This window comes from Populus trichocarpa, chromosome 19 (assembly GCF_000002775.5).
Source record: "Populus trichocarpa isolate Nisqually-1 chromosome 19, P.trichocarpa_v4.1, whole genome shotgun sequence".
NCBI lineage: Eukaryota > Viridiplantae > Streptophyta > Magnoliopsida > Malpighiales > Salicaceae > Populus > Populus trichocarpa.
In genome coordinates this window covers 5,973,167-6,099,250 of record NC_037303.2, presented here as the reverse complement: position 1 = coordinate 6,099,250, position 126,084 = coordinate 5,973,167, and the positions used below count along the sequence as shown (strand labels likewise).

General features: G+C 33.4%; 7 protein-coding genes across 18 annotated transcripts; 5 read left to right on the top strand and 2 right to left on the bottom strand.

The window, feature by feature from the left end:
• Window positions 1-14,227: 14,227 nt before the first annotated feature.
• LOC7491088 (putative acyl-activating enzyme 19) lies at window positions 14,228-30,610 on the top strand. Of its 8 annotated transcripts, XM_002325851.4 has the most exons (17): window positions 14,234-14,659; window positions 14,768-15,217; window positions 16,274-16,470; window positions 17,549-17,752; window positions 18,041-18,763; window positions 20,075-20,766; window positions 22,378-22,453; window positions 22,548-22,634; window positions 23,347-23,390; window positions 24,916-25,024; window positions 25,772-25,831; window positions 26,078-26,162; window positions 26,282-26,346; window positions 27,291-27,350; window positions 28,428-28,472; window positions 29,650-29,759; window positions 29,853-30,610. In XM_002325851.4, the coding sequence occupies exons 1-17, from the start codon at window positions 14,302-14,304 to the stop codon at window positions 30,097-30,099; spliced, it is 3,612 nt and encodes a 1,203-aa protein (XP_002325887.3). In that variant the 5' UTR covers window positions 14,234-14,301; the 3' UTR covers window positions 30,100-30,610. The 8 variants fall into 8 exon arrangements, 6 of the variants coding, with proteins under 6 accessions (XP_024447380.1, XP_024447381.1, XP_002325887.3 ...); XM_052449575.1 differs by lacking the exon at window positions 17,549-17,752; XM_024591614.2 differs by lacking the exon at window positions 20,075-20,766 and having other exon boundaries at window positions 14,235-14,659; window positions 22,391-22,453.
• A 6,630-nt stretch (window positions 30,611-37,240) lies between these two features.
• Window positions 37,241-38,333, top strand: LOC18109249 (uncharacterized). Its single transcript, XM_024593531.2, has one exon. It carries the CDS (start codon window positions 37,362-37,364, stop codon window positions 37,866-37,868), a length of 507 nt encoding a protein of 168 aa, XP_024449299.1. The 5' UTR covers window positions 37,241-37,361; the 3' UTR covers window positions 37,869-38,333.
• Window positions 38,334-59,573: 21,240 nt separating this feature from the next.
• Window positions 59,574-61,967, bottom strand: LOC7491087 (benzyl alcohol O-benzoyltransferase). Its single transcript, XM_002325418.4, has 2 exons — window positions 61,458-61,967; window positions 59,574-60,741 (listed from the first exon to the last, which is right to left on the bottom strand). The coding sequence occupies exons 1-2, from the start codon at window positions 61,902-61,904 to the stop codon at window positions 59,806-59,808; spliced, it is 1,383 nt and encodes a 460-aa protein (XP_002325454.3). The 5' UTR covers window positions 61,905-61,967; the 3' UTR covers window positions 59,574-59,805.
• Window positions 61,968-71,898: 9,931 nt separating this feature from the next.
• LOC7491086 (dual specificity protein kinase YAK1 homolog) lies at window positions 71,899-88,503 on the top strand. Of its 2 annotated transcripts, XM_002325849.4 has the most exons (19): window positions 71,899-72,369; window positions 72,481-72,681; window positions 78,998-79,197; window positions 80,163-80,316; window positions 80,410-80,519; window positions 80,676-80,745; window positions 80,832-80,914; window positions 81,004-81,082; window positions 81,168-81,208; window positions 81,327-81,449; window positions 83,235-83,385; window positions 83,588-83,702; window positions 83,801-83,883; window positions 83,981-84,055; window positions 84,611-84,685; window positions 84,889-85,700; window positions 86,879-87,031; window positions 87,434-87,720; window positions 87,804-88,503. In XM_002325849.4, the coding sequence occupies exons 2-19, from the start codon at window positions 72,535-72,537 to the stop codon at window positions 87,872-87,874; spliced, it is 2,829 nt and encodes a 942-aa protein (XP_002325885.3). In that variant the 5' UTR covers window positions 71,899-72,369; window positions 72,481-72,534; the 3' UTR covers window positions 87,875-88,503. The 2 variants fall into 2 exon arrangements, with proteins under 2 accessions (XP_002325885.3, XP_024446939.1); XM_024591171.2 differs by having other exon boundaries at window positions 71,899-72,681; window positions 84,937-85,700.
• A 1,099-nt stretch (window positions 88,504-89,602) lies between these two features.
• Window positions 89,603-94,008, top strand: LOC7459204 (RNA polymerase sigma factor sigA). The gene is made up of 10 exons (XM_024590881.2): window positions 89,603-89,788; window positions 90,696-91,568; window positions 91,931-92,129; window positions 92,218-92,310; window positions 92,654-92,782; window positions 93,003-93,056; window positions 93,135-93,212; window positions 93,316-93,378; window positions 93,450-93,562; window positions 93,713-94,008. Exons 2-10 carry the CDS (start codon window positions 90,877-90,879, stop codon window positions 93,819-93,821), a joined length of 1,530 nt encoding a protein of 509 aa, XP_024446649.1. The 5' UTR covers window positions 89,603-89,788; window positions 90,696-90,876; the 3' UTR covers window positions 93,822-94,008.
• A 5,290-nt stretch (window positions 94,009-99,298) lies between these two features.
• Window positions 99,299-103,145, bottom strand: LOC7459203 (septin and tuftelin-interacting protein 1 homolog 1). Of its 4 annotated transcripts, none has more exons than XM_002325417.4 (3): window positions 100,477-103,145; window positions 99,692-99,999; window positions 99,299-99,543 (listed from the first exon to the last, which is right to left on the bottom strand). In XM_002325417.4, the coding sequence occupies exon 1, from the start codon at window positions 102,650-102,652 to the stop codon at window positions 100,580-100,582; it is 2,073 nt and encodes a 690-aa protein (XP_002325453.4). In that variant the 5' UTR covers window positions 102,653-103,145; the 3' UTR covers window positions 99,299-99,543; window positions 99,692-99,999; window positions 100,477-100,579. The 4 variants fall into 4 exon arrangements, with proteins under 4 accessions (XP_002325453.4, XP_024447605.2, XP_024447604.2 ...); XM_024591837.2 differs by having other exon boundaries at window positions 99,692-99,946; XM_024591836.2 differs by having other exon boundaries at window positions 99,692-102,807; window positions 102,933-103,145.
• A 6,398-nt stretch (window positions 103,146-109,543) lies between these two features.
• LOC112326225 (uncharacterized) lies at window positions 109,544-115,501 on the top strand. Its single transcript, XM_052449678.1, has 8 exons — window positions 109,544-111,014; window positions 111,112-111,198; window positions 111,387-111,862; window positions 111,962-112,299; window positions 112,392-112,517; window positions 112,581-113,943; window positions 114,166-114,344; window positions 115,444-115,501. The coding sequence occupies exons 1-8, from the start codon at window positions 109,544-109,546 to the stop codon at window positions 115,499-115,501; spliced, it is 4,098 nt and encodes a 1,365-aa protein (XP_052305638.1).
• The last annotated feature ends 10,583 nt before the right edge of the window (window positions 115,502-126,084 follow it).

Genomic DNA, 126,084 nt, shown 5'->3' with positions numbered 1-126,084 from the left:
GATGAAATTGAAAACAAATTCTAATTTTATAAATTATTTCAAATAAAATAAATATTAATCAAAAGATTAGGGATCTTTCTAAGACCAGTTTAGATAGCCAACTAACTTTAAATGTATTGGTTAGAAATATCCCTTAGAGTGTCTCCATGTATTAACATAATGGGTGAATCAATTATTTTCTCTTATCTCTTTGTATATTTATATTTAGTTAGGTTATGTTTTTGCTTTTATAGAAAAAGAGAAACAAATCACATTTTAAAAGTTTAAATTTCTTTAGAGCCTATATTAGACCGAGCCACTAAAAATAAAGCTTCTTGAATAAAACCACTAAAGTGAGATAAAATCAATGAAAAGTGAGATAGTTAGGTATGTTTTTTTGCTTTAATAAAGTTACCAGATAATGTTATCTGGCAAAGGGCTCTCCAACAAAGAGAACATTTTAGATATACATACTCTTCAATACATTCCCATAATGCTTAGACCCTCAGATGTAGGGCCTGATTTACACTTTCATATGACAGAAACTACTTTACATGAGAATATGGTCCCTACTACATTTAATCTAGAATCTTCAAGAGTAATATTTTATGCTCACCTCCTAAATGTTGTTTAACTTTTTTTTGGTGTCATTGTCATATCAATAAACTTAAGTTGCCCCCACTTTTTCCTAGCTGAAATAATCTTTTACCCTTCTTTTGCTTATCCCGAACCACTAATCATCCACCATCATCTCCAATGAAACCCTTCTAATTCATCACCTCTTTTTACTGTCGCTATTCCATAATAACCACTACTGGTAATGGCAACATTGTTAGTCTCTCTCTCACTTCTCACCAATGACAACACAATAAATTCAACATTAGTAGTAATGAAAAAGGCATGGAGGTAAGAAAATAAAAGAGAAAATCAAAATCTATCTCAGCTCCATCTCATTTCAGATGACAATACATCTTACCACCAACATAAAAAGGACAAAGAGAATAAGGTGCTCCTAATTTCCTATGAGAAGTACCCCAATAATCGTAGAGCATGGTTTCACATGTCGACAATGGCAATGTGTAAATCTCACATGCCTCTAGTGTTGCACCCAACTCCAACGGCTTTCAAAGGATTTATTTTTTAGCCCTTTAACATGTTTTATTTCTTAATATAAATAGTTTTTAATATGTTATCGATTTTTATACATATTGTGATGAAATATTTAAGTGTTAGGTCTAGGCCATTGCATGGAGACCCTAAGGGTATGAAGCCGCTAGGGATTTACTTCTTAAGGTAGAATTAGGTTGATGATCAATATCAGTGACTAGGTTGGGAGGATGAGAATAAAATGGTTTAATTAAGACATTACATTTTGGTTTCAGTGTGATAAATATATGTTTGTTTATTTGATGTGAGCGAGTTATTTTTATGCCCTTGTTATTTTTTAAATTTTATGTAACTTCTATTTTCCTCGACACTCAAAATTGTTGTAGAAATTGTAAACCCTAATTTGGTTGTTCCTCAAATATCACATTAAGGGTAAGCAAGTTGAGTATATGTATAAAAAATAGTATTGGTAATTTATGTCTGTATTTTTTTTTTATCTTTGATGGTTTGTATTTTCTCGACACTCAAAATCAGTTCATAAATTGTAAATCTTAATTAGGTTGCTTCTTATATGTCAAATTCAGGGTTGGGTTTGTATATAAACATTGGTGTTAGTAATTTATTTTCATTTTCTTTGATCTGTAATGGTTTGTCTTTTCTTTGTAATTTTTTTCGCATATTAATTGTCTTTATTTTCCATGATCAACTTAGGATAAATAAATCATCAATGAGCAATGTTAATTGATATTGCTAAGTTGATAATAAAATTGATTAATACATTATTTTATTGTATTCAAAATATTTTCAGAGACATCAGTTCTTTCCTCATAAGTTACTTGTGTATTAATTGTATTTATTATTTATAAATCAAATCATGAATAATAAACCGTCACTTGGAATTATGCTAGGATGTTGCCTTGTGATCCTATGATTTGTGTTTTTCAAGTCCTAATCGATCACCCTTCTTCTCTTTATATAGACCTGGTCTTGGGGTTTTATTTAAATGTGGTTAAAGACCCAATTGAAAACATAAAATATTAGAACAATCAAAATTTATCAAGGTTTTAATTAAATAAAACATTGTTTTTAATTGAAGAAAGATTAGTTGTAATTGAAGTAATTAAAGGATTAAAAACTAAATTTTATACTTTGTATCATTTGGGAGGTCCTAATAATTCAATCAGGATCTTAATTGAATAAATTTATGTTTTTATAGCTAATTTGACTTCAATTGAAGGTTTTTCATATCTAAAAACTATTTTAAAAAGGCAGAGAAGTTAAAGGTTTTATTTAAATGTGGTTAAAGACCCAATTGAAATTTTTATAAATTTGAGCCTTGTGATCCTATGATTTGTGTTTTTCAAGTCCTAATCGATCACCCTTCTTCTCTTTATATAGACCTGGTCTTGGGGTTTTAAAGGGGACTCATTGAATAATAAGAGTAATAAAGTGGTGAAAAGAAGAAAGATTGAGAAAGTAACTAACAATAGTAAAGAAAGAGATTGAGAGTTCAAAAATTTTGGTTTTTAGGTTTTTATAGGTTTGTTCTTGATTGTTAGTGTTCAAGTCCTGAGGCTAAGTTTAGGGTTTAAAAAACCTAGGTGGATAAACCCCTCATTAATCTAGTCCATTCATCCTCACCTCAAAATTGAGTTACCCTCTCTTCTTTATATTTATGATTGTATTCTTTGTTATTTCATACTTTCTTCAATGTTTTAGCTTTTATAATTTGTAATAATATATGTTATGATTTTATTTTTTGTTATTTCATACTTTCTTTAATGTTTTAGCTTTTATAATTTGTAATAATATATGTTATGATGTGAGAAATGTTTATATCAATTATTACTTTATTTACATGTGTTATGAGAAGCCATATGTTACTCCCTTGATATAAACAATAGTCAGTGTTAAAACCCACCCTTCGTGCATAAACTAAAATCTGGGTTTTTTGGTTGAGTTTTGATCTGGGTTGTTGGTTATGTTTACCTTATTGTGAAAAGACTAAAATCTTTAAGTTTTTTGGTTGTCGGTAATGATGTTTACTTAGTGTGAACAATTATTAATTATGTTCCTTAAGATATTCTTTTAGTGTTCTACATAATAGTTTTATGTTAGTTTTCTTTTTCTTTGAGTCACTTAGCCTTAAACCATCCAAAGTAGATTTTTTAAAAGACATATCCATTCCCCCTTTTTTTTGTCTTTAAAATATGTATATCTTTCAATTATATTGTATATATCCAAGACTCATTCTCAATCTTATCTAAAGCTTAACATGTTCTAGACCATATTTTGCATTGTTATGGTTTAATTGCATTCTATTTAAACTTTATTATTGAAACTTCTTAAGTATAAATGCATCTTCCTTTTTATTTTTAACAAAAATAACAAAAACCATTAACACATAAACTTTGGGCCTTGAAATAAGTTTGTAAGACCCAATGGGTTTTATCCCGTATTAAAAAGGATCGTTGGGCCGATGTAGTAATTTTTTCAAGACAAACCCTTTTCCTTTTTAAAACTATTTTAGAAAATCATTTTTTTATTCATACTTAGTGTTAAGAGTAAATGGACTCAATATGGACCATTATCTTAGACACTAATGTAGAGTAACTTTTTTTTAATAAAAAAAAAACCCTTTCTGTTTAAACAAAAAAATATAATATTCAAAACTTTTTGAAAGTATAATATTCCTCGATAGCCTAAATCAGACCAAGCTATGGTAGATGAAAAGAAAGATCAGACTGAATAGAATCACCAATATAAGATTAACTTTTTAGAGGAAGAAAAGACTTGACTAACTGGATTCTTAAAGAAAATTATTCACTCTAAACAGCTTGATGGAAGACCATTGAAAACCATTATCATAAACCTCTCCACGATGATGCCTTCCTCTTACTCTTCTACATTAATCAAAGCAATAATCCAATAATTCTTCCACTCCATTCTCTCATTCATTCTTATTAGTAGGGGTGTTCACGGTTCGGTTCGGTTCGGTTTGGTTTAGACTAAAAAAACCAACCGAACTGGATTATTATCTGCTTGTAAAAAATTAACCGAACCGGACCAAAAACCGGTTCAAACCGAACCGGTCCGGTTCGGTTAAATCCGGTTTTTTAGAAAAAAACCGGGAAACCTAATCCCATCATATATGAGGTTTTTTTTTTTGTTTTTTTTAATTGGCTTAGCCTTACATTTAATTATGTTTTAAAATTCAAAGCAAACTAATGTTCAGCTTTTAAAAATTTACATCCTGCGTAGTTTTTCAGCAACAACAACACAACTCTGTCTCTCTTCTATACATGGCTGACTTTTAATATGAATTGGCTAACTTTTAATATGAATTAAAATCTGGACATGAATTAAAATTCCATAGAGATGCAAATTGGCTGACTTTTAATATGTTTTCCAAAGTGCTAAATCAATGCAATATGCAAGATGTATGATTAAATTTGAACACCTCAAATTAAAAGTCTGTTCGCACTAGAAAAGTTAACATTAACAAGCGGATACATTAGCAACCAGCAATAAATTATCATAAACATCCGGCATAGTTTGAAGTTTGAACTTTGAAGAAAAAAACCCAGCAACATTAGCATCCAAAAATTCCAGCAACGGCAGCATCCAAAAATTCCAGCAAGGATAATGCTATAAAAAAACACTAGCAAATTAGCAACATATTAGAGTTCAACTCTCTCTTATATAATTATTAGCACTTAGCAGGACTAAACATTTACACAAGTATGTATGCAACGCCTAATTACCAAATTCTAATAGTGGAGGGAGTTGTGGAGTTCTTTTTTCTTTGTTCTTCTTCTTATTATTATTTCTACATTTGATACCAATGTCTGTTACAATTAACATTTAATAGATCATACATGAACTGTATATATCCAAACCAAACCCCTCTACTAATTCCCATAAAAAAGAATTGACTTGTCGATAATACAAACATCAAATTAAAATTGATTAATGATACTAACAAAAACAAAAAAATTAATTTTAGATTTTAATTATTAGAATTCGTGTGTCAGTTATGTCAATGTTTAAGATTTCAAATAATTTCAAATTCTAGATGTGAATGAAAGAGCATGTTGCTCGAAATCAATTATTCCAAGCAGGGCAGGATTCAAAGTCTTTGTTGAATGCATGGACATGATCCACCAGAAATAGAAAGTGATGCAGGTTCATTTAAACTAAAAAAAGACAACCAAGTGGAAAATTTGAATCAAGTATGACATTGAACTGTCGAAAAATCAGCTAACTTCCAAATCCAAAATCATTCAATAGCACAAAAACAAAAATCTAATCTAGAATGAATAATTAATACAACAAAAAACAGATTGATAGCTAAACAAAGCAATCAAGATAAAACAGATTGATAGCTGATAATACAAATAAAAAACCCGATAATACAAATCAAAGCAATCAAAATAAACCGATGCATATTAAAGTTAACAATGCTAAACAAAGCAATCAAGAACTTAATATCAACAGATTCAACACAAATCAACAGAAAGGAGAAAGGGCCGGGGAAAGAGGGGCGAACTTGAAGAAAGATGTAAAAACCCTAGCTGCAAGAGGATAGAAAAAGAAGAAGCAGAAGTCAGAGATCTCTAAAGGAACAAATGTTACAAGTACACGAAGGCCAAAATTAACACATGGATAAACAGTAAACTTTACCTCTTTGACTCTTTCTGCTGCAAATAAAGAGAGACGCCAAGGGGTTTTGTTCGAGTTTTTTTTTCAACTGCAAGTATACTAGATGAGTAGATGGATGTGGAGATGTGGGTTATTTACTTATTGATCGGCTAGAGAAGAGACATATTCAGGGGGCAAGAGGCAGAGAGGATGAAAATTAAAGGGGAAAGTAGGAAGGTGAGAAGACTCTCTGGTCTGGTGTGGGCGGCGGCTTCAGAAGTAAATTGTAATGTCATTTAGGTTTAGGTTTACTATACTATTTAAACTAGGTCGTTTTTAAATTTATTTTATGGGTGGACCGGTTCAGTTCACCAGTTTCGGTGGTAAAACCGAAACCGAACCGAACCGGAAAGATTTCTGGTTTTAGTAATCGGTTTAATCGGTTTGTCATCTCGGTTAATTTGCCATCGGTTTTCTCGGTTTTTTTGGTTACTCGGTTTTTTTGAACACCCCTACTTATTAGAAGTGTAATTTGAACACCTACCCAACTAATCAAGGCTTGTTATTTATTACTTTAAGCACTTCAGGGTCATTAAAGGTTCTTAATGTCAATATAAAATCCATAATAAACTGTAGCATCCTTTTCAATCTTATGATATTTTGCACTCTTTTCTAAAAGTCAAGTACCACAAACACCTTCATCTTTATTTCAACCTGGTCCAAACCATAAACAAATGCCATAAATCATCTTCTTTTTCATTCCCTCTCGTTAACATCTATCAACACTTTATGAATACATTTTAAAATGGTATAAAAGTGCTAAGTGTAAATACAATACAATAATTGTAGGATATTTTATTGATCATTGTCGAGGATTCGGGAAGCAGATTAACAAGTTGATTTAATAGGAGTGATTATCATTTTAAGAGAAAAATAGTGTATGTAGCATAACTATAAAAAGGAATAAGGCTATTTAAGAAGAAGACTTGTATAAGCCTTTTTCAACTAATAAAATATGTCATGTGCCAAATGTTGGCATTTATAAAAGATTCAAAGTATCTGGATTTGTCATGTATTCAAGAACATAATGTCAAAAGACCCATCTCAAGGTGTACTATAGTAAAATAACTAAGGTTGTTCATGATGAGAAAAAAATGATCCATTAGTTTCATAAAAGTCTAGTTAGACTTGTTTTAGCTGGTACATGGGGTTAGATAACTTCAGAATAAAGAAATGAAAGAGCCTGGTTAAGTCCTTCTTGAAATAATGTGGACTCAACTTGGAGGTGACTCGAAGTATGAATGACTTTCTAAGAATGGAGAAAATAAATAATGAGTCAATTAATGAATATGCTTTGAGGTTATGTGAAATGGTTGCATAAACATACCCTCCTCAATATGAGAATGAGTTATCCTTCATTTTCATTGACATTGTAAAGGCTTCATGGTATGAATATTTAATTGGTAACTTATCAACCCATTTTATGGATGTAGTGATTGTGGTATAAATGATTGAGTAAGGCCTAATATCAGAAGAGATCAAGAATCTAGTAATGAGTATTTGTGTCATATTAACTGACGAATCAAGGGATGGTTTTTAAATTGGGAATCTTGACCATGATCATTCAAGTTTTTCACCTTAACATCAAATCCAATCATCTCAGGTATTATGAAGTCCCACAAAATCATTTGCTTCTCGAGTAACATTATTCAAGATTGACATACCTCTGTTGCGTGGCATCATTTACTATTACCTCTTAAGTATCAGAAACACTACATTAACCTCGTCAAATCTCATACAACCATCATACCTTAATTGGTATAATTCAAATATGAAGTGTGAGTGTCATAATGAGATTCTCGATTATTTAATAAAATATTGAAAGAATTTTAGGTATTGAGTCTAAAATATGAAGTGTGAGTGTCATAATGTTGCATTTATAAAGAATAAGGGTATATAACATATCATCACCAATCTATTACCAACATATATAGTGATCAACTAAAAATAATGAAAAGGTGCTTTATGAATGTTGTCAAGACACAAATGTTTGATATAGGAAATTGATATAAAAATGAAAGGGCATTACATTGTTAACCCATTTTTTTTACTGAACTTTATAAACGAGGTTATCTTATATTCATGTTAAAAATGCTAAAACCTTGTTAGATTTTAAAACTACATTGTAACTTTTAATAAAGTGTGCCTTTTGTTGTTTTGAAATTAATATGGTATTTGTATCATAATTACAAACCCAATTTCATCTAATTAGATCATAAAAAGGATTCAATTAGAAGAAAAAAAAGTTTGAAAACTAGAAAGAAAATTAAACACTTTACAATTTATATAAATAATGAAGCACCATAAGGTTTTTTTTTAATATATTAGTGGTTTGATTCCGCGTGCTATGCTATGAGGTGAAGTAGTTTTTTTTAACTAAAAAAGACTCGAATGTTGTTAACATTTTTTACCATCAAGAAAAACTTTAATCGAAAACTGAAAAGTTGATAATTGCATTTAATGAAATAAATCAAGCATTATATATGTTAATAAATGCAAACAAATTTATTTATTCTAATAAAAGATTGAGTTAAAAAACTGAAATAAATATGTTTATTAAAATATATATAATCTTATAATTATAGGGAGCTCTTCAATGTTTTTTGGTTAGAATAACCTTCATTGAAAAGTATTTCTAGTATAATTCCTGCTTTTCTTATTAATATAATATTTAAGTAAGAATTTTTTTTTATCATGGGTTCTTAATTGACAAAAAATAAAAATAATTACAATATATATATATTATTCAATATTAATGGGCACATCACTATAGAATTCCGCATATTGTGATAATAATTAATTATCCATTAAGCAATTTGTAATATCATCATAAAAAAAAATTTAATTTTCTTCAAAACAATGATATTTTTTTTTATTAGGATCACACTTTTCTACTAAAAAAGAAATATATTTAAAATAAAGGTTTGTTAAGAATTTAAACTACTTGAAATAAGCAGTAGAAAACATATATTTCTCAAATCTAAATTCAATTCCCCTATTAACATTAGTATTTTTTTATTATTTTAGTGAAGGAATTTTTTCTTTACCATAATTGGAAACTCTACTTCCTTTAATTAGGCCATTAATCCAATTGAATTAAATGATCCAATTGAAAAGGAAAAAAGTTTGAAAATCAAAAAAATAAAATTCAAGTGAACATTGAAGCAGAATAAGGTTTCCCATTTCTTTTAAATTAGTATTTTTATTAAAATTTCAAGCCTAATCTCATCTAATTAGGCCATAAAAAATGCAATTGAAAAGAGAGAAAAAAAAGGAAAAAAATTAGAGTTCAAGTGAACATAATAATGAGAATAATAAAGCAGTTACCCATTTATTTTAGTATATAAAACTAGGCCAGGTGTCCACACTTTGTTGCGGGTTGGAGCAGAAGTCAATTATTGCATAAACAATGCGGGCATCATTAACTTTTTCTGCATATAAAAAATTTGAAATGTTAATTGAAAACTTGACGTATGTGCTAGATAATATTAATTGACCACTATATGCGTCAATAGATGCAAATAAAAATCAATGTCTCGTTTGACCTAGTAGGCCAAGAGACAAACTAGTTGCCTCGTTCAAATAATCAATTTGGCTCCCAAAATATTTTCATGTCGCCTTCGGTTAAATTCAAAACACCAAATTATCCAAGGATTAAATCATAAAAAACAATTTTAAAGAGTGAAATGAAAATACAACGACATATTTGTGTTGACCTGGCTAACCAGCAAAATCTACGACAAGAGTAATGTATATGACCATAATAAGCTAATATGGCTAGTCAATCTATCCTTTTTCCTTTTCCTTTCTTTTTTTTCTCTCCCTGATTAAGCCTTAATTAAGTCTTAATTGGTCTCGAGTTGGATGAAAATAGATACTAAATTAAAGAGTTATAAGATAAATGGGGATGAGATTTTAAAACAATTCCATGTTATATTGACCCTAGTCAACCTGAATTAACCATGAAATTCATTACTCAGGTCATGAACACGATCATAATGAGGTATCTCAATTAGCCAATATGTCTTTTTCTTTTTTCATCTTTTATTTTCTTCCTAGTTGGGCCTTAATTAGCATTGAGTATGATGAAATTTGTAACTAAATTGAAGAGTTTTAAAACAATTGGGAATAATTCTTTTTAAAAAATTCCATATTATATCGACCTTAATTAACTTGGGTTAATTCGTAAAGTTCACAACTTAGGTCATAGACCACAATAAAGTGACATGGTTGGACAATGTCTCATTCTTTCCTTACCCCTTATTTTCTCCCCGAAGTTATCAAAAAGACTAAATTGAAGAGCTATAAAAGAATTGGGAATAATTTTTTAAAACAAATATCATATTGCATCGCTCTAGTTAACTTGGGTCAACCCGTAAAATTTACGACCCGGGTCATGAACGCGACTATAATAAGCAAGCTTGGATGGGCAATATGTCTTTTTTTCCCTAGTTGGGTCTTAATTAGCCTCAGATATGATGAAATTTGGGATTAAATTAAGGAGTTGTCAAGGAATTGATGACCAAATAAAAACAATTGCAACCATAGTCTAATTGAAATGACATAAAAGAATAGGAAGCAAAAATACAACTGTCTTAAGCGTGTCTTACAAGCGCCGACGTGTGAGGAGCCCATTATATTAAGGTGGCATGTGCTACCTCCTCCGAGCTTCGACAAAGGCCATTTTGGGTGCCGTCAAAATTATGTCATCGAGTTCTTCATCTAACGATGGGGCGTGTTGGTGTTGAAGTCCTAACGTGACTTGATGACCTTTTGTATCCTCCTTTTTCTTGCTTCAATTTTCATGCACAGACAAAAAAACTTTGGCGGTCCATAGTTTTGTGAGTGTGCACAGTGCACAACCTATATATTTTGCCCATTAGTTTTAGTTACACTACTAGGTTTTTTATCTGCACTACACTATTAGTCAAATATTTTTTTCTAACCTTAAAAATATTAAAATAAATGAAGATGATGACATAAAGGATGATGTATTTTTTTAAAATAATTATTGAGAAATTAATCAAATTTAATTAAATTTTTTTTTTTTAAAAAAGCAAAATCCAACAAAGAACGAAATATGAAAAGACTCAAGATGTTTTTAAAATCAATGAAAAATCATATCTAAAGAAAATAAATAAAATTACAAAGCCCAATATCCAATTAAATCAAATGCGAAATGATGAAATTAAAAACATGAGTTTAAAAAAGAAAAAAAAAACAACAAATAAACTTAGGCAAATCTCTTAAACCTGAGTTAGTCTCTCAAATTCACAACCCGTCCATGTCAATCAAGAAGCTGAATTTATTATTAAAGGATAAAATAATAAAAAATCAATTTAAAAGACTTGCCACGTTAAAAAATAGCAATCAAAAGAATGAGAATAATATTTGATATGTAAATATAATGAAGAAGGAAGAAATTGTAAAAAAAACAAAAAAAAAACAACCCACTCTAAAAACCTTCTCAAATAAAATAAATAACAATCAAAAGAAGAAGGACAAAATTTGAAATGAAAAAATTTGATAGAGGATGAAATCGAAAAACAAACTCAATTTTATAAACTAATTCAAAAGTTAAAGATTTGTCGTGAAACGTTGCAAGGGCAAGCACGAAAGCCCAAAAAGAAGGAGAAAAAAAGAAAGTCAATCCCGCCAAACTGTTAGGAGTTAAGCCACACGTGCTACCTAAAAAGGAAGCCCCCGCCATTCAGAAACAAAACCATCAAGAAAGCTGGTTTTTCTCTGTTGTGAACCACCACACGCGCTGTTAGAAGACAAAAGAGGTGGCTCACTTGCATAGAACATGCCAACAAATTTTTCTTTTTTTATTTGTTTATTAAGTAAATGACCAAATCACCCTTGAGACCACATGATAATTACTCAAAAACCAAAGTGAAATGACTAATAAGCCCCTAAAACCAAGCCTAATATTTTTTTTAATTTCAAGGGCAATGGAGTAGTTAGACTGTGCATGCTGAAATGAGATATCAAAAAAGCCCATAGACCAAAGTTATTATTTTTTAAGGGTAACCAAGTAATTTAATTATGTAAAAAGTTATGAAAAAACTAAATTACCTTGAACAAATCTAAATAACAAATGAACCAATGTTTTTTTCACCCGGCCTATATTTTGTTAATAATTATAATAATTGTAATTATAATGTCAAATGTTATTGTAATTGTAATATAATATAATAATTCATATATAATATAATAATTCATATTTGAGCAACTTTTTCCACCGGATAATTGATTATAGTTAGTTACACATGCCGTCTAAAGATAATGACATGCTTATTTGCTAATATTTTATCATTAGTTTTGAAGTTGATTTTTTATGATATCTATAAATTTATCTTGTCAATATCTTTTTAATGGTACTAGAAATATCTCTTTATCGAAGCTCCGATATGTTTCTGATGTTATCATTCATTCATTCATTTTTTTTTCTTCCTTGTCTTCTCATGTCATGTCATGTCATTTTTTCATGATTATTAAATTATTTTTGTTCATTTTATTATTTATAAAATACGAAGGTTGATTTTTTAGAGGATGAATTAATTTGTTAGAGAAAAAAAAAGAGTTATGCATATGTTATATTTATATAAATAACACATGTACTTGCACGTATTACAAACAAACTAAAAGGCATTAACCTTTTACTGTACATGAATTACTGTGCTTTCTCTCACAATTCACTGTGAATTGGAGCAGTGTATTTTTTGATAATATTTACTTTGGTCCTTGAACTTTTATTTTGGATAATTTGACCCTTTTGAGCCCAAATTAGCCCCCAATTGCATATGTTTTTAGGAGGGAGGGTTGAATTGAAAACTAAGGGATTGAAGTGAAAATCATAGGTATCATGGGGGTGGGTTGAAAGTTTCGTTGAAACATTCATTTTAATCCTCCATGTTTTTTAGATATTAGGTGATTAGTCCTTTGAATTTGAAGACAATACATTTTGGTATCTAACTTTATTTTTTTTAGTCCTTTTCTATTGGGAGGAGAGAGAGGGAGTTGCCTAATTCCGGCTTAGAGAGAGTGGTCATTGAGGAAGATTCCAGCTACCAAAACAGTTGGTTTTTATGTCGGAAGTTTCCATATGAAGAGGGGAGTACATTTAGGTGTTTGTTTACTTTGAAACACCTAAAACAACAGATCTGAGGTCGGGAAGAATTTTTTTTTCTAGGTGGGTTTTGGGGTGGTTTATTGGCTTTTTGGTGGCCATTGATTGGTTTAATAAGGTCTATAGGGTGTTTTCGATGAAAAAACAAAGAACCATATTTTTCCAGCCACCACACTAGCCGAATTCTACGTTAAGAAGACGACATATGATTTTTTTTTGAAATAATTAGGGAGGCCATTAAACTTTTTTAAATAATAAAGGCCCATGTATGAGCCATTGCTTTATTGGCCAGGCGCTGGACCTGGCTTACGAGGCCCAATAGCGCCTGACTTGGTTCTCTTTTATATTTTTTTAATTTTTAGTTTTGTTTTTAAAATAATGCATTATTTGTGTATAATTTTTCAAATAAATTTTGGGTTTATGTTTTAATTAGATTATGATTATTTTTAAATGATATTGAGTATATTTAATTTTTAGAGAGGTCGGTATGATTAATCTGTAATTTTTTTTAAAATTTTATATAGGTTAAATTTGTTTTTTTTTTAAATATTGATTTTTTTATAAGAGTTTTCACATATGTAGTCTTGCATTATTTTTTTAAAATTATTTTTCATTAAGTTTTATATGTGTGTCAATTTCTATTACAAATTTTATATGTTTTTCTATTACAAATTTATTTTGATAGAGTAATCCATTAAATATAACCAGGTAAATTACCCGTATTGTAATATTAGATATATTAATCTTAATTTTTCGCTTGGTTTTCTCAATTTCATTTTTGTTTATTGCTGATGATTTTTTTTCATTGCTTTAGACAATGGTTATTCAGTTGTTTAATTACATGCATGCATAAATTTTTGATTTACGTCTATAAGTTTTATTTAGTGTAAAAAAACACGTTGAAAAGTTTTATATATTCAAAATTTTTTTATTATGTTTACATGTTTATTCTTATGATTTTTTATTTTTTTTCTTTAAATCTTTTATGAAAGTTTCATTATTTTTAGTTCCACCCTTCAATCCAAGTTTGTAGTGTATTTTTTTTTTGTCTTTGTTCTTTTGATTTTTGTTATTTTATTAATATTTTTATTCTTTTCAATTTAACTCTCAAATTTAAAATTTATTGTTGTTTTTGATTTATTTTTTATTTTAATTTTAACATTTATTATTTTTATTGTATTTTTTGAATTTTTTTGTGTTGTTTATTTTTTTTTGTGATTTTAACCTTAATGATTGTTTCATGATAGTTTGAAAAATATTTTATTTGACAGTCTGTGCCGTGTTAGTATAAGAAAAAACTCCGAGTTAGAAGATCCCATCTTCACTCCGCTATAAATAACTTTCAAAACCAAAATTCCATTAGAGGACCTAAAACGAAAACAATGAGACGTTGCAGTGGAAGCTCTAAAAGCCAAGAGAAGCAGCTGCAGCATCATCATAAGCATAAGCATTGCTGCTTATCACACCTCTTTCTTAAAGCAGCAGCTCAAAACCCCCCAAAAGTCGCTGTCATACATGCTGCACCATCTTCTTCTTCTTCTCCTGCTGCTGCTTCTAGTGGGCCCCAAACTCAAATCTCTAGAGAATTGATCACTTCTACTACTCCTCCAATTTATGAAGGCGACCAGTGTTTCACTTTCGCTAATGTGTTCAGCTCCGTTGATTCCCTCTCCTCTCGCCTCCGCTCCATTCTTGATGGTGCTGATGATCCTCACCTTATCAAACCCCAATCCCCTCCAGGTAATTATCTTCTCTTTTTTTTTACAGTAAAGAAACTAGAGAATTTAATAGCTAAGCATGGACTTCAAAAAGAATTCACAATTTTTGTTTATTTTAAAATATCTTTAGGTAAAGGCAGCAACAATCCTGGCAAGAATCAAGCTGAGACCGCGAGTGCATATAACCCAAAAATAGTGGGAATATATATGCCACCTTCAGTGGAATACATAATTTCTGTTTTCTCAATTTTGAGGTGTGGAGAAGCGTTCTTGCCTATTGATCCATCGTGGCCGAGAGATAGAGTATTGTCAATTGTTGCTTCAGCCAATGCGGCCCTTATTATTACTTCTCGATCGTCGTTTGGTAAAGGTGGTAATAAGGATATTAATGAAGCAGATTGGCTTGTGGATCGTAGTGGTTGTCGTGTCTTGTGTTTTTCGATGGAAGACAGCGAGTGTAGTGGTGGTCCGTCGGAGTTAGCTTGGCCTTGTGAAAATGAGAAAGAGAGATTGTTCTGTTATTTGATGTACACTTCTGGATCGACTGGGAAGCCTAAAGGCGTGTGTGGGACTGAACAAGGTAAGCGGTTAGTGTAGTTTGTTATTTTCCATATAAAAAAGCTGCAGTTTATTGTCTGCATTTGGCTTCACTGGTTGCATTGTGCTATGCATATGGATCAGATGGAAGATTTTACCCTACAAAAGGGGGGGCCTCTTTTGATAATATTGTTCATACTCTACTGTTGGATTTTGAAGATATCTATGTTACCGTAGCATGTTTGGTCCTATTAAGTGCATGCCAAACCATGTTAGCCATTCAAGTTTTTCCTCCCCAAGAATTGCTTTCAAGAGATCCAAATGCTTTATCATCTTTCTTGGTCATTTATGCATAATCATAGGAGACAAGCTTATGCCTATAGCTGCTTGATCTTTCCACTTTGGCTACCTGCAGCTTGGTAGCCATTAGCATGAGATGAAAACTTTGAAAGTTCTTAACATTGAAAGCTATTGAGCTTACAGTTTGGTTTTATTTTATTCAATTCATTGGTTTTTATGTAGTTTATTGATTGATTGATTGATTTTATTTAATTTTTGTGATGCTATCATTCATTAATGTACTCTTTATATCCTGACTTGATATTTGTCTTCTAGGGAGGCATTAACCTGCATAATTGTGGGGAACATTTTCTTTAATTTTATAGTTGGGACTTTTTTGGTTTAGAAAGCTTCAAGAGGGAAAAGTGCTGATTTATGATAAACGTTTTCTTTTTTGCTGCTTGAAGATGACTGGACAACTTGCATCTCTCTCTAACAGCTCCTTCCAGTCTTTGTTTGTTTTCTCATGTCTTTGCAAACATTAGAGATTCTATACTTCCCTGTCTCAAAAAATAAGTAAACCACAGCTTCATATCTTTTTCTAGTTCTTTGCTATCCCATCTCTGGGCTTCAGAATAGGGAGCCTCTCTCGCTTAACGTCTCCCATTTGTGAAAAGAATTCCATCCTAGATCACTTGGTAAACTTTACCATGCTAATGATTATTTGATTTCATTCTGATCAATTGATCACTTCCTTAACCTAGTTTTCTTTGTAGTTATATGTGTTTTGATGATGTGATCTCGTTTTATTTCTCTTAAGGCCTCTTAAATCGCTTTTGGTGGATGCAAGAATTGTATCCCCTACATGGAGAGGAAGCTCTATTGTTCAAAACATCGATAAGCTTTATCGACCACCTGCAAGAATTTCTCAGTGCTATGCTTACTACATGTACACTGGTTATACCTCCTTTCCATGAGCTGAAAGAGTATCCATTTTCTCTTGTCAATGTTCTACAGGTACACTACCTTCTTAAGGTTTTAAACATTTCTTTAAGTCTTTTCTTTGTTTCTTGAGGTTTCCCAGTTTAAATTACAGTTACTTTTGCATGGTAATGTTATTAAAAAAATATTTTATTTAAGAGTCAAAATTCATTTTAAATTTAAAGCACATATTTTTTTTTCCCATTCAGTATTTCTGTCTTAAAATTCTTAACACTTGTCTTTCTGCTAGTTCATTAAATATAACTGGATGTTTTCCTTTTCTTGTTAAATTGAGAATTGCTTTTGCTTCTGGACTACCCTTGTAATTTCCAAAATGTTTCCTCAAAGTGATGGATGTTTTCTTCATCAATGGATTCAACTGGAACAATTAAATTTGCAAATTAATGAAGATTCAATCAGAATTTAAATTTAATTTAAATGGTCAACTTCTTGCATTTAACTATCCCTAGACTATGATATAAAAGAGCATTCTTTCTTCTCTACTAGAAAGAGGCTGTCATTTTATACGTGCAATTATCATCTATATATCTGCTCAAACTTTTTTTTTCTAAAAATTTCTAAAAAATATGAAAGTTTTTATTATTTTATTTTTCTCTAGTTTCAGTAAGTTTAGTCTTATGAGGCTCCACATTTTTGTGCATGTACTGGGCCACCTGAACCAGGTATTCGCTGCAATCTAGTATTCCCTGATAAAGGTTGTGTTTATGAGTGCACTGTCCGCTATCTTTTGTAGGGAATCTGCAGTCATCGCTTGTAGCTATCTATGCAATGCAAGCACTTTAGTATTTTTTTTATGTCCATCAGGAAAGTCTAGATTCTGAAGTGTTGGTTTAAGTCACATGCACTCTTACATTTCTATGTCCATATGAATAAACACAAGGACTGTTTATTATGAGTAAAACTATTCACTATATGATGAAAATTTCTGTTTTGAAGTTTGTACAGTAGTACATTCTGAATGTTCATTCCATATGTGCCTTCGACTTTCTTTCTTGTTTTTCTTTTTTCTTTCTTTTGTTTTTGGTACTTATTAGTCTTACAGTTACTTATATTCCAATTTAATTTGTGATAAGTATATAAATTATTGCTGTAGGCCTACTCCATAAATAGACTTACAGCTGTCCCTTCACTTATGAGAGCAATCCTTCCTGTTTTGCAAAGGCAACATAGCATGCAGATTCAGACTTCATTGAAATTGCTAGTACTGAGTGGTGAAGTTTTTTCTCTATCCTTATGGGATGCGCTTTCGACCTTACTACCTAGGACCACAATTTTGAATTTATATGGGACTACCGAGGTAAGCAATCTAGAGTCCACTTTATTTTTTTGTTGTCCAGATCAATAAGTTCACTCATATATATTATCCATGTCTTTTGGTAAATACCTTAGACATTCAATAATGGAATTGAAGGTCATTTTCACTTATAAGATGCATTGTGTTTGTATAGGATACTGGCACTGGTTATATTAATGGTTTTGTAATGGTTTATCACTCATGGTTTTGTATGTTTGCAAGTATTGTTTTGTACTCACCCTGAATAAATATGACAGTTTGTTTATACTGCTAATGAACTCTGGAATTTAGGTATCTGGTGACTGTACATATTTTGATTGCAAGAGGTTGCCTGCGATTTTGGAGACAGAGGCACTAACAAGCATTCCAATTGGTTTGCCTATTTCTAACTGTGATGTGGCACTAATTTGTGAATCCGATACATCTAATGAGGGAGAGATATATGTTGGTGGTCTCTGTGTTTCTAATGGTTACTATTCTGAGTCCACTGTTACATCCTTTATCTCTGCAAATCCACACATGGACAACATCTGTAATAGCTCTGTAGATAACTGGGGATGCCAAGCTTATTATAGAACTGGTGATTTTGCACAAAGGCTTCAGAATGGTGACTTGTTATTCTTAGGAAGAACAGATCGGACTGTAAAAATCAATGGTCAACGCATTGTTCTAGAGGAGATTGAAAATACACTCAGGGGACATCCTGATGTTGCTGATGCTGCTGTAATTTCTCGTGAAGGTCCAGGGGAGCTTTTGTTTCTTGATGCAATTTTGCTGTTCAAAGAGAGAGAAAAATCTGAGGATTTTTTTGTCAGGTCTTCAATAAGAAAGTGGATGGTCGACAAAGTTCCATTAGCAATGGTTCCTAATCGCTTTGTAATCACAGAATCGTTGCCCATGTCTTCCACTGGAAAAGTTGATTATGCTTTATTGGCACGTTCAAAGTTTCTCAACTTGCATGTCCAAGATGAGATTGGCAATGCAACAAGTGATCTCCTGCAAATTATCAAAAAGGTTTGTGCTGAACCTGCACTAAGATTTTTAACCTTTCAACATCTCAATATTTCCTAGATAATGGTACTTTGGCCGCTTAAGCATTTTCCAAATTTAGTACGCTGTTTATCTGGTAGTTTTGGATTACAGAATCCTTAATGAACTGCAATGCAAAGTTTTTTGAAGCGGAGGGTATAAAACTTTACCCAAAGTTGTTAGGTGAGGTCCCATGATATGATTTATATTATTCTCTAACACACCCCCTCAAGTGAAAGCTCTTTGGGCTTGAAACTTGCACAGGCCCACATTACCTTGTGCTTAATTTTTATCAAATAAATGGGGATGGTGAGATTCAAACTTGAGACCACTTGGTCATCAAGGCTTAGATACTATGTCAAAGAACCAACTCAACCCAATAGCTTAAGCTGTTAGGTGAGGTCTCAGGATATGATTTATATTATTCTCTAACAAAAACAATACTCCCTCTATCTCAAAGAGAGTGTCCTACTTTCATTTCCATCTGTTCCACAATAGATAACCAGTTTGAAAGGTTCATTGAACTTTACTTTTCTGGCATGATGCTTATATGAAACTGGATTCATTATCTAGTGTAGTTTCGAAAAGTTCCGATGAAATAGATGATCTGGCACAACATTTACTATCTTAGTAGGAAAAGGCATTATTTTCAACACTTCATGCTAATTGGCTGAAGGCATTTGGGACTAGATAGAATTTTCAGCCATAATCTGTATATATATTATGCCAGATTAGAGCCACTTTTCCTTGTTAACCAAATATCTGGGTACCTATCCTTAATTTTAGGAGCCTTCAGAATTTAATTCAGTTTAGTTTTTCTTTAAATCTACATAATATTAATAATTCTCCAATAAAATAAGGTAGGCCTAAATTGGGTTGATTCATAAATTTTAATCCCATGGACCTCTTTGTTTTTGTTCCTCAGAAGCATTACTGCCTGCATAATAGAAAGATAAGGGATTGTCTAGCTTAGGAATTTGATAAGATGCTAAGTCCCCAGCCTTAAACTCCCGTACCCTAGTAAAGGCTGACTATCCTCTTTTAGAATCAGAATCATGATTTTTGGATACATTGGCAGCATTTGAACCATTCAGATGCATTAAGCTTAATATTCTTTGACATTTGAAACATTTTGGATAGTAATAATATTCAATAATGTTTTAACGTTTTGGGATGTGCTAATTATTGTAGTGGACTAGTAAACAAATCATCTCTAATTTTTACTTTCGATTATCTTCAGACCTTATTAATCATGCCCAATGATTATAATGAAACTTGATGAATATGTTCCTACAGGCATTTTGTGATGGTTTGATGGTTGAAGAAGTTTCTTGTGATGATGATTTCTTTGCAATGGGTGGTAATTCCATTTCTGCAGCACATGTTTCTTATAATCTAGGGATCAATATGAGATTGCTTTATAACTTCCCTACTCCCTCTAAGCTTCATGCTGCTCTTCTAGAGAAAAAGGAATCTTACTGCATGGAAGTGAGAGTTGATGCTAATTCACAATTGAAGCCAAAAAAAGATAGCTTGGTTTCAGATATGGCTTATTCTCCTAATCCTACATCTCCTGTTGTTCCTGGTCTCAAATCAATGAAGCAGCCATCAAAAAACCCTCATCAAAATAATGATGATCATACTGTTGCATCTAAACGCTTCAAGGAAGATTTGGATATTAATATTTCTTCTGCATGTGTTAAGCCTAGTGATGGACAACCATTGTCTAGTTCAATATCAATGTTATGTTCATTCAGCCGGTGCAACACGGTTATCTATGATGAAAATTGCAGGTCACGAAAATCACATCAAATCAATCGGTTAGCAAAAGTTCCGAGAAATGGAAAAGGTTCTAGTATGCATGAATTATGGAAGGTTTATATGGAGTCTTGTGTAGATGCATCACCACTGGTTGTGGTTAAACAGCAGGATGTCTATCTCTTCATTGGATCTCATTCGCACAAATTTGTTTGTGTTAATGCCCTAAGGTAAAGACCATTTTCTGGCTCTGAAATAATATGATAATCATATGTATTAGTGATAATTCTCATCACTATTACTGAAACCATTATATTTCCATATTTTGAATATCATGATATATTTTGAATGGATCATGGCTGTATAAAAGCATTGAAAAGAACTCCTTGGGATTTTTTTTGTGGCTTTAAAGTCTATTAAAGGTAAGTTTTTGTGGAGGGTTATGGTAACGTGATTGGTTTGATTGAATTAACACAAGAAAACATGTGTTTGGGCTGTTGCTGATGCCTGATGCAGGTCTAGATTGGTATGCTTAAACACTAATCCAAGATACCGGTCTTCTTTCAATAAGGATTTCAAAAATGAGATCTTTAAGGTCTCTTGGATTGAAAATCAAATTTATTCTAAGATTGGTTATGCGATCTTGAACATAGTATTTGGGTTTAAAAATGATGCTTGACCCACATAGCTTCTGGTGTGTGTGTCCTTTTTACTCATTTTATTTTATTTTTTTTACATTTTTGAATTTCGTGATCTTGTTTTTAAACATGGTTCATATGTTCAAAATAAATTTCTTTCAAGTACCTAGAATTTTTGAAGTGCTATTAAGTTGGGAATAATAAGACATTCACCTTCCTGCTAATTTAAGGGAAATTGCTTAGTGCTATGGAAATTTTTTTCTACTAACTACTATCTTACAATTTTAAGCATGGAGAGTATTAACTTCATTGAAAAAAAAAAAAAAAAGAACAATGAATGGTCTCTGAATTCTCTCTTGAGACCCTACTTCAATGGGACAACAACGTGATGACCATTTTTTCCCCCTGCTAATAAGTCTTACATCATTACATGGAGTCTATAAATAGGCATGGAAGTGAAAAAAGAAAAGACTACTTTTGATTACAATAATCTAGAGGTTGTTTTTCCTCTTGTGGTTTTTAGATACATTCTGAAGTTCAAAAAAACCCATGCATATAAATAAATGCTCGAGCTTGTGGTCTCATTATTACTTTTTATTAGATCAATTATATTTACATATTAAGAAGGCCAGACTTGTACTTCTTTCAGATTGGGTAGGTTCCACCTGTCCAAGTTCAATGAAATTAGGGGAAACTAACAAGTGAGTGCCATGAACTTAGAGTATTCTTGGTATGGAAGCTGACCCACTGCTTTGCAACCTCTCTGATCTTTTACTGTTTTCCCAAGTTAACTATTAGCAATAATGCTTAGCATGTTTGGTGTTGCTGATTTCTGATTTGCATATCATCATCATCTTCTCTCTCTCCTTCTTTGTGCATGAGTGTGTTCATGTTATGAGAGGGAAATCCTGGAAATATCACTTTTTTACATGCACGATGCAAGAGTTTAGTGGTAGCATGAACTGTCCTTTTTCTGATTCAAGTGCGAAGTTTTTATTTTCTGACTCAAGTGAGGTGTCCTCTTTTCCTTTTTCTTATTTTTTACATCCTCTCTCTCTCTCTCTCTCTCCTTCTTTGTGTGTGAGTTTGTTTATGTTATCCTGGAAAACATCATTTTTTACATGCACTATGCTAGAATTTAGTGGTCACATGAACTGTCCTTTTTCTGACTCAAGTGATATACCATAACATAATTTGGTGTAGTGGTTCTATCCAGTGGGAAGTCAAGCTAGAGGGACGAATTGAAAGTTCTGCAGCAATTGTAGGCGACTTTTCTCAGGTTGATCTTACTGTGTATAATTTAAGATGTTGTTTCATTATCTTCTCCATTGCATGGGCTCTTTTAATCTTTTCAATTTGCCATGTCTTGTCAGGTTGTAGTTGGCTGCTACAGTGGGAAAATATATTTTCTTGATTTTCTTGATGGCAGCATTTGCTGGACTTTCCAAACATGTGGTGAGGTATGATGATATAATGACCATGCTACTTGCTCCCCCTTCCACTTTGTTAATGGGCATCATTCTTGGCTCATTTTATTTTTCCAAGTAGTCTAGTTATATTTCCTTTTTGTGCTCTCTTCAACTTTAAGAGCTTTTTGAGATGGTTGGCATTAAACAATGCTAAAAGTTTAGATGATACCACATGGGTGAACCTTTTGATGGTCTGGAAAATGCTCATCATGGAGTCTCTATAACTATGGTTTTATAACATGGCCTTCCAGCAATGTCAAAACAAACATTGATGGTTACTAGGACTTAGAAAAAAGTCTCTTAGTAAAACTATCGTGTTGAAAAGTACTGAATGATTGATTATATGTATCCATTTGATAAAAACTTCAATATTAGATTGGGCCAACACACTGCAGAATGTTTTACAATTTCACAAATTTCAATTGCTTTTAAACACATCATCTACTTTGGAAGTTCTATTCTAAATTATTTGTGCTGTTTCTTCTTCAACTTAATGATACTCCATAAACAGCTGTTGTTTTAACTACTAAAAAATAAATACTAATATTCCTAAATAACATTAAAAATTTAAAATAGTCATAGAACAGAAATTCATAAATTTTCAAACATTATTTCTACTGTTGTCTTTCTTAATTATCGATCACATAACATTTTAAAGTTTCTTTGTTTTGCTCTTGATTTTAATTTCTTCCAACATTTGAAGGTGAAGTGCCAGCCAGTTGTGGACATACACAGACAGTTAATCTGGTAAATGGTTTGGGTTCTCATCATCTTTCTGTCAGCAGATTTCATTATTCTTTTTGTTGATTTTATTGTGTTTTGCATCTCTGGCAATGAATCAACAATTTAAAATGCTTTTCCTGTGTATTCTTGACAAACCAGCTAGTTCTACATGAGGAGTACCGTGTTTCTTCTCATACATTTTAGTCGTATAGGTCATATCACTGCCTATCATGTCACTATCTCATAGTGTAAGTTAGACTTGAAATACTGAGCATCCCAGAATATCAAACATCTCCATGTAGCCTCCTGCCTTTTGAGCATGTGAGATTGGTGGGCTTGGATATTCTCAAGTCTGATCAGATTTTAGCGGGGTAATTGTTGACTAATTCAAAAGAAATATTAGGTCAAGGCACATTATGGTGTTTGGTAGTTAAAGCATCTTTTGTATGCACTGATTAACCACTTTTGATATTATGATTAATGTACCGTTGTCATTGCTGTTGGTTAAATCACAGCAGATTTGGAAGTCTGCTTTCTATGGAGAATGAAGGACCTTCTGAAATAAATGACTTTCAACTTTGGGGAATGAATTGAATAATATGAAGATAGAATAATCTTATCATCTAAAAATTGGTTTGCTACGATTGTGTTACCTTGAGCAATTACTTGTACTGAACTGCACCAAAAAACAAAAAAAAATTCTAATACAATGGAGTGTCTCATTATTTGAAGTAATATTCAATTTGATATTTGGTTGGTAGAGTTTGTGGTTCTGGAGATTGTGGCATTGGCAAGAGTCTGTTTTAAGAACGTGGATTCTTCTCTTTAAGGTTTGTTTTCAGAATGATGTTTGGTCCAGGGAGAGGCCTTTGAAATGCTCCTTACGTAATAAATTGAGGGTAAGAATGCTTTCACAAGATCTGTCATTGGAGTTAAGGATTAGTGGTAGGGACAAATTAAAGTGAAAGGAGAGAATATCCTAGGACGGTGAGATTGTCTCATGTTGTGAGCCTCATGAACGAAGTATGAAGAACATGACATTTGTGAAAATCTTTTTCTCTAAAGTTGGTGTTTGCTGATATCATTATTCCCCCGCCCCCTCCCCCTCCTATAAAAGAGTAATGAATGCTCCTCTCTCTTGAAATTCAATTGTTTTCCTCACAGGTCACTAATTTGGTATGGGACCAGCTCATAAAAATTTACTGTACCTCACATCCTAATTATAATGCTTAAACTCGTTGACTGACTGGAGGATCTGCTTTCATGCTTTGTTTCCTATCCTGAATTTCCAGTCTTCGATTGGAAAACCTTATTAAAATGTTCTGAATGATTGAAAATCTTTCATTGAAGTTCCTGAACTCCTTATATAACTCATGGAAATATGGCCAACAGAATCAATGCAAAGCATGGCACTGCTTCGTATGCTGCAAATAAGTTGGATTTGATTTTGTAGTTATTTTTTTTCTTGTTAAAAGATATTTGATGGGTAGTAATTTGAAAGACACCATTCTTCAACAAAGAATTGATCTGTGTAACAAAACATTCGCAGGTGTGGCTCTCATGACCATAATTTATATGCGCTTGACTACAGAAATCATTGCTGTATTTATAAGCTCTCATGTGATGGGAGTATATATGGGTCTCCTGCAATTGACGAGGTGAATATTAGAATTAAATTTATTTGTCACGTGTTTCTTATTTGTTTCTGCATGTAGACACTATGTGAAACATAATATAGTATGCGCTTGTGTTCATTCTGATTATGGTTGGCTTTATTCAGGTTCTCTTATTGCACAGTATGCTAACTGTATTCTTATATTCATTTTACTCTGTTTCGCTTTTCTTTTTTTCTTTTTTGTTGGTAGGTATTGTCTTCATCTTTGGTTCTCTTCTTACAACTTTTATGTTCACCAGTTTCTTTATAGTTACATTTTTTACTGAACAGGTATTTGGAACTCTAGATCTCATGTCAAAATAAATCTATGTGTATTGACTATGGTCTTTTTTCTTTATAAGTTTTTAAGAGTAGTTTTCTTCCATATGCTAGAACTTGAAGAACTCCCAGAGGGCCATCATATTCATCACTATCTTGTGTCACAAGCCATTTTTTATTGCACCAGATTACATAAGATAAAAATAGCAATTTGATTCGAAATACTTTATGCAACAACAGGACTAACTTTTTTCATTACACACCATCTATAAAGTTGGGATCTTGTTCCCTTCCTTTTTTTTTGGTAAGTATTGAATCTAAAGACTTGTCCTGATCACAAGCAGAGCTTATGCCTCGTTACACTCTGATGATCATTTATTTCCCATTGTCAAAATATGATATACTTGTATCGGAAATTACTGAAATCATTTTACTCTATCACCTGATTTAATGTCGAATTGCTTTCATGTAGGTGCACAACACTCTTTATGTGGCATCTACTAGTGGCCATGTGACAGCTATATCAATAAAGGTGTGCAAATTCAATTCTCTCCTTTTAGATTAGTTTTTACTTCCTGAGAAGCCAATCTGTTTTAACTGAACTTCACCTTCTTAAAAAGAGAACTTAGAGATATGTCTATAAGTGGATGTTCAACATATCATAAGTCTTCCTTTTATTTCTTTAACATGCATGAGGCACTTTTCTGGTTATGAAGTAAATTTTATATGCTTGCTTTCTGTAGGTTAATGGTTACTTGGCTTTGTTTTGTAAATGTAGGCTTTGCCATTTAATACTTTATGGGAGCATGAGCTAAAGGTCCCAGTTTTTGGGTCACTTTCACTTTGTCCTTCAAGTGGAAATGGTGTGTGCATGGTTCATTTGTATATTTCTCTTCGAAGTAATTTTGTTTTTTTGTTTTTTTATTATTAATCACTTCATAAATCATCCTTCTGGTCTGTTTTCCCTTTTCTGTGGGTGCAGTTATTTGTTGTTTAGTGGACGGGAACATTGTTGTATTGGATTTCTGTGGCTCCATCATTTGGAGGGTAGGCATTTTCTCAATTGTGCAGTATATGAATTTTTTTTTTTTTAATATTAGTTTGATTCAGCAGCATCACTCTATGCGTGCTCTGATTTATTCATTTTCTTTCCAACACTCGTACATCCTGATTTGCCCCAAATTCTGACCAGCATACTTTTACCTGAAGCATCCAGGGAGCTGCAGTAGCAACCCCAAACAGCCTCTATATCATCATGTAACTAATGATAGATTTATATGTTAACAAATATTCTTTTCTCAAACCGAAGTAAGAAATGTGTGTATTTTCCTTTGCCATGGTGGGGTCCTCTTTTTTTCCGTGGAGATAGATAGTTGCCACATTGCTTGTTTTTCCACAGCTCAAATATGGCAAAAAAACATATATAATTGCACAGTAAGTGTTGTATTGAAGGATCTGGACAAATTACTCAGTGACTCATTGAGACTAGTGTAGCTCTTTGGATTTCCATATCTTTATACTTTTTTATTATAGATTTTTCATTTTAGGCCTTTTATTTTCCTATTTGCATATATGGAAATTCTGTAGTATAGATACCCAAAATCATACATGTAATTCATATGTTGTTTAGTTGAATACTTAGAGAGTTTAATATGGAATCATACATAGCAGAACTAGACAATTGTAATTATAACACAAAATTGGGTGCCATCAAATTTTTTAAGTTGCCAAAATATCATCTTGAATTTTCAGGCAGCTACTTCGCAATTGAGGTAAATTTGTAACCTAATAAGTGCTGCAGTCTTGTTTTATATTCCCTGACTAAACAAGTTGTAGCTTTTTTTCTTTCTTTCTTTGTTATTTAGTATATGAAAATATGTGAAATGGATATTTCTCCTCCCTGTCATGGTCTTGCCTGAACTCCAATGGTGATGATTGTGCTTCTGGTACGACTACTGATCCATGTTTCTGAAAATGATTTTTTGCTTCAGTGTGGAACTGGTGGTCCTGTTTTTGCTGGAGCCTGTATATCTTGCGTGCTTCCTTCTCAGGTATAGGCAGTATATTGATCTTCATTCCTGTACTCAGAAAAGTTAATCCTGTTTCTGTTTCTGTATCAAGTTCAACTGTTCTCCTTTGCATTTGTTTTGTCATCTTATCATGTAAGGAATAAGCAAACAAAGTTATTTCTACCATTAGCTTTCCTGCTTGTGTATCTGATGCACAAATCAGAGGCTTGAGGATTTAAATGTTCAGGAATTTGGAATTTGCAGTTTAGTTATTTGAAACTTGGAGCTAGGAGGAGAGTAGGTTAGAAGAGGATCATGCAAAGAATAAGAAATCGTAAGCCATAAAGTTATCAACAAAACATTCAGTAGTAAAACATTTTATGCCTCTTTTTGTTACCTCTGCATGGACTTGCAACAAAGGAATGATAACGTTCTTTCACATAACTATTTAATCACATCACTTCACTAAAGTCCAAAATAAAGAAGCCAATAAAGACAACGACAAACTCGCTTCCTGCTAACAAAGCCAGATCAGCACCTAACCTGATGCCTGCAGCACCATCACCTATTATTTTTTTTTTCTTTTTCGACTCTTTAAATAAACAAAATAAAGAAAAAATGGCAGGAAAAGTAACTGCACTCTTTTGTTAAATATCTGTTTTGCTGATGTTTTGTTTTGTCATGTAGATCCTGCTTGTTTTATTTTCTTGTGATTTTTTTGGGCATAAGTTTCTTTAAATAATTGATGCAATGATCTTGAATGTTTTCTCATAGTGGATATTTAGAAAACTTGTAAAACAATTAGATGGTACAGGAGGATACCCCAACAGCATTCTAGTTATCTTTCCGTTTCTGATCTTTTAAGCTTGTCTAACATATTATTCATATGCCCATGCACATTTCAGGGTAAACATTCAATTAGAACTGCTTGATGTTAATGGTTCCAGAGACCTTAAACTTCTCCCTTGTGTAATAATATCAGTTTTGATGACAATAGTTTTTTCATGCTATTATCTGTATGGCATATATTAATCCAGGACTTTCCTTTACTTGTGAATGCTCATATACTCATTGGCTATAAAATACATGTTGCTGATTTCAAAGTTCATTCTTCTACAGGTTCTGATATGCTCTAGAAATGGACGTGTTTATTCATTTGAAATGGTAAGATCCTGTATTAACATTGTATTTAGTGTGAATATTTGCAGAAAAGTTTATGGTTTTGTTGCTGGTTATTTCCAACATTGCTTCTGGGATCAACTCTTGTGTTGCTATTTTAAGACCTCCATCTTTTGAGATCTGACTGCAATCTATAAAGCCTTAGCCTTTTGCTAAAATTACAAGCACATTTACCAAGCACTTAAATTTATATTTTCACTTCAACACCCCTCACATGTGCAGATCCATGGTGTGCCTTTTGGAGAGGAATGTTGGAATTTAAAAACCAGTACAGTTAGAGATGATTGTTGTAGGATATGATAGTTTTCAGTGGAGTGGGTTGCTCTTTTATGGATTTCCATTTACGCTCTTATTTCGGAGGATGTTTTATTCTCCATCAAGCTTTTGTAGTCCTTTTGGCTATTAATACAATTTTCTCTTATCTAATAAAAGAAATTGTAGCATACCTCATATGTGCTTTGTCATGACAACCTATCAACATGTCATTTTGTTACAGAACTTAACTTTCTTTTTTATAATTTCACAAATTTATCATTTTGATCTCAAAATATTAAATTTAGGCTAAAGTAAAATCTTGACAACATGACATTTATCTGTTGCACAACCAGCCTTAATTTTACTTCCATCGCAGTGCATTTTCTCTTTCAATGTCTGCAACTTGGAGTTGGGAAGTTTAAGATTTTCAAGTGTGATTGATAAATGCAACTGTAATTACTAGGTTATGTACATTATTTAGTGATGCATCAATCTGAAATTTATGCCAAGCTATAATTTGTTGTCAATTTAGTTCATTACATGAGCATGTGATCTTTAAAAAACTTGGTCTAGTAGTATTAAACCGATCTCACTAGACTTTAGTCTGACTTAATTATATAAAGGGAATTTAGAAATTAGCTCTTGGGCTAGAAGGTGTCATGACAGGCATCAATCCATTGAGTTTAGTTGAAGAGAGGTTATTTGAAATGGTATGGCCGTGTACAACATAAACATTCAGATATACTAGTGTGAAAGAGTTACTATGTTTAGGCATATGGAGTGAGAAAGGAGAGAGCTAGGCAAAAAGTGACGTGCACTGAAACAGTAACAATGTTTAGTATCATAATTTTATTCACGGCACTTTGCTTTCTTTGCATACTTTATTTGATTCTTGTGTTCCTTTCAGGAAACAGGAGATTTACTTTGGGAGTATAATGTTGGAGATCCAATTACTGCATCTGCATATGTTGACGAGCACTTGCAGCTGCTATCTGATCCCTGCCTTTTGTCAGACAGGTAAAGAAATTGTACAAATCTGTAAGAAATTTCATATATATATATATATATATATATTTTCAATTAGTTTATTTGTTTGCAACACTTTTCCAGGTTGGTTTGTGTATGCACCAGTTCTGGACGTGTACATCTGCTTCAGATTAACTTGGATGATTCCGGAAAGCAAAATCAACCTGGTTTAAATATAGTTCAGGAATTTGCAAGGTTGGAGCTCCCCGGAGACATTTTCTCTTCACCTGTGATGATTGGTGGCAGGATTTTTGTTGGATGCCGGGATGATTATGTCCACTGCATTTCTGTTGAAGATCTAAGTTCGGTGTATGAAGGTGCTGGTTATTAATTAATCCCTCAATGCAAAGTGTTTGATCAATTTCTGTAATTTCAGAAAGAAAGAGCTCCTCACATCCTGCAATTGGACCTTGCTGCTGAATCACTTCCATTGCTGCCTGGGGAGATGAGATATAGCTTCTCAAGAGACATCATAGCACACGAGAAGTTCTATAGTCGTCTCCCAAGAATCATCCAGCAGGACCATCTTTTAGTTCAAAATTCTCTGGACATCATAGCAGCGAAGCATCTAGCAGGACATAATTGATAAGTCTTCCAAAAACTTCGGAAGTACTTCCAATGGAGTAATGAATTTCTATCTCCTGTTTTTTCTTCTTCTTTTTTCCCTTTCTTGTAGGTGTAAATAGAAAAATGAACTACTCAATTCAATTGAAGCACATTCAGGGAATTTTTTCCCTACACGGAAAATTTGTATGTGATTAATAAGGCCTTTACAGAGGAGCTACGAGATTTTGTTAATTAATATAAACATTAACATTATTAGCATTAACAAATTAACTAAATCCCTGAAATTTTGATTTCTTTTCATTTTGATCATTGAACTTTATTTATTTTCAATTACAACCTTACAAGTTGTGTTGACATAGGTTTATGAACAATGTTTTCCCAAGTCAATCCCTCAAGTTTCACTGTCTTCATATTTGATCCCTCTTCTTTGGGGATTTTATGTTTTGGTTTGTAAGTTTATTTATTTGCATTTCAGTCTTTGAATGTACAGAGAAGAGAGATAGTTGTTAGAAAAAAAAGGAGAGAGTTCGTTCTCAAATGATCAAATTTTGACACTCAATAATTGAGGACATCTCAGTGGTTTTATCTAGAACTTGAAAAGATTTTTTAATTTAGTTTGATTTTGAATTTTTTGTTAAACTAAATTGTGTTTTGTGATTACCAATGTAATTTTAGACATTCATATGATGATTTTTTTAAACCAATTTTTTTTTTTTTTTACATTTATGATATTAAAATAATTATCCAAGATATAGGTTTCAAATAATATTATAGCTTTTTATAATAGTATTAATGACTATTTTCTTCATATGTTTATTTATTTTTTAAATTTCCCTAATGAACATTTAATGCAAATAAAATATTTATTAATTATTCTTTTATTGTAAATCTTTTATAAATCTTTTATCATATTATATATTTTTTGATGTTTCATATCGAATTTATTGATATTTTTTATCTAAACTTTCTTTTAAATTTATGATAAGTCTTAATTTTTTTTTAAAATACTTCTTAAACAAAGGCATCTTTTCATTAAAAAAAAAAAAAAACACATGAATAAAAAAATGAAGTTTTGATTAGAGGGATATATTTTTTACTCATTCTTTCAAATCAATAGAATTTTTTTATAATATTTATTTTAATTGCTTTCATTTTTATTCAATAAACCATACTTGTACTAAAAAAATATATATGTTTTTTTTAACAAAACAAATAATAAGAAAAGAGAATTTCAACTAAAAATTACATTTTTTTCTCCAAATTTAAATCATTATTTTTCTTACAAATATCCATTTTTATTGCAACATAATTTAATAAATTTTTTTAAAAAATTACTCTCGTTATTAGTTTGAATATGTTCATGTACATTTATCTTTTGCTTCTTATAATAAATATTAATTTTTCAATTTAATCTAATAACTTTTTCTACTATATATCAGTTTATATATTTTTAAATTTATTTTATAAAACTAAAACATTATTTTTTAGTTCACAATTAAAAATTTATAATATTAAAAAACAAATGTCAGAGTCTTTTTGTTTTTGTTTTTATATTGCAAACTAACTTATAATATTTGTAAGTTACCTTTGATACGCCCTAACTAATATAAGTTAATAGTGTCAACCTCAGGAAATTTCTTGGTTTATTTTCCTCGTCAAAATTGTCTAGGTGTAGAAAAAAATAAACTCTACTATACAGCTTTTGACTTTTCATTGTAGATTGGAGTAATATTTGTTTTAATATTTTTATTTTAGTCCTCAAAGTTTTTTTTCTCATCGATTGAGTTTTTAAATTGCAAAATTGAAGGACAATAGCTTTCTATATATTAATTAGAGGTAATATTGAAGAAAAAAAAAGATCAATGTGGAAAATACACTGAAAATAGATGGTGGGTTCGAAACTTGGTGTGAAAAGTTCAATTTTTAAAATGATACCTTTTCAATCTCTTAATTATTTTAAGATTAAATTTTAGTATATACTTTTATTTTTATTATTTCTCAGTCTCTAGTTTAAGAAAAGAAAAAAAAGTTATTAAATTTCTCTGATATAACATTGATTTCGACCATCAAAATGGTTGATTTTAGTGTCAATGTGTTACATTCGATAAAAAGAGTTCTATTAGGGTGTCCTTTGTTATCAATATTGCCTGATATTGTAGATCTAAACTTGAGTTTTTTTAGATTCATGTTAATTTTGAGTTTTTGAACTTTTTTAAAGCTACAAATGGGTTAAACAAGATCTCTAAGGTATTTTGGGTAAAAAATACGTTGAAAATCTAGGTTTTGGGCTAAAAAAAACCCTACTCTCATTTTTTGATGATGTGTTATCTACACCTCTTTATTTTTTTTAAAAAATCAATCCATCCTTTTAAATTAAAAAAAAAACAAGAGACTTGGCACATGGGCCATGCCATTTATTAATGGGCCAGACATGTAGGCTTAGGCATGTGTCTGACTTTTTTTCCCCTTTATTTGACCTTCTAGCCTCTTTGTTGTTATTTAATGCATTTTTATCCCTCAATTTTTTTCTTTTAAAATATAATTTCATCATTTGTTATCAATAATTTATTTTCTATTTAATTTAAATTAAAAAAGACATGTTTTTATTATTTAGCTTAAAAAAATTAGTTCTGCTTTTGCTACCTCAGTCCCATGCACCTATTTTATTGTCGTATAATTAAATAAAAATAATCTCATGAATAAAAAATATTAAATCCAGTGATGTGTGTTGTTATCTATTTTTTACCATACATAAAAAAAAATATAATAAATAAATAAAATATACAAGGGTCCTACATGAAGAAAGCCTAGAAGATTGCATAAGATTAGTAGTGGAGGACCAAGATGACAAGTGGAAAAGTTAGAGGACTAAAATGTATAAAATTGACAAAATTGGCCATTTAAGGACATAATTGCAAATTCCCAAGACTAAGGATCGACCTGTACGTGGCGCACAATTTTGAGGGTAGAAATTGGTGAAATCAGGGGCCAAATTGAAATGAATTGAAAATCAAGGACTCATTTGTAAAAGGTGCTGAACTTTGAGGTTGATATTTGAATTTGATAAGGGTGTAATTGCATACAATTAAAAGTTGGGAGACAATTACAAGTGCAATTAAAAGAAATTGGAAGAGCAGGGACCAAATTGAAATTAGCCAAACCCCAAATTAAAAAACATTAATTTCTAAGGTTTAATCTAGACAACGTGTTGTTCACCCACTGTTCATTTCCTTCCTTGACAATTTTGGCTAGTTGAGTAGGCATCTTCAGGTTAATAAATGTAGCGTTTCCAACCACCTTAGAGGCTGTAACCATCACCATCCAACTGAGAGACACCCTCTCTACAACCTCATGCCTATGAAATTGGATGTTTACACCCCAATTCTTCTATAGAAATCTTCAACATCTTGTCTTTGATCAGCTTTCCTTGCATTCTCAAATTCGAGGCTAATCGAGTTCGCACCTTTGAACGAATGAATGTGAAGCTACAGACCTCCAAATTGAATAAGGTTGGATCCAAATGAAAGGTGTGCGCCTCCTCTACCCTAGCAACTTCAAGTGGTCTCATGTAACGTTGAAGTCAGAGTTGCTCTGACAAGGCCTTGAAAGTAGTCATCCCAGTTAGCCATGATTGTGACACCCATTTGGAAAAACCAATGATTTTTTTTTGTTTATTCACACTCAAAAAATTTTCAATAGGTTTTTATCAAGGGTTGGTAAAACTACTAAAATCCCCAAAACCAAAATCATCACTGCAAAACTAGCCTAGTACAAAGCTCCTAGCTATTGTTTTTTGTCCAAAACCCTTCCATTCCAATCGGAGGGCTAGGATTGATCAATCATGATCAATCTTTGATTGAATCCAATGAAAAACCTAGCAAAACCTATAAATAACCTCTAAAAATCAGAGATGAGAAAGAGGATAAAATGAGAGAAAAGGAGGAGAGAATATTGAGAAAATGCCCTAGTTGTGAGGATTTACGAGCCTAGCATAAATGTTTATTCAGTTTTGAAAGGGCACTAAGTTTGTGGAAGCAAAACTTTACAAAGAAGAGCAAAGAAACCGATAGTTGTTCTAGGGCTTCAAAGGAATAATTTTAACCTAAAAATGGAGTCCATGTGGCATGCTTGAGGAGATTTTAATTGTCATTTGGTCTGCATTTATGTTTGCAAATATAGTGATGCTTAAAGAGTAAGTGTTGTGTTTATTTTTCTGTGTTGCTGTGATTTTGATTCTTTGATTTGATGTTTATTTTAGGGTGTGTTTGATGTTTTAAATGTGACTAAAGCTTTCTAGTTAGGTTAGTTTTGATAAAACAACGTTTTATTTTTAGTTTCATTAATACATTATGAAACAATATTGTTGATCCTAGCTTTATAAGACTTGTTCATGACCAAAATATGTTTAGAAAACTGATTTTGAATTCAAATTGCCTAGATATGTAGGTTGAATAAGATTTGACATTTGTAGGAATTGAAACTTCATGCATGTTATTGATGATTTGATGTTATTTGTTAGTTCTTTGTATTTAACTATGCTTGGTATTGGTAATGTGGTTTGTGAGGACTGAAAACAATGTGTTTAAAGGCCTAAAAAGTCAAATCTGGATTTTGGCAGTAGTTCAATTTTTAGAAATTTTCCGGATTTTAGGTTCATGTTCTTTGCATGAACTTTGCCTTAGTCTTTTGTTTTGAAGCTGTTTTGGGTTAAGTCTTGGCACATATATGTTAGCATGTTATCTTTAGCAAATAATCCAGGGTTTTAACGCATCAATAGCCCGCATTCATGCATCTAAATTCTATGATTTTTTTTTACCGTCCAAACACATTTTGATCAAATCATGACTTGTGATTGTTAATCGAAGAAAATGAATGCTTGATTTTTTATCTATGCATGATTACAAACAAAACCTTGCCCTTGATTGCATGAAAACTTTTCTAGTTTGTGATTTGTGTTTACTTGGTTTCGATTTGAATATTCATCTTGTTCTTCATGTTCTTGGTATTTGAAATGTTTTTGTCAAAAAACTTTTATGTTTTTGTGTTTTTTTTAGTTTTGATTTGTTTTTGTTTTAATTGTTTGTTTTGTTTTAGTTTCAGGTCAAAACATAGTTTTCAGTTTAGTTCAGGGTTAAATTAGTGTTTTCGAGTCAATCTAATTGATTTTGTTTTGGGTAAGGTACTAAGAATTTGTGTGGTTAGTTGTTTTTTTAGTTGAGGAATGTTTGGCTTAAGGGGTTGTTTGGCAAACACACCCTGAAACCTATTTTGACAATTTTGTTTTGAATAAAAATGATTTTTTTGCCAAACAAGCCTTAAATAAATCCCTAAAAATTCTAAAAAAAATTCAAGGACCAATTTAAAATTATTTATGGGTCCTACTCATATTTTTTCAACAATTTTATTTAATATCAGGGTTGTATACTTACATTGTAAGATGCTGACTTGATATTAAAATACTTGTTTTTCATTGAAATCTCAAAAATTTATGAAAAAATTGTCTCATTTCAAAACTACAAAAATATATTTTATTTGGTGTGTATTTAACTAAGTCTCTCAAAAGATAGAAATCATATTTTGCTTATATATATATATATATATATATATATATATTGTATGATTTAGCATTTTTTATATATATACAATAATTCAAAAAATATCTTTGCATGTATTTTTGAATTTAATAACCAATTTATTGAATCCATGAGAATCTGACTAATATTTCAATAACTCCTAAAAATTTTAATTCATAAAAATTAATGGTTAATATTTTAGTATAAAATTGGACCTATAACTAGGCTGACATTTAAATACTAGAAGTTGAGTTAAAAATTTCCAAAATTATTTTGGATCACCAATTTTATTTGGAAGTATTTTTCACCACGACATACAAGTTGTAGAAAACTTGTTTGCCTTCCATGATAGATGAACCCTGTTAAAGCATCTACACAGATTATTCCCACTAGAATTTATTTGGGCATTCAAGCATGTAATGAATTCAAAACTGCCAGATTGATTCATCATGAGAATAAATCTTTATTCTAAGCCATAGATGAATCATCGTTTAGGAACCCATCAATACCTTTAGGCCACATCTAAATTAAACAATGCAACTTCCTTCATGTAAAGTACGTTAAGGGTGCTAATATCTTTTTTAGCCACAACTAGTCTTTTATCCTAGAATTTCATTTAAGACCAATTTACCCGGTTTCCTAGTGACCTTGAACGAAACAACTAGGTGACGATTCCTTGCTTCTGATGCCGCAATTAAATCAATTTTGTTCTTCAATATTGAGTTAATTAGAGATTAAGTTTTTCAATTTATTTTTTTTAGGATTATCGCCACGTGTTTTAAATACCAACTTAGAATGACCCTAGTGAATCCAATATATTATCATTTCAATTTTAAATAAAAATATCGTTCAGTATGTGTCATATCTAATATACAGTAGATTTTGAATTATTAATTAAATTTGTTCTTTTAGAAAACATTTGAGTATTCAATTACTATATCCCAAAATATAGCATATAGCATAGTTGGTTGTAAAAGAGCTGCTCAACTGTTGTATACAAGTAATAGCAAAAATATTGAACAGAAAGCAAATTAAAGACGTGATTTTAAGCACATTGTGAACACATTCTGTTCGTTCATATGAATTTATTTGGTTGCCTTCGCTTCTATGAGTTTGTCAAGGAAGGAAGCTGGCTTTTCCTCATTCACTAAATTCAAGTTTCTAGCTGAAAACAGTATTATATTACCATTCTTTTGCCAAGCTGATCCCTTTTCTTTTATTTTTGTTGGCACGTCCTCCTTTTGGGTAGCGACGTGTCTCCTATAGAGTATAAGACATAGCTGGTTAACGGTCATGAAAAAAACATCATTATATTAACAAAAAGATAAATTATCCCAGCTTTTAACCTTTCTTCCTTGATGGAGTGCATAACAATCCCTTCAAAATCCACCGCACAGCATCCCTAAACCAGAAAGAAAGAAAAAACAAGGGGTGATCATCCATTCTGTCTTCAATGGAGGAAAGGAAAGGAGATCTGAGAATTTACGTCGCCGTAGCTCTATTTTCTGCATGTCTTGTTTCTGGTGGAGCTCTTCTTGCTCTTTACATGTTCCTTCCTATAAGCAACGTAAAATCATGGTATGCCATCGCAGGAATGATTCTAGTCGCCGCGCCATGGGCATTTTGGTTTCTGACCTACATTTACCGATGCCTTAGACCTGTTGACTATACACTTTCTGAACCATGCAAATCCCCCGCAGGATCCCCATTTTCGCGCAAAGAAGGTGCTGCAATGTCACCAAGGAATCCACCGTTTGATGATGAGCCCCGGAGGCCTTCTTCAGATGGTATACGCCACGTGCATTTTGGTGGGGTGGTGGTTGTGAGCGATGACGTTGATAACAACGGTGGTCACCAAGGTGGACTTACGCATTCAGAAATCAAGCATAAAGAGGAGAATTCTGTTAATTCCAGGGAAAGTGAGATCCCTCTACCTTTCTTTGTTGTCCCAAAAAAGTGAAAGTGGCAAAGGTGCAAGGATGTTCTAATTCATTTTCTCCTGGATTGCTTAATTAGGCCGTTCATTCATGTATCCAATGAAGGCATGGACCATGATAACCAATTAGAAAAGAGAAATGGCCTGAAATATGAAAATGCTAGAAAACGTTTTGGTAGGCAAGGAGTGAATGTGTATATATGACCCAATGTTCATATGCTACAAGACCGAACGAGAAAGAAGACTTGGGGGGCTGCAATAAAGTGGCAGGAATATTTTGATTAGATTGTTAGTTTCATCCTTTCTTTTTTAATTTTTTTTTTGCCTTTGTATGCAAGAACAATGCATGTACCATCAGAAATGGGAAGAAAAGGAGAATTTCTGGTAAATTCAGCATATGCTTTGATTCGTCTTTCATTCTAGTGAATGTATGTTGAACTGGTTCCACTACTGTTGATTTTTGATAATTCTAAATGATATTAATTTGAATACTTAAAAGCAGATGATATAAAATCAATAATTATTTAACTTTGAAACTACCAAAAACTTGGAACATTCTGATCTAGTCTTTATGGTTATGGCAGTCCTTGAAGTTCTCAATAAACCCATTAGGACATGAATAATCTTCTTTGAGAAAGCACATGAAATGAGAACTTTCTTTTGTGGTAGGTTGAGACTTTCCATTGATAACTATGTTATTTTCTTCTGTTTGTCATCATGCTAGATGATCGATTAGCTGCATAATAGATTTTTTTTTTCTTTGGATTGATTCCTCCCCTCCATTCAAGATATTCGATCATTTCGATGAATTGAACAATTTAGCTATCCAATTAAGAATTTCTCAAATGCACAGCACCATGAAATATGAAAAAATGTTCCTGCTTGCAGTGAATCTGTTCTTGGAAGATCTGTTGCAAACTTGTTCCTGTTAGTAATTGTCTGATGATCATAACTCCCTATTCTTAGCCTTCTGTACGTAGTGATAAAAAGCTCTTGAGAATATTTCTGTAACCCTGACAAAATCCAGAAAACTACCTCCAGTTTACAACTGGATATGTTTTACCTGAAGTCTTCTTCCCTAGTTGGGTTTACTCATGACATGAATGCCTAAGTTCGTGTCATTCATTTGAAGTATCAGGACTCTTAACTCTAAATAACTTGTTTTTGATATTTTAATCTGTTTTTTAAGGCATAATCCACTCTTTAGTCAGTGCTCTTCCACCTATCTTAGCCTGCATGCCTAACACATGAATGATCAAGAAAGCAAAATTATATATATATATATATACACACACATGTATTACCAGCAATGAAGCGCGCTAATACACCTATAGCAACGAAAATCACTATCAACAAATGCTCGCAATGGCGATTTAATACACTACACCATTAAATAATTTTACCGACGGATTAATTCCGACGATGTAAGACATGCAATTCATCGATAACATTTTTACCGACAGACTCCGTTTGTCAGAATATTAATCGTCGGTAATTCCCCTTTCCATCACTACTTCTGTCGGAAAAAAAACACTGACGATCTTACAGACGGGGAAAACGCGCCAATAAAAAAACATTCCTACTAGAACTTTATCGACGGATTTATTCCGTCTGTATTTCCACTGGTAAATCAACGACGATCAGTCCATCGGTGATTGTGGCATGAGCAGTAAATATTTCAGAACTCTCTGAACAATACCGACGGATAGAGTCTGTTGGTAATGTGAACGGTAAATCACCGATGGATACATTTTGTCTGTGATTGTGGCATGGACAGTAAAGCTTTTTCAACTCTCTGTCTAATACAGATGGACTTGTTCCGTCTGTAAGGCCGTCAGTATTTATTTAAAAATATTTTAAAAAAAATATTTAGGATAAATATTTTTTTAAAAATATTATATTGATTAATAGTAAAAAAAACTAATTAACCAACTAAAATTGTATTAAACATTAAAAATATAAAAATAATGTTAAATAATATTCATTCAAATATTCATTACAAATTTAATGTGTTTCAAAAATAAAATTAAACTAGAATAACGGCGGAGTTAGAGGAGGAGGAGGAGGAGGAGGAGGAGGCTGGTTGTTCCCGGGATCGTATAGCCAAAAAGTGGTTGCACATGTATCGTCACCCATCCTTGATCTAATGTCCATAACCATTTGACATAGCTGATCATAATTCATCGAGAGTCATTCATATTGTTGTTTCAAGGCCATGAACTCCTCAGATTGGGTGCTCGATATTGATGGAGAGCTCTCAACGGTTGAGACACTACGGGCCGCCCGCAAGTTTTTGGCCGTAGTGTTGGAGAGCCCGTAGACCAGATTTTTATCGGGTCCACCAGACGATCCTACCTCCATCCACAAATCCGGATCAAAATCTGGATGGGTCGAAGGATCGTCCTCATATCTCTCCCTCAACTGTTATTATAAGTCTCCTGAAAGTTTAAAAAATAATCATCATATTCAATTCAAGAAAATAATAACTTACGAAATAAAATGATTGAACGGACATACCACGAAGTGTTGAGCACGGTTGTCCACGAACTATTGCACCCCCTTTTGGCGGTCTTGGCTCCGCATGTACGCCTCTACAAACAGCTCCATTGGGCTCGGCTCACGTCCAAGAGACGTAGTCTGTAAGGAAAAAAAAGTTGCAAGTTAAATATATTTACAAGCAACAACAAATTAATTAACAATATATTTCATTTAAATTAATCTTACCATCCGCTTCGTATGTGGACTGAACGGAACGGAGCCGCCAGTGTGCGTGGTCACCGAACCATGAATTTGCCGATTCTGGTTGTCGGCACCGGACTATGAGCGTCGTGCGAACTGCTCAGACATCACGTGCTCAATATATTGCATCCATATATCCCTCGAGATGAATGGCGATTTGAATTCTCGCCAAACCGCCACCTCATTCCAGCCTTCTAGACCGTTATCTCTCGTATATCGTTTTGCTTTTTTTTTTTTGTCATACAAGAAATCACGCAACCTACTTCCATAGTAACAAATTAGAATTTAGAACAAAAAATTATATTATTTTCGATGTTACCTAGTTGCCGCGTGATTCTCCCATACCCTCCTCACAACATTGTTGTTCACACTATCCCACTCAAATTTGTGTTGTGTATAAATAATTCATTTAAAATAAAAATAGTACAAGATATAAAATTATAAAAGTAATTTATTAAAAATAAGCTGGAAATTAGAAGTTAACACCTACCTAAAATCGTTGAAACCATGCATCGATATTAGGTCTCCACTCAGGATGTTTGGAAATCTGACTCCATTGAAATAATAGAATCTCCATCGATGATTTAAACGCTGATGTTATTGTCCGGGCAGCCTCAATGTATATGAACCTGGAATTAAATAAAATTAATAAAATAATAATTAGTTGTTCATAAATTATTTTATAAGTATAAAAAAAAACTAAAACCTAAACAAATTGACATTGAAAGGTCATCCTTCCATTGTGCCTGGTACTTGCGGGTGAATTGACCCCGCTGTGAAGGCACACCGTCTCTACGCCGTGAAACCACGCTAGAAGAACTAGCTGCATAACAAGTTAGCGCAAGTGCCTCTTCATGATCAGCACCTAAAGATAAGTCATCCTCGCTGCTAGAAGAACTAGCTACAACCGTCTGTTGATGACGTGCTATTGATTTCATTCTACGCATCTTCACAAATTTATACGAATAATTACTTAATTAAATTCGATTATTTAAAAATATTTCAGCAGCACCTCTCCTATACTGGAGACTACCCATAATTTTCAAACCTGCAAATATTTTCAATAACCACAAACCAATTGACTCCATTGGAAAATCTTATATACAACCTAACATCTATAGAAATTTAATATCTATATATTTTCAACTAATATCTATAGAAATACATAAATGACAATTAAAATTAATGGAAATAATAAAAAACATAACAAGCAATAATAGAATAAAATTGAGATAAAATAATTAAATTTAATTCTTCATTTCCAATTACCATTTCCATGGTAAATTCAACAATAACAATTAAAATTCAACAAAATATTCAAATAATTATTACAATACAAACAATAAAATAATTAAATTTTCATTCTACACATCTACATAAATTTATACGAATAATTACATAATTAAATTCAATTATTTTAAAAAAATTCGTCAACACCTCCCCTATATTAGAGACTACCCACAATTTTCATACCTATAAATATTGATAATATCCACAAGCCAATTGACTCCATTGCAAAATCTTATAGACAACCTAACATCTATATATTTTCAACTAACATCTATACAAATTCATAAATAACAATTAAAATTAATCGAAATAATAAAAAAACATAACAAGCAATAATATAATAAAATTAAGATAAAATAATTAAATTTAATTCTATATTTCAATTAACATTTTAAAGGTAAATTCAACAATAACAATTCAAATTTAACAAAATTATTATGGCAATACAAACAATAAAATATTTTCAACAAATAAAAAGAAAAAATTAAAGATTTTAGGAATGAAAAATGTTTACCTTAATAGTGTGTTGATTTCAAGATTTTATCTACAAACAATACATAAAACAAAAAACAAAACAAAAATAATCATAACTAAAATAAAAAAAAAGTAAAAAAAAAATACAAAGATAAAGAAAGGAAAATCATACCTTTTAATATGTTGAAAACTACATTCAAAACAATAAAAATGAAATGAGGAACGCAGAGGAGAAGAGAAGATGAATGAGGAACGGAGAAAAAATGAACCACGAAGGGGGGGAATTTATACTACAATTTTACCGACGGATTTACCGACGAACATTAGAATAATATTTTAATTGGTGGTGGCATTAAATTTCCTTTGGTAAATTCCATCGGTATATTTTGAATTTCGCACTAAAATTTTAAAATCCCTCCAGAATTTTTGAAGTTCGTCGGCACATCCATCGGTAAAGAGGCTTGTCAGGGCACGCGCATTGGAATTTGCAGAGTCCGTCGATGATTCCGCCGGTATCCGCACCGACCAACCTGGCACTCTGACAGTCGCACGCCTTGGAATTTGCAGCGTCCGTCGATGATTCTGTTGAAAACAACGTCAGTGATTGTGGCATGGGCATTAAATATTTTGCAACTCTCGGTATAATACTGACGGCCACAGGCCGTAGGTATGGTCGTTGGTGATTGTGGAAAATGCAGTAAATATTTTGCAACTCTCGGTAAAATACCGACGGATGGTTTCCATCACTATGGACGTCGATATTTATGGCATACTTTTACATATTTTGTTTGTATTGCCTATTTATCCTCCTGTATAAACGCTTAAATTGCAAACTTACCGCACAACACAATAACAACAGCAAACAATTATAAAATAAATATTTCATGTTCCAAAATATCATCCATAATATTACATTATAAAAAAAAGGCTTTACACTTTCGTGTTCTGATCATATTTAGTTAGAATTTTCCTATTCGTCATCAATTGAATTGTTATTAGCTCCATCACACTCTTCAATGTGGTTATCATCATCATCATCTTCATCAACATTTGTTATTCCACTAGACCCCAAAACAACATTCAACTCCTCTGCGTCAACATCAATAAGATTATCATCGAAAATTCAAATTTTCTTCTAAGTCAATCGAAGAAACAACTCGATATGGTTCAACCAACTCACTAGCTTGAAAGACTTTATCTATCACACTTGTGTTTTCGTTCTCATCCTGAACAACCTTGACACGACCCCTGGGTTTTGTTTTTAAAACGGATAACCAATCAACTCTTGATCGGTCCTTTCTAAAGAAAGGGGTGTATGTGTAATAAATTTGTAGGCATTGCTTTGCAAAAACAAAGACATCGTTTACGTTGCGAAGTCTAACTTTTGAGTTGATTTCAACGAGACCATAATGAGGATCTACTCTGATTCCTCTGTTAATTGTGTCATACCAATAGCATTTGAATAAAAACACTTTATTCTGCTCGCTATGATATTGCAATTCGATGACCTCTTCTAATTTCCCATAGTAGTCAACTTCAAACTCACTAGAAGTCGATCCCTTAATACAAACACTATTGGTGTATGTCTTTCTTCCATGTCCGTATTCTTCAGTATGAAACACATATCCATTGACAAAATACCCATTATAGCACTTGACTTTTCTTTAAAGGTCGAGGCTTAGTAAAGACAATGAAATAACAGCATTACCTTTCATTTGATAAACCTTGTATATCAAATATAACAATAATCAATAAACAGACATTCTGTAATGTTGACGTACAATTACCTTGCAAGAGATAATGAGTTTGTGATAGGACTTACATGTGTTCTAAATCACGTGGAAAATTGTTCATCTTGTAATTGAAAGATTTGAGATTCGGTCAGTTGTGAGTTATTGGACAGTAAATATCGTCGATGTTGCCTGTAAGGTTGTTCCAAATTATATGAGTTTATGATATCACAATATATACATAGTACACTCTTCAAAAAGTTTAAGCAGTACATCTACTTACTTAATAAAAGGTCTCAGCTCATCATAGTTAAATAGAATATAATTGTGTGCTTGTTTGAACTCTATTTCAGACAAATATCTTCCCTTTACGAGATTTTTAGGTGTGGGTCGTCCAGGATTGGAGAATATTGACAAGTTTCCACTTGAAGTCACTTCACTACCATCATCATGCCATGAAACACGATTGATTCTCGTTCTCAAATGAGGTTCATCATGCCATAAATATTGAGCTCCTCAACAATATAGGCCTCACATATTGAAGCCTCAACATGCGCCTTGTTCTTAACCCTTTTTTTAAGATTGAACAAGTACCTGCATATATAGAATTCAATAAAAATTATCAATTAAAAAAAACATTGAAAAAACTTTTAATTATGAATTACATTGCAACTGTAATATCTAACCTCTTGAATGGATACATCCATCTATACTGGACCGGTCCTCCAACTTTTACCTCATATGGTAAATGTACGGGTAGATGCTCCATTGAGTCAAAAAATGATGAGGGAATATCATCTCAAGTTTGCATATTGTCTTGATGATATTCGTTTCAAGCCTTTCAATGTGATCAACATTCAACTTGCTGGAGCATATATCTCTAAAGAAATGACTGGTCTCTGTGAGTGCATCTCATATCCCCTTTGGCAACAAATCATGAAAAGCTAATGGAATGAGTGTTTGCATAAACACGTGGCAGTCATGACTCTTCATTCCATATAATCTGCATTCCTCCATATTAACCAGCCTTGAAATGTTCAAGGCATATCCATCAGAAAAACGCAGACTCTTAAGCCATTTATAGACTAGTAGTTGTGTGTTTTTCTCTAACACGAAGCTTGCTCTTGGTTTTACGACCCGTGACCTATTACAAACTAATTCCATATTTTTACGGTTACAAAATAACACTAAATCCAATCTAGCCCTTATGTTGTCCCTTGTCTTCCCCTTCACATCCATGACGGTGTTGAAAATGTTCTCAAACACGTTCTTTTCAATGTGCATGACGTCAAGGTTATGGCAGAGGAGATTGGTCTTCCAATAAAGAATCTCCCAAAAGATACTTCGCTTTACCCAATTATGTGTCAAACCAAAACCAGGAAACTTCTGATTACCTGATTGGAGACCAAACACAATGTCATCGTACTCTGATACAACATCATGCAATTCTTCACCAGAAAGATGCGGGAGTGCAACATCCTTTTCAACACTGCCAACAAAGAAATCATCTCTATTCTTTCTGTACCTGTGATTCGGTGGCAAGAAATGACGGTGATAGTAAAAAAAAGAAGCTTTACCTCTGTTTGTTAGTGTGAATGCCTTGTTGTTTTCCATACAGTATGGACATGCTAGTTTTCCATGTGTGCTTCAACTAGAAACCATTCCATAAGCTGGGAAATCATTGATAGTCCACATCAAAGCCGCTCTCATAACAAAATTCTATTTCATTGATATATCATAAGTCAAAGCTTCGGAGGACCACAACTGTGTCAACTCATCAATCAACGGTCGAAGACAAAAACATCTATATTCCAGCCCGGACTGCTCGGACCTGGTATAACCATAGATAAAAACATGAACTCTGGCCTCATACACATCCCTGGTGGCAAGTTATAAACCGTCAGTATGACCGACCAACAAGAATAAGGAGCAGCAAATGACCCAAATCGGTTGAATTCGTCTGTAACCCAAGACGCATGTTCCTTGATTCAGCTAAAAAGTGAGGATGCACACTGTGAAGGATGCACCATTACTCCATCAACCGTATTATGTGATCGGTGTCATGTCATGTGCTTAGCAGTCCTTGATGACATGAATAACCTCTACAATCTAGGTGTGATTAGGAAGTATCTAAGTTTCTTATGTGCCACGAGATTCTTTCCCATGCCAGTTCTGGGTTTGTAATGGGAATGCCCATATGCCATGCACTCGGTCAGCTCAGCATTTTCAAAGTAGTAAATCATGCAGAACTTAGGGCACATGTCAATTTTCTGGTATCCTAAACTGAGGGGTTTTATCATGAACTTAGCAGCATGTGCTACGACCGATAATTTTGTCATAACTGGCCTTACTTAACCCGTGATCTGACTTGATGGTGAACACATGTGCTACGACCGATAATTTATTGTGGTTCGTGCACCCATCTCATAATGGTTCGTCATAATCTTTCAACAGATCAAAAAACCTTGTTGCATCTGCATTAGGTTCTTCTTTTATGATTGGACATTGACTGACATTACCTTGATTCATTATTATTGCATCCATAACCATATTCCTGTAAGGATTACTGTTGTCATTTACAACTTCATGCACGTTGCTAGCACTAGAAGTTGACCCAACCACCTTTTCTACCATGCTCTTATTAGGAAGAAATAGTTCTCCATGTGCATACCAATACAGGTAATCCTCAATAAACCTTTTGGTTAGAAGATGCATCGTTACAACATCTTGATGCATAAACTTTTTATTTTTACACTTCCTGCATAGACACCTAATACCACCATAAGTAAAATTCCTCGGAATAGATGTTGCAAAATCAATAAAACTCCGAACCCCATTACAATAATCCATCCTCCGTAATCCTTGGGGTGAGTCTCGATACATTCATGAATGATCATCCATGACTTCTATCGAACCTTTATAAAATTATGATGACAACATGTATTAATTAACTATGTTACGTAAATAAATTTGCAAAAATATTGGTTTGCCCCGACATTATCCAACAAATTAAAAAAACACTTATGTTAAATATTCATTATCAATTATTAATTATCAACGTCCATACAAATTTATACATATATAAATTTATGGAAATCACAACTCCGCAATAGAATTGATAAAAATTAAAACGGACCCCTTAAACAAGCTATTATTTATTTCATCACAACACATCTAATTCGGTATAATTCAAACAAAGTTTCAACAATTTACAAACAAATACAATTTGACAAAATCTAAAACAAACTATAACAACTACAAAATTATACATTCATACTACAAGTTTTTTTGACAAATAACAATAAAACAAGTACATACGTTAACAAAATACATATACTAAAAAAAACAATTAAAAATAATAAAATTGACATTTAAATGTTAAAACTAAAAAGGATAAATTTACTTACAAAAAATGATAAAATTCACAATAAATTAATTGGAGAACGAATGTTTTGACCACGTACAAAAGTATAAGAAACTTGAGTGAGAAGAGGGAGAGAGTTGGGAAGGGTGGTTGGTTGCAGTTTGGGAGGGGAGAGTTGGGATGGGGAAGAAGAAGGAGAAATAGAGGAGGAGAGAATTGGCAGAGTGTGGATATATTGGCTTTTACCGATGGAATCACCGACAGATAAGTTTTGTCGGTATACTCGTCGATAGTTTTGACGATGAATGCGTCATGTCACTGTACGGAGATCCTGGTTTGAATCCTCGGTCATTCCGTCGGTAAAATCATCTGGAAAAATTCCACATCATCACATTGTTTCTTATTTTTAAAATTCTATAGATTTCGTCGGCAATATGATAGGTATATACCAACCGTATTGCTGACAAAATTTATTCCGTTAGTAATTATTACCGACAACAAAGATCTGTTGGTATAGACCGACAACATTAGAGACATAATTATATCTGTCGGTAAAAATTACCGACAAAAAAAGTATGTCGGTAATTCCGTTGGTTTTCGTCAATTTTCTGGTAGTGATAGAGGCAAACAGTGCACATTCAATCGAAGGTAAACTATTATGCAAGCTTCGATATATGAATTCTATCTTGTTAAAAAATTACTAGAGCACTTATACTTCTTTGGTATTAATTAACCTTTCGTAATTTGCAGCTGTACTGATTCTTAATTAAATTTAAATTCCAGTATAGTTCAACTCAAGTAATAGTGGGTGATGCGGGATAAATAAGATTTGAAGAGAAATATATATAAAAAAAAAGAGAAAGAAAATCTAAAAGCTCAAGAAATGAAAAGGAAAAATTGGGGGAATGAAGAGAACAGAAATCTATAATAAATCATATTTATAAAACCTTAATCAGAATCAACAACTAGGCTCATATTCCACCACTAATTAAATAAAATTATCCAACAAAATAAATTAAAATAAACTTAATAATAAAACTAAATAAAAATCCAATAACAAACTGATTTAAAAGTGTTCAATCTCACAACAAACAGTAAAGAGTTCTATCCTTTGTTGGGAAAGTTAGGAAAACTCAACCTCATCTAGTATAGCTTCTAGTGGCTTCGATAATACTCTCAAATGTCAGTATCAAGCTGTTGCAATGTCTCTCTAGTAATTAAAGTATAGTTTTAATCAAGTCGCATTGCTCAGGAACTAGGATTCGCTAAACCTCATCATCCCTAGTAAAAATAATTTGTGCATAAAAAATAGATTAATATGTTCCTTTTATGTTGATGATAAGGGTAATATGATAAAGGTTTTAAGAGGATCATTAGGGATTTGTTGTTGTCTTTTATTTATAACTAAGTCTTTTATATTAAAAGTAAAGTTTGGTAGTAGGTTAATTATATAAGTATTTGATTCAATCATTTATAACACTTTGAATGGTCTAACATTACTCATCTATAATTTCTTATTGGTTTAAAAAAGACACCATTTAGTTTAATATGTACCATGAAATAATATCCAATATTAAATACATCATGATATTTATGTTAATCATCTTGAAGTTTGTATTGTTCATTAATTACTTGATTTTTTATATATATAATATCAACATGCAAATTATAAAATCTACATGCAAAAGACTCAATCGACTTAAACATTTTAGTTTGAGGAGACACATGAAGAAGACCTACAAACATTATAGGATTGCGATCATGAATACTAAATCATTGAGGGGGTTGGAAAGGAATAAACATTGTTAATAACCTAGTAAACGAGGACCACTTTTATCTTTTCAAGTTCCATGAGGAAAAATGCATATTTGTTTAAGAGTCAACAAACACTACATTGTCACTTCTTAGACACAAAGGTCCACGAGGAAAAAGACTCTAATTGTTCTTTGTAGCATCAATTTAACTTGGGAAGCTATCAAACCTAAAATAGACCATAATTTTCCTTAGTGAATAATTTTCATCATATACACTAAATTTAAATATTATGAGATTCCAGTTTTATATATTTTAAATGTTCTTTAATTTTGTTAAGCAAACTTGTTTTTATGAACTAGTTGTACTTAATTAAGAAACTTAAATTATTGTTATAAAGGATAAATATGAACTTAAACTAAAATATAAAACAAAGCCTAACCAACAAACACTACCTCATAGGCAACATCGTCAATATTTAATGTCACAAGACTCACAACTAACTGAATCCCAAAACTTTTGATTACAAGATGAATAATTTTCCACATGGTTCAGAACAAATGTAAGTACTGTTTAATTATTCTTATCTCTCGGGATACTTAATTTCATTACACATTTCTCGTTATTTTTTTATGGTTGTACTTCATATATCAGGTTTATCAATTAGGAAGAAATGTTAATGTCACTTTGTCTTTACTAAATCCGGATCTTGAATGAAAGGTGAAGTGCTATAACGAGTATTTCATCAATGAACATGTTTTTCATACTAAAGAATGTGGGAGAGGTAGAAAAAAAAATATAATAGTGAAGTTTGTGTTAAGGAATCGACTTCTAATGAGTTTGAAGTTGACTATTATAGGAAGTTACAACAGGTAATTAAATACAAGAGGAATCGTGTCAAGAGTTGATTGGTTATCCGTAGTGAAAATCAAACCTAGAGGTTGTGTCGAGGTTGTTCAGGATAGGAACAATAAATTAACTTCGGGAGATAATGTCTTTCAACTTTGTGAGTTAGGTGATCCATATCAAGTTCCTCTATTAATGACTTAAAAGAAAATTAAAATTTTCACATCACTGATAATATTTTTATTGATGTTGACATTGAGGAATTGAATGATATTTTGAGCTCCAGTGGACATCCACAAGTTGATGAGGATGGTGATAGCAATAAAATCAACATAGAAGATTGTGATGGAGATGAGGACGAGTTAATTAACGAAGAAGAAGACAATTCTGATTAAATTGCACAACATAAATTTGTAATGCTATAAAATATAATGTAATATTTATGGATGAAATTCACTTCAATGTAATGATAATAATGTAATATTATTGTGTTATTGTGTTGTGCGTACAGCTGGGAATTTAAGTATTTGCATGATGAATAGATAAAGAATACAGATACAATCTAGCATTAGACATTGTTTTACACCAATGAAAATATCGATGGAATGTATCTGTCAGTATATTCTAGTGGCGATGAGAACTGTTCCTCTTCTCCTTAACATTGTTCATGGTATTAATTACAAATGGATATACCGGTGAAATGTTTCCTTTTATATATTCCAGTGACGATGAGAATTGTTCCCCTTCTTCATGGCACTGTTCATGGTATTAATTACACATGAATATACCGACAGAATATTTTTGTCGATATATTCCAGTGGCGATGAGAATTGTTCCTCTTCTCCATGGTATTGTTCATTGTATTAATTACACACGAATATACCGATAGAATATTTTCATCGGTATATTCCAGTGGCGATGGGAACTGTTCACTTCTCAATGAGGTGATAATTAATGTTTTTTTTTATCAATGTAATCCCGACGAAATGAGAATTGCAAGGCGCTGGTAATTAATGCTTTTTTTTTACTGTTGACTCTTTCACCAACATAATTAAAAGCTGTCGGTAATATTTGAAGGGGTTTCTGAAATTTTTTATGCGAATTGAAAGTTTTACTTTGACTTTACAAATGGAATCACCCATGAAAATTTTAAAGATATTAATATTTAATATTCCGTCGGTAAAACCTCATATAAAAGACCAAGAGCACAATAAATGGGGTTTCATCTTTATCATTCTTCTTCTTTCATCCGCTCTCTCTTTTTCTCTCTTCTTCTTCACTCTTATTTTTGTTCACAACCTAAGCAAAAATCAAGCATCATCTTCTCTTCTCAATCCTAAGGTATGTTATCTTTCTTCATTTTTCTCCTTATATTTCTATTTTGGGTTTTCTTAACAATCCCTTTTCATTTATTTTTTTTTTCTTTTTTTTTAATTCTCAACCAACACTAAGTATGCCATAAAGGTAAGATTTTTTCATTTCTTTTTCTTATTTATTTGTTTTTTTTTCATTATTTTTGTTTTTTTGTCATTATTTTTGTTCAATTTTGTGTTGAATTTTAGTTGTTATTTAGATAATTTTTTCATTATTTTGAAGAATTTTAATTTTTTTTCCAATTTTATTGTTCAATTTCAATTAAATGTGTAAGATTAATTTTAATTATTATTTTTAATTTTTTTTAATTTACGTTAAATATTTGTAAATTTAGGATTAAATATATTACCAATTAAAAAATGACCTTTTTTAGCAAAATTGAATTATTCTAATTTGTTGGAAGAAATTGAATAAAATCAACTGGTTTGTGGCATATATGTTGTGTATTTGCAGGTTTTAAATTTTTGGATAGCTCTCGTATAGGGGAGGTGTTGCTGATTTTTTTTTTTAAAATAGAAAGTATTTAACTTTTTTGTTAATTTGTGTAGATGCCACGGGGAAAATCTATTGCATGTCATGAGTTACTCTAGCAGCAATGCTGAGACCACGAGTCATGAGATGCCGACCAAGAACAGGCACCTAAGGCACAAACATTGACTCCCGATGCAGGGTCATTGAGTGTAATGTCGTAACGTCGAGGGGGGTCCCTTCACAGCGGGATCTATTTAACCGCAAGTACGAGGCCCAGTGGAAGGACAACCTTTCAATGTAATAATGATTTTCCTGCTTTCACTACGACATATTTAATAAAAATTTTAAAAATAATTTTATTTAACAAATGCAATTTCAGGTTTACAAATATTGAGGCTGCAAAAACAATAACATTGACATTTAAATCATCAATGGAAATGTTATTGTTTCAATGGAGCCAGGTTTTCAAACATCCTGAATGGAAACTGTAGGTCAATGCATGGTTTACAAGGTTTAAGGTTTATATTAACTTAAATATTTTTTTATTATGTTAATTTGGTTGTTTATTGAAATTATTGAATTTTCTTTTCATAAATTTTTATTGCGAAGGAAATTTTGAATGGGAGAGAGCTGGTGATAATATTGTGAGGAGGGCTTGGGAGAATTACACTATAACTAGGTAAGATCGAAATCAAGATAATTTTTTTTTTATTCTAAATAGTAAAATTTCATTTTTTATTTACTATCAAATAATTTATTGGTAACATATAGGTTGCATGATTTTTGGTATGACACGTAAAAGAAAGCAAAAATATATGCGAGAGAAAGCGAACTGGAAGCCTGGAATGATATGACGGTTTGGAAGGATTTCAGACCGCTATATATCTTAGAGGTTATATTGGTGGACTACATTCAGCATGTGATGTCCGCGTGTTTCACTCGATGGCAGTCCGGTATGGAGAACCGGCACATGTGTGTTCACGGTTCTGTTACCACACACACCGACGACTCTGTTCTGTTTCTTTTGCATGTGAAGTGAATGGTAAGATTTTTTTTATTACTTATATTTTTTATTTGTTATTTTTTTATAAATATATTTAACTCGCAACATTTTTATTTTATAGACTACGGTTTTTGGACGCGAGCCAAGCCTGATGAAACTTTTTTCTGAAGCTCATGTGTGGAGTGATGACCACCAAAAAGGGATGCAGTAGTTCATAGATAGCCGAGTTTAGCACTTTGTGGTATGTTTGTTTTCAACCATTTTTTTTATTAAGTTATAATTTTCTTCAATTTGATGAATTTATTTTTTCTTTTCAGGATGCATATAAGAGCCGCTTGAAGGAGAGATATGATGACGATCCTTTAACCCATCTGAATCTCAATCCAGATTTATAGTTGGAGGCAGAATCGTCAGGTGGGCCTGAAAGAAACTAGGTGTACGAACTATCTAACACTACGGCCAAGAACTTGCAAATGACCTGTAGTGTTTTGACCGTTGGATATGCTCGCAATCGATTCCAAGCAATCAAACTCCGAGCTTGAGGCCATGTTAGACCAACGAGTAAAAGATTGGAGGACTCATCCTAACGACGACCAGCCTCCTCCTCCTCCAGCACCACCTCTGTTTTAGATTTATTGTATTTGAACGTACAAATAATTAAATTTGTAATAAATATTAAATTTTTATATTATTTAATTTCTTTTTATATATTTCATTTTAATTATTTTTCTACTTATGCTTAATATATTTATTTTAATTTTTTAAAATATTACTAACGGGGTTATCGACGAAACACACCCGTCGGTATATTCTAGAGAGTTAGAAAAGAATTACTATAAATGTCACTGCTACTGTTAACTTTTTGATGGAATTACATATGGTATGCCATAAGTGATATGTTATATTTACCAACAGATATACTGATGGACAAATAAAAACATCGATGAAATTGCATACGGTATTCCGTCAATTTTACGGCAATCTTCCTGAAGGAAATATCGATGGAATGAAAAAAGTAAAATTTTTGGCATTCTTTTTCCGTCTGTAAATCCATTGGTAAATTTATTACCGATGAACTCACCGACAAACCAAAAATTATCGACGATAGTTTTTTCAACGAACTATTATATCCATGAGTCCGTTGGTAAATACTTACCGATGAACTTTAAGTGTAAATACCAATGGAAATTTTCATCAGTAAAACTGTTAAATCTGCTAGTAAGGTATCATAAATGGGTAATGGTTTCAAAGTTAATACAAAAAGTTGATTTGGTCCTCATACTATAGAAACTATAAATGATTAGTACCTCAATATTTTACCATTTTTTATTTTGGTATAAAAATTCATTTTTATTATTTTTAGCTCTTGGCTTGAGAGGGGAGAGAGATCGTCGAATTTCGGCATAGAGAGAAAAAATATCGTTTATATCGATTTATGTCATCAAAACGATGTATCTTTGTTTACCTTGAAATTGCCTAAAAACCAAATCTGAGCTCGAGAAATTTTTTATTTTGGGTTGATTTTTTTTATTTTAGATTGATTTTGGGTTTTTAGAGGTCATGAATTGGTTTGTCACAGCTCCTAGGATGTTTTCTGTAGGTTTTGGGTAAAGAAGAGGTTGAAAAATGGGTTTTTGAGTCAAAGAACCATCTGGCCAAATTTTTCGGCCAACACAGTAATTGGATTCTGGAAAAATTAGGCGAAATAAATTTAAGAGAAAAAAATTATTTAATCCATTAGAGTCTATGACATGGATCAAAGGTTTGACAAGTTTAGCCACAATATTAGGGATATTATTTTTTAATTTTTCTTTTTTTTATTGATACCTTGTTTTTAGATGTCTTTTTTTAAAAATAATTTTTAAATTTATATTTCAATTGATATCACCCATCTATGATTTTTTTAAAATTTTCTTCTTTAATCTTTTTTAGATAGTGATTTTAAAAAAATATATATTGTGTGTTTAATTTTTGAATTGATTTTTTTTTATTTATATATAATTTTTTTTTAATTTTTTGTATTGATGAACTTTATTTTTTAAAATAAAAAGAAAAAAAAATTTTAAATAATTTTTCTAATATGTGTAGCCTTGCATGATAATTGTTTTTCCTTTCATTTTATTCAAACAATTTAATGTATGTGTCTATTTCTATTATCGTTTGATTGGATAAAATCTTATTTGATAACAAGATTTAGCAAATACTACCAGGTAAATGTCTCATCTTGCGAGATTAAATATTTTGATCTACATTTGTCTCTTAATTTTTTCAGCTTTAATTTTAGTTAGCGTTAGTGATTTTTTTTTATTAGCACACATAGTTTTTGATTTATTTGATTACATGTATGCATCAATATTTTGATTTGTACTTGAAAAACATTTTTAGCTATAGAAATGCATCGGAAAATCTTATTTGATTAACAAGATTTAACAAATACAGCCGGGTAAATATTTCATCAGATTAAATATTTTGATCTATATTTGCTTATCGATTTTTTCAGCTTTAATTTTAGTTAGCATTAGTGATTTTTTTTAATTTTTTAGCACACATTTCTCGATTTATTTGATTACATGTATGCATAAAATTTTTGATCTGTACTTGAAAAACATTTTTAGCTACAGAAATGCATCGAAAAAACAGTATATATAACTTTTTTAATATAAGATAAAAATATATGACTCGCGATAGAACATGGGTCACATAACTAGTTGTTAACTAGTTATGTTGAAAAAGTTTTTTTTTTTTTTAATTAGAGGGACCAATTACCTAATAGCTAAAGGAGATGGGGACTAAAATGAACTTTTCAAACAAATTTCAAAGCCACCTTCTATTTTGCTCGCTTTTCACTTTAGTCCTTTGTCTTTCAACTTAACTCTCCCTTCCAAAAAATATGCAACTGTATGATAATTTGAGCTCAATTGTGTAAAATAAAAGTTTGATGATTAAATTGATTAAAAAAAAAACTCATTGTTGAAATCTTAGTAACAATGACTTTGGATGCTCAATAATGAACAAAAAAAACAACCATTTTTTTAGTTTATACTACAATGTTTCTTGAGAAACAAAAAGATGTTGTCAATGTCAAATAAAATAAATTAATAAAATATATGAGTTGATAAATTTTAAAAAAATTAATTATAATTAAATAAAAAAATAAAAAGTTAATCTTCCTAGTAAAAACAATTAACCCACATGCAAATATTTAATTCTAATTGTCATTTTTATTTTTTATTTATTTTATCTTAAAGATGGTTATTAAGAATAAATAATTGTTTCACAAATACATCATGTAAATATAATTTATTTATTTAAAATATAACATGAAAAATTTAAAGATAAATTACAATAATAGTTTTAAAGCATTATAAAATTCACAAAAGCAATAAAAAAGATTAATTACTATTTTAGAAAAAGATAAACTAAATATTAAAAAAAATTTGAAAAAAAGGTATCAATTAAAGGTTAAACATAAAAAGTACAAAGTAAAAAAATAAAAATAAATGAGAAAGAGGGTATTAGTTAGTTTAAATAAATAAAATCAATCGATATTTATTAAACTATAACTAAAACGGCTCAATCTTTTATTGTGGACTGCACAGTGCAGTCCACAGTAAAAGATGAACTGTCTTTTTTTTTTTTTCATTTTTTTAGCTGTTTTTTTTTTTTTTAGCTATCTTTTGTTTTTTGTTTTTTTAGCTGTTTTTTTATTGTTATTTTTTATGCCTTTAGGGTTTTTTTATTTTTGCTTCTTTCTTTGATTTTTTTTCTTTTAATATTTTTTTTTGTTAATGTTAAAATTTTTTTATTTAGTTATCAGACTTTCATGACATGGATCCTAGGTTTAACAGGTTAACATAGTTTGACAAGTTAACCAGGAAATTTTTTTTTTGTTTTTTTTTGTTTTTAATTAATTTTTTTCATTTACTTTAGTTTGTTAATGTTAGATTTCTTTCTATTTAGTTATTAGACTTTCATGACATATAACTCAGGTTTCACGGGTTAACCCGTCAATTTTTTTTTCTTTTAATAATTTTTTTTTATTTAATTTAGTTTGTTAATGTTAAATTTTTTTTATTTAGTTATCAGACTTTCATGATATAGATCTCGGGTTTAACGGGTTAACCTGGTTTGACGAGTTAACCCGAAATTCTTTTTCTTTTTAATTAATTTTTTTCGTTTAGTTTAGTTTGTTAATTTTAAATTTCTTTCTATTTAGTTATCAAACTTTCATGACACATATCTCGGGTTTCACGGGTTAACCTGGTTTCATGGGTTAGCCCAATTAATTCTGGGTTAACCCGTCAATTTTTTTTCTATGTAGTTATCAAACTTTCATGACGCGAATTCCAGGTTTGACGGGTTAACCTGGTTTGAAGGGTTAATCCAGTTAATTCAGATTTTTTTTTCTTTTTCTTCATTAGTTTTTTTCTTCATGTTGGTTTTTTTTCTTTGTTTTTTTCTTTTTAGTTAATCTATTTAATTATCACACTTTTATGACACGACCTTGCAGGCAGACCCACATTGGGGCTATTGGGTCTGGTGTTGCCGTCAGACTCACTTAAACTTGAGTCATGTAAGTTTAATATTATTATTAATATTATAAATATTACTCTTGGGTCAAGCGTTGCAGCTAGACCCAAGGCTTTTAGGTATATCTTTGCAGAAAAACCTAACACTTTTAGATCTTAGTCTTTTTTTATATTTTTTATGCAAGAAAAAAAATAAACCATGGCGTATGCCTTTGTTTTTTTTCCTTTTTAAGTCTTTTACTGTGGACAGCACAGTGCGGTCCACAATGAAAAGGTTGATGCATTTTATTTGTTTTGTTTTTTTTCTTTTTAGTTATTTATTTTTCGTTTAATTTAGTTTGTTAATGTTAAATTTTTTTTCTATTTAGTTATCAAACTTTCATGCCATGGATCCCGGGTTTGATGGGTTAACCTGGTTTCACGGGTTAGCCCAATTAATTATGGGTTAACCCGTCAAATTTTTTTTTTCTATTTAGTTATCAAACTTTCACGACACGAATCCAAGGTTTGATAGGTTAACCTGATTTGAAGGGTTAACCCAGTTAATTCAAAAAAAATTTCTTTTTCTTCATCACTTTTTTTCTTCCTGTTGGTTTTTTTTTAATTAATCTATTTGATTATCACACTTTTATGACACGACCTTGCAGTCAAGCCTACATCCAAGGCTATTGGGTCTGGTATTGCAGTCAGACTCACTTAAACTTGGATCATGCAAATTTAATGTTATTATTAATTTAATCTTAGGTCAAGTGTTGCAGTCAAATCCAAGACTCTTGGGTATAGTTTTACAAAAAAACATAACACTTTTAGATTTAAATTTTTTTTTAATATTTTTTATGCAAAAAAAATTAACCCGCAAGATCACACTGATCATATAACTAGTATGTATATAAAGCCAAGCGTTGATAGGCTTGACCCAGACCTGTGAATAGTAAAGATCCAGAAGTTCATTTGCCCCTGACTATTTTTTTATTATTATTATTAATTTAAGGCGTAGAGGAAACACGTAATCAACTTTATTTTTTCTAAACGGACGCAAATCATTTGCTATGGTAAATGACTTCTTGTCTTTAACAATATATATATATATATATATATATATATATATATATATATATATATAAAGTTTGGATTTTAGAATCTAAAAACTAAGTTTTTAATTTGTTATTATCTAAAAACATCTTAAAAACTCTAAAAAACTTATTACAATTCTCTAAAACAACCTCCAATCTTTTAAAAAATAAAAATAAAAGGAATTAAAAAAAAATTAATGACCCCAATTTAATTTTTTGACGCTATTAAAATTGAGAATACCTCCATTGAGATTCTTTATTAAAAAAATAAACAAATATATAAACACCAAAATTAAAATTATTGGTGATTGAATACAACAACTTGATAGTTTTCTCTCTCATCAAAAACTTTTGCAAGTTTCTGTTTTTATAGCAAGGGCTCTATTTCTTCTTTAATGTTAGTTTTTTTATATTTTATTTTTTAATTGCTTGTGTAAAATAAGTTAAATCTTGTAAGATTGGGTGTCTATTTAACATTAGAATATTTAGCCATATACAAGGCAACCAATATATAACAATTTGAAAAATATTTGAGTGCACAAAATCATGGAAAACTAAATCATAAAGGACTGGAAAGAATTTCAGTGGCCAAAGTGAACAATAATAGAAATTCAAGGGGACCTACAAAACGATATCTTTTAGAAGATTGTTGCTCCTTTATCTATTAATGCAATCGAAAAATCTCATCAAATTAGATGAAGAAAGGTAGAAATAATCAATAAAATATAACTACAAAAAAGATATGGTTTTTATCATTCCCTCTACTTTTATTTTTTGATCAACATGAATGTCCAGACCAGCTTGAACGCATCTCGACTAATCCTACATGTCCTGAAGTTAACAACCATGTAAACCTCTAATAACTATCATATTAGCAACCACAGGCTCAAACTTAAGATCACAGGGAGAGCAAACCCTTGATTCCACATTCTTACTACTGAATCACTTGCTGGATGGTTCATCCCTTCTATTTTTATTTGTATTGATGCCCCCTCCGCCTTTAAATTTGTTTTTGTTCAGTTATTAATTTGATCAGACAATAAGGTTGCATCTAAATCATCATGTTAATTATCTCAGAATGGTATAAACAAGTAATAAATATATATAATGATTCATAGTCGAAGCACATGCTAAATTGACAGAAATCTTTTGAAGAGAATTTCAAACAAATGTACATAAATATATATGTTCTTCCCCCTCCCCTAATTTTTTCTGGTCTTTTCATCAGCACTCTCACTCGCACCATTTTAACCTTAGTACACATGTAGCGAAGACTAACATTTTAGCTTCTGGAAAGAAAGAGTAAGCAAATCGACTTATAGGGAAGATACAATAAATTTGGACTTAGTTTGCGAGCTAACTGTCTGGTCGTCCTTCAACATGCCGTCAAGCTCCTTGACAAATCTTTCCATGGCAGGAGCCGGCAAGCAAAATGGGACCACAACCCCATTTTCTCCTTTCTTGTTTGTAAATGGGATATAAAAGCTTGCAACTCCAGGGATGGCGCCAACCCCACCTTTGGCAGCGCCACCATATATAGCATTACCCCATCCAAAATCTACCTCTTCGAATCCTGCACGTCTCAGGTCCGATACTAGGTATGCCCTTACCACTGTAAAGTGAGGCCTCCCCTTAATCACCATCAAAGATGATACTGATCGCATGTATTCCTCAGTCACGTCAGCCTTAGCCTTTCTCACCAATTCCAAGGCGTATCCAAATGGATTTTTTGAGAGTTCTCCTGCAGTTGCCACTGCTACCGGAAAAGCAAAGCCATTACCATAGTATCCTCTTGGCAATGGAGGGTTAAATTTCTCACGAGCATTGACAATGCATAGTATGCGCATCTCCTCGGTAGGATCTGGTTGGAGGGCAATGGTACGACATTTCCAAAGACATGCTGTTAGAATTTCGAAAGTAGAACAATGGCTAAGGTGAGGCGGGACAAATTTTCGAAGAGCAGACATTTCTGAAGGGCCAAAGAAGAAGGAACGATGAGCCATATCATCAAGTGGAATAATGGTACCCTTGGTGTCAGCTACCTCCTCGTACTCACGGTGTGTGCATGTAACTCGTGGAGGGTCACTAGCATTGAGAACTTGTCTTTCCCACACAGCTGGGACGGAGGGCGCATTGGCTCCCCGTGCCATCTCACCCACTGCTGCCATGAATTGGACTAGGCCTACGGCATCACTCATGGTATGGTTCAGGCGGAGGGCAAACAGAAAACCACCACACTTGAGGCGCGTCACCTGCCAATTTGTACAATATATATATATATATATGTTAGACACCAGTTGTATATCCACCTATCCGTTTCGCATTGTAGATGCTTTTAGCGCGATCACAAATTGTGTTTGAACCTGTTTTTCATCTATCTCAAATTGTGGTAGAACTTGGATGTAAAAAAAGCTACAATTTGAACACATGCAGGAGTGAGTAGGTGCAGCAGCAGGTCAATATTTCTGGTTAGCTGGCGTGCTGGTATATAAAATCTCTTTTTTTCTTAACAGAAAAGAACTGTATGACTGTTAGTTTATTTTCATTGTCAATCTACCAAATTGTTCGTATATACACACACACACACACACACACACACACACCCGTGGAACCAAATCAAAAAAAAAAAAAAATTCTTATAGGCATGTAGATGGATGGATCCTGTCAGAATTTATTAATTAAGCCTATCGTCATTAATTTATTCATATACATGAAGGGAATAATTAGTAAATTACATATTCTGAAAATGAAGAAGGTTCGTTTTTCTTTTTATTTTTTTCATTTAAATTCTGAAATCAGCATCTTAAGTGCTAATTGACTCGATAAAGATTTTGACTTAGGAACATGCTTTACCTATCATGTCATTGATTAAAATATTTATATATATTTACCTTCCCACACACACACACACACGATAATATGCATATGAAGGTGTGGAAAACTCATATATAGCAAGGAAATTAATTACCTGAATAAGCAACAAAGGGCAGTTCAACACCCCACTAGAGCCAGGGACATCAAAGAGGAGCTCCTCCAAGCAGGGGAAAGGTGGTTGAAGCGCATCACCGAATTGCTCAAGTGTAACATCGGCATCAGCTTCTATGAACAAGATACCCTCACCGGTACATTCCACCATGAGCTTGCGGTTAGGCCCTTCCCTGAGTCTACCGGCAAATGGATAGTAAAACACTAATGTCTTGGCAAGTGCCTCCCTAATGATTTTGACGGGGTCTTTCCCTTGCATGGAGGGATTGTTGCGATAAAATTGCATGACTGGAATGTGGAATCGAAGACCTTCTTGGTCATCGATGTCAGATAAGAGCTTGAACTCATGTGGGGTGGGCTTGGCAGGCTTGATCAGTTCTGGTTCACGTCTGTGAACTTTGAACAACAGAGAGGCGGGTGATGATGCCATTATTGTAGAACAGAAGAGAATAGAATGGAATGGAATGAGAAATGATGGGAACTAATACAAGGGAATATATAAGGAAGACTGAAAGCATATGGGACAGATACTTGGTTGTTGTAGTGTGTACTGGCATGAATATTCTATCATTTATGTAAGAATCTAGCTTAAGTACTAATTTCACTTCATTATTGACTCGGAATTTACTTGAAGACGGCTCAACTCTAGTAATGCCTTGTTAGGGCCAATCAGATCAAAGTAGGTTCTATCATTTACTTTTTAGTGGAATGTCCAAATGATTATTTACATTATACTAGAAAGTGGACCGTCCTCTCTTATTACATAGTTATAATAAATACTAACCAAATATGTTTATAATCTGTTTTTTAATTTAAAAGTTAAAATCTAAGGTAAAATAATTTGAAAATTTATAATTACCAATTTTATCTTATAATTCTTATTTATTAATATCTAGTCATATTATCCAAGTTGATAATGGAAAGAACAAAATCTCAATCCTTTAGAAGCAATTATAACAATTGTCATCCACGGAAAAAGACGAGGGAAAACTAGAAAAATCATATCAAGGGGACTACAACTTTATGATATCTGTTCTTTCACCAAGATGACGGGCCTTCATGGATCTGTACTTGCCGATCAAAGCTGCTACCGGTGGTAACTAACAGTCTCAGTACTCATCCAAATTGGATTCTTTTGCCGGCCCTTCAGTGATTGTGGACGGTTCGTGTTAGCATTTAAAATAAATATATTCTCGAAGCCAATTTACTGTGGGGGGTTCTTCAATATCACATCCTAACTAGTCACCATCTACTTTCTTGACTTCCAAAACCAATTTACTGGGAAGTTTCCGGTCAACTCCAAATATTGACGGAAAAGGAGGAGAAAGTATCTTTCCAAGCAGCCTGCAGCACGGCGGTTGGTGAAGATTTCACTGAAAAACATGTGATAAGAGTCTACGGTCCGTCGACGCACTAATGGAAAAGGATGATGATGAAATGACATGATCAGAAATTGTGGCTGTTGTTTCTCTTCGTCTCTTTATTTATTTATTTTCCTTATGAATAATTACATGGAAATTTCCACCAAGAAACTTTAGCAGCTTCCAACGACCACTACATGGACCCCGCCAGTTTATTTGAATTTTAACAACCATTCTGATGTGACCGTTTTGTAATTTTCTTGCATTACATTAATTTCTTGGATATTATATATTAAGGGGTTAGAAATAGTGAACGTATATATATATATATATATATATATATATATCAGCAAGTTTCGAACTAGTCAGGTCCCATTTTATATATGGTATATATTAATAATTTTCAGACCATTGCCTCATATAACTCGGTACCAGATACAATTTGGAAAAACTTCAAATTTAAATTTTAGTTTTTTTTTTTTTACTATTTGTGCAATGAGTTTGGGAAGATTTTTTATTTCAGCAAGCTTCTGGCTCACAAGCTCCTATAAAACAAGTTTTTTGTTACGATATAGTACTTTTTAATGTTGTGATTTTTAAGGTTTAGAGAAAAATAATATATAACAAAGAGAACAAGAATATACAAAAGTGTATGTTATATGCACAAGAACGTGGCTAGAAGATCATCAATGTGGCCAAAAAATCATGCCCAGGAGATATGCACAAGAACATGGGATCATGCCACAAATCAAGCTACAAGAATATGTAGTGGTTGCACTGCTGCAGGGTGGGCAGCAACATGATTCAGTAGTTATTAGTTAGAAGTGGAATAGTGGTGTAACTCTTGCTATTTGTTTGTTCATTGTATTTGTTAATTCTGCTATGTTAATTCTGTTATATACTGTGTGGCTATAAATGCCAAAGGATATTTTAATAGAGGAAGGTTTAAAAATTAACTCCAATCACAGACTTCTTCTCTGCTATGTTTCTTCTTCCTTAAAATTAATTCTATCAGTGGTATAAGAGTTAGGTTATCCTTGGTTATTCCTGGTTTCGACCATGGATACTCGTGACAAATCAAACGCGGAGTTTTGCAATGAAGTCAATGAAATCCTAGTTTGACACGAGTCGAGCTTTAATCAGGTTAATGCTACCTTGCAAGTAGTATTGACAGAACTTTAAGCTCTTCGTACTACCCGTAACCTCAAAAATAATTCTCCTGAAATCAACCCCTTTGCTAGTGAAGAGTCTTCACACCAATAGCCAACTCATCTTTACCCCATTAATAACCATCAACACCACAATCTCAAGTTATCCTTTCAAAAATTTAATGGAGAAGATCCAACTAGATGGATTTACAAGGCAAAACAATATTTTGAATTTTGAAATATTGTGCCAAACCAGCAGGTTCAACTGGCCTCTTTCCATCCAGAGGGCATTGCTTTACAGTGGCATAGGTGGTTAACCAAGTTTCACGGACCACTAACATGGGATGAGTATACCAAGGCTATACAACAAAGATTTGGTCCAACTGACTATGAAGACCCATCAGAAGCCTTGACTCGTCTTAAACAAAACATGATGGTGGCAACATACCAAAAGGCTTTTGAGAGACTCTCACATCAAGTTGATGGCCTACCAGAAAACTTTTTAATTGGTCGTTTTATTGCAGGACTTCAAGATGAGATTCGTTTGGATGTTAAAATCAAACAACCTCATACCTTGGCAGATACCATAGGAGTGGCGAGATTGATTGAGGAAAGGAATCAGTTGCACAAGATAGCCCCTCTCCCAATACGGTCAGTACCAACCTCAGTACTATCCTTAGCGATAGTAAAGGCATCACCCAACCCCACGGCTAGAGTGTTGGGCCACCACAAGGTCAAAGAATAAATATTGATTCCAACGCCCACCATCTTTTCATAGAATTACTAATCAAGAGGCACAAGAGCGAAGAGAGAAGGGCTTATGCTATTATTGCGATGAAAAGTTTATTCCAGGACATCGTTGCCAATGGCCATAATTGTTTATGATTTGGGATTCTCTTATCATATACAGTGAGGACACTGCGAATGGCCAACTCGAACTAGTAGAGAATGAAGTTGTACTTGAGATTTCTTTCCACGCCATGATAGGAACCGACCATCCACAAACTATGTGTGTCATAGGCCAACCGAAGAACAAGAAGGTAATGTTGCTAATAGATGGTGGCAACACTCATAATTTTAATGATGAAGCTATTGTTTCTAAGTTTGGGTTGTCAGTAAACCAGGAAAAGAAATTTCAAGTTATGATGGTTAACCAAAAGAAGATAGACTGTGTTGGACAATGTCAGGCACTCACCATCAACATAGAAGGATATCCAGTCATCACTGATTTCTACATCCTACCTATTACAACATGCCAATTGGTGTTGGGAGTGCAATGGTTAGAAACTCTTGGTCCTATGGAGATGGATTATAAATAACTGACCATGTCTTTCAAAGAAGGAGGAGCTTCTCATACTTTTCATGGAATTAGACCAACGAGCATCATAGCCTTGTCTGATAAGGAGCTTTATGGATTGCAGGGCATTGGATTGTTCTTCCAAATAATACCAACCAAAAGCATTGTCCAATCACCTTTTTACCCGCCTGAAATGAGCTCACTCTTGGCTAAATATTCTTCAGTCTTTACAGCACCTACTGCTTTACCACCTCAACGGACACATAACCATCAGATTCCACTACAGCAACAAACCAGACCAATAAGTGTTGGGCCTTACAGATATCTATATTATTAGAAAACCGAGATTAAAAGAATGGTGCAAGAGCTGCTGCAAATTGGACTGATAAGGCCAAGCAACTGTTCGTTCTCTTCCCTGTTTTGTTAGTCTAGAAGTCAGATGGAGCCTGGAGATTCTGTGTAGATTATCGTGCTCTGAATAATATCACAATCAAAGATAAGTATCATATTCCTGTGATTGATGAATTATTAGATGAGCTCTATGGATTAAAAAAAATTACTCCAAATTGGATTTGTGGTCGAGTTACCATCAAATAAGAGTACGGGAGGAAGACATTCTTAAAACAACTTTTCACACTCATGAAGGTCATTACGAGTTTGTAGTGATGCCATTTTGCCTCACCAATGTGCCAGCAACATTCCAAAGCCTCATGAACGAGCTCTTCCATCCTCATCTTTGAAAGTTTATCTAGGTGTTTTTTTTTATGATATCCTTGTGTATTCAAAATCATGGGAAGACCACCTTATACATTTGCAAATTGTACTAAACATCTTGTCCACTAACTTTTTATTTGCAAAAGAAAAAAATTTCATCTCGACATTTTACAGGTGGATTACCCGGGGCATCAAATCTTTGAACAAGGTGTATCAGTTGATCCAATGAAAATACAAACTGTGCTGGATTGGCCAAAACCAACAACAGTAAAAGGAATGCGTGGCTTCCTCGGTTTAGGTGGATATTATCAAAACTTTATCCGTCATTTTGGAGGTATAGAGGCCCCTTTGACACAACTTTTGAACAAAGATGGCTTTCATTGGACAGAGGCAGCATAAAGGGCATTCAAACAACTCAAAGAAGCATTAACTACACCACCAGTTCTATGTCTTTCAGACTTCTCCCAACGCTTTGTGGTGGAATGTGATGCAAGTGGAATCGATTTTGGTGCAATTCTTACCCAGAATAATCGACTAGTGACATATTCCAGTGAAGAATTAAAAGGGTCAGCCTTGGCATTGCCCACCTATGAGAAAGAGATGTTGGCCATCATCAAAACTGTTAAGAAATGGCGTCCTTACTTGCTGGACAAATCGTTTATTATTTGCACAGACCAAAAGAGTTTTAAGTATTTGTTGGAGCAACAAATTACTACTCCTACACAGACACGATGGCCAAAGTTGCTTGGTTACGATTACAAGATTGAATATAAACACATGGTTTGAAAATCAAGGTGCAAATTCCTTATCCGAAATTACCTTATATTGTAATAGGGACATCATACCAATATGGTGTGTAAGGAAATCTGTTTCCCGACTCACATATTTTGAAAAGAATATATATTCGCATGTTACGAGTGATATGAATTCTGTATAAACAGATGTGTTAATCACTTAATTAGTCGTCTGACCCCTTTTGTAAAGACTTGTAATGAAAAATTGAAATGGGACACAGATGTGTATGAGCGAACACGTAGATATGACATATATGAATGTACGCATGTGGTATTTTTCTTACGAGGATGTTATATTGTGAAATTACATGAGGTCAGGATAACGAAAGTACTATTTGTGTAACTTGTCGTTCGACACTCTTGTATGAACTCGTAATGATAACAAGACTATAAAAGGAATGTGAATTTAAGAGTATGTCAATATGATGTAATGTAAACCGATGAGTATGAAAATATAATATTATGGGCATGTGTATTGAGAATCCGTTTTATGGAAATGTTGATTTACGTTATCCTACGTGGATTGTGCCTTGTTAATGAATGGAATGCAATTATAAATCTGCAGAATGATATGGTGAAAAACATCCAGAACCTGACGATTTATAAAATAAAAAATATCTCCATCGATTTTGGCCTTGAAAAAGTCGGGTCGTTACACTTCAGATCATTTAATAATTGTATAATGGCCTAAATTTCATGGTCCATGCAACAATTGTATGGCCTAGTGTCATAGCTCAATTACAACTTTTGACACCCATGACATACCTATTTGAACTCTTCATATCATAATTAAATTTAGGTCAATTAAACTTTTACTTTCTAAAAATTTTGAGAACACTTTTCTATTATTGAAAACAAAAAATTAACATAATTATTTAACTATTAAATAAATCTAATTAGATCTAAATATCTATAGATTCAAAAGAAAAGAATCATAAAAGGCTCTAATACCATTATAACGCATTGGGGGCATAAACGCAGTGGAATATAAAATTTTTAACCTCTCAATAATGATCTATAAAGTTCAAAATCAATTAAAACTTATCTAATGATATGGAGAACACCTTGTCCTTGAGATGACAACGATCAAATAAGTAGAATCTAAGGCTTTAGTTATAGCAAACCTGTGGAATATTTTGTTTAGCTCCTCTAATATTCATCTATTAATTGTTGGTGATTTTAATGCTATCTTATTTTAGAAGAAGTATAAAGGTGCAAACGTTTATAATGCTAATAAAATGATTGGATTTCAATACTTCGTTGTTTCTTTAGGATTTATGAATTTGGGTTATATTTTCCACAACTTTACTTGAAACAATAGGCAGTTTTCTTTTTTTAAAACCTTAATCTAACCCTAATTTTCTTTATAAATACCATTTTTTTAGAGAAAGAAAGTGATTTTACTTCCATGAAGAATGAGAGGGAGGAAAGAAAGGACAGAGGTGGTGGTAGACTTGAAATATTTTACTTATAAAGGCAATTTGGATATTAAATCAATTATAATAGCGAACATGTAATATTTTAAAACTTTGTTATTGACCGAGGTCGGATGTTCCTAACTTAATATGTAAAAGTGTTATCAACTGCATTAACAATAATATGTATAATGTGTTTTTTTTTTTCAAATATGAAAGGGAGAGTGCAATCATCAATAAACTTTATGATGTTTAATGTAATTTTGAAAATGAAAAGGGTAAAAAATGAGTTATAACACATGATCACCTATAACAGATCAACATGATCTCTTCACATCCTATGTTAAACCTATTTAAACCACCTATTATTCATTAGCCTAATAATTATCTTTAATTGAATGAGCATGGGTATATGACATATGAAAAAAATTATATTTCTATCTATGTGTGTGTGTGTGACACCAAGATATTAGACTATGTCTAAAGATGCATGGGGAATTAGTATTCTTTAGACATTTATTTGAAGGTTAAGTATGAAAGTTCATTGGAGAAAAAGTGGCTCGTTTCTTTGTTTTCAGGTGTTTCTGATAACATCAAATCTTATAGTACTAGGTTACCAGAAAAATATGAGACGTAACATTTTATTTATAGAAAAACCCAACAACCCTATAAATGATAAAATATCACTTTGTCTCCTGAATAATATCATATATATTATTTCATAATAATTTTAAACATTTATGCAATCAATTCCCTAATTGATTTTTCTAGGTCTAGAATTATAATCTCATATATAAATTACATTGTAGTCCTTAATTTCTAAAACAATTAAGTTCCACTTGATTAATCATTCCATTTTTCTTTCTAACTAATGATTTCTTAACGTGTATGACGTATTAGGTTTCTAATATGTTGGCTCAAATTTAAATTATAATCCTAAATAAAATAGGAGTAAATAAATTAAATAATTTTATTTATTATCAATTTAACAATTAATTGATTTATATTTGAAAATCAAATGCACAGCTTAGTAACGTGCTATGATCCCTCAAATATTAAGAAAGTCAAATGTAGTTTGACTTAACCTTTGAATGACCAGTTTCTCAATATAATTATAATCATTTCATCAATAATGTTCCAATTTAAACATTTAAACATGAAGTGTGTCTACTCTGTCAAATAATATTTATTTTCAATACTATAGTTATTGATTATTTGAATAAGAATTAAAACTCTTTTCAAATCTCATTCCACCTTACGCAAGAATTTCATAACCAATACTATTCAAGAACATGTATAATATTTTTTTTCTAATTCACCTATGGCAATGAATAATCTCTTAATCACTTAAATACCTTTATATAGTTAATGTTATATCTAAAACCTAATTGTTGTTGTTACCTTTAATTAAGGCAATGTATAATTAGGATCAAAGCATAACATTTTGTATATAAGATAACTCAATGATCTCAAGTTTAAGGATAACTTATACAATTATCACGTGAATTTTTCTATAGACACATATGATCTCTCTGTATAAAATTTTTATATGGGTTAATTTAATATACTTGTCATCTAACAAGTACCTATATATTAATTTTGAATATCTTTCATACTTTAACTTATAAAAACAACTACTTCCTTTTTAAAATGAAAGAACATAATATGTACAAGTTTCAACAACTCTAATTACTATCTAGATTTAATAGAGCATCGATTAGAAAACAATTAGGAACAATGCTTTGATGCAATATGAATCTCATATTTATAACCACTTTATATTTTCATTTGCAAAACATTTTTATTTTATGAACTTTATCTTTAGTCTAGACTATTAATCTTAAATGTATATTAAAAATAAAAAAAGTCTTTATTAATAATAAATATATTTTGCATGAATAAAATCAGTGTTACGTGTAACTAATCGATTAGCTACATGACATGTACATTAATAATTTGATAATTAGGTTTGTGTTGATTACTGTTAAAGACCAGATAATTAGATAATTTGTGGTCTATGATAACCTAACCTAAATATTTTATCAAATCTTAGAAAGAAAAATGTATTTTCAGGTAATATTTACTCAAACTCTAAAGGACTCTAAATTATTTAACAACATCCTTAAAACTCCTATAAATTTTTAAAACTATTGTTTTCACTCCATTTATGAATTTATAGAAACCAACACAAACTAAATACATTTCAATCATCAATTTGACTACTAACTCCTAAACAACACATTAAAAACATTTATTCTTTAAATTATTTGACCACAAATCAATATTTCCAAAGTAAGTTATTCTAACAAACACAAATTCCTTATTTGGAGAAAAAAACATGATTTTATTTGTGAGATATTTTGAATAAATTATTCCTTTTCTATTCATGTATGATATTTGTATAAATTTAAGATATTTGTATGTAACACAACGATTTAAATTTTGGATGAAGAAAATATATTTTGTTGATAAATTATTCTTTTTCTATTCATGTATAATTTTTGTTTGAATAAAATTTTTTTTATTAACAATATTTTTAAAATAAGAACAATGAAAATTAAAATAAAGGTTCATAAAAATTTCAATAAGTAGGAAAAATGTATATCTTCAATTTAAATTCTATTGCCTTATTAATATATATATTTTATTATTTTAACAAAAGTATATTTTTTAATTAAAAACATTGTTTTTAAATACAATTTTATTATGATCTCAAAAGCAACAAGAAATTTTAATGACTCCATATTTTGTATGTTATTGATGGACAAAAAATTAATTAATATAATATAATCATGGAAAGAATTTATTAAAAATAACATGAACGAAATTTTATCTTCATTATCGATGAAAACATTTTAATTATTGTTTTTTACATATCATATATAATAATAATAATAATAATAATGTAAAAGCTAATTTAAAAAATTGAATAACTTATTTCTAGTAAGTTTTAATGAAAATGTAAAATAAAAAAGTTTTTTTTAAAATTAAAGGGCTATAGGAAAAGCCTAGAAAAAAAGTTATGCCCATTTATCTAGCTTTTTATATATATATATATATATATATTTTGTTGAAAGTTGGGGACTGATTTTTAGTATTTTAAAAACACATTTCAATATTTTTTAACACAAAAACATCAAAGAAATACCCTAAGAATTTTATTAAACTTATTTCAACCTTAAAACACTTGTTAATCAGTCAAAATATCCAAATTTAAGTTGATTAAAAAAAATCTTGAACCCTAATCTATTTTTTCTGACAAAATAAAAATTTAAATAGTTTTTTTTCATCAAAATAAATTTATTAATACTAAAATCAGTTTTTTTATGGTCAAAATGTTATTCACGGACCATTTCTCTCTCATGTTTTTTTTATTTTCGGTGATTTTCTCTTTTATTTTTTAAAATTGAGGAATTAAAATGTAAAATAATTGAAATTTAGAATCTAAATATAAAAGACTAAACTAAAAGAAAAAAAAAATATATAAATAAAGACTTTATAGATGGAAATGAAGTTTTTCTTACAAAAATGTAAAATCCTTGTTTATTTTATTTCGATCCGTCTTATTGTAATTATTTTATATATTATATATTAAAATATTATTTTATTAAATTAATTTTTAATTTAATTTTTGGCAATAAAGATGAAAGTAAATACAGTGCTTGCGGTCGTTTGACTCCATAAAACAAACAAAAATCTTTTTCTTAGAAAAGAAAAAAGGAAATCTCTCATCATCTTTTGCAACAAAACCATTTTTGCTGTTACACTGGAAAAACAAACAGACGAACAAAGAATTTCTCTCTCTCTCTGTCTGTCTATCTATACTCTCTCTATCAGCCCAATCCTGTCTCCATTCATCCATTAATCTTTTTAGTTCTTATTATTAAAAAAAAAAATATAAAACACTTAACTTATCTTCTTCATATTTATTTTTGCCTCTTTTTCGTATTTTACACTATTTCTCTTTGTTTTTTTGTTTTCTTTTTTCAATCTTTGCATGGTTTTCATCTAAATATTTATTAACAATCGATAGTGATAATATCAATAATCTCTAGAAATCTTTTTCGTGAATTCTTGATCGCTTCAATGGATCAAGTAACGACGCAATCTTTTGATTCTTGACTCTCTTTTGAGTGAATGAGAGATAATGGGATTAGAATCTGCTGGTAGTTTCTTGAACTTCTCAAACAAACCTCAATTTGATTCTCAAATTTGATGGTTTGATTGCTGATCATCAATCTAATTCTGGGTTCTTTTTGTTTCGTTCTGGTATGAAGAAATTGGGTATAGAAGTTTGATTACTGGGAGTTTTAGTTATTGTTGTGGAGTCAATGGATGGGGTCAGTCCGAATGAGGCCCAGGAATTGGATGGGCCATCGGTTCCATGGCGGCCGAGGCAGCTGGCATTTGGACATTACAGGCAGGAGAGTGAACCTGCCAAAAAGGGACAAACTTTGCGTGTTGTCGTAAGAAGTCCTGTAAGTCTTCTATTCGTTTGCTTTTGTCTTTCTGGTTTGTGTTGATGATTGGATTCATTTTGTTGTTGTTTTATGTGGGTTTTAGTTTGCATGTTGAATTATGAGCATTTTGGGTTTGATGGAAGTAAAAAAATTAGGTTTTGTATAGAGTGAATGATAGCTCGGTACACTAGTGTACATGTATTGAATTGAGATGTATCTAACTGCCTTCGTTTTTGCATTTGACATTATAAAATAGAAACAGAATCTTGTGAAGGTGTAATGGCAGCTGTTCATGGAATCTGTTTGTGTTGTCCATGAGATTATCAATTAAAAGGCAGATGTTTGTTTTGCTAATTTATGGAAAAAATGAATAAGAAAGAAAGCAAGCTCTATATAGAACTACAAGAATATCTTCCGTAGAATGCTTATGGTTGGAAGGGTGTAGGCTTTTTGAGGTCGTGATATCATATGATATTCCTGAAATACCTAAAACATTATTCTGATTTCCGTATTAGTATTCTCCATTTCAAAGAATAACATAATAATATAATCTCCAAAGAAGAGTTATGATAAAGACAATGTTCTTGACCAGAAACTACTAAATCTTGCAAGTTGCAAGCCTCTCTGGATTAATGATGGAAAGTGTCTGCTGGGGATTGATAGTTACAATGTAGATGTTAGAGCTTAGAGGATCTTTATCCCAAGGTTGTTAAAATCGCGATTTTAACACGGCACGGAAAGCTGCACACAAACTCGGATCGTAAAAACGGATCGTAAAATCGTAAAATCGTAAGGAATTTTAAAATACATTAAAAAAAAATTCATACTTCAAATAAAAATTCATACATTTATCAATCACCTTAAAAAAAAAAAAAAAGGAAACACGCCGTTAATGATTAATCCACAAGCAAATTACTATTTAAATATCTTCCTAATTGTAGAATAATAACAAAGTCTGTATTTTTTTCTCAAAATAAACACCACTCCATCACCACCAGAAATCACAGTCTTCCTGTCACTAACCCACAAAACTCTCAATACATATACTAAGCAAAAAGCCAAACTAAACCAAACCATCTTTAGAACTCCCAAAAGAAACCCTCTCCCATCCTGCCGTTTCCCTTCCTTCCCACAATCCCTCCTCCCAGTTACCAAAGTAGGCATGGCCTCGGGCTCACTTGCTTTCCTGCAGATCGCCAAGAACAATGTCATCAAAGAAATCCCATCTCCCAACGCCTGATGAACCCTTAAAATAGCACACTTTTGCTCCAACAAGACATGGATTTCCCATGAAGGCTTGTTTATGTTCAGTGGAATACTAACTGATAAATCGGCTAAATAGGCAGTCGGTGAGAGACCCATTCACAGAGACACAGACCCATCAAAAAATAAGAATTCAAGCAGTCGATGAGAGACCCATGAGAGACCCATTCACAGACTTGTTTTCGGTGAGCAACCCATTCACAGACCCATCAATTCTTAAAAATTCAAACAGTTGTGTAAAGACTGGGATTCGGTGAGAGACCCATGACACAGGGGACATGGACATGTCTGCAATTTGACAAATAAATTACTCTAGACTCTAAATCATGATGCTATTTGCAGAAGGTGCAAAAAGATAAAGAGAATAACTTACTATGGCTGGTGGAGACTGGTCACTGGAGAGCCGGTTGTTGCCTGTTGGTGGTGGACCGATGGTTGATTGTTGGAACTTGGACGGCTGAGAGAAGGAGAACAAGGATTTAGTGACTTAGGGATTTTGATTTTTTCCGGTTCTGTGTTGTTAACATGTGTGAAAGACTGAAAAATGATGAAGAAAGATGAAGAATTGAAGATTGTGGTTTTGTTCTGCGTGTGGGTCACACGGTGTGACTCACAGTGTACCGTGTATTGACTCAATAGGCCAATACTTGCTTGGCACGTGGAGTTGGGGGAACAGTGGCGCAACATTTTCTGTTTTGGCACAGACGCGTAAAATCGCGGGTAAAATCGCGTTTTTGAGCGATTTTACCCGATTTTAACGATTTTACTTGATTTTGACCCGATTTTACATATTTCCGAGTTTTGTGAACGATTTAGCACGTTTAGCCTATATTGACTCGTAAAATCGTACGATTTTACGAGTTGAATCGCGATTTTAACAACCTTGCTTTATCCTGCCTTTTGAGGGGAATCCTTTCTATTGACTTTGTCTAGGACACTTATTGTTGAAGCATTCCTTTGTGAAATTTGCTAGTGTTACCAAATTGGAGTATCCCTTGCAACCCTTTTAATTTTAACCGTGTAAAACTGTATGATCATGTCAATATGTCTCTGTTCTTAGCTCTTGTGATGATAGGGAGACTCTGATCCACCCTTATTTTTTTAGAAAGAATGCGGAAGATTGACCATGATGATTAAAGATGGAGCCAAGGGTTATGCCTTTGAGTTACTATATTGGAATTCTTGGAGCTTCTAGTTTACATGCCTCATATCTGCTAATATTTCTATGATACTGATGTTGAGCAACTTAGATTTCCACGCTTCATTACCTGGTCAATTTTAAGTTGTATTTAGGGAAATAAAAGAGAGGTGCAAATACTGATTTATTATTACAAGGATTGCAATGCATGCTCCTTTAAAGTGGCTTATTTGGGTTAAAACATTCGATAACTGGCCACTTACAACTTTCTACAAATGTCAAGAAGCACTTTCTACACGAAGTGGATTTATTGGGAAAATTCAATCTCTTCCCATTGACTTTGTTTGTCTTCCCATGATTTCCTTTGTGCTCATCAACTACTTGCAAGTTTTTCTTAGAGAGTTTTTTTCTGTGTTTAGCCTAAAAGTATGAGTGGATTGCAAAATTTTAAGTCTGAAAAATATGTGATGGCAGGAAACTGTACTGAACACCTGGTGGTGTACTAACTGCTCTTCGGTGGACATTGTTTATTATGCTTTTTCAGTTAGATGTCTAAATATAAAGAATTAGTCTTTTGCAGATGTGTATACGAGTGATCTTGCTCTCTTAAAAGTAAAAAAAAAAAAAAAATCTGTGATTGTAGACACCAATAGGGTAGTGTTACCACCATTTGGTTAATTAGAAAAGGATGGGAATACAAGCTATGACTGTGCTACTGATAAGCTACTCAAAATAAATTATTAAATGAAGTCTAAGAAATGAGACTCCCTGTAGGCCAGTGATGTAGTCTTAACCCAAAAAGTAAAAAAGAAAAGAAAAGAGCATCCACCGAGAGGAGCAAGATTCTTCTACTTTGAATGCTCTGTTCTTTAATTACATATGGAAAACACTAAAGATTCCTAGTGCTTTATAGTCTCAAATAATAGTGACACCCTCTCCCAAAATTTTAACTCCTTGTCCTGCATTAATTATGACCAAGACAAATCCACAGCTTCATTCATGTTATGAACTCCTTTTCCATGCAAGTAAAAGATTGATTAGATTCAGCAACTGTTTTGAACAAAAAAACATTAACTGAAACTTCTGTCATTTGAAGATTATCCATAGTTAAAATCATACCCCAAGCTGCCTCCCTATGCAAAAGAAGGAAGCTAGGAGGGTGTAGCTCTCTTTTGGAGTCCCTTCCACTTTACTACACCTATGCTTTCATAGAGCCTTGATAAGAGGTTTAATTGGGAACACTATTTTTTCATTAGGTTATTGATTAGCGGCATCATCATTCCCAAATTCAGAGTTCAACTCTCTCACTATCCAATCTATCAACATCGAAACTGATAAGCATTTTATCTAGGAAAAAATAAATGAGAGTACATAGGTATTCCCTCTGTAAAGTTAAAAAGCAAAATAGCTAATATATTTACCAAGGGACGTAGTAGTAAAAGCTTTCATTTTGTAGATTGCTTGCAAGGTAGGTATGGGAATAGATTGCTTATATAGTGATGCTTAAGGGCTTTGGGGGAACCTTTAGCGTTATCAGTTTGAGTGTGTTTAGTTGCTCCTTATTTTTAGTTAACTGTTTGGTTGCAATGATAGTAGGGAATAGTGTTTGGATAAGGGTATTATGCACTAGATTTTGGCAGTGAGCTTTTCTTTCTGTCTTTTGTTTTTGGGCCCGTGTCTCGTGACTTGCTTACTTGCCTACAAGACCTCAATTTTTTTTTTGTTCTTTTTTCTCTCTCAATTTTTTTTTTCATTTTATTTTTTGCTATTATTTTCACACTCATTTTTATTTTATTTACTACAATGAATTAAACCTTGGAAAACTAGAAATTTTGTGAATATTGCATATTTTTGGGATTTTGGAATTTTAAGAAATTGATTTAAAATAGGAGTTAAAAATGGGATGTGACATCTCTGATGCCTATCTTGCAAGCAATATATAGAACAAAGGCTTTTAGTATTACGCCCGACTGGTAAAGATATTGGCTATTTTATTTTTTACCCTACAATTGGAACACATATTGACACAACGTACAACAAAGATAAAACTAGGATTCTCAAGCCCCAAGGTTATAGACCAAACTGTAGAGAAATCTAGAGAAAATCCTCTGGTATTTTTTTTTTAATCTGATTAATAATCTTGTTATCCATAAAATAAACTAGACATCCTTATTTGTATTAGTACTAAAATCTTTTATAGGAAATGATTTCTAATTAAAACTTTCATAACTAATAGAATCCATTTAGCATTAAGATTTCTAAATAGTAAAATACTAATTAAATTAAAAGTCCTAAACTAAGTAGGAAACAAATAATTAAAATCCAAAATTAACTTGGAAAATAATTAAAACAAGAAAATTGTAACTTCAGGCTTTATATAAGATGCTTTCGGGTTTCTTTGCGGACTTCTTTTCAGGATTGACCTTGTCAATCTGCTCCATAAACTCCTGGGATAATTGTTCTACGTCACATATTGTACCCTTATCTAGTTTTTCCTTGATCAAAAGCCATATCAATTTCAACATGTTCTGTTCTATTGAATTATACACAACGTTGATAGAGCTTTAGTATCACAAAACAAAGATAAAAATAGGGCCATCATTTTGATCTCCTATCAATAGTCATGCTTCATAACATGTTTATTTTAGGTATGAGTGTCCAAACAATCTTGACTTCGACGAAGCTTGAAAATTTGGAGATTTTGGTCTCAAGAGTTCAAAGGAACTGATCCTCCAGCAAAAAAATACAATATAGTTCTTTTCTGCATCAAAACCATGAGAAGAACTCCTAACATATATCTAAATTCTTATAATCTTCCAAATACTGGTTGCATGCAAATTCCTCTGTTTCTATAGTTATCCACCCCTGTGATCCTCTTTATATCCAACACCAATTATCATTGCTGATACTATTTCACTTCACAATGAACTTCAACTATTTACCTAGCAGTAATTTGTTAAAATCCTGATTTAATCCCTAAACTGCTGGTTTCATAAAAAGGAAAAAAAAGAAGCTAAACTGCCCACTTAATCCTATTAAAAGCCCTGTTTCATAACACACTCCTTGAAGTATGAGCACCTAACTATGTTATCTCCCTAGAAGCTTGAAAATTATAAGGATTTCAGTCTCAAAAGTTAAGAGGAGCTGACATCAATTATCTTTGCGGATACTATATTCGTCACAATGAACTCACAACTGTTTATCTGGCAGGACTTTTGTTAAACTCATTTTATCCCTAAAATGCTGGTTTCATAAAAATGAAAATAATAATAATAATAATAAAGCACCAAAAAAATCCTGAACTGCTTACTTTGAAAGGGTATTTCCCACAATCCACTATTAGAAGTTCATGATCAATTCCCTATTTGTCTTTACAAGAACCTTCTTTTTGGATCTCTTGAAGTCTATGCACAATAGAGCAAGGGAACAACGACATAATTGAAGAAAGAGCACTATTAATAAGAACTGGTTTATCTTTTTCCATGTGTGACACTTAAAATATGTGACTCTCTTGTATGGATGCCTACTAAAGGGTACAGTGCCAAATTAAACCAGAAAACTTTAAGAGTAAGCCTCCAAATTTACCACCCTTGGAAAGATAACATATAATAGTGTATTTGGGATCTCATGAACTTGTCTGATATTAGTCAGACATCATATTAGCATCTGAAGTGCCAGTGTGAACTGGTTAAGGACACATTATTTTCGGTTAACTATGGCTATAGGGATGCATGTTATGATGCTACTGCTGTCATATCTCTCACCTTTTGACTAATGATCTTCTTTCAAGATTCTGTTTGAACTGCCATTTTATTTTCTAGCATGGCTAAGTGAGCATCATCATTATTTTATTAACTAAATTTTGTTTTGAGAAGAGTACTTTGAAATTATTTGAGGCATCTTTGTGCTGACTGTAAGCTTTTAATGGTGCAGTTGGTTGCCAGACTAACCAAAGACATAGTCGAAACGTATCAAACATGCAATCCACAATTCAAATATTCAGAAGAATTAAATCCAAAACGATATTTGACCAGCCCATCAGCTGGAGTCCTCAATGATGGCCATGATAATGTGAACTCGGATCTTATTCTGACTGTGAACTTTGCTTTGATCAATTTAGACACACACAGAAGGTTTGTTTATGTCTGTTGTTTTTATTCCTCTGCATTTATTTTTCTGGAACTCATTTTTCTTTTTTGTACTTGATTTTGAACAGTAAAGGCGATGCATTATGTTTTGAGTGAATTGGTGTTTGACATCTTTGTAAAAATAAACAGCTTTTATTGCATTTCCACTGAGTTGGGATCTTGATTAAACAAATTCTAGTTTCAATTCCAACTAGTTGTTCCAATGACGCATTCTCTGCAATTATTAGATTCAAAGAGTACAATGTTTGTTCATGTATTTAGCCTCTCTCTCTCTCTCTCTCTCTATCTATCTATGCCGTGATTATTATTTTTTCAAAATTTGAGGCGATTTTGTGCATCCATATGTGTGTATAACGAAACTGTTTTATCTTTGAATTTTCACCCAAAAAAAAGAAGAATTTTCTTTTCTTTTATACCAGCTAGAGGAATCAGAATCCTAATAATAAAAATCCTGGCAGTTGAATTAAATTATTCGATCGAGAGACCTTTCAGAGGACAGAATATCCGAGGTACATTGGACTGTTATATTTTCAGTTTTTTTCTCCCACTACAACATTACTTCTCTGAATCATTGTGAGCCTTGTGCATTTTATGTTAGATTGACACCCACAAAATAATAGTTTAAGTTAGCAAAATCCAATTCAGAAAAAAGAGAATGAAGGAAAGAAAGATGCAGTTTGATAGAAATTCTGAAATCTAAATGGATTCTAGACAATCCAAAGAAAGTACCAAATTTAACACATTCATTAAATCCTTGGGTTTATCTTCTTCCAATATGAATGAAATACTCCAGTCTTTGAAAATATGATAGAATATTTACTTTCACTGTGTGTTTTCTTTCCTTCTTTTGAAGTTCCATTCAGTAGGTGACAAGAACAAAAGCCCACAAATTTTGATTGCATGGTAGTAAATATGATATCCATGACTCATTTATCACATCATATCTGCAGATACATAGTCAAAGATGTTCTTGGTCATGGGACTTTTGGGCAGGTTGCTAAATGCTGGGTCGCAGAAACTAACAGTTTTGTTGCTCTGAAGATAATAAAAAATCAACCAGCTTACTATCAGCAAGCTCTGGTTGAAGTATCTATCTTGACAACGGTAATTAAAAAGCTCTTCAACTCTTTGTGGCACACCCTTGCTGTGATATCAGTATTGACATTTCTCTGTTTACACCATGGTTTCCTATCCCAGTTAAACAAGAAGTATGATCCTGATGATAAGCATCACATTGTTCGTATTTATGATTACTTTGTATACCAGCGGCACTTATGCATCTGTTTTGAACTTCTTGACACCAATCTGTAAGTTAATGGCTACTTAGTTACATTTAGTGTGCTGTATCATTTGTTGGAAAAGTTGCTTTTTCTCTGACCTACCTTTTCTGTGAATCCTTGGTCATGTGAATTTATTGTTTTATTTCTTTTTAGCAGCATATACTTGACTTTTAAAGTTTTCAGGTATGAGCTTATCAAGATAAATCAATTTAGGGGGTTATCATTGAGCATTGTCCAATTGTTCTCTAAGCAGGTATGGCAACTTTAAAATTTTTGCCATGTTGCATTTTATCTGAGTTTATTTTGTTCTTATTTCTTGCTTAATGTGTTCATAAAAAGATTTTACGTGGATTGGCTCTATTAAAAGATGCTGGGATAATCCATTGTGATCTGAAGCCAGAAAACATTCTTCTGTGCACAAGGTAAATTATTATTCACGATTTGTTTTGTTTCAAATCTATATCAAGTTTTATTTCTATTCAAATGAAGTTTTTTCTATCTTGAGAAACAGTGTGAAACCAGCAGAGATTAAAATAATTGACTTTGGATCAGCATGCATGGAAGATCGCACTGTTTACTCCTACATTCAGGTTATCTTTATGTCTAGTCCATGTTTTCATTTTGTTTCTAATAACTTGTAAAGTACTTATGATGGCATTTCTGTTTGTTCTGCAGAGCCGTTACTATAGATCTCCTGAAGTTCTTCTAGGTTATCAGTATCCTTTTTGATAAAAGTATAGCTTCATGAATTTTTTATTATATTTTACCATCTGTATAAGCCCATGCTTCATCCTAGAATCATGGGGTTTTTGCTGGGACCTTAATACATTCTAGATATTCTACAGCTATTGACATGTGGTCCTTTGGGTGCATAGTTGCAGAACTGTTTCTAGGATTGCCACTTTTTCCCGGTGCTTCAGAATTTGATCTCTTGAGGAGAATGATTGAAATACTCGGGTAAATCTGGTCTCTATCAGCAATTGGGCCTGAAATATATTTGCAAGTTTATCAAGCATGCTGTTTAAGAATATGGATTTGATGTCCTTTCTGTTTTGTTTGTGTTTTCTTGAGATACAAAACAGCCATTAAACTATAAAAACGACATGATTATGATAGGTCCACTGGAGAAATAACAGTATATGTGCATAAACAAAAAAAATAAATCATATTTCTTCATGCTGTAAGGGGCCTTTGATTGGTGCAATGGTACCGTTACAACCAGAAGGGTGCATGTTTGGCTCTTGATAACAGCCACTTAATGCAAAATGAAGGGTAGGCTTCGGACTATCTATAGGATCTCCTTGTGGGATGAATAATTGGCTGACCTGACTTCGATCAAACTCTCAACTCCTTTTTAGTGGGACCATATGTGGGTTGTTATCAACCTTTTTCATCCTATGTTTTAAGGAGGCACGAGTTGTACTCTTTCCTGTGGGTGCACCAATCTTTTGGTTTTGTGGTTGTTATCAGCATGTGAAATGCTTTGCTGGACCAATCTCTATAGACAATATTGTTTCAGAATGGCCTATAATGGTATATTTGTTGGACATGATCAGTTGAATTAAGTTTAAGGCTCAGTGCAAGAAGTCAGTGCAGTAACTTTCAAAATATAATTAGCTAGCTCTTCAGTGGCACAGGCAGAATAGATGTACTACCACAAGGCAAAAATAGAATGGAACTCGTAGAAAAACCCAAAGAAATTTCAACTATACAGCATAGAGGATTTGGGGGGCCTGAATATCTGCATCTGTATGTACTTCCACTAGGATCATAAAAATGAAACTTGAAATTCCATTAATTTCTCAATGATTCAGCATATAAGAGGGTCTATGAAACCTTGAACACTTTACATCCATGCCTTGTGAAGACACCGGCCCTCATGTGAGCCGCCCTCCACTCAAAAGCAGTGCCTCTAAAACATAGATCCTAGCTATCTTTTTTGTTAGCCTATGTTGACATTTTATTCCTCGTTTCTTTTTTCTGTAGAGTATTTGATATTGTAGTTCAATTTGCTTTCTAAGAATCCTTCCAAAAAAAAGAGAAGGAAAAAAAAGGGAAAGGTTTGCTATCAGTTATTTAAGGCTTGTTTTGGACATTTTTTTCATTCTTGAGCCAGCTTATCCGCTTCTTCCAATGCCATGTGCCTTGGATGGCTGATATATTGGTTTGTTAAGCCCTTTTTAATTTTTAATTTGGCTGCTTCTGCTATTAGTTATTGTTTTAAAAATTTTAGTGGAACCCTTTCATGTGTCCTTTGAGAGCTCCTTAAATTCATTTATCGGAGTTGAATTTATGATTTGCAATTTGATTAAACCGACCTTTATGAGAGTTTAACGTATAGTAGCATCTGTAAGTATGATAAACAAGCCCTGAGCAAGTTAACTAGTGGGCTCATGCAATTAGTATACCATTTTTATCATCTACTCAGTCAAAATTGACATGTGCGTGGGTGCATTATTTCAAAAAAGCATACCTCCACATCTATGTTTTGTACTTGCTTTTCGAAGTTATGACTCATCGGAAACTAATTCATGAAAGTTCAAAAGCATGCATTGGGGGGGTGGGGGGGTTTGCTTCCTATGTCATTGGGAATTGATCTATTTTGTGTGTGATTTGTTTATGCTTGGAAGAGCACTGGATCTAGTAGGGTGGTATTTTATGCTTCAATTTGTTGTTTATTAATTGTTTTCACTATTGTTTTGAAGAATAGCTTATTGCTGGTTGAAATGATGTATGTTGTAGAGGACAACCCCCTGATTATGTTCTAAAAGAGGCAAAGAATGCAAGAAAGTTCTTCAAGTGCATTGGGAGTGTTCATAATTTAGAGAATGGTGAAGTTTCCTTGGGAGGAAGAAGTGCATACCAAGCATTAAAAGTGGAAGAATATGAATCTGTAAGTGTTCTGTTGTATATTTGGAGGTGGAAAATCAATTAATAGAAGAAAAAGTAAAGAGCTTCATAAGTGAACAGGATTCTATTTAATTCTTTCCTGAAGTGCTAATATCAAATATCAATGGACAAGGGTTTTTTTCTTCTCTATTGCTCCCTGCATTTTATTATCTTCCTCAATGTGAAGTTTTCATTGTTCTTTCCAGATAGAGCTGAAAAAACCATCGATTGGGAAGGAGTATTTCCATCATATGAACCTCGAGGCAATTGTTACAAACTATCCTTACAAAAAGAATTTGCCTGAGGAAGATATTAAGAAAGGTTATTCTTATATCCCAAGAATCTAGTTATAACAAATTCGGACAATATGTTGCTATCATTCTAGAAGCTGCTGATTGTTGTTGTTTACCACATCACAGAAAGTCAAATTCGATTAGCTTTGATTGATTTCTTGAGGGGACTTGTTGAGTTCGATCCTGCAAAACGATGGTCCCCTTTTCAAGTAATTTAACTTTTTCCTAGTTTTGAGCAATTTCTGTCAAAAATTACTTATAAATTTGTACTTTTGGATAATGGATTTACGACTCATTTATGTGCAGGCGTCAAAACACCCTTTTGTAACTGGGGAACCTTTCATGTGCCCATTCAAGCCGCCTCCAGAGACCCCTTGTATGGTAAGTATGAGCTTATTAAATTGGCTTTCCAAGCTTTAATTCGGGGTCATACTGCAAGATTGTGATCTTCCTTAAAAGAGTATCTTCTAATACAGGGATGGCCATGCAAAAGGGGTGTTCAAAATCTATGTTCGATTTCAGCTTATCATTCTTCTGGATTAGTTGTATAACTAATTTACAGCGTCCATTTATTGCCTGGTTTTGCCCCATCCAGTCCATATAGTTGGAACATACTTTTACTTATAGCTCTTTTGTGTTTCTGTTTTATAAATAATTATGAAGTTCAAGAGAACTATCTCCCTGTTTTAAGTAGTTGGTTCCTGTTCACAAACATCTCTTATGTAATGAGCCAGGAAATTACTTTACACAGCAGGAAGAAGAAATATTACTGCAGAAAAATGTGTATTTTATTGCCTGCATGTGTCCATATTGCCTTAGATTGAACTTATGTAATTAAAGCATGATATGTTGGACTAATATGTTTTTTTGGAGTTGATGCACATTTAATGATTGTTTTTCGTTTTAAATTATACTCGTATCTCTCTATTGTTGTAGCCTGTTGCCCAAAATATTAAGGTGGACCATCACCCAGGTGGAGGGCATTGGTTCGCTGCTGGTCTCTCTCTTAATGTGAGCTCATCTTCCTTTTTGGATTTTCTATTATTTTTAAACTAGTAAGGTTTGAACACATTCCTCCACAACTACTTCAAGAAAAATAAAAAAATAGAAGAAAGAAACAGGATACCTTACCTCACTGCAAACATGAAAAAAATGGGTAATAGGAATAGAATTGGAAAAAATTATGACCATCACTTTTGGTATTTTTTATGAAGGATCCTGGAAGGACCAGAGTTTCCTTGCATAATAGCCCTCATTTCCAGGCAGTTCCATATGGTCATGGTGCTAGTTATGGTAGTGTTGGAAGCCATGGTAGCTATAATGATGGTATTGGCCTTGGAAGCAGCTATGGAAGCTATGGAGATGGTAGTAATATGTTTGCATATTATTCACCAGTTGCTCCATCTGGCATGAACATGCATCCACAGGCTGGTCTGTCAATGCTTGGAAATAGTCCAGATGCAAGATGGAGGTTTATTCAATATTCACATGGAAATGGTCTTGGTATGAGTCCGTCAGCAGGAAATTTTGCACCACTGCCCCTTGGAACCAGTCCCTCACAGTTTACTCCACCAAGTTCCTACTGTCAAGCTTCAGCTGGTTCTCCTGGACATTATGGTCCAACTTCCCCTGCAAGAAGCTGCAGTCATGGATCACCTTTAGGAAAAATGGCTGCAGTTACACAATTCAATAGAAGAAAACGTTGGGGGTATTCTGGAAGTTCTCAATCTCAGGAGTCTACATCTTTGTCAAATTGGCAAGGACAATCAACTGATGGTGCTTGCTCTAACCAAGCTGAGGGAAATCCTCCAGTACTTGGTAGTTTACCCGCACATTGGCAGTCAAGCTGGATGCAGCAACAAGGAGGCAGTGGAAGTACAGCATGTCCCTCAGCCATTCAGAGCATTCCAGGCTCGTTTAAGCCTGTTGCTAATATGAAATGCCCTCAAAGTGCAGGGCCTATTCATGATATGCCCGAGACTAACCTTTCATTGCCAGATCCAGGGGATTGGGATCCTAATTACAGGTAACAAATGACAGTTTTTTATGTTGTTAATTTATATCATATTTTCTCTTAGATTACATTGATACCTTGCATTTTTCCTTCACATATATTTGCAAACAAATTTAACTTTGGAAGGAACAGATTTTGATGATTTTATCAAACTTAGCATAAAAGAGTAGTTGATCCATCCAATGATTATGATTTTTTTTTCTTTTTGAAAAGAGAGTTTATTGAGTTAAAATGATAAATAAGAACTTGTATGTGTTGACATGTTTTAAAAGTTCAATCAGTATCATGTGATTTAGCAAGATGTGACTATGATTTCTGCTGTTGGTTTTATGAGATAGTCACACTACATAAGCTGTTAGATGAAAACAAAATTTGTGGTTCTCCCTTTCCATTTCTTTTAACATAATTACTGCTAGATAGAAGTCTTCTCATTAAATGGAACCTTGGGGTTTACTTGAGCTGTTAACCTTAGATGACTAATAGTAGCAGTTCGCCGTTGGGATTTTTATTAGCCCCATGTAGCAAACCGCCTCTGTTATTCTTTTTGTTTTTTTTTTGGCTATTGGTGCCTGTTTGTCTGTGTTTGGATTAGGTCACATATTTGACTTCATCCTCTTCTGATAGGCTTATTCTCATCAGAATGAGACTCGTTTAAGAGTAAGCCAGTGCTGATTTTTGTAGCTGTCTTTTCCTTCATTATGTGATTATATTTGCTTAATTTGAGGTTTGAATGGTATGAAGCTTAAAGCATATTGACTTATTATTATTTTTCATAATCAGTTATTGACGTTTCAATAAATACCTTGCTTACAATTTGTTTGACAGTACAGTTGGCTTTTGTTGTGTTTATCACTATAATTGTTGCAAAAAAAGATTTTGGGTAAAATGTGCTGTTAAAGACTAAACATTAAAAAAAGATGAAGAAATAAAACATGTCTAAATTACAATATGCTGATATAAAATTTACATATGAAAAGTTGGAAGGTTATTTTGTATTTTGTCAAGTAATAGGCATATTTGAAAAGCATAAAAAATTGTCAGATAATAGTTGTTTTTGCAAATTTTACATTCATTGGCTGCTTCTCTTTTCTAAATATGGAGGGGGTAGCAATTTAAAATAGTATCTACTTATATTTTCTACCATGTGCTTGCTTAATCTTTTAGTATGGCATCTGTTATTCATACTCCAGCGATGAACTTCTTCTGCAAGAGGATGGTTCAGATATGAGTTTCTTAAGCTCTGAGTTTAGCAATAGCATGCATCTTGGTTCTGGTGATCCAATGGTAGGTGTTGGAAGATCCAACCGTGCTTCAAATGCGAGCTCAAGTTCATTAAACCAAAGGTATGATTTGTGTTGGTAAAAAGCACAAACTTTATCCCAAATCACATGGCTGCCTGAATTTTATTACCAACTTCAAGTCATGATTACCATTATTATTAGTTAACTATTGTGCAATTGGTGGCACCTAGCATGAATAAAATATGGTGCAAATGAATGTGCAACAAGAACTTTCACGATTCAAGTGAACCAAATTCAAATATCAAAACTGTCAATTGACCTAGTGTTTCTGTGTCATTGATTAGCATAGATTATGAGAATGTTGAAATTGTTGCTTCATGTTTTCTGTCTTTTATTTTTCGTTTTTCTTTTAGTTTTTCAAGGAGGGATTAGTGGGTGTTATTTTTTAATTTTAAATATTTTCTTATTCTTGATTCTTTTGTGGTTGTATTATGATTATGTCAGACAAAATGGGCCTCTTCATGCATTTTCACATGTTGACGTGGGCAGCCCTCCTTCAGCTCATGATTTTCATGCTGGATATGGCCGTTCAATTTCAAAGCCTTCTTATTTTACACCTCATGTCTCACAAAATTCTCCAAGCCGTTTAGGACAGCGGTTCAGTCATGGAAGGCTTGCTGTTCGGGGTAGTGAATGGAATCCTATTAAGGTCCAGCCCCCCTCTTCCAGCTTCAGTTCAGGGGGGCAACGTTCTCCAGGAAGTAGTTCATTGAGCAACAGCATGCCATGGGGTACTTCCTGACTGTTTTGCTACGTTCTTTGCTAGAGCTACATGAATTGAAATGTATTAACTGTTATTGGAAATCTTTTGTAGGGCGTAGGGCCAATTTCAATAGCATTCCGTCACCATCCCGAGGAAGAAAAGATCTTGGAAGGATTGCCTAGTTCTGTATCACCTATATTTTCCCTGCGATGGTTTTGTCATGGAGCGTTGGAAGAAAGTTGTGCGCAATAGGTCACGTGCTTAGTGGGCTGTTGCTTTGAAACCCCTGATCCGAGACATGCTCATTCATTGTGCTTGCATAGAATATAATTCATGATTGTGGTTTTTTCTACTCTGATCATTAGACATGCAGTCTTTATTTTTCTTGGTTCCAACAATTCCGTGGCCATGATACACCCCCCTGTCTCAGGTTTTCAAATTTACTTATTTTACTTGTGATTGCATTTTATGTACGTGAAGGATTAAACTTATCATTGAAGTTCAACTTCAGCTTCTAGGCAGAATTCAGCTGGGAGTCTGACGTCAAGTGTGTGACTGGAGTATTGCATAGGTCACATAGTTACTTACCTGTTTACTTTTCTTGTTCCAAGTGTAAATTGAGTTTCATTTACTTGAATTGTTGTAGGCTGTAATATGAAGTTGGTGGTTTGTCATTTTTTTCTTATCCCACCTTTTGTTTTTATTTTTTATTAGAGTATTTTATGATTTCCAGCTCACTGGCAGTAAACAGTTTGCCATTGTTGGTGTATATTGGATTTTTAATATAAGATGATGCTCAGGCTTTGTTTTACTTGACCAAAACTCGATGTAACATCTAGGAATTCATTTTCTTTCCCAGAGAGAATGTATTCCTTTTTTTTTAGTACAAGTTCCTTATTGGGTTTGTAGTGGCACGGAGAGTAAGGAGTTCTCTATTGAAAACAGTAGATGGAGGGATGACTGTAATCTATTAGCTTGATCTCTAGTGATTGTGATATAATACTCTTTCTGCCATTAGCCCCGCACGAGTGCTCTATGTTTCCTGAGGCAGTAATTGTGGGTTTTCGGATTAGTTTGCAGGTATCTTAATTAATTTTTTAAGGTCTTAAAGTTAATAATCAGGTAAATCTCCAGTGCTCTTAAAGTTTATGGTGCTTGAACTGGTATATTTTGGGAAGCAAATCCAGAGCTTGCTTATTTAAGCTATGATATGCTGGTCTTTGAAAGACCAAGTCATTTATGTGTTTTTTTGACTTGCTGGTTAGAGGAGGGTATTAATTTGAATTTTAAATTGAATTTAATTATTAAAAAATGGCCAAAGACAAATTCCGAGGAGATTTTATGAAATTGATATTAAAAATAATATTTCAAAAATATTTTTAATAACATAAATCTTTTTCTTTTTGGTTCAAATATAAAAACTATAAATTGAATGCAAATCCCTATGGAATTGACCTGCAAAGTCCGTAAGATTGTGTGAGTAACATTCCTTGGAAGATCTTGTGTAAGATTCTCTTAGAATCCAGTACATATCTTTTGATTTTTTGAAGTAAAATGATATCTCTTGGACATGGCTAGAAACCAAAAGGAAGAAGGAAAAAAAATCCTCAATTCAGACCATTCCAGAAAAAAATAAAAAAATAAAAAAAATCGAAACAACGGAATGGGGTCAATGGGCTTTGGCCCACAACCGTCGATTGTTGATGTGGTCATATTTTATTTTATTAGGTGGTGTGTGGCTGCCAAGTGTGAAATCCCATGCAATTATATTATTATTATTATTATTATTATGTTGACTCAAGAGGATTAAAAGAAAACTGGCGGTCTCTACACCACTCGAACATGGGACCCAATATCTGTTGTGGCCAATGGCAACCCTCCTTCCCATATCTCCTACCCTTACACCCTAAACCCTCCATTTTCTCTGCTGAAATAGTAGCAGTGGTAAGATTATCACAACCAGATAAATTTGTAAGAGAAACATGAACAAACATGTCATACATTCAAAGTAGGAGTAGTAAGGTAGTTCCTGTTCATTGCTAACTTCGGAATCCTCACCTGTTCTCCATCACCTTTTGCTTTCCTAACCACTTCAGGTATGCAGCAGCAGCTCTTGAATCTTCCACATCATTTCTTTCCGTTCTCTATTGTCACCAAATTATCAACTCTCTTAATTTGCTCATGTTTTTCTTTCAACTGAAATCGGTTTGAGATTGTCTCCTTGTTTCATTCTTTTCACTCATCGTTCATGTTCTTGTTCTTCTGGCCAAATCTTCAACACAGACAATATATACAGAGTAGAACTCGAATAACTCAGGATCGGAAAATATAGTGAACATGAAAAATAACCATCTGTGATCATTCACTCCGCAAATAAGATGGGGCTAGCTTCTGCTATAACACTTGGAGTGTTGGTCTAAGTTATTCTAAGTTAAATCATTCATGGTCTGACATCACACTCGATGCTATAACATGTAACTGTTTCAGGCTTGGCAATAGCTCAACTGTTTTTCATGTGGTAAAGAAGACTAAACTACGGTTTTAAGACTTGAATACAATCATATTCGGTTTTGTAGTTAGGGATCTATGTTCTCAACACATCTGTTTTTTCATTTCCTATAGGATTGGAGATTGATATTTTCAGAAATTCAAAGTTGGAACTCTCTACCTGTATTCACTTGGTTGCAAGATGCTAATCCTATGCATATTCATGGGTGTGACCTGATACTCCTGTGCAGTATATATCTGTTGTATAAAAGTCTCAATACACCTTTTTTTTGGTTTCCCTGTGTCTGCTTGAACTGGAACTTCTTTATTTATTTGTTTGTTTTGGTTAGCTTTGAATATGATGAACTTAGACAAATTTGGTAAAAACTGTCATGGAGCATGATGCAGTGAGGGTCATTATTATCTTTCGATTACTTTGTATGACATCCTGCCAAACATATATTTAATGTTTTTAACATATTGAGGAGTCTAATGTTTGTTTTCTGTTTTTTCCAGTTTTCCTTGATTTTAATTCCAGAAGGCTGCCAAATTGAGCTTAGGGCGATTTATCCTATAGAACATCTACATGCACCTAGCCTGGTGAATTGAGTACGCTTGAAGAGCAGCAGACTTGATATCATCAATTTTCTGAAAGCTTGTGATGATTGTTGTACAATTCTGAAATTTATCCATATATATGATGGCCACAGCTGCAGTTATTGGACTTAGCTCAGGAAAGAGGCTCTTGAGTTCCTCCTTTTACTATTCAGACCTCACAGAAAAGCTTTCCAATGTCAATGATCATGGGATTACCTACTATCCAACCGCTACAACAAAGAATGTAATAGTTGCAAAAAAGTCATCGAACTATGGTCCCAGCTTCCCTTCATCCAATCGAAATTCACATTCCATTAAAGCCCTTAAAGAACATGTGGATACTGCTTCTGCTTCTTCAAATGTGGCAACATGGTTCAAGACATTTGATGACTTTGAAGAAGAGAGCTCTGCTCTCGACTATTCGGTAGAAGCTCTCCTTTTGCTGCAGAAGTCTATGCTAGAAAAGCAATGGAATCTTTCTTTTGAGAGGACAAACTCAAGTGACTCTACAAGTAAAAAAAATAACAAGAAGATACCTGTCACTTGTTCTGGGGTGTCTGCTAGACAACGAAGGGTGAATAACAGGAGAAAAAATCAGAACCAAAGTAAATTTATGTCACAAAGTAGTGATTTTAAGTTTCTAAGATCAGTTAGTAGTCCAGATCTGCTGCAGAACCGTTTGAAAGGTTATGTGAAGGGTGTCGTGAGTGATGAGGTGCTCCCCCATACAGAAGTTGTGCGCTTGTCAAGGATAATTAGAGCTGGTCTTTCCTTTGAGGACCACAAGTCCAGGTTAGAATACAATAATAATGATAAGAGAAGTCTTGCAGTTCAGTGTAGTTGTTTGTTTGTGCATCTTGTTGATTCTATGATAAGTATCTCTACTGCATTTTTTTCGAGTAAGATTTTGAAAGTGACGAAGGCAGATATAATTGAGGGCTACGGTGTGGATAGCAAGAAGTTTTCCTTTCCTTATCACTTCCACCTTGCTTCATCTTCTCAAAACTTGGGACAGTTTTATGTGAAGAGAAATCATGATTTAATTTCTTTAATGTGCTAAACACTCAACAACTTTTTAAAGCATGTAATCCATATATTTCATTTGTTTCATTGGATTGCTGTATAATCTATCTATTCGGATTTGGAAATTTCAGGCTAAAGGAGAGATTAGGTTGTGAGCCCTCAGATGAACAAATTGCAGATTCCTTGAGGATTTCTCGTGCTGACTTACAGTCAAAATTGATTCAATGTTCTCTGGCAAGAGAGAAACTAGCAATGAGCAATGTTCGTCTAGTTATGTCTATTGCTCAAAAATATGATAACATGGGTGCTGAAATGGCTGACCTTGTTCAGGTTACTTTTTCAAGTATTAAAGGCTGATATCCATGAATCAAAGGGTAGATTTGTGGCCGTCCTCTTATATGCAATGTTTCTCATGCAGGGAGGTTTGATTGGACTACTGCGAGGAATCGAGAAATTTGATTCTTCCAAAGGGTTCAAAATCTCAACTTATGTTTATTGGTGGATACGTCAGGTAAGGCTGATTTTTCCCTTCAGATTGTAAACAACTTCATATACTGGAACAGCAGATATTACCACCAGCAGTTGAAAGCATATCCTACAACAGATAACCACACAAGTCTTTTGCACCATGACATTCTAGTAACCTTTATTTGATAACACATCTTCTTATCAAGTTTAGCATTCATGGCACTTCTGTTTTTGCCCAAAGCAACCCTAAACAGAAAAATGAGTTTGGGGTGGTCTCCTACCTGAAATCCATGTGTGTTATTCTTGCTATGGTTATAAGGCCATGATGTCATGAGTGATAGATACTACAAAACTAATGCGTTTTTTTCATCTTTATTGGGACACAGGGTGTCTCAAGAGCTTTAGTTGATAATTCAAGAACCTTAAGATTGCCTAATCATTTACATGAAAGGTTGGGCCTGATTCGGAATGCAAAGATTAGACTGGAAGAGAAAGGAGTAACTCCATCAATTGATGTAAGTACATTGTTCTACCTGGTCCAAAATAACAGCAATCTGGTTTCTCGAAATATATATCCTGAGATTCAAGTTTCCATTATGTAAACCATATACGAACGAACATTCTTAAATCTCTTTTCCTTTGATGATGAGATGGTTCATGTTTTAAAGTTTTTGTTTTATTATGTATCAGCAATATTGCCCTTACCTATCTTCTTATTGCTTTTGTTATTTTCAGAGAATTGCAGAAAGCTTGAATATGTCCCAAAGAAAAGTTAGGAATGCTACCGAGGTACTAGATTTATGAATCCACCAGTTCTATCGCCTAATGCTCTCGCTTTATGTTAATCAACAATGCAATCATATGCAGGCTATAAGTAAGGTCTTCTCGCTTGATAGGGAAGCATTCCCCTCCTTGAATGGTCTTCCAGGAGAAACACACCATAGTGTAAGTGAAGCTCAACTCTGGTTCTGCGAATCCTTTGAGTAAATTATAGTTCAAGTGTCCTTTTTATGACTCATTTTCCTTTTCTCTCTCTGTTCTTTTGAAGTACATTGCAGATAATCGCCCTGAGAACAACCCGTGGCATGGAGTGGATGAGTGGGCACTGAAGGTAAAGATAACAAGAATTTGTGTGTTTATAAGAGAAAAAAAGGATTAATTTGTTGAGTGATGTGCTGACAGGAGGAAGTAAACAAGCTTATTGATTCTACTCTTCAAGAACGAGAAAAGGAGATCATACGTCTTTACCATGGTTTAGATCAGGAATGCCTTACATGGGAGGACATTAGCAAGCGGTGAGTCAAATATTAAGCAGTAGAATGATTATATATATATACTTTCTGATGTTGTGATTAAGGCACCTTTATCTCTTGAAATTCTTGGTTTCATTTTATTGTCTATATACCTTGAACTTACAGAATGTTGATTTGTGCAATCTTTTTCAGCATGGGGTTGTCTCGAGAAAGAGTTAGGCAAGTCGGACTTGTTGCATTAGAGAAACTAAAACATGCCGCGAGGAAGAGGAATACGGAGGCCATGTTAGTCAAACATTGAGTTTTGTGTGTGATTCAATGGATTGTTTGTATATATACAGAAAGGAGAAATCTATCTTCCATTTCATACTTTTTTATAAATCGCAAGTACAGTTGTGCATATAACCCTCAACTTCTGTACTGATCAAGAGCTTATAAGCTGCAGCAGGAGGTTTTATCAAATTACAGCTGCCCTAAGCATTCCAATCTTTCTTTTGTTTTATGAATTTCCTTTATAAATAGATATGAAGCTTGAAGTTTACCTCATATAAGATGTATTTGAATGATTTTTATCCTTTTTTTAGTGTAACCCAGCTTTTATAGGCTACAACTTTGTGTCCCGAAATCATAAATTTCCTAATTGTTTTCCAAATCATCGAAAGCATTCCTTGTGACAAAAGGTATTGGAAAGACTTTGTGTGGAAGTGAAGTAACATACAGAGAAATAGAGATTTTTTTTTATTATTGACGTGAGTATCGGGTTAATTTACGCGCACCTTGACTAATCTCACGAGCTTTGAAGTTAACGACTATGTAAATTTTCAGTGGCCATTATATTAGCAATCACAGGGCTCGAACCTGAAACTACAGGAAAAACGAACCCTTTAGTTTCAAGTTTTTATCACTTGATCACTTACTAGATCATTAGAGAAATAGAGATTTTCAATACATGCTAGCTTGCTTCTGTTTTGCTTTTAGAAGGATTGCGGGATCTTTAAAGAATATGACATTTTGAAGCTTTAACAGGAACTCAAATTTGTTGGTCTTTAATGAATATAAATTTAAACAAATAGTTCTTGATGGCCCGTCTTAGATGTCCAAATAATATAACTCAAAGGGAGACAAGCCATTGTTCTTAGTTTTTCGGAGAATTATTTCTTGAAAGTTTAATACAATAATATGAATCCTACCCTCCAAGTAATTTAATCAGAAATAAGGACTCCCTTTGTTATCATAAAGTCAAAGCCAATGGAATTTCGTGGAGCAACCTCGCAAATGAAGCAAAATAGAGTTCTTAACTTTGTTTTAACACGTTAAGAAGAAGAAAAAGATAATGATAAAAATCAAACTGCATAAAAACATAAAGAAAGATAAAATAAAATAAAGATTATAAAGGTTTCATAGGAAAAATAATAAATTGTAATAACCAAGATAAATTACAAAGAAAACAATAATGAAATTACATATATGATGCTGACCATTATTTTCAATAATTAGATGTTCTTTTTATTTTATTACATATATATAAGATCCTACCTAAACTACAATTCCTAACCCTGTACAAAATTATTCATAAAATCATATAAGATAATTTATTTTTTTATCAGCACATCACCTTTCTAGCAATCATATATTTCCTAGCTAATATGTAATATTAACTGGTGTAGTTTTCAGAATAACATATGGTTTTCTAACCAAACAAGTGAACTCTTATATTTATGATTGATTGTCTTTTCATGATCGATCATGACTTTTAGTTCCTGATCAATCCTATCTTATCTTTCTTGATCAATATTTTCTATCTTCCCTAATTGATTTAAACTCTTCCTAAGCATGTGATTTTATTATTAATGATCAATTTCAGCTTTTATTTTCATGTTTAGTAGTGAATAGCTATTTTTTTTTATTTAGTTGACACGTGGATTTTTCATTGCAAACAATGCCCCCTCGCATTTTTTGATTTTAAAACAAATGATTGAAGATTGACTTACCTTTTACTAAAATCAACCATGAATAATGTGTCAATACTTATAATGTCATGTTGACATGTCAAGCAATTAAACCATTTCAAAACTAAATGTCCATAGCTTTTGGGGTGTGTTGTTTAATAATACAATGTAAAGCTAATATATAATCAATTCATCAGTTGTTTCATATCCTTAATCAAACCCCTAATTTTCCTTACAAAACTTTTCAAAATACCCAATTTTTCTTTTGTAAAAAGTTAGAGATTTCTAGAAAAAAATCCTAAGCTTTCTTGAATGACCTCTAATTTCAACAACCCATCTTAATTAAAATTATCCCTTCTCTTTTTTAAAAAAAATTACATAAATTGTATTTCCAATATCAATTGGACATTATTTACATCTCCAAAAGGCATGTTTAAGAAGTGCTTAGGGCCATACCAAGAGAAAATAAACCATGAAGAAAAGGGTCTCTTCCTTTTAGATCATGTCAATCTTAATATATGAAAGAAATCAATCCAAATATATCACTGATTAGACGAAATCGAGGAGCATTTTGGTGAAGAATTAAAACATCATAATATTTTTAATGCAATCCAATTATCTCGAGCTCCCACCAAACCAAACAAAGAACTACTTACAAAATCAATTTGGCCTTAGATAGGAGACTTATACCCCGGGACGAGATGTAAACCATTACTCTAAACGACTTGGCCTTAAATGGAAGACTTATACCTAACAGGTGAGGAGTTTTGTGCCTCCATGCAAATTTTAACAAGTCAATTTGAGAACTTAGTATTAGATAATCCTGAATATAGTCTTTTGATAAAGAGGGAAAAGAAATAAATGAACTTTCCTTCTTAAAAATAACATATGGCTTTCCTTTCGTACTGAATATATAGGTTTTTGATATGCTTTAGGTCTAAGAAGCCAACAAAGGATAATTTAAAGATGACAATAGCTTTGGCTAAAGGAAGAAAAGTTTTTTTATGACTTTTCATGCTAAGCCACATATACAAGGAATTATGAGAATCCCAAGAAAGGAGTGAGGATTACCCCTTTATGATAAAAGAAAAAAAAATTAATATATGGAGTCTTGTAGTGAGTTAGGGTATGAACAAGTGTCTATTTCTATGAATTTAATGTTGTTCGATCATCCCTTAGCTCATAGCTAGATTGCTTAGAAGAGAAATTGCTAAGGATTCCTTTCCATAACTTTCCTTTTAAAATATACTTAGAAACTATTTTAGCCATAATAAGGAGTGATAAGGATATGGCTATCCTATCTAATATAAATGTTGGAATGGATTTTTACATGCTATTATGTATATGTAATTTTAGGCCTATAAGTCCATCGTAGTTTTCTAAGCTAATTTTTATAAACATGTTATCTTTAGAGAGATAAGTGTTTCTACACCAGTTTTTAAAGTGGAGAATCACCCATTTTACATGAGCAATATTCATTATTATTTTGAATGTTTTGTATGTGTTCTTTTGGATTTATAAATCCATCATAATTATCTAAGTTCATCTTCATGGACATAAGATCCATGGAGAGATGAGTTTCCAACACCCATTTTCAAAGTGGGGAATCTCTATATTATAGGAGCAACATTAATTGTCTTGATCTCATCTCATATTGGAGTCTTTTTTACTAAAGAGTATGTGAGTTAGATTCAAAAAGAGATTGATGATGATAGCCACTTTTATGGTTAGGATTTATTGATGCCTTACTTCTGGATTTTTAGAGATCATATGTTGAGCATCCAGTTTGAGAATACTCTTCGCAGCGAGAGTAGATCCTATAAAGGGTAGGAGTATGATGGTTCTCATGCTTATTTTTCTACACGTCATTATATCATATTCCTTCAAGAAACTAATTAAAGCTTTTTATATGAACTCGATGGTGCATACAGTGAAGCTAGCTAATATGTCATTCATTGAGGGAGTAACAAAGTTCGAAGTTGTTTTTATATGGCTACGATAGCTTTAGTGAGCATTTTCTTTTGATGGGCAAATTATTGGAGATTTGAAGGAGAAAATGTCCCTACAATGGAGAGGTTGGTTACTCTCCCATATCCTAGCTTTCTAAGTTGTCAACCTAGAAAAGATCTAGAAAAAAAACTAAACTAGCTTTTGTTCAAGTTTTAATAGATGGTGATACTGATGAAGTTTTAAGAACTTCAAACTGAACATAGACCTTTCTATGGCTAGAGCTTAAAATGGTTATAAAGTTTTTTAAAAAAATTAGGTTAGACCAATGGATGATGTACTCCTGCAAAACATGTCTTTTATACTAGATAGGGGATCTTCTAATGTCTAAGTTAGCAAACGTGTGCGAAAAAAATATTTTATAGCAAAGAGAACAAGAACATGGAAGAATGTATGTTATGATTATTATGGGTATGGTTCTGTGTTGTTATATGAAATTGAAAAGAAAAATCAATTCAATAAAAGAACCCAAAAAAATATAACAAATCAAAAGAATGAGGATCAAAATTAAAATAATGAATACAAAAAAAAAATGATTTACATGTGAAATTTAAAAGAAAATGAAATCCAACAAAAGACCCAAAAAAATAAAATCAAAAGATTGAGAACCAAATTAAAACAAAATATAATATATGACAAATTAGGATTGAATGATGAAATTGAAAACAAATAAAACTTATACAAAAAAGCCAAGAGCAAAATTTTGAAAATAAAAATATAAGGACTAAAGTTGAAATACCAACAACAAAGAGGGTCAAACTGTAATTTTTTGGGGAAGAAAGAGAAAAAAAGAAAAACACAGTTTCACTGATAACAAACCACCCCACCACCACCAATACGCGTTGCACCATCAAGAAGGGTATTTTTAGCAGCTAGGAGGCATTGCAAGCATTGCCTGAAGTATACAGGGGCCTCCCATGCATCAACAATTGTGCCACACTCGTCTTCACTTTTTTTCTAATTAGATAATATTTAATCTATGCAAAAAGATCACATTGCCTTTCATGAAATCAGCAATAACAAAAAAAAAATATGGTGAAAAGACCAAAAATACCCTAGTAGCATGGTTTAATTTTTTTGGTTTTGCGGATGAAATTATCATTTTATTGTGTTCGAATACCTAAAAAGACTTTAATACTCCTATTTGTTAGTATTAAAAATTTTAAGACCGAAGATAACAAAATCATTTTAGTGTGTCTAAAATTACAAAAAGATGTATGTACCATCTATCAAAGCTTTAATAATTTATAGATCTTGTAAAAAGATTAAATTACCCTAACAACAAAAAATATTATTTTTTCCGGGAAGGGCAAAAACATTATATTATTTTAATGAACAGTGCAAATGGATATGAGCAAACAAGGAGGTTTAGCTTTTGTTAATAGGTCATGAAAAGACTCATGTGGATCTCCAATGGAGGCTAACTCTAATAGTGGCGGATATAGAAAAATGAAGATTGTTTAGAATAGAAATGAAGGTCTTCGTGAATATAGAGGCATCCATGGATCTCCATTTTCCATCTCTAGCTTGAGTGAGTCTTTCTTGGAACAATCATGCAGAGACTATCTTTAGCTATTGGAAGTAATTGTGTGGGAAACTGACATGAATTTTTTTATTTTATTTTATTTTTTTACGGAAATGCCAGCTTAAAAATTCTCAGTAATATTTTCCACAGAGGCATCTCTTTCTGTATTGCCCACTTAAGAACTTGTTTCCTAGGAAAATTAAAGTTTCCATCTAGCCAGGTGAGGTAAGTGTGTGCGAGTGTGTATTCTGCTTCTTTTTAATAAGAAAAATAAATAAATTAATATTGAGTAAATAATTATAAGTAAACATATAACAGCTGGGTATCAAAAACTTATACCAGCTGTGCTGATTCAAGCTTATCCCCTGTTAATATTGAATGTTCATCCATCAATTCTTACAGCTTTTGGAGGTAAAGACTTCTATGGTATGAAGGTGCATAAAGCAGTCGTTGCTTCAGGAGCTAGTTGTTCCATGTATGGAGTCAGTCACCGTTTGCTTTTCCATTACTGAAAAATTGAAATAGCCTGCAAGGGGCCGAAACTGGCACACAAACATGTATATATATGAGAAAAAGAGTAGAATGCAAACCAAAGCCCAGGAAAACCAGCATAAAATACTCTTTTAGTGCAGAAAAAAAAAATCCAAAAAACGAACAAGGACAAATCACTTGATTTAGACTTGGAATTACCTTCGTGGTGATTTCAGTGTAAATCTTTTGGTTCCAGATAGGATCCGAATAGGAAGAAACATATTCGTCAATTTCCAGAGCTTAAAAACATAACAAGAACAGTGTACATTATAGGGACCAAAGCAATAAATGCTCCTTTGGCTTTTTCTTTCTTTCTTTTGTTTTTTCCAGCGGCACCACAGCTAGACTGTTGAATATTTTGACTGCTACTAAATGGTCCTCCTTTCTGGTAACGGAAAACATGGATGGACTTGGCTGCTCAAACAGGAGGATTTCCTCTCTAAATAATTTTCTTCTCATGCTCAAAGCTTCAAAATATTTGTTCAAACCACAACATGCTTTGATCTCAGAAATAACTCAAAGAAGTTAACATGCAAGAATAATATCTTCTATCTCTACATCAATTAACCCAAATTTGTATTAATTCAGGATTAAAAAAGATAAAAACAACAAAAGCCCCTCCCCCACTACCAAAAAAAGAAAGAAAAGGAGATGGGCAAAACAGAGAGCATGACAGAAATCCTTGGGAACAAGGTAAGAGGGGGGGCTATAAAAGCAATAGAACAGGGAGCATCGGCTGCAAGCCAGATTAATAGAAAAGACCTATTAGCATTAATAATATCACGGCACAAAATATTTACGATACCAGATAACAGGAAAATGTAACACTGAAAAATAAGTTGGCAGTATTGCATCAGGGTAATGTTAGGGAAAAGTGATGTAATTCCTTAAAACAAAAAGCCATCTCAGTCACCACCAAGCTCAAAGAATAAGAAATAGCAAACCTCTTCGATGCATTTCATGCATAGCCTGTACGAACTGAATGACTGGTTTCGCAGTCCCACGTTGACCCCCCCACATCCTAGTACATCTTAAAGGCTCTGAGACTCAGCGTCCCTTTTTAAGAGAACTATTATGCATCTCAGGCAAATTATCAAGGTTTGTAAGTAACCAATCTTGCTCCTTCTGGACATATAACCTTTCATGTCTAGGGTCCACATATATGCTTAAGTTACCATACCCATATATCTGGTGACCGTCATGCATCCTGCCAGGTTTTGGCTTGAAAAGCAAGCCATGATGTTGCGCATGTGCCTCAACAACTTCTTTCAAAGTCATCTCAACCGCATCACCACCAAAACCATCCATTTTTGTTGTGCTACCCATGCCAGCTGCAGTTTGATATTGAGCATGCGCTGCAGCTCTTTCCTGGACCTCAAACTGCCTCTGCTCCTGCGCCATCTTCTCCCTCAGACCAGGTTGGACCACTTCCATACCTTCAATAGCCCGATCAATCATGTTGAGTCCAAGAGTAAATTGATACCGAATATTTTCATGTGCCTGAAGCTCTGGTGGAAGAAGTCCTTTCCAACCAACATACCATTTATGAATCTCTTGCAAGTTAGGATTTGAACAAAGCCAGTGATACAAAACCTGCAGCCACTTTGAAAAGAAAAACCTCTCCAACAAGTCAACCATGAGATGAATTGGAATTGCAGATGCCCATGACATAACCCAATAGAAATGATCAAGCTTCTGATTAGCTGGGTTTATTTGGAACTCTTGCAATGCAACCTGCAACTTAGGAACTATAAATCTGCGCATAAGACTTTCCCAGCTGGCTGAATCAAAGACAGTTTTCCAGGGCGATAAGATAGTGTAAGCAGATGCATCACTCGGGTGCCAAGCATCAAGAACCATGCTTAACTTCATACGTATCATCTGGTACAAACCCTCAAATTTCAGTCCCAACTGCGGCAGCCATGGATGTACCCAAACATGTATCGGAACAGTTTCTAGACGAGGGTCCCACGAGTCAACAGCACTATATAATTTTGGCATAACTATATTACCCAATATGCTCTGAACAACTGATGCAGGGAACAAATTTTCCCAAGACTCCAAAAATCTAAGCATAGGTTCAGGGTCCCTAGGCTCCCAAGTACTAGTTCCAGATATTCTTACAGCAGGCAAAACTACTTCTGATACTAACTGTGCATAAGGCGTGGATTCATCCCATATATCACTACTTTCCTCACCTTGCAGCACACTCTTCCATAATTCTAATGCTTCCAATCCATGCAGTGGGTTTCTAAGAGGATCCCAGCCCTGAAATACTCTAATAAACAAAGGTAAAGCATATGAACAAGCAATGCAAGTCAAGTTGCAAAGCTTATAATCATCTGCAAATTTCCTCTTTATGTCGTCTGTGAAATACTTTGCAAGTGAATCCAAGGTCAAAGTTCCTGAAGACTTCTGTTCCTCAATATGGCTCACCACACTCATGATCTCTTCCATGTTATCCAGTTGCTTCTTCTGGCGTGCGGCCTCTGTTTCCAACTTCTCCTTCTCCTGATGCAAGCTTATAGCAGTCTCCCTTTCGTTCCTTAGGTCTCTATCAATCTTCTGTATATCAAGCTCTGCCAAATCCACAATCAACCTCAAATTATGCTGAAGTTCTGACATTGGAACATCATTCTCCTTGGCCTTCTCTTCTGCATTCAGATTCTCCAAATTCATCAACACCCTCACTTGTGGCCCCCGCATATCAATCAACTTCTGGAAAACCTCAAAACCTTGTTCTTCCTTATTTGCCAACAACTCCTCTGCTGTTATGTACTTCTCCTGCTGCTGCTTCTTCATGCCCTTCATCCATCGCCTGTCCTTCATTCTCCCCACTGTCTGACTCTGCCTTTGGCTCACAGTTTCCGTCTCCTGCAACTGAGGCAACTTAGCTGATGCTTCTTTAAAATCATTGAACCCCATTCCCATATTTTTCGGCCTCATCTTTGCTTCAATTGGAGCTACGATTCCTTGCTGATTCTTCCCCAGCCCACCTCCCTTATAACCCATTTTCTCCAACAACTTCATCCCAATTCCTTTTGTATGCTTCTCAAACTCCCCAACATCCCCATCTTTCGCTTCCTTGCTTTTTCCCACTCCTTTTGCTGTCTTCTCCATTCTCTCCCGCTCTCTCCCTTCTGCGTTTCTCTTTCTGTTTTTTAAAGTAGAACTCCGCCTATAAATTGGCCTTCGAAATCATTCTCCATTCCAAATCTTTCCATCTCCTCCTCGTAATCATCCATCTTCTTATTTATTTATCTCTCCCACCCAATCTGTAAAACAGAATCTATCTATCAATAACACTCTCTCTTCACTTGAATCTATCCATTGATGGATCTAAACAAGTTTATTAAGGTTTAATTAGAAAACTGAAAGAAGAAGAAGAAAAATGGCGCACCGATGAAATAATTTCTAGGGTTTTCCTCCAAAATTTTGCAATGTTTGAAATTTGAAGTAGTGGAGATAGACAACGAAGCTTAACCTGGAAATCGAAGAAAAGCACACCAAAGCCCAACGATCAGTGCAGAATCTAAGAGACGGTGGAGTACAGTATTTTAAAAAAACTGTCCGTACCATTCTACCACGGTAAATTTGTATTAATATTATGTCAAAAGACAGACCTCAAAGGCAGGGGTTGGTCTGCTCGGTTGGCGTTACCATTGGATTAAAAACAAATTGACAGATTATAAAAAAAATTATTTAATATTATTATTAAATTTAAATAACTTGTTTAATTAGGATTTAAAATTAAAATATATAAAAATTAGCTTGAAATGACTTAATCAACTTCAAGAAATTATTAAAGAAGTTAAGGGTGAAAAAAAAAATAACATAAAAATTGAAAAATCAAAGAAGTTAAATTGAAAAAAAGAAAAAAAACCTTCTGTGATGTTTTCTAAATCTTTTAACTGTATTATGTAATTATTTTAGTTCCTAGACTCCCAAGCCAATTCATGTCAAGCATTCTGAGAAAGGTATCCATGTCATCCATTTTTATTTTTTTAATTAGAATGTAAATATAAATTAAGATCAAAGGTTACCATGTTATAAAACCAGCAAGTTCGGATAGATATACAAGTTGGGAACAAGTTCCCAAGCAAAAGAATACCGAAAATAGCCATGTCATGCATACATAGACCAACTAACTAGGAAGCAAAGAAAAACCTATATTTTATACACAAAGAACATATTGGGAACAAGTTATGGGGTGCTCTGAAATTTTATAATTTAAATATGCGGGTGTATAAACTTCCATGTAAATATAAGACTGAAAGTGGTATGATCTTAATGAGTGATGGAAACTAAGATAAGAAATAATAGATAAATAATGATATATAATGGAGGGGATGACCTCCATAAAATGAATTTTGGTTTAGAATTCATAAGGACAAAGGAACTGGTAAAGCGTTTTGATGGATAAAATAATAAGAAAAATGATAAAATGTTTCTAAGAAATAAGTGAGGTAATAAAGAATAAATCATAATAAATGATAGTGTAATAAAAAAGCCAGGACTGAAGGTGCAAGTACCAATTAAAAATTAGTGATGTTACTTTGAAACGTTAATAAGCCGATAAATAAATAAAGATAAAAATTTTAAAATGAATATATTTCAAAATAATAAAATGACCTTAAAGGTTTAGAAGGATAATTGATATGATTTTATGTGAAGATTGAACAAGGAAATTTGGATTGCTGATGAAAAGTTATGAACTAACCAATTTTACATTAGAAAGCAAAGTTCTCAATCCAATAATCGAATTGGGATGTAAGTTTGCATGAAGTCTATTAATATGTTTTTCTACCTTGTTTAAAGATCTCATCCCAATCAGAGTTCGATAAAGACTAGCAATTCAAGTAGAAATAAACTGGATAGTTTACGTGAAAAATAAAACAAATACATAAAGGCATAAATGAAGAACAAAATTGTAATTAAGGGAAAATATGCCTTTAAAACAACAAAGAGGCCACCAGTACAAAAAAAGAAAAAGAAAAGAAACGAGAGACAACAAAGAAAATTCGGCTAGAGAGAGAAGTGCAGAATTTGGAGGAGCTAATAATGCTCCGGTGGTCATATCTCTAGAATCCACCGTTGGATCGTGCTGAGTTTTGGATATGTTGTTCTTCTCACATTCCTCTACTAACTGATTGGAGGGCTTTGAAAGAACATAATCCATTGGACATATATCATCATCGGAAAGTTCCTAGGAAACAAAAGGAAATACACCTGCATGGCAGTTTTGGTTGTTGGCCAATTTATCTCTATTCCACCGTTGGATTGTGTCCATTTTTGGATATGTGGTGCGCCTAGATGTTGCCTTCATTCTGGATGGTGGAGATTGGAAACACACTCTCCGGCAAGGTGTTGTTCATGTTGAACAGTAGCTCATTAATTTTCAGGTTAGCTCGGTTTTATTCAGATCCAGGAAGATCTAATCGTTGGATCATTTCGATTTGTAGATATATTATGCATGATTCAAAGCTCTATATTCTGACTGTCGGGTTCTAAAATAAAATCTAAGGTGAATGACTTATTGCCTTTTGAATCTATTCCTAGTTTTGATAAAATTTAGGAAACTTGATTAAATACATGTTTTGATGAAATTAGAATTGTGTGGGTGTTAGGGTTTATGAAGGATATAATAGTAAAATATGTTCTTGATATTAATATTATTTTAGATTAATTGTGTATTTGTTATATGAGGGGAAGAATGATTATGGTGTAAGAATGGGAAGGAACATTGCTATATGAACATGTTGATTGAATAAAAGGCTAACTTGTTGGTTGTATGGGTATGAATGGAGTGGAACCATGAAGAAATTGGAATGAAAGAAATTTGAAAAAAATAAAACATATTTAAGGCTAGTCATAAGCATATTTTTGGCAAATTGATTAGTTAATGAAGATTATCATAGATTTCAATTAGTAGAGTGAAATTATTGTTGTGATTTAAATGATGCCAAATGACCTTGGATAATGTTGTTTATGCATGAAAATAAGTTGGAAGTTGAAAAGGATTTCCAAGGGATGAAAATCTTCGTTGTCTAAAATTTTAGCTATAAAGGAGAGACTATTATAATTATTGATTTTGAGTCTCAAAACAAAATAATTTGGAGTTAATTTCTTTATGAAAGTTGTATTTCTATGTTTAAGCCTTTTATAGAGACAAATCAAGCCCAAAATGAAGTTTTACAGCTTTAGTTATGATAAAAACACTAGATAGTGTTCTAAGTTGGTTAAACTAAATCGATCATAATTAGATAATTTTTAATCTTTGCTTGAAATCACTGTGGAGTGATTATTTTAATAACAAAATTATAAGAAGGATAGTGTTCTAAGTTGGTTAAGCTAAATCGATCACAATTAGATAATTTTTAATCTTTGCTTGAAATCACTATGGAGTGATGATTTTAATAACAAAATTATAAGAATAAATATGAACATGAAAATGAGTAAGAGTATGGGATCCTAAGAAAATTTCTTATGATTGGTTTGAGAATACTAGTTGATTGAGAATTAAATGAAGATGTGATGTTGGTTGTATTGTTGATAAAAACTGAATCCCTGGTGGTACAGGGGAAGCTGTGGGGACTGGACAATTGTATGGAGTGGCAGCACGTGCACCTATTCTTGGTAGGTGATTCATCACCTTATTTTGTAATTATTAGGTTTCCTTAAATATCTGTGTTGTTTATTTAATTGATATTAAAAGAATAAAGCAAATAAATAAGTTAGTGATTATTACAAATGAGAATTATTGGTAATTTATGAGAAATTACTGAAATTATTTGGCTAACAAAAGAGGTTAGTTGGATGCTGGGTAATTCGTGTGGAATTACCGGATTGGTTGTGGCAGGCAAGATGGGTTAGCCGGATTTTTTTGGTAATTAAGAGAATTACCAGGTTTATTGATTAACAAGGAAGTTAATCGGATATGGGGTAATTCGTATGGAATTATTGGATTTACGAATTACCAGATTGATTGGCTAATAAAAGAGGTTAGCTAGATCAAGGTTGTTAAAATTGCATTTTGACTCGTAAAATCGTACGATTTTACAAGTCAAAACATGCTTTACGTGCTGAATCGTTTGAAAAAATAAAAAATGGGTGAAATCGGGTTGAAATCGTAAAAAATCGCGAGTTCATGACCGATTGAACGATTTCACCAAAACAGAAGTAAATGTTTCCCACAATACTCCAGCTGTCCGGCGCCTATTGGCTGGGTAAATGCATAGTCACTCATACGTGCCTATGCCTACAACGTCGATGAGAATGAGGTGGCTTACATGCAAACAACAAATGCACACAAGACCGCAAATCTGTTTCAAGTGGAATCACTCACCGGCCGCCACATGGCAATGGATATTTGCTCAATTTGCTTTAGTGTCTTCTCTGTTGTGTCTTTGTTTGTTTTCTTCTACATCGAGAAGAGAAAGTCAAAGAGGTCTCAATGAAGTAAACAAAACAGCAGATATCATATTAGACAATAAGACCATATAGCATTTCCAAGTAGTGGGTGCGCCATGTCTTATTTTCTTAAATTTGTGTTGAGCTTTTTATATTGTCTTGAACTTGTAGGAAATGAAGCTGATTTTAGTTTACATGATACACTAGTAGATTATTTGTTTTAACTTTGTTAATTATTAGTTAATGAAAAATTACTTAAATTATGTATGAATTTTTATTTGAACCATATATTTTAAGATGCTTGAACTATGTATGAATTTTTATTTGGAGCATGTATTTTAAGGTGCTTGAAACCATGTATGAATTTTTATTTGAAGCATGGATTTTTTTTTAATGTATTTTAAAATTCCTTATGATTTTACGATCCGTTTTTACGATCCAAGTTTATTACCCCTTTTCCATGTCAAGTTAAAAATGTGTTTTTAACAACCTTGAGCTAGATGCTAGGTAAATCGTATGGAATTACCGGATTGATTGTGGCAACCAAAATGGGTTAGCCTAATTTCTTTGGTAATTAAGAGAATTACCAGGTTTATTGGTTAACAAGGAAGTTAACCGGATATAAGGTAATTCGTATGGAATTATCGAATTGATTGGCTAACAAAAAAGGTCAGCCGGATGCTTGGTAATTTGTATGGAATTACCGGATTGATTTTGGCAACCAAGATGGGTTGGCCAGATTTCTTGGGTAATAAAAAAAATTACCGGGTTTATTGATTAACAAGGAAGTTAACAAGATATGGGGTAATTCATATGGAATTACCAGATTGATTGGTTAACAAAAGAGGTTAGCTAGAGGCTTAGTAATTCGTATGGAATTACCGGATTTATTAGTAACCGAGGAAGGTTAACCAAATGTGTGGGTAATTATATGAAATTACCAGAATTATTGTCAATCGAGATGAGTTAGCTGGATATTTAAGTTTTGAAGAAATTATGTGAATTAATTGATTGAAGTTAGAAGTAGTAAATTCTAAAGGTTATGAGTAAATTAATTAATATATGACTAAGATATTGAGTAAATTAATTAATGTGGTTATTGGGTATACATAATGACTTGGAGATTGGAGGGGAATTGATAGATAATTGGTCACCATAGTGTTGGTGGCTAAGGATACATTACAATGATACTTAGCATGACAAATTGATACTTGGCACAAATTGATACTTGACATTGTGATGAGGGTGACCAAGGTTATGTGAAGGATGTTTAGTGACTGTAATGTCGATAACTAAGATTATGTGTGAATGATACTTGGCAACCGTGGTTACAATGCATATGATGTTAATAAGAAAAATGAAAGGGATTCGGTACAAATGGAAGACTCAGATGGCATTGATTAGCTATCCGGGTTTGGATAGTTAATAGTATCGATGAGGTTCATTGGTGCCGACATTTCTTAAATTGATTAGTTGATCCCGGGTAATTGGGTGACTAATGATTTTAGTAAAGATTACTAACATCGGCATGGTTACTCCTGGTTAAGTGAAAAAGATAAGTTGATTAACTATTCCGGGTCGAAAATAGTTAATGATATCAATGGGTCACATTGGTATTGACAACCATTTCGGGTGTGATTAGTTACTCCAAGTAAGGAGACTAATGATGTCAATGGTTTTTTATATCGGCAACTTTGATGGTAAACTAGATATGAATAAGATTTGATAAACTATTATGGGGAAGGATATCGACACATGAATGTAATTGATTAGTCTAACCCAATATTGGGAGACTAATGATACTAATGAGATTCGTTAGTATCAACAATTACCTTAAAAAAAATAGAGAGGGGAATATTGATTAGTTATTCCAAAAGAATGAGATAAAATAATGATATCAAGAGAGAAATATCTTAGTATCAAGTGAGAATTGATTTATAAGAAGATGGTGTTTGAAAACCATTGAGTTGTGTTGAGATTTTCAAGATGAAATTATTCTCAGCAAATGAGATATGATATTAGATAGATATTGGTAATAGATGGAAAATGTATGTTGTAAAAGAGGTTTATGCCTAATTTTATGGATCAAAAGAAATTATATGGAGATTATTACCTGTCATTATTATTGTTTGTTATTACATTTTTATATTTATGTGTACATGTTAATTTTTATTTTCAGGTCCATCAGGGTCGTGTCAGGAATGATATTGGTTTAGTTACCTTTTGCTTTTGACCATGTAATTTTTTATAAATTAAGAGTCTTATCTCCTAAAACTTGAAATGTAATATTAGTCCGTAAATTTGAATGTATGACTTTAATCTAATGTTTGTAACTCTAAGTACCTATTTAACAATGCATGTTTATAGTTGAAATCAATTATTTCACTTAAATTACATTATATGATGTTATTGAATAAGATGTGTTGTGTAGTCAGAGTCGGCTAGAGAGAGAAACAAGAGAGAGATGCTCTCCTTCCACCCGAAGCTGTTTCCTCCCGTGTTCATGGCCGTCCACTGCTCTTGATCTCAAAGTTATTTCCCTCAACCTGTAACCCACTTCTCTCAACCCGTTTCCCCTTCTTTTCCCGCTCTTTTTCTCAAATGGCTAAAAGCAAAAGGAAACCTGCAGCAGCTGTAAAGCGTTCACAGATTCCATTGCAAGCTCCTGTTCCATCTCACACAAACCAAGGTGGTTCACTGGTTCTTGGTCTCAAGTCCGCTCTTGGTACGCTTGATGGTGCTATTTCCCATATACCAAGAGCAGATCTACCCCCTACCCCAGCTGTCATCCCATCCAACGGTGCAAGTTCAAGCTCTGCCAGAAAGGCTGATGGGTCTCCGGTGGACAACACAAATGCATCTCTTGATGAGTTCCTTGAGGTGGACCGTTCTGAAGACGAAGAACTTGGAGAAGAACATCTTGATCTCTCTTGCTCTGAGGATGACTATGAAACGTCTCCCCCACCAACACCATCTTCTCCAGCTACGGAGGCTCCTGATCTGCCAGCTTCTCTGCCCTCGGTGGTTCCACCAACACCAGCCAGTCCCAAAGATGCCACCTTTATCCCGTCCAGCTCTGTTAAAGCAGGTAACCCTTCTGTTCCCCCACCTGTTAATGGGAAATGGAGAGATCTATTCTCCTCCAACAGAAACGTCTCATCTTGTCCAAGGCTTATGCACTTTTCAGCCTTATATGATATCCAATCCTGTCCTCTTTTAGCTGAAGATCTAGACCACTCCTGTGATGATTGGAAATTGTGTGCCATTGGTTATGTTTCTAGCAAATTTCCCGGTTACAGAGCTTTAACTAGCATCATTGAGAATGTATGGAAATGTGACGCCCGACTTACCATTCATGAATCGGGTTGGCTTGTCTATAAGTTTCAAAATGAAGAAGATAAACTGTCTGTGTTGTGTGGAGGGCCATACCTAGTATATGGTAGACCCCTTATCTTGTGTCCTATGTCTGAGTATTTTGATTTTTCAAGTTCAGAAATGTCTCAAGTTCCTGTCTGGATAAAGTTCCCTAACCTGCCATTAAAGTGCTGGACGCCTAGATGCTTATCAAAATTAGCTAGTGTCCTGGGCATGCCTTTGCAGTGTGACAAATTAACTGCCACTAAGGAGAGAGTATCATATGCCCATATGCTTGTTGAAATTGACCTCCTAGCTGACCTTAGATCCTCCATCAATGTCACCCTGCCTAATGGAAACACACTTATCCAACGGGTTATCTATGAGACGCTGTCCAAATTTTGCAAGCACTGTAAAGTGCTAGGCCACTCCACAAGGGCGTGCTCAAAGAGTAAGGAAGAGGCCAGAACAATTGAGAAGGCTGCCTCTGCTAATGTAACTTCCAAAGAAAATGTCAAAGGCAAAGGTAGTGTTTTTACTCGTCTCAGCCCTGTTGTTGATACTCAGGTTGATGCCCCACCTGCTGCTGCCCCCCTTGTTGAAGGCTCCCCTGCTGCTTCTCCTGCAGTGGATGGCCCTGAGCTTGTTGCTCCCTCTGCCCCCTCAGAGTCTTGTGTGGCTCAGGATGTGCAGCCTCGTCCTCAGGTCACAAATACAGGTTTAGAGGAGTGGCAAACTGTTCGTAAAAGGAAGCATAGCTCTGGCAACAAAGAGACAGACTCCATCTCTCTTACCTGCTGTTCGTAACCTGCCAGCTCAAAAAATTGTTCCCTCTAAAGGAAAAGCTGCTGCCTTCTCAGCTGATACTGCTGGCAACAAGGCTTCCCATTGTCCAGGTTCAGGTGTGCTCACCAGGAGCTCAGTTCACAGGTTTTCAAATAGATCTTCAGGCAGTGGTGGGGTTCCTCCCACCCTTCCCCACCCATGATTGTTCACTGCTGGAATGTGAGAGGGATTAATAGCCCTCTCAAACAACATGAAGTCGCTGGCCTCATGAAGAGTTAAAAGCTTGATGTATGTGGTCTCCTAGAGACCAAGTTGTCTATGCCAAAAGTTGCCTGCATGCATAAGCTTCGGTTGAAGACTTGGAAATTTGTTAGCAATGCTGAAGCTGCAGCTTATGCTCGTATAATAGTGTTTTGGAACCCTGAAACAGTGATGGTTGAAATGCTTCACTTCTCTGCCCAGGGGATTCACGTTTTGATTACTAGCTTGGTGCAACAATTCTGTTTTTCAGCCACCTTCATATATGGATTCAACACCATCACTGCCAGGAGAGCTCTGTGGGAGGATCTAAGGAGATGGGGAACGGAGGATCTATGGCTACTTCTTGGTGACTTCAACTCCATCCTCTCTCAAGAAGACAAGCACAACGGGGAGCCAGTTTCTATCTATGAAACCTTAGACTTCAGGGAGTGTTGTTCTGATCTTAGAATTGCAGACTTGAACTCGACAGGTTCTCATTTTACATGGACAAATGGTACAATCTGGACAAAGATAGACAGAGTAATGGCAAACCCCCAGTGGCTCTCTCTGCAACAAATGACCCATGTCCACTTTGGTACCCCGGGAGCATTCTCAGACCACTCCCCATCTACTGTCTAGCTGGGTTCACGGGAGCTTTGTGGCAAAAGAAACTTCAAATTTTTCAACATGTGGGCTGCTCATCCTCAGTTCTTGGAAACCATCTCTCAGCACTGGTCCTTGGACATCTATGGGTCACACATGTATATCCTCTGTAAAAAGCTCAAGCACTTGAAGGGCGGGCTGAAAACTCTGAACAATCTTCACTTTAGTCACATTTCGGAGAGGGTTGCTAGAGCAGTGACAGAGCTAGACGATACTCAGCTTCATCTTCAGAATGACAGAGATAATGTTCACCTCCTTGCACTGGAAAAGCAGCAGAGGTTGAATCTAGTAAATCTTAAATCAGCTGAAAAGATGTTTTTTTTGGCCAGAAGTTGAAGTGTACTTTCTTTAAAGACTGTGACAAAGGAACCAAATTCTTCCACTCCTTAATGAGCCAACGGCACAGACGACACCATATCCCAGCTATAGTTCGTAGTGATGGCATGCTCACTTCATCAGCTGAAGAGGTTGGTAGAGTATTCGTCTCTTACTATAAGGAGCTCCTAGGGACTTCCAAGCAAACTATTCCACTGTGAGCTGATGTTGTTCAAAGTGGTGCCTGTGTTAATGCTGATTCCTATGATTTCCTCCTTAGCCCAGTTTCGGCTGATGACATCAAACGGGTTCTCTTCAGTATGGATGATAATAAGGCACCGGGCCCGGATGGTTACACCTCAGCTTTCTTTAAGAAAGCTTGGAACATCGTGGGGGAAGATTTTTGCTCAGCTGTTAAAGACTTCTTTTCTTCTGGGGAGATGCTCAAGCAACTTAATCACTCTACCATAGCCCTTGTCCCAAAGTCAGCAAATGCCAACTCTGCCGCAGACTACAGACCCATCTCTTGCTGCAACGTCACCTACAAAGTCATTTCCAAGCTTCTTGCAGAGAGGCTAGCCCACGTGCTAAAGGATATCATCAGCCCTTCTCATAATGCTTTTCTTAGTGGGAGACTCATAGCTGATAACATTAATCTCATGCAAGAGCTACTGAGAAGCTATGGGAGAAGGCGTGTATCTCCCCGCTGCACCATCAAGATTGACTTCAGGGAAGCATTTGATACAGTCCAGTGGCCTTTCCTTCGTGATCTCCTTTATTTTTTGGGGTTCCCTGCTAGGTTTGTTCATCTGGTTATGCTATGTGTTGAGACTGCCTCTTTCTCTGTTTGTGTCAATGGTAATCTCTTTGGGTTCTTCAAAAAAAAGTGTGGTGTTCGGCAATGGGATCCACTATCTCCCTATCTCTTCATTACCTGCATGGAATACTTTTCTAGATTACTGCACAGTTCCACCCAGCAATCTGGTTTCAGCTTTCATCCCAAATGCCAAGCTTTGGGAATCAGCCACCTTGGGTTTGCTGATGATATTCTCCTACTCTGCCGTTGTGACAAGACATCAGTTCATATGCTCCTCCAGCAGCTTCGAGTCTTTGGGGAGGTTTCTGGCCTTGTCACTAATACAGCCAAATCCTTCATTTTCTTTGCAGGTGTTTTGGAGGAAACAAAGCAGGCCATCCTCAGCCTCTCCCAGTTCATCAAAGGCAGTTTTCCTTTTAAGTACCTCGGTGTCCCTCTTAGCCCTCACAGACTTCTCGCCAGCCAGTTCTCTCCTCTCCTTCAAAGGTTGAAATCTGTTATTCAGTGTTGGATGGGCAAGTATCTCTCGTATGCAGGACGACTGGAGCTCATAAAATCGGTCCTGCATGGCATGGTGCAATTTTGGATTAGTATCTTCCCTATCCCAGCAATAGTTATCAACAAGATTACCAGCCTGTGCAGGAACTTTCTATGGACTGGTGATATGCGTAGAAGCAAATCTGCTCTTGTTGCTTGGAAGCAAGTGTGTTTGCCGAAGGATGAAGGAGGTCTAGGGATCCATGACATCAAAGCCAGAAATGACAGTTTCTTTGCCAAACATCTCTGGAATATTCACTTGAAAGCAGATTCCCTATGGATTCGATGGGTAAGCCATTACTACATTTCCCATGCCTCCATTTGCTCCTTGAATGCCAAGAAAACTGACTCTCCTCTATGAAAGTCCATCTTCTCTCTTCGTGACAGACTGCTTAATCTTTGTGGTGGGGTTGCAATAGTGCAACAACTTCTCTCAAACTGGCACTCTGACCAAAGTCCTTTTACAGCCAATGCATATGACTTCTTCAGACACAAATCCGACCCTGTGCAGTGGGCTAATGTAGTATGGGAGCAATGGTCTCTTCCAAGACATAGCTTCTCCCTTTGGCTGGCAATGTTGGGCAAGCTGCGAACAAAAGATCGTCTTCTTTTTCTTTCTCCTGACCCTATATGCCCTCTTTGTCAAAATGCCGATGAATCACACGCTCATCTCTTCTTCAATTGTCACTGGTAAGCTTTTCTCTGGAGAAAGGCCAGACTCTGGCTCAAGATTCATAACAATATGCCTTCCCTAAGCAGAGCCTCTCGGATCTTAAAAAACAACAAAAAAGGGCTGCAGCCGAGAATGAGAAGAGTATCCCTTGTTGTCCTTGTATATTTGATTTGGGAGGAAAGAAAAAGGAGAATATTTAACAATACAGGGAAATCAGTTGAGGCTATCTTCAGAAAATTTCATATTCTGTTTTACACTATATTGTATTTCCATGAAAAAAATCACCTGGCTTACAGTGTTGCATTTTGAATGGTTCTGCTGGGGTAAATTCACGTGCATGGTCTTGCATGGCTTCCACGCCCCTACACTGTTTTAGCCTCTGTTTTCCTTGTTTTCTGCATGGGGTTTACAGAAGCTTGTGGCTCGTCATGATTGGCTGGTTTTTTCCCCTTTGCATGGTTGAGCAGTGTCTGCCTGGATGAACAGTTGAAATTGATTGTGGCTGTCTTCCTTGTGTTGTGTTGTGTTGTTCTGCCTTGACTGGCTGCTTGCTTGGACGTGCATGGATTTTGCATGGTTTCTCATCCCTGCATTGATTAGCTCTGTTTTGGGTATTTAATTTGTTTTGGCTGTCACCTGGGCATTTGTTATCGGCCAATGTCATCCTCGCTCCTGCATGGACAGGCTCCTAGGCTGTTGTCGGTGTCGGTGTCTCTTTGGCTGGGGGACACATGGTGCAGCAAGTTTTTTGGTTGTGTTAGGCTGAAGCTGCTCTAAGTTTGAGGGGATGTCGGCTCGCTTGCTCTCCATGGTTTGGCTTGGTTTCTGGCTTTTTGAGTTTGGTGTCTTCTGGCACTCTCGGGCTCTCTGTCTCTTCTGTAGAGTTGCTGTCCTCCTGACTGGAAGTGTCTCTACATGATTGGCTGTTTTCGGCTTGGCTGGCTAGCCGTTGTTGTTTGTTACTAGTCTGCCATCCTTTTGTTGCTCTCGGTGCTGATTGTTTTATATAATTGACTTGTAATATTTTTCTGTTTTCCTTTAGTTATAATTGAAGGTGTGTTTCCTTTGGTTATAATTGAAGGTTTGGTTAGATCAGTTTTTCTGGTTCTATTCCAGGTGCTTGTTGGGAGCCTGTTCCCACAAGCTTGTTCTGTACAGTTGTTTTTCTGGTTAGCTGGTTCTTTTTCCAGCTAGTCTGAACTTTTTGATCTATATATTTCTAACATTTGATCAAAAAAGAATAAGATGTGTTGTGTTGATGATGATGAGTTGGGTTGAGATCCAGGATGATTGGATCGGGATGTGAAATAAAATTGGAAGTGTAATATGATTTTGTCGATAACTTGGGACCTCCCAGTATAGGGAAGACTCAGCTGAAATTTTTGTGGAACCTGTATAAAAAAAAATTACCTGAAAATTTTCAATGTATTGTGGAAAAAGATGTAGGAAATCGGGGTTGTTACAAGCTCCATGCAAAAAAAATAGGCTATATAAGGCCAAAACCAAAATGTGCAGGAAAGGTTAAAAAAAGAAACCACATAGTGGAGGTGTCTAAGCTAACCCAACCAGCAGCACAAAGCAAAAATCATAAATTGACTAGTTTTATGTAAAAAGAAAAATTCTTAACTCTCGATCAGGTTATCATAAAATTCTGAAAATTTACATGGAGACTTATAATATGATGCCTTAGCTTGGGTTAAAATTTCAGAAGTTTTGGAGATATTCAGAAATTTGATGAAAAATCACAATTTGACCAGTTTTACGTTATTGGACGTAATTTTTTATCCAACCATTAGATTGAGCTGAATTTTTACGAGAGACCTTAAAATATATTGAATAAAATCTGGTTAAAATTTATGTAGTGCTAACAAAAAAAAAAGGACCATCAAATAGAAACAAAAGGACTCATTAAGGGTAAAATGGTTATTTGCCATTAAAAAATAAAACAAATCTGTTCTCCTTTCCTTTTATATGCTGTCGATTGGGCAGAAGCAGAATGGGAAAAGAAAAAGCGAGAGAGAAAGAGAGAAAAGTAAGGGAAAAACATAAAAACCAAGGAAAAAAATAAGAAAAGTGAGAATAACCTTGTAAACTTTCAAAGTCTAACTTATAAAACACTAATCTAAGGAAGAATCAAGTGAATGATGGAGGAATTGAGAGAGGGAATATGGCTAACCTTGGGAGAGAAGAGAAATTGGAAGAAAGTCAACTGGTAAGCATAAGAAGTTTGGATTTAATATTTGATTTATATGTTTTTAAGCTTACTTGATTAAGTTACGAAGTAATTTCATGGAATTTTACTTTAATTTCCCTTAAATCCTTGATTCTTGAACTTAGGATTCTTATGGGAATTTGGGGGAATTAGGAGGGGAAGGAAAATGATGAAGTTGAAGTGGAATAGCATGAAAACAAGTTCAAATAACAAGTAAATGAAGAAAACTTTGGAGGAGGAAAAGGAAGATGACATTCGGCCAAATGAAGGAAGAGTGGAGGAATGAGTTTTGATGTTAATGTTTAGGAAACTATGTATAATCATGATATTTTAAAAATAATTCCATAATCTTAGACATATTATTCAATACTTGACATTCGTAAAGAAATGTTTTAATCTTGGCTTGAAATTAAGTATGGGCAAAAGCAATAAAAGATATAAGGAGGTTTTGGGTTTCAAATTTATGTTGCATAAAAAATATCCATGTGCATCTAGTAAAGTCATCCACAATAGTGAGAAAGAAACATGCCCTTGAATGTGTGGGAATTTTGTGTGAACCTCAAATATCACATTGTAACAAATCAAATGGAGCTTTAGTGGATATTGAACTTAGAGAAAATGGAAGTCTTGTTTATTTGGCTATGGGAAAAACACTACAATTATTATTAAAAAAAAATAGTATTGGAAGGCAATAATGAACAAGCTAATCTAAGATAAGAAGGAGACAAATATCCAGTTGCATGTGCCATAAATGAGAGGAGAGGGAAACTTGACATGAGATAGGTGTTCTTTGCAACGGAGACATGTAATAGAGACCATCACGCTATTTACCCAAGCCAACCATCTTCCTCGTAGCCAAGTCCTACAAGACACAGAAGGTAGGGAACAAAATGGCACAACAATTTAGAGAATTAGTGAGTTTACTAACAGACATGAGATTTAGATGAAAAGATGGAACACACAAAACTTTATCTAATGTGATATTGGAATTGAATGGTATGGTGCCAGTGAAAATGATTGGGGCACAAGAACTAGTGGGTAAATTAACAGTGGAAATTTATAATGATTCAGTTTGAGTGAAAAGTGTGGAGTCATAAATGATGTGATCAGTAGCTCCAGTATCTAAAATCCAAGGATTGGTGAACATAGAATTTATAGAAGGGATGAAAAAAGAAGCCAAACCTGTAGCATTTGCATAAGCATTGCTATTATTAGAGGAATGAGTTGAACTGATCATAGAAACAACCTGTGCTAGTTGTTGGAGTTGCCTTACAAAGAGCACATGTAAAAGATTGGTTTGAGAAGCCAAATGGGTTGGCGTGCTAAAGCCATGTGACTGGCCCCTATTCATTGGAGTTATGTCTACTGCGTGGGCAGTAGGAAAGGACCCACGTGGATTGCAGTTCCCTTTCGACCCGTGATGTTGTTGCTTGGATTGATTATGCCTACTGCCTTGAGTTCCTGTGTCATTGGGTACCCATGTCCCATTTTTAAATTTACACCTATCCTTAGTGTGGTCTCTCATGTCACAGTAGTTGTAATGAAATTTAAGGGTCCGACATTCTTCAATTATATGACCGTTTCTATCACAATGCTCATAGTGTTTGTTTGTGGAATTATTCGACATATTGTTTGATCGGCTATGAATCCCAGCTTTAATAGGAAAAAAAATTGTTGATCCTGATGTTATTTGTCGTTATGTTTCATCTTGAACAACCAGTGACTAGGCTTGGCGAACATTAAGCAATGGAGACATCATGAGGATGTTGCTACGAACACTGTTGTAAGTATTATTGAGGCCCATAAGGAATTGCATCATTCGATCTTTTTCCTTTTGTGCATTGTGTGTTTTCATCTCGTTACATGTGAGAGGGGTTTGATATGTTTCTAATTCATCCCAGAGATCTTTGAGTTTTTTGTAGCAGTCTGAAACTGTCATGGTGCCTTGTGAGAGACAAGCGATGGATTTCTATATCTGATATATGGTTGGTGCATTCTTTTATGAAAACTGGTCTTTAAAATCTTGCCATACTTGATGAATAGTCTTGGCATGAACGACTGCTTTGGTCAGATCGTGTTCCACCGAGTGAGCAAGCCATGATAAAATCATATTGTTGTATCGATTCTAGAGAGCATATTCTGTTGGTTGTTCAGTTTCTGAAGGAGGTTGAATGGATCCATTGATAAAGCCAACTCTGTTCTTAGCTGTGAGAGCATAAATCATGGATTTACTCCAAGATGGGTAATTGGTGTCATTCAACTTTATTAGAACAAGCATGAGACTGGGGTGATCTGATTGATGAACGAAGTATGGATGTGTTGAATCCGTATCGGGATTTTTGGAATTGTTTCTGGTGGTGTTTGATTGGACAAGGTTGTTAAAGGTGGCTAAGGTGTAGAAATGGTCAAATATCAGGGTGTTGCTCTGAAATCATCTTAAGAAAATAAATGGTTGAATGGTTTCTTGTATCTTAAGGTCAAATGGTATAGCATATATATACAGCTGTAACTTTCTATCAATCCTACTATTAAGGCTTTGAAACCGTGATCCAAAATTAGCGGGATAAGACCTTTTGGACAAGTAAAAATATTACTAATATTTACAAAGATATTTCTTAATATGTTCCACGTTCACAAAATCATAGATAACAAAGGCCTTCTCGAATGGATTATGCTCGTAAAGAGATTGCAACTATTTTAATAGGACAACAAAAAATAGAATTGTAATGTTGCATTATTGTATATATGAAATAATTCAATGCACATTAATGTAATTGTAAACTAAGAAATTAATACATGTTCTTTTTAGTCATTTTACTAGTGACATCATTTTCAACTGCAATTTTAATCAAATATTTCTAAACTATTTTTTATCCAATCATAATTTCAACCATATTTTTAACCAAACACATTTTAATCCAACCAACCACAACTAAAAGTAATTTTTATAAATATATTTTTTTCAAACTGCCAATAGCAAAAGCTATGAGAAACCAAACACATTGTTAGAGCCATAGTTTTGAAACCCGACCCGGTGGTCGACTCGGTCTCATGACCGGGTCACAGGTCAGATGGGTTGACCCAGGTCAACCTAAAAAAAACCCCAACACAGTGATCATGAAACATGTGTGGCTGATCTTTCATGTTCTTTTCCATAAGCATCTGGCTTATGTACTTGAGAAGCGGGTCAGTGGAATCACTATCCTCAGGGGTGAGATCAGGAGAAGGGGTATTGAATTCAAGTCCGTGCTCAATGACTGGGTATTGATATGAATTTGGGAACATGATCGTTTCATCAAATTTGGAATCATTTTGATAATCAGAGAGTCCTGTCTAATTACGATCCATGACCATCCTATCTATCTATCCCTCAAAAAGACCCCACACTGGAACACTCTTTTCTATTCTCTCATTCCCCAGCACACACACACACACAGAAGAAAGAAAAAAAAATAGAAAACCCAGAGAGCAAGAGAGAAATTATTTAACTTTTCTCTCCTAGCCGCTGGTGACTTCTTCTTCTCCAGCAACAGCACCTTGGTCACATACCAGCTCAGCCATTGTGATCTTAAACGTGAACAGTTTCCTTCTTTAGCAGCAAGCAGCCTCTATCAACCGTGAGCTTCAATCACACCAATAATAGCATGAGTTCATCCCCAAGCATCAACAACTTTGCTTTCAACTAAGAATCTTATCCCCAACATTGGTTTTGGTCAAGATTAGCAGCAGCTCAGCCTCAGCCATATCTATCAACTGTGAGCCTCAATCACATGATCTTAGCGCGTCATCACATGATCTTAGCGCGTCTCTTTTCGTTCTCTTTCCTGTCCGTGAAGGTGGATCAAAGAAAGTTATCTTGCTTCTCTCCTGGAGATCCGCTTTTCCGACTAATGACAGAGCCCCCCGGCTGGGAGGCATTTATTCGTCTTCATCGTTTAAAACGATGTAGTTTAATGTGTTTGTATAAAAAAAAAAAAAGAGAGACCGGGTCTCAGCCGGGTTTACCTGGGTCGCCAGGGTTCCGGGTCAACCCGCCGGGTCGACTGGGTTTCACCGGGCCAACTTCCAAGCGGGTTTTTGCCTCCACCAGGACCGGTTCCATGCCTGGGTCGGCCGGGTCCCGGGTCGACCCGCCGGGCCGGTCCGAGTTTTAAAACTCTGGTTAGAGCGAGATGGTTGTTTGAGTGTGCAATTGATTTTGACGGTCTCTTTTGTTGCTTGACATTGCTTGCTTCTCTAGGTCGTTATAATTCCTTTAGTTGTTGTCGTAGTGTTGCGTTAGTTTTTGTTTGGGTTCCATTGATTCTATTATTTATTTATTTAATTTTATCTTGGTTTGTTATGCTTTATAGGATTGGGTTCGGGGTTATTGGTTTCCATGAAAAAGGTTTTGTCCTAGGTTTCATACTGTTGTCTTTGTGCTTTAGGAGATTTTTGATTTTAGGCTCTATGGATTTTGGATTCTATGTTGTTCTTGTTTGTTAGACCTTTCTATTTATACCCACACTCACACATCCCATGTATCATGCATATATTGTCTGTGATTTGTTGCATTTGTGCACACTGGTTTGTGAAGTGTTGTGGTGTTGCTGCTCCCATAAGCTGTGCTGGACTGTTAGTGCACTGTTTTTCTCTCTTTTTTCTGTTATGTCCTGAATTTCTTTGGTCTGACTTTGCATACTGTTGTTCATGTTTCGACTTGCTTACCTTTGTGCATTCAACTGGTTGCTTATGGCAATTCCTGTGTTATAATCTGCGCTGAAACGCTGCTTGCCTCTTGCATTACCTTCTGGCCAATATTCCTGTTACTTTTTTGTCATGGAACTTCCTGTTTGTTGCATGACTCTTCTTTCATTGTTTTTTGATGCCTTTCCCTTCTTCTATACAAAAAAAGAAAATGTTATGTGCTCTTTTCCCGATTAGAGAGCACGTACGTTGTCGCTACTTCCATTTGTTGTGCATTGTTCTTTTAATAATTTTTTTTTATATAGTTTAACGTTGGTGTCCGGGTCAGCTTGCGCGCACCTCAACTAATCCCACGAGCCCTGAAGTTAACGACCATGTAAGCCTCCAGTGGCCATCATATGAGCAACCACAGGGCTCGAACCTGAGACCACAGAGGAAGCAAACCTCTTGGTCCCAAACTCTTACCACTGGACCACCACATAGATGGTTTTGTTCTTTTAATAATTAATTGGCAGAGTGTTGAACACAAGCACGTCTTACCCTTACATATAAGATTTGACCACTTATCAGCCTCCCTAGAAAGTGATTTAGTTCTGTGTTTTTTTTCATCTTTTGATGGATGAGAAAAATATGGCGATATGCTCTACCAAATGCTTGGCACTTGACAGCTAGAGGTTTGGAACAATTAATAAATTGAAAAATATGGCGATATTTGTCTTAGAAATATTTTTATTTTTATTATAATTAATATTATTTAAAAAATAATTAATAAATTTAAAAAAAATTATTATCAAAATTGAAAAAAACCATAGATTTGATTTGAAGGGTAAAATTAAAAATTATTATTATTATTATTATTAAAAATTTTAAAAAAATACTATTATTACTATTAGAAAAAACTATAATTTTTTAAAATATTAACCTTGGATCCGGACATGGATTGGTTCCTGATGCTATTCTCAGCTCAAAGAAAAACAAAATACCCTGTTTTCATGAGTTCAAGCTAATGTGTCATTACAACTGAGAATTTCAATATATATAAAAGAAGAATGCATCAATAAAATAAAAATTACATTAATAAAAAAAAGAATTTATACTCATAATTATAACTTTTTTCAATTTGAGGTTGGGTTGAATTTACTTATTAAAGCATGTTTGTTTTTGCGTTTTAAAAGCAAGAAATGTATTTGCACTATCACCATCTTCTAATAAAGTATTTTTTATAGTAGTATCATTAATAGCGCATAGCAGAGCAACGCCCAATACATAGATAACTAATTTTTTTTTCCTTTTAAGATATTTTCAATTTTGTTTTTTTTCCCTCTGTAAATGTTTTTTCTTTTCTCTTATTGAATTTTTTTTTCATACTGCAAAGAGGAAATAAATTGATGTAACGATTTTTATATTGTATAAAAATTGGGTGATAATAATTTTTTTTTCATTTCAGGTTGTGTTAAATTTTCTTATTAAAGCATGTTTGTTTTTGCCTTTCAAAATTTTTTATTTTTCTCTTTACTTCAAATTAATATTTTTTGATGTTTTTGTATTATTTTGATGTGATGATATAAAAAATAAATTTTTAAAAATAAAAAATATTATCTTAATATAACCAAACACTATTGGGTCTAGTTGGGCCGCTAGATATTTTCAATTTTATTTTTTTGCTTTTTTAGATTTTTTTTCTCTTATTTTTTCATACGGTAAAGAGAAAATAAATTGATGAGACTTTTTTTATATTGTACAAAAGTTGGGTGATGATAATATTTTTCATTTGAGATTGGGTTAAATTTTCTTATTAAAGCATGTTTGTTTTTGCCTTTAAAAAATGCTTTAAAAACTTTTGAATTTTTTTTAATTCAAATTAATATTTTTTTGATGTTTTTGTATTAGTTTGATGTGATGATATAAAAAAATAATTTATCCAAGATCGGTGGGTCTGACTATGCAACCAGACCCAACACTATTGGGTGTCGCTCGCGGCCTGACCCAATGGCATTTGGGTTATTGTGTCTGGCACGCGGCCAGAGCCAATAACATTTGGGTCCGGCTACGGAGCCAGAGCCAGACCCAAGAATATTAGGTCGGGCTCGGTAGTCAAACCCATTATCCACAGCCAACCCCAAGGATAATGGGTTTGGCTGAGACTTTTGGGTCTGATGCTTTATACTCTTCATATTTATTTTATATTTGAAAAAAAATATTATTGACTTGTTGCAGAGCGCGGGTTAATATGCTAGTATAACATTAAAGGAGGTGGTCTTTCATTTTCTTTTTCTTTTCTTTTTCTTCTTTTTTATTTTTTTATTTAACTACTATTATACTAAAAAACATAAAGTGCAACACACCTCCTCCTTTATTCATGTTTTGTTCATATGAACAGGGGAGGTGGTGGTTTTGTTTTTTGTTTGTTTTAGTTTTTTTTTTTTTTTGTATTTTCCCCATCTTTTTTCCTTTTATTTTGTATTTTTTTTCCTTCTGAATTTCATTATTCAACATTTGCTTAATTTTAAATTTGCATTTATAAATTATTTCGATTTACTTTCTATGAGGTTATCACAATCTCAATCAAACTTCCCGATATATGGTTTGTACTCGATTTTATATGCGTCTATTTTTGTTATAGTACAATTAAATAAAAAATAGTTTTAAAACAATAAAGTTCTTAAACCCAATATAGTCTATCAAATTTAGCGAGTTAAGCAGGGAAGTTTAGGTCGATCTGATATGTCGTTGTCTCAAATTAAAAAAAAAGAAGTCATTATGATCTTTTCTAAAGCCAGACCACACTTTTACCTACCAAGTTAGCTGAGTTATATTAGGATAATTTTCATGCAAATTAATTTTAAACTTGGGGAGATTTCGAAGTTAATAAATTGAATCTAGTTTATTAACAATACCAAATAATTATCTAAGACGTGAATATTTTTTTACATTATTTTTGTTAATTCGAGCAGCAATACTATCAGATTTTGAAGAATAAATTCATATAATTTCAGAGAATTGATTCAATAATAAAAAAAGTATACATTGTTTATTAGTTTTTTTAATACAAATGTTAAAGACACCGTTTAACAAAATTGACAAGCAAGCCAATAACATATATAAAAAAAACCCTATAATTGAATGAAAGAAAGAAAGTAGGAGGTTGAACGTAATATAATAAAAGACTAGTATATCAGCATGCAAATTATCGTCGGTTGGACTAATTTTTTTTAAAAAATATAAAAATAAATTAAGAGTACCAAGAATTTTTTAATGGTGTTATTAAACATGACCAAGTGGGTTAATTTTAAATCCTCCCAACTCAACTCTTCAATTTTTTAATTAAACCGTGTGAGAGTTAGTTCGACTTAAATCGATCGATTTTATAAGTCCAAATACAACCTTGATGATCGATAAAAAAAAATGACTTAACTTTTGAAAAAACTTCAAGATGATAATTTTTTTAAAACAAATATTGAGATAATAACATATTGGATCAACCTTGCCCCCCCTCCCCCGCGACCCAGGTCATGAACTCTATTGGGTTTAATAATTTTTTTATAAATTTTTTTAGTTAATTATATAAAAATAGATGCTCGCAAAATTGAGCACCAACCTAAAAAGGACACTTAATTTGAGACAATTATTCCTAGAAATGAAACAAAAATCAATAATGCAATCCATTTCCCAATCAATCTAATATTAAATGATAAAATCAAAAAAGAATAAATTAAAAACAATTAAAAGGCCAAAAACAAAAAAAAACATATTCTATTGGTGGGTAAACTCATCAAATCTGTGAATCGGGTAAGCCGAGCTAGTACATTAAATCTGTGAACCCCGTATGGACTCCATTAGGATTATAATTTTTTAAAACTATTTTTTATTTAACTATATGATAACAAAAATAGATGATTGCAAAATCAAATACCAACCCAATACCGAGATTGTTTTTAGATCGCGATAGCCTTAGAAAAGGCGAAATGAAACAAATTATGAAACAGAGTTCCCAATTATCCTTGTATCTAAGGATGAAAAAAAATCTAATTTAAAAAGTTAAACTTGCTAGACCTTGCGAACCAAATCAACCAACCAAACTTGTGGATAAGTCTATGGACTTTATAAAGTTTAATAATATAAATTTTTTTTTAACTATTTTTTTTAACTATATGAGAAAAAAATAAACGATAAAAAAATCAACTTCAATTTAAAAAAAAGACACCCCACTAAACTCAAAAACCAAGGCAACCCGGGTTATCCTGGCAAACCCGCAAATCATGTTAATCTTATAGAAAGGTTTAAAAAGAAACAAATTATAAAGCCAAATTCTCAACCATCCCAATATTAAAAGATAAAATCGATAATAAAAAATTCAAAAAAATCATAAAAAAAATTCAAAAAGAAAAAGAAAAAAAGAAAGAAAGCAAAACACTGTGAATTACTATTATTATTCACAGTGCAATGTGTGTAAGTGAACAATGGCTTCCTCACACCCTTTAATTTTTGTTACTTTATAAAGTTTAATAATATGACTTTTCTCCAAAACTATTTTTTTTTAACAATATGAGAAAAAAAATTGACTATAAAAAAAGTCAAGTTCAATTAAAAAAAAAAACAACCCACCAAACTCGTAAATCGAGACAACCTAGGTTACCTTAGTAAACTCGTAAACCACGTTAATCTTATATAAATTCAAAATAAAATAAAATAAGCAAATTACAAAGCTAAATTTTCAACAATCTCAATTTTAAAAAATAAAATTGACAAAAATAAATTTAAAGAAAACGATCATAACAAAAAAGAAAAAAGAAAAAAACAAAACATTGTGGATTACTATTGTAATCCATAGTGCAATAGGTATTGGGTGAACAGTGGTT

Excerpts from the sequence above, each read along its gene's own strand:
- LOC7491088 (XM_002325851.4), top strand. The coding sequence starts at position 14,302 with ATGAGACGTTGCAGTGGAAGCTCTAAAAGCCAAGAGAAGCAGCTGCAG. Across the intron at positions 20,767-22,377 it reads GTTTGTGTTAATGCCCTAAG|TGGTTCTATCCAGTGGGAAG; the intron begins GTAAAGACCATT and ends AATTTGGTGTAG. Across the intron at positions 26,163-26,281 it reads TTGTCCTTCAAGTGGAAATG|TTATTTGTTGTTTAGTGGAC; the intron begins GTGTGTGCATGG and ends CTGTGGGTGCAG.
- LOC18109249 (XM_024593531.2), top strand. The coding sequence starts at position 37,362 with ATGGAGGAAAGGAAAGGAGATCTGAGAATTTACGTCGCCGTAGCTCTA.
- LOC7491087 (XM_002325418.4), bottom strand. The coding sequence starts at position 61,904 with ATGGCATCATCACCCGCCTCTCTGTTGTTCAAAGTTCACAGACGTGAA. Across the intron at positions 60,742-61,457 it reads GCCCTTTGTTGCTTATTCAG|GTGACGCGCCTCAAGTGTGG; the intron begins GTAATTAATTTC and ends ACAAATTGGCAG.
- LOC7491086 (XM_002325849.4), top strand. The coding sequence starts at position 72,535 with ATGGATGGGGTCAGTCCGAATGAGGCCCAGGAATTGGATGGGCCATCG. Across the intron at positions 85,701-86,878 it reads GATTGGGATCCTAATTACAG|CGATGAACTTCTTCTGCAAG; the intron begins GTAACAAATGAC and ends TTCATACTCCAG. Across the intron at positions 87,032-87,433 it reads TCAAGTTCATTAAACCAAAG|ACAAAATGGGCCTCTTCATG; the intron begins GTATGATTTGTG and ends TGATTATGTCAG.
- LOC7459204 (XM_024590881.2), top strand. The coding sequence starts at position 90,877 with ATGATGGCCACAGCTGCAGTTATTGGACTTAGCTCAGGAAAGAGGCTC. Across the intron at positions 92,311-92,653 it reads TTTATTGGTGGATACGTCAG|GGTGTCTCAAGAGCTTTAGT; the intron begins GTAAGGCTGATT and ends ATTGGGACACAG. Across the intron at positions 93,213-93,315 it reads CAGGAGAAACACACCATAGT|TACATTGCAGATAATCGCCC; the intron begins GTAAGTGAAGCT and ends GTTCTTTTGAAG.
- LOC7459203 (XM_052449573.1), bottom strand. The coding sequence starts at position 102,652 with ATGGAGAAGACAGCAAAAGGAGTGGGAAAAAGCAAGGAAGCGAAAGAT.
- LOC112326225 (XM_052449678.1), top strand. The coding sequence starts at position 109,544 with ATGGCTAAAAGCAAAAGGAAACCTGCAGCAGCTGTAAAGCGTTCACAG. Across the intron at positions 111,863-111,961 it reads TCTGGACAAAGATAGACAGA|CTGGGTTCACGGGAGCTTTG; the intron begins GTAATGGCAAAC and ends TCTACTGTCTAG. Across the intron at positions 113,944-114,165 it reads ATTCCCTATGGATTCGATGG|TGGGCTAATGTAGTATGGGA; the intron begins GTAAGCCATTAC and ends GACCCTGTGCAG.